The 144,179-nt window shown below is 44.7% G+C and overlaps 1 protein-coding gene across 1 annotated transcript; it reads left to right on the top strand.

Moving 5' to 3' along the window:
- Window positions 1–37,220: 37,220 nt before the first annotated feature.
- On the top strand, window positions 37,221–142,517 carry ALDH5A1 (aldehyde dehydrogenase 5 family member A1). Its single transcript, XM_086965139.1, has 10 exons — window positions 37,221–37,584; window positions 72,459–72,542; window positions 80,379–80,549; window positions 108,031–108,147; window positions 111,944–112,087; window positions 128,095–128,238; window positions 133,766–133,924; window positions 138,137–138,306; window positions 139,022–139,080; window positions 140,824–142,517. The coding sequence occupies exons 1-10, from the start codon at window positions 37,270–37,272 to the stop codon at window positions 141,027–141,029; spliced, it is 1,569 nt and encodes a 522-aa protein (XP_086821265.1). The 5' UTR covers window positions 37,221–37,269; the 3' UTR covers window positions 141,030–142,517.
- Window positions 142,518–144,179: the final 1,662 nt, after the last annotated feature.

Genomic DNA, 144,179 nt, shown 5'->3' with positions numbered 1-144,179 from the left:
TGTTGATGAATTCAGCAATTGTTTTTTTATTTAAACTAAAATGAGTAAAGTTTCAGATTGACACTGACGAAGGCGGAAACGCTGAAACGCGTTTGTCAAACTGGCTGCAGGAAGCGCTGAAATAAATACTTATAAACTACTTCCACATGGATGGCTTTGTTGTGTGCACTCAAAAAGCGGTTTGGTAGAATTTTAAACCAGTGTTGGGAGTGTGACAGGCGTGTTTCACCACACGCTGAGGAAGCACCCGTAACGAGTGGAGCAACGACGGGTGAAAAACGTGTTGTGGAATATATATATATATATATATATATATATATATATATATATATATATATATATATATTTTAGCCAAACTGAATGAAATAAAGTGGGAAGATGAATACTTGTTAATAACCCTGGACATTAAATCACTTTATACGTGCATCAAACATACTGATGGCCTGTCAGCAGTAGAGCATTATTTGAATCTACGCAACATTGAATATTATGGTCATAATAAAATGTTACTCAACATGATAGACTGGTGCCTCCACAATAACAGGTTCTTATATGATGGCACAATATGCAGGCAAAAACAAGAGGGGCTATGGGGGCATGCTTCTCCCCCAGTTACGCATGTTTACATGTGGGCTGGTGGGAGGAGCATGTCCTCAGGGGGGAACATAAAGCCATATATAACCGTCATATTGTACGTCTGTGGAGATTTATAGACGACATATTCATTATTGGAAAGGTACGGAGGTGGAGGCAATTGAATTCATGGATATCATTAATAACAACTTATGTAATTTGGAATTCACACACCATATAAATGCAACTACTATTAGTTTTCTTGACATTCAGGTCAACATCAGGGCAGGGCAAATAGAGACAAGCTTGTTCCAGAAACCTACAGCAGGGAATACCCTGCTTCATGCGAGTAGTTTTCACCCTAGCCACACCATAGCCAGCCTACCTTATGGCAAATTCTACAATGTGTCTAAGGCAATAGAGATGTTATCTACGCCATATAGGAGTATTGTACCATTAATTAATGTTGCAATTGACACATTACGAAATTGCATTACATTTACTTGCACCATTCAAAGATGGCCGACGCTTTTGAAAGCTTATAGTCCATTTTCCATTTCACGTTCTCACTTGTAAATAATGCTCAGAACTTTTTCTATGTTGATGAATTCAGCAATTGTTTTTTTATTTAAACTAAGATGAGTAAAGTTTCAGATTGACACTGACGAAGGCGGAAACGCTAAAACGCGTTTGTCAAACTGGCTGCAGGAAGCGCTGAAATAAATACTTATAAACTACTTCGACCCCATAGATGGCTTTGTTGTGTGCACTCAAAAAGCGGTTTGGTAGACTTTCGAACCAGTGTTGGGAATATATATATATATATATATATATTACCTACTGGCGGTCGCCATTAGGTATATATAGTTAGGACCTAGTTACCATAGGAAATTCCGAAAATTCTATTGGGAATAACCTTGGCGCCGATTGAGGGATCTGCCTGTAATTTTCCTTAAGTTTGCCTCGCTGCGCTCCGCTCCTTCCCTGAAAGTTTCGGGGGGATTCGTCAAGCGGGGGCCTAGAAAAAAGGGGGGTCGCAAAACGTGTTTTCCCCATGTTAATTTCCATGGGGACATTCTGATAAGGCTACAGCTCGAACGGCTGAACGGAATTACACCAGATTTGGCAAAATGGTAGGGACTGGTATGCAGCAGTGCCTTTTTTATGTTTGGTGTAAATCCCTCCAGTAGTTCTTGAGAAAATTGAATTTGAAATTTTTCAAATGGCATTTTCTATGGGACCTTTAGACACGGCTACAGCCCGAACGGCTGAACGGAATTACACCAAACTTGGCAAAATGGTAGGGACAGGTATGCAGTAGTGCCTTTTCTTTATTTGGTGAAAATCCCTCTAGTAGTTGTTGAGAAAATTGAATTTGAGCAAATTATATATCTATGTGCGCTCAACATTCTATTGGGAATAACTTTGGCGCCGATTGAGGAATCTGCGTGTAATTTTCCCGAATTTTGGCCAGCTCCGCTCCGCTCCTTCCCTGAAACTTTTGGGGGGGATTTGTCAAGCGGGGGCGAAAGGGGGGTCCCAAAACGTGTTTTCCCCACGTTAATTTCCATAGGGACCTTTAGACACGGCTACAGCCCGAACGGCTGAATGGAATTACACCAAACTTGGCAAAATGGTAGGGCCTGGTATGCACATGTGCCTTTGCTATGTTTGGTGAAAATCCCTCCAGTAGTTCTTGAGAAAATTGAATTTGAAATTTTTCAAATGGCATTTTCTATGGGACCTTTAGACACGGTTACAGCCTGAACGGCTGAACGGAATTACACCAAACTTGGCTAAATGGTAGGGACAGGTATGCAGGAGGGCCTTTTCTATATTTGGTGAAAATCCCTCCAGTAGTTGTTGAGAAAATTGAATTTGAGCAAATTATATATCTATATGCGCTCACCGTACGCGCACCGTACGCGTACGGTACGCGTACCGTGCGCGTACCCTTACGTGCGCGAGCGAGTTTCTGATTGGCTGGCAGTCGACTGTCACCATTCCAAACTGTTCAAACCAGGAAGTGTTGGCCACCATCTTGTTTTTCAGGAGAACTGAGGCACAAGAGAGCCCAAAACAAGAGTGGAAAACACGAAAAGGGGGCAGGGTAGAGACCCCCCCAACCCTCTAGCCCTTCTCAGGGGGTCCCAGAAGGACCCCCAAGGGCAAAACAAACCCAAAATAAATTCGAAAAAATCGAGGGGTACGCACACCTTACGCTTACAGTACGCGTACCGTGCGCGTACCCCGCGATTTAAAAAATATTTTTTTTTTTGCACTTGATGTTCTTTCTGGGACCCCCTGATAAGGGCTAGGGGGTCAGGGGGTCTCTACCCTGCCCCCTTTTTCCGTTTTCCACTCTTGTTTTGTGCTCTCTTGTGCCTCACTTCTCCTGAGAAACAAGATGGCTGCTCAGGTGGTCCCAGAAGGATAATAACGTATATAAACGTTATCCACTAACAGAATTAGCATTTACAAAATCTTTGAAATTTATTGAAAAAAAATATAGGTTTCATGCCTTATATAGTTAGGAATTAGCATTTAAAAAACCTTGCAAATTCACTTAAAAACCCATAGGTTTCAGGCCTTATATAGTTAGGAATTAGCATTTTAAAAACCTTGCAAATTCACTTAAAAAACCAGAGGTTTCAGGCCTTATATATTTAGGAATTAGCATTTAAAAAAACATTGAAATTGCTCCTATATAGTTAGTTGTACTAACTATATTTCACGCACCCGCAATCCACTGCTGATGATGTCACATATTACATCATTCATGACATGGTCAGTGACATCACTGATGACATCACTGATGACATCTCAAATGACATCACTGATGACATCACTTATGACATCTCATTTGACATCACTGATCACATCACTGATTATATCATTCATGTGATAATAGGATGCACCTCCTCACACTCTAATATAACCTTTGATACACCCAGTGTTAAATACAGACTAACATTCTTGAAACCATTGACACACCAATACCAGTTACTACATACACACTCACTGATTCCTAGGTCTACCCACACATTCACTCATTCACCCATAGAATCACTCATACATACAGTCACTCATCAATACAACACTATCATATGCACTCATACACCTATACAGACACTCACACACTGCCACTCATCCATGGAGTTACTCACACACCTAGTCAGTCATGCAAAGAATCAATCACACTTCCATTTCCTCAACTATACAGTTATACACACAACACCTTACTTACTCAAACATATACTAACACATACTTACTCTCTTATACAATCACTGATACAAGTACACAATGATCCATACAGCCACTCGCACATTCACTGGCTCTCATGTATAGTCATTTATATATGCCAACTCTCACATGCACTGTGTTTTACATATGTACTTACTTGGACATGCAGCACTGAGATATCCATTCACTCACCAAACACACCCATGCACACAGTCAACCGCCCATATAGCTGTTTCCACATGCACTCTTGAACTCATACACCTAGTGAATCAACTGCTCACACATCTATGCACAGAGTCACATACCTCCCAGCCACCCACACACACACTCAGTCTCCCATTCAAATACTTGGGCAACCAATCAATAAACCATATAGCCACTCATATAGCTACTGATCAACACATGCAGCAGCTTCCACAACAACAGACATACTGATGCACACATTCAGACAGTTTAGTCACTAACCCATGCATTTAGTAAGACACATTTAATCACTCACTCATACAGTCAGTCACGCACCTACTGAATCCTTCATCCAGACACTTATACATCCACTCATTCTTCAATATGTAAAACATATTTAAACTTTACAGAAACACACAGTCACTGGATGATGTCATCAGTGATGCCATCAGTGATGTCAAATGAGATGTCATCAGTGATATCATCAGTGATGTCATTTGAGATGTCATCAGTGATGTCATCAGTGATGTCACTGACCATGTCATGAATGATGTAATATGTGACATCATCAGCAGTGGATTGCGGGTGCGCGAAATATAGTTAGCACAACTAACTATATAGGAGCAATTTCAATGTTTTTTTAAATGCTAATTCCTAACTATATAAGGCCTGAAACCTATGCTTTTTAAGTGAATTTATATATATATATATTACCTACTGGCCATTGCCAGTAGGTAGTTATAGTTAGAACCTAGTTTCAATAGGAATAGCATTTTTGTGATTTGCTAATAACTTTGGCGTTGTTTGACGAATCATCCTGAAATTCTCCTTAAAAAAAGTCTATCCAGGTAAGCTCCTATCCTGAAAGTGTGGGAGTGATTCGTCAAGCAGGGGCTGAGAAAAAAGGGGGGTCCCAAAACGCATTTTCTTCATGTTAATTTCCATAGGAAATTTTGCGACGAGCTACAGCCCGAACTGCTGAACGGAATTAATCCAAATTTGGCAAAAATGTAGAGCTTGGTTCAGAAAGCGACCTTTTTTTAAATGGTGTAAATCCGTTCAGTAGTTTTTGAGAAATTAAAAAAATAAGAGTAAAAAAATCAATTTCCCATAGGAAATTTTGTGCAAGGCTACAGCTGAAACTACTGAACAGAATTTACCCAAATTGGGCACAAAGGTAGTGCGTGGGTCAGAAAGCAACCTTTTTTAAATTATATAAATCTGTTCAGTAGTTGCTGAGAAATTAGAAAAATAAAAGTTTCGATATCTGGACGGAACCTAAGTCCTGTGCACGAGCTTTACTGTGATTGGCTGCCAACACTCCAAACCAGGAAGTGTTGGCAGCCATCTTGTGGCTTGGTAGAAGCAAGTCACTAGAAAACATAGAAACAAAGGTAGAAAACAAGAGAAGGGGGCAGAGTAGAAACACCCTGGCCCCCCAGGCCTGGTCAGGGGGTCCCAGAAGGACCCCCAGGGCCCCACAATTTTTTTTTTTATCAGCGTAATTCGCACTGGGGTCGCAGGTTCCCGTGTTTTATTTTAATGAGACCCCCGGATAGGTAGGTCATGGGGGCATTTCTTAAAAAATAAAAGCGGGGGCTCGCTGGGGTTGTGGGTGCCCGCTGGGGTCCCCGCAGTCTCGGGGCTTCATTCATGTTGGAAGGGGGGTTGCGCAGCCCTCTCCTGGAGCTCTCCATCTGCTTATAACTTTGGTGACGTTTGACGATTCTTTATGAAATTTTCCAAAAGGTTTCTCTCTTTCGATCAGCTCCTATCTTGAAAGTTTAGGGGTGATTGGTCAAGGGGGAGTTGAGAAAAACCGGTTGTCTGAAAACGTGTTTTCTCAATGGATTTTCCATAGGAAATTTTAGACAAGGCTACAGGTCAAACTGCTGAACGGAATTACGCCAAATTTGGCAGGGAGAAAGGTCTTGGTCAAGAAAACGCTGTTTTGTTGAAATGGTGTAAATCCGTTCAGTAGTTTCTGACATAATAAAGGGAAAATATATAAATATCTCTGGTCGGTGCCTTACTCCCGAGCACGAGCTTACCTCTGATTGACTGCTAACTCTTCAAAGCCGGAAGTGTCCTCTAATTGGCTGCTAACACTTGAAACCAGGAAGTGTTAGCAGCCATCTTGTGCCTTGCATCGAGTGAAAATATAAAAGAAAGGTTCCGAGGGCAATTTAATATAGCAGAGCTCTGTGTAATGATGATTTGGACGCAGTGAAGGTTTAAGATTTATTAACAAGAAAGGAGAAACAGGTGTGCGCCAGACAGCAGGACCTCCACTCCAGGACACTAGTAGTAAGATAACCCTTTCACGCTCTCTGTGCCCAACATCACCACTTCGCAGCTATGCCTTTAGAAGCCAGTACATCGGCTCGCAGCTGTCTACCTTTGCGAGCTATTACGCTACTGTGCCTGTACCTCTGCAAGCTACTACGCTGCTGTTCCTTTGGGAGCGGACAGCTCATAGTTCTGCCTCTGTGAGTCGAGCGGACAGGCCTCAGTTGTCCCTCTGCAAGCTTGGGTACCAATTGTTCATAAGTCACACTATATGAGCATTGAAAAGCCATTTTGTGATTCAGTCCGTCAGCTGGCATCTGTCCGAGGCATTTCTGAAAACATACCGGAGCTCTGTCTGTGAGAGATACCCCTTTCACGCTGCCTCTCCCCACAACAGCAGGTAAAGCACCCTCCTCCCACATCACCAGCATACCGTCAACAACCTTCTTGGGCCTGCAAGTCTCCCTCTGCGAACCACTGGTGGGTTTGCAGCTCTGTGGAAGAGGTGTGGCGCCGGGGCTAGGGGAACTGACTCCGGAATCTGGGGATCACGGTTCGATCCCTGGCACCGGCTGCAGATTATCCCAGCACCATGTGACTCTGGGCAATAGCTTGCTTAATCTTCCCGACGGCCCCCAGCGCCTAGAGACCCTTACGGGTGATTGTGCGCTTTACAAATGTGGATTATTATCATATATTCCAGTACGACTTCTCAGGCGCGTACTTTTACGAGCCAGCCCCCGGGTTGCAGGTCTCTGAGAAGTAATGCAATGGAGGCCACAATGAATCAGGTTGGACACCCAACACTACTTCGACATCCCCAGCACCACTCCTTGTCGGCCATCCCAGCTCACCCCCCACAAACAAATACGACAGAAACGTTTTTAAATGTGGAACCTAACAAATTGGCTGGTGTTGCAGTTTTAATAAGAAAGATGCTTGTGAGGTTGGACAAATAAGAATCTTAGTCATGTATGGATCTACATATAAAACATTTTATTAAAACAAAACAACAACAAATAAAACTATGTGTGTAAAATATTTTATTAAAAGAAAACAGCAACAAATCATACTATGTACAGCCATGGTGTGTCTTCCCTCGACAATTTGTGAATCACAGCCTGCAAGACGAAAAGAATAATAAGATGGTGCGTTATGCGTCCAGCAAAGGAGAGAGAAAGAGAGGAAGAGTGAGATACAAGGAAGACAGAAAGAGAGAAACAGTGTGAGAGAGAGGAAGAGAGAGAAAGAGAGAGCGAAAAAAGAGAGAGAGGAAGACAGAAAGAAAGAGGAAGACAGAGAGGAAGACAGAGAAAGAGAAAAAGAGTGAGACAGAGAAAGAAAGAAATACAAGGAAGAGAGAAAGAGAGAAACAGTGTGTGAAAGGAGAGAGAGAACGAGAGAGAGGAAGAGAGAGAGAGAAAGAGAGGAAGAGAGAGAAAAAGTGAAAAAGAAGCAGAAAGAAAGAGTGAAACAGTGTGAGAGAGGGAGAAAGAGTGAGAGAGAAGAAGAGAGAGAGAGAAAGAGTGAGAGAGGAAAAGAGAAATATTAAGAGAGAAAGAAAGAGTGAGATACAGGGAAGAGAGAAAGAAACAGTGTGAGAGAGGAAAAGAAAGACAAACAGTGTGAGAGAGAGAGGAAGTTAGAGAAAGAAAGAATGAGAGAGAGAGGAAGAGACAGAGAAAGAGATAAACTGTGAGAAAGAAAGAGAAAGGAAGAGATGGAGAAGGAGTGTTGATACTGGAGAAAATCTTCACAGCTTACCTTTGTGTCACTGGTGTGTCTCCAACCACGTGCCGGGACATAGTGCACCGTCAAGTTTAGTTATCTGAAAGATAGTATAGATTTAGTTGTTGCAGAGTACATTCAACTGCACACGCGTAATTCTCTGTTTCGAGAAAGAGAGAAACAGTGTGAGAGAGAGGAAGAGAGAAAGAGTAAGAGTGAGGAAGAGAGAGAGACAAAAGTGAGAGAGGAAGAGAGAAAGAGTGAGAGGAAGACAGACAAAGAGAGAAAGAGTGAGAGAAAAAGAGAGAAAGAGAGAAAGAGTAAGATGCAAGGAAGATAGAAAGAGAGACAGTGTGAGAGAGAGGAAGAGAGAGGGAGAAAGAGTGAGAGAGAGGGAGAAAGACTAAGAAAGAAGAAAGAAAGAACGAATGAGAGAGAGAGTAAGAGACAGAGAAAGAGAGAAAGTGTGAGAGAGAGAAAGGAAGAGATGGAGAGGGAGTGTTGGCACTGGAGAAAATCTTCGCAGCTCACCTTTGTGCCACCGGTATGTTTCCAACCACGTGCCGGGAGTTAGTGCAGCCCTCAAGTTTAGTGATTTGAAAGATAGTATAGAATTAGTAATTGCAGAGTACATACAACTGCACACACATAATTCTCTGTTTCGCTAATGCTCAATGAGGCTGGTGCACCCCATCCACTCCCACTGTTCGGAGGTGTCTGTGCACTCTTGTGCGCCCAATCTGCTGCACACTATCCACTCCCACCGCCCAGAGGTGACTGTCCGCTGCTGCGTAAAGAAGTCTCTCTGCTCACCTTGTGGTACCAGCGTGTGTGTAAGAGGGTCCACCACGTGCCAAAGCAACTTTGTCATGCGTTCAGAATGGCCACGCATCATCGCAGATTTTTCGTGCATTCAGCTTTGGTGGTTGAACGTCGATTCGTGATTCACAGTCTGTTCAATAAAAAGCAAGATAAGATAGTGTGTCATTCGTCCTTTAAAGGCGAGAGGAAGAGAGAGAGAAAGAAAGAAAGAGTAAGCAGAAGACAGAGGGAAACAGTGAGAGGGAGAGAAAGAGAGAGAGAAAAAGAAAGAAAGTGAGAAAAAGACAGAGAGAGAAAGAGTGAGAAAGAGGAAGAGAGAGAGAGAAAGAGGGAGAGATGAAGAGAGAGAAAGAGTGTGAGAAAGAGGAACAGAGAAACAGAGGAAGAGTGAGAGAGAGAAACAGAGAGAGAGAGAGAGAGTGAGAGAAAGAGACAAACAGTGTAAGAGGAAGAGGGACATAGAAAGAGTGTGAGGGAGAGAAAGGAAGAGATGAGGAGGGACACTGAGTGCCCACACTGTCTACAAAACTGTCACAGTTTGCCTTTACGCCACCGCTCTGTCTCCAACCATGTGCCGCGATGTAGTGGAACTCTCAAGCTCCCACATCTGAAAGGTAGAATAGAATTAGTAATGGAAGAGCAGGGTTGGATTAGGATTCAAAATCGGCCCGGGAACGCTAAAAAAAAGTGGCCCACATTTGCATATTGTTTTTTCTCAAAACACTGCTTCGGCGAAATTGTAATTAAAAAAAGGGGGTGGGGGAGATACAAAAAAATGCATGGATTTGTTTACACTGGTGACGTAAAAACAAGTGAGGCCACTTCTGCTCAGGCCCCCTGCCCTGCTAGGTATGCATACATTAATAGGCGGCTCTGCGGGAGAAAGAAAGTGATACTTCTGCATGTTGTTAAACGTGAGATAATGATGCCCATCTGCCTCCAGAAAGGCCATTCAGACACCCACTGGGCCGCTGGCTGAATCCAAACAACAGCAACACCGCCCAAATCTGCCCCCAGACTGCTCCAAAAAGCATCCCACAGTTGGAACTTAGCACCGGCCCCTTGGGCATTGCACCAGTGCTTGCGTTACCAATCCGACGCTGTGGCAGAGTATATACGAGTGCTTATGTCTAAATTGCTCTGCCGTCTTTCTGCATCGAGGCTGCTGCACCCCATCCACTCCCGCCGCCCAGAGGTATCTGCGCGCTGCTGCGTACCCAGGCCTCACTGCTCACCTTTTCACGGTCACGGCACCCTCCACATCATGCAGCTCCATTCTGCAAGGTAACAGGTTTCACATTGGGAACTGAGTCTTGATATCGCCACAGCAGAGTACAAACTAGTAAACCCATCATCATTGCAGGTTGTACACCCGCTTAGTGCTTGCGGTGCTACTAACTCAGTGAGTAGTGAGGCCACGCACTCTAAACTTTAAAATGGCGTAGAGCATGAGCGCCCGTTTTTTTATATTAGTAGGGTCACTTGTCCTGTGACGCCTGTGCTGGTGTGGGTGGTGTGGGAGTATACCAGCAGTGAGGGAGTGGCTGTGGCAATGCGGGTGTCCGTGTTGGAGTGTTACCATCACCCGGGTTGCAAAAGCCAAAGTGTCACTCTGTGAGCCAAGTCCCACAATATGGCCAACATGGAAGGTACGGGAATTACTGACCCTATATTCATTCATAGTTCCACACAAGAAAGATGGTGGACATGAGATATCTGTGTAGATATGAATGTTTATTGCACATTCAGTGGAGTGTTGCAGATGTAGTAATACAGAGCCATGGAAAGTTGAAGTTTCAGTTTTTGGCACATGGAGGGCAGCCAATTAGAGACAAGGTCATTGGTGGAGTTAGGTTGCACCAACATATGTACTTATACAATCACTCCAACGATCCTCACGCACTTATAAATTCAGTATACACTCTCCTTGCAGTACTCTAATGATGCAGTCTCTACATACGTACTTGTACAATGACCGAGACAAAGTTATATAACTAAAGTTTTCCCCCACTGTCAAAGGTAAGATGGTTGCATACACTGTCCAGAGCAGTATGTAATGTGGTAGGGCCTAGGGACAGCATGTAGCATACATAATGAACACACGGACACAGAGTGATAGTGGAACTGGACATGGGCACGTGCGCTCAACTCCTTTTTATTAACAGGATCACATGTCCAGTGACGTCTGTGGTGGATGCTTGTGGGGTGATTGGTTGGTGGTGCCAACAAGTACAACAGTAATCATTGGATCAGACACAGAGATTTAATCTTAAAGGGTCAATGATTTGTGCTGCACTAAGATACGGGTACCAGATATTAAATCATACAGAAAAGATTCTGTCGTAAAGTGTTCATGACTTGCGATACACTGAGGTAGGACAGCAGATGGGAAATTATACACAAAATATTGTATCAGCAAGGTTGCATGAGTTGTGCTGCACTGAGGTAGGGGCATCAGAAGCATTCAGCATGTGTGCAGTCAGCGATGATGCTTGGTCCGGAGGGGCCGCACTGGGAGCAATGTCTCTTGCCTATTGGACTGCATCATCTGCTATTGCGACTCGATGTGATTTGTGAGCCCTGCTATTCGCAGTGTAGGTGGATGGAACAAAAGATAAAACGGTTATAAAATACACTGTTGAAATATGTAGGTTTCAGGGATGTTATAGTTCAAATTGTGAGCTCTGCTGTCCGCAGTGTAGACTGCCGTTCAGTGTTTGTTTGGACTTGCAAGATGAATTTGGTCATTATAGTAAAGCTATAACTTACATAAAACAAGTTCTTGAAGCAAGGATACTAAAAGGATATTGTGTAGATTTGAGGGGCGTTATACTTAGTTGGGATTTCGTGCCGCAGCAAGACCTAGACTTATCCTGATGATTCCTCTTGACTTTGAATATAAACTTGCAGATGTCTATCGATGCGAACATTCGTAGGATCTAATTTCTCGATGCGAAAGCATCTTCATGCTGAAGCTGAAATTTATTTTGCTAAGTGTCTTCTCCTGTGAAATTTTTCTCCACATTTCTTTCATTTCTGTCTTCTCAGACTTGGTAATATATGATGTGACATAGCGAGAAACAGTAATTCAGTTATCTGGAACATATTTTATGTCCATATTGCATTCCACATCTTCAAAATCACGGGATTGTAATCAATAATGAACTTCGATTGTTCTGTTCTTTTTATATTATAAGTATTTTTGGGTGATTTTCGAGTGATAGTATGCTTCACTGCTGACATAAAACTGTTCACTCTTCCTTGCGATGACTTATGGTGCACTGAGTTAGTAGTACCTTTGGCGCTCAGTGTGTACGTACCCTGCGATGATGCGTGGTCCAGGGGGGCCGCACTCGGACCAATGTCTTTTGACTATTGAATTCTGCCTGAATACGGCCACGTGGCAATGACTTATCGTGCACTGAGTTAGTAGTACCTTTGGCACTGAGCGTGTATGTAACCTGCGATGATGCGTGGTCCAGGGGGGCGCACTCGGACCAATGTCTTTTGAATACTGCGTTAAAAAGGCCATGTGGCAATGACTTGTGGTACACTGAGTTAGTGGCACCTGAAGTACTCAGCGTGTGTGCACCCTGCGATGATGCGTGGTCCGAGAGGGCCGCACTAGGAGCAATGTATCTTGCATACTGCACTGTGTCATCGGCAATGGCTACTCTTTCTGATTTGTGAGGCCTGCTGTCCGCAGTGTAGATCGAAGGCAGTAGTCTGTACAGACATATATCTGTGGTGCTGTGCCGCTGGGTTCGCAGGGGACCTGTGTCGAGGAGGCCCGCAGTCATGGCGGCAGCCACGTGGCAGGGTGAGGCCTGCTGCTCTGGCAGACGTGTTGGCCTTCACAGTTCACAAGTGCACCACGCCCAGAGCCCCGGCTTATTTATTTATACTCCTATGCTGGAGTGGCGTACATTGGACGAGCCCACTGTGCTTGCTCTTCCAGGGGGGGCAACATAGCTACATGTCCGAGATCTTCCCCACAGCCTGAGGTAACATAGTTGCGTCTATTGTGCACAACACTTGTGACGTGGGGAAGAGGGGGGGGGTTACTTGAAGGAGGAGGCACGGGTCCACTGCTGTGTTTAAGCGGTACTTCTTTATTTCAGGAGTACAACAGTCATGAGAGACATTTAGTAAAGAAAGTGGTATTCGCAGGTCTTGAGAACTGATGAGGGAGCCATTCTAGGTTCGTATCTTGATGTTGTCGTTACCGCCTTGGCTTCAGGGGCCCTTAGGAGAGCTCCCGTGAGGACGTAGAAGAAAAGAAAAGAACAAGACCCAGGGTTACGATTGTCTCCTGTATTCTAGGTCTGACAGAGGGGGGCGGGGAGTGAGGGATCATCAGGGACTTTCACCAAAGTAGTATAGCAATAGGCTTCGAGGTGGGTGCTTGGGGTCGACCGTCGGTGTAAAACTAGAACAGCCACACCCCCCCGTCCCGTGACCTCCCTCAACAACCCCTACCCGCTTCCTCCCCGTGAAAAGATGAGACCCCTGATCCGGTCCCGTACCTTGTGTAGCCACACTTCTCCCAGTGAAGTGCGGCGGGGTTACTCGTGTCCTTGGTGGCCTCCTGGCATTCCGGATTCCGTCGGTGGAGCGCCTCTCGAGTCTTTGTCCTTGTCCCTCCTGGGCAGCTCGGTTGGAATACTGGTCGACTCCTCTCCTACTCTCGATCCGGCTTCCATTGACGCGCTACCGTCTTCCGGGTAGACCGCTATGACCTCCTCCCTTGCTTCTGATTGGTCGAAGTACGATGACGTCATCGCCGAAGCTCCGAGTTCAGGGAAAGCCCACGCAGCATTAAAGGGGCCGTAGGGATCCTGTGCGCAGGGCGGAAAGGGACATGAGTTAAGATCTTCGTCCGAGCTAGGGCAGAGAGGGACCCCATGACACACTACAATCACCAGCAGTATATATACAGATGGAGAGGTTTAGGTCTGTCCAGCACATCACCGCTACAGTTGGTATTGTGTACATTATTATTATTGACGGATGAGTTGCGTCCTTCACACATACTTACTTGCCATATCTGGCAACATTCAAGTATTGTGTGGCTGAGGGACCATGCCATTTTTGGAAGGTCCGCTGTCCTGTTCTGCACGGCCTCTGTGGTCGTAGGGAGGGGGGTGGTCCGGGGTGACATCCTGAGGCTGGTGGCAGTGCGTGTTGTGGCCTTCATGGGTGTTTGAGCTGCGTGATCAGTAACTCTATGACATATGTTGCGCTTATACATAATTGTTATGTGCAGTAATAGCATAGGGGAATTATGTGCTGTTGACGAATTTGGCCATTTCAGCTCCTTTATGTCTCACTTCTAACATTACTCAAAATGGTTTAATAAAAGCAACCTCTCCTTTACAGTTGCAATAAAATCAAATTTTAGGTGTGACCATAATTAGTGACCAACAAAATATTAAATTGGACTATTCATTACATGTTTACCTTATTTCTCACTGGAAGTGAACCCCTAGCCCTCCCCAACCAAACCCAAACAAAATTGTCTTGTTAAATTCTATCACGTTTAGGCAATTAATTAGTGATTGGGTGTACTTTCAAATGCACTATTTATCATCATGATTACTAAAAATGTATTGGAAGAGAACACCAATCCCTCCTGTCTGATATCCAATTATCTGCCATTCCTTTGTATTCACCAATGATATAGACCGAACATGCTTTAAAAGGAGCGATTTGCCACTCATGTCCCAAAACCATCAGTTGAAAAACCCTGCACATTCATGTAAAGGTCCCTATACAAATTATGTACAATTTTTCCCATTGCTGCTGTCCCAGTTTGTTGTAAAATGCACTGTCTACCGCATTATCTAAAATGTGGCACCGTACTACCTAAAGGACATATAGCTAAGCGAGAGTGAGACTTCTTTTTACATTTCTTTATGGTGATTTGTCCCATTCCGACCCTGCTGTGAAGAGATAGATTTGGTCACACCGACTCAGGGTGAAATTTACAGACGGTTGTCACCCTAGCTGCCCAGGCTCGACCTAAAAAGTGGCCCACATTTGCGGATTATGCCTTTTCGCCAAACATCGCTTCAGTGCTTTAAGTTTTATGAAAAGGGGGGTCCTTAACAGAAGCATGTTTATGTAACTTCACTAAAATTAAAAATATACAAGTGTTTCTCGGACTCTTTGTGTAGTTCACACTGGCGAACGACACCTGAAAATAAGCGAGGTCACTTCTGCTCAGGCCCCCTGCTCAATCTGCATACATTAATGAGCTAGCCCAGGGAGGGACTGGGAGTGGATCCTCCGCCCCCGTAGTGAAAGGGTGGTCAGAGAGGCCCATCTGCCTCCCACTGGGCCACTGGCGACGTCTGAACGGCACAGACACAACCTTATCGGCCTCCACGCTGCCCAGAAAAGTGGCCCACAGCCAGGGCTTTAAGTGGGCCGGGTCCCAGCACCAGCAGTTTAAAAAGCAGGTGCTGAAACAGGTTCCTATTGGGCTCTCCACTCAGTGAAAAAAATAATCTTAACTCTGCTGTAGTCAGGCGCGCAACGCCCATTGGGCTCAAAGGGCTTCAGGCCCCCTCCCCACGTTGTGTGTGTCAGCCCTGGCTGAGACAGCTTCCCGGGCACATACACAGCTGCACATGCTGAGTACTTCACAGGTCTTTAAAATACCATTTAATTGTTAACAAGGCTTTGTTGTTTTTCACCTCTTCTTAGAGCCCCAGCATATTCACTCTGCCTATTGCTGGAAGAATTCGCCCCCCCCCCCCCCCCAACGACATTGTTAGTAGCCCCCCCTCCGAAATTTGGCTCTAGTTCGAATACCACCCTCCACTTCTTTTGAGGCAATTTCAAAGAAACTCCTAATAATTCTGTCACAGTCTCATCATTTCAGAATGGAAGAATTTTCAATATTTTATGCAAAGAAGCCATAGTTGTTGTTTATTTACCTTATGCAACTAACCACTGTACTGTTCCTCTTTGCCCCCAATGATGACACTGCAGCCAGGTTGCCAGTTAACTATTTTATTTCAGTAATTAACATCCCTAAAGAGCGCCGAGCCTCTGCTGCCCGTACCGGCTCTTCGCGCCAATGAAACGCGATGCGCGCGCAGCCTAAGATGGCCGCCGGCACGTCACGTAGGTTACGTGACGTGCATACACTAGAGCGCGCTACTACATATCTCCCCCTTTTTCCAATACAGCAACGATAACCCTACAGTCCACCGTTCATCTCATAGTCTCTGAACCTGGCTGGCTTGACCACCACTCTACCCCTGCGGGTCAGTCTTACCAGGGTGTTGTGGGTCTCTCCTTCGCCTCTTCCTCTACTCACTGGCACAGCTGCGCCTCCATCTCTCTCGTTCGATCCTTCTCCAGCCATCTGCTCCTGATCACTCATTCCTGTCTCTTGTCTTTGTCGGTCTTCTCTGTTCCCCTCAGGTGCTGTCTCTGGAGGTTCCTGCTCTGCTGTTTCGTTCTTTTCATCTTCCAAGTCTGTTACACCTAGGTCCCACTTTAGAATCTTGTTGCATCTCGCCATGCGGTCCTGCGACCATACGTTCCCGTCACTCAGCAGGGCTGCTCTGCCCAGAACTTCCTTCACCTGCATGGGCTTGCTATATTTGCTTTCTCCCTTCCTCTGCATCGTGGCCAACTTTACTCGTACCCATTCTCCTTTCTCTAGACCTGTGTTCTTCACATTCCTCCTGTTGTCGTAGTGCTTGGTGTAGACTGCTTGGGCCTTCTCAAGGTTGGATTGTACTACTGCTGGGGACCATTCACTCATTACTGTTTTCTCTTTCCACACTCTGTTGTCTTGGGTGAACGGCTCGCGTCCTCTCAGTATCTGGAATGGGCTATATCCCGTGCTTGTGGGGGTAATCCTGTATGCCCACCCCATATGCCAGATCTCTACTTCCCAGTCCTTGTTGTCAGATATGGCAGCTTGGATCGACCCCATCACCACTCTATTAAACCGTTCCACTAGGCCGTTACCGGCGGGGTGGTATATGGATGTGTGTCGGGCTAGGATAACAAAGAAATCAAGCAGAACCGCTTGCCCTCTGCGCACTGTTGCAATTCCCCAAGGTGGAATTAATGAATAAATTGTATATAAATGCTAAACATTTTAAATGCAAGAACACGCTGCAAGTTATATGTATTTGATTTTTGTCTTTACTGACATGTCATTTAAATCAACTCATGACTTTCTTTTTGTGTACAACTCTCATTAGTACAAAAAATAAATTTCAAACAACTTCTTTTCAAAATAAGAAATAATTCATCAATGGGATACTAGTCATATGTTCCCTGCCCAATGCATTTCGGGCCTCCCGGCCCTTCGTCAGGGGCAATGCCTAAAAAAACAGAAAAAATAAATGCTTTCACTCTAATGCAATAGGTTCTTTAAATATGCAAAGTACACCGCAAGTCACTGTGTGCATTCATTAAACATACTAATACACTGGTTTTAAAATGTCCTGTAAATCTCTCAACAGTATTATGTGATCATACTCACTTTGAGCCCAAAAGTATAAAGGTGAAAAGGACAATCAATTCGAGTGTGTAAATGTAGAAGCTTCCCTCCGATTCTACAAAATAAGAATGGTTCGCTTTAGTGACATGTTGCAGCATTTGTGAAAAGATGACCAGAAACTACATGGGGGGTCCCTCATCACTTACTCGTAAACGCGCGGATGGTGATGCCGGCTTCGAAGTAACAAACAACAACGGGTTACACCGGACTTGAGTTATCAACCACTGGACCCGAAGGGTGCACTCAATAAAACTAGAAAGGATAAGGAAACACGTGTTTGAAATCTGTAACTCTGACCTCTACTTGTTAAAAAGCGTGCACCATTATATTGACGTTCCAACATTCCCCAAGCGTTATCAACTAAACAATGACAGACGCACCTCTTTTACTGCCGCTGCAGGCTTTAACGTTACACACAATCTCTCGCCAGTCTCGTCGGGCTCGCTCGCAGTCCGCTACAAAAAGTGAAAGAAAACTGGTTCAAACTTAGGCATTACACCGAAAGACAAATCTTCCTACTGGCCTCGTGTCGAAAAGATATCTACCTGTACTCCACTCAGTTATAACTTCTGAATTCTCCCGTCGGTCGCAACTCCTTCGTGACAATCCCGGCAGTCGGTAAACAAACAATCCTGCTTCGCGACTATTAAACCCACCTACAAAATTGACGTGCCAATCACGCGCGCAAGTGGAAACTGACGACGGGCTGGAAAACTAAAAAGATACTCCAGTGAGAACCCGATGGGCGCCATGTTAACGTGGTGTGAAATGTGGTGTTATTACGATCACAGATTGAAAATAATACTGTATGATATATGAATTACAGGTTATAAGGATACACAATAATAAATGACACATAACAATCGGCCTCTGTGCGAACTCATCTGTGCAATATCACAAAAAACAACTAAAGTCAACTCGATCATTGATCCCTTTGGGATCTTGTGTCTGCAACCTCTTGATCCAGTAAATTTCTCTTTGTAATAGAGTTCTGGTCAGACTCTTTCCGGGTGTTGGGGTCACCATTTCTAAGATCTGGAATTTTAGTTGGGCAATAGTATGTCTGTTTCTGTCCCAATGCACTGCCAGGCTGCTATTTGCATTCTTATTGCGAATTGAGGAAATATAAATTTTTGGTCAAGTTATGTTCCCTATCGTGTACCCCACCGTCTCCATGTACGAGTTAAAGTGCATGTAACTTCCCTCCTGTGCCAGCTATGAAGACGCAAATACATTTGCGTCCAACGTTAACATGTCCTCTTTCAGACCCACCCTGAATGGGTTGGATAGTCCGTTCCTAAGTATACTATGCCAACGTCTTTTTGTAGTGTACTTTACATGTTTTTCAGCTCTGGCAAAGTAGGCCCTGAATTTCTGCCATCGAGCCTTTTTCTTCCTTCTGACTCTGAAAGCCCAGGCTGCCCAGGCTGCCCCCGTACCTGTGAACTCTGCCTTACTTCCAGCGCGGCCCACCACGCTTGGCTCGGCCTGCTGCCTGCCAAGACTGACTACAACCTTCGAGTTATCTGTTCCGCTCCTCGAAGATACATTCCTGCCTTCTAGTTTCAGTAAACATTCCCCAGCTGCAGAGCCGAAGGGCCGGCCTGTCTCCGTACAAGTAATTCATAGCCTCTGTTACCATGCTCCCATGGAAGGCCCATGCCCCCACGCTTCTCATGCAGACACTCAGGCGCTTATACACGCACTCACAGTCAGTATAGAATAGCTTCTGCCCCAGAGACCTTTCCGCCCAGATAGCTCAGTTCCTAAACATCAGATATCAGATATGATAGAAGCACAAGTTGATCTGACATGCCAGACTTCTGTCTCTTTCCGTCAGTGTAAATGTCAAGCCCCCTGCACCCTCCAGTTTCACGCCAATCACACGTCATGCAGCTGCGCGCGCATCCAAGCCTCTGATTTCTGCTGACATTGCAACATTTCTGTTTAAGTGCCACCCACATATGACACCTACCTGTGACGTTTCTAGAGCACACCTCCAGTTACGCCTAGTCCACGCCTTCTGATTACGTACTAGTAACACGTGGATGCTGTTATCTTGTCTACTCTCAGCTGTTACGCCTACTATATTGCTTTCTATGATGTAAATTAAGTATATAAGCTATGTATTGTCAATAAAACATTGCTCTATCCCTTCCTGAACCCTGTGTGGTTGCAGGAACATGATATCCAATTCCGGAACGATTCCTTTTTAAGGAATAAAACCCCTAAGAACTCTAACACCACAGACTCTGTTTTCTTTCTTTCTGATTGAGTTATTATTGATTAAGTACTTACCTGCATAGAAATTAAGATGGTAAATTAAATATTTACGACATTTTGGCGCCCGAATAGGAACCCCTCCCCCACCTCACGCGCCGGTTGGTGCGTTGCAAGCTCTGTCCCCTGCCATCAGTTAGAAGGAAACTACGCGTACCGGCAGGATTTCCTGTATCTCCCTCTGGCCTACGGAGGTGACGAAGATTGCGATCAGTACCCAGACGAGGCGGTGAGGAGTGCGGAGGATCCCGACCAGAGCCTAGCCGAAAGAAGCAAGGTCCGAGGTGTCAAGAGGCCCACCAGTTTTCCGAAGTATCCACGTGTCGAGTCGAGTCGAGTCCGGTCCAGTCCAGTCCAGTCGAGTTTTCCGAGGCCTTCTGTTTCCGTGCTACCATTGCTGGGACGTATCTAGACGGGTTTGGGTACACAAGTCCGGTCTGCACTGTTTTAGGCAGTGTATCTGTACTGTTTAGCAGTACATCCGATGATTCAAGTTCTTGCACTGTTCTCAGCAGTGTATCTGTGCTGTTTAGCAGTACATCTGATATAGGGGGTAGTCATATATGTCGCAAATGTCTTTTTATGTGATTAATGTCGTGGTATGAGTGTGACTGTTTTAATGTGCATTATTGTGTTCCTGTATAACTAGCTGTATCTAGTATTAAGTAGCAAGGATTGAGCGTTCAGTACTGAGTAAACAAGATGCCGTTTTTCAACAAGTTAAAGCAGATAGGAACTAGGAAAGGGATACTAGAGGAAGAAATTCCTATCCCCCCTAGGGACACTCCTGGAAACTTTATGTACCACAAGCATGGCATAGATGCCATAGTGTATCTAGATTTATGGGCCGATTATACTAAGCATCTAGACGAGAGACACAGATGGCCAGTTACTGGAACATGGGATGCCGAGTGCATCATGAAGGTAGAAGAAGCATTATGGAAAAAGAAAGCCAGACAATCTCAGAAAGACGCCATAGAGCTGTGGCGTAAGGAATCACATAAGCGTACTGAAAAGGAACTACGTAGAGAGGACAGACTTAAAGAATCAGAGAAAGCCCAAGAAAACGAATTAATTACTGAGGGGATCCGAGTAAAATCAGAGCAAACAGACCGTGCACGAAATAACCTCGTAAACGGTATGTATCTCGCGGCCGAGGGTTCGCCTGAGGCCATGTCAGGAATACCGAAAAATCTGCCGTCACCATTGGTTCCAACTAAAGTAACTCACAGGACTACTAAAGACATATTCCTGAATTCCTATCTAGAGGATGTAGCACCCGCTTACACCAATCTGCCTTTCCGCGCTCTGCCTAACGACAGGGACGGGGGTGGTAACCCGCCCCAAGATCATATTCCGCCAGTACCACAACAGATCCCCCCTGTTCCACCCCCTCCACCACTTCCCATACCTAAAGTTAATCTACCGAAGCCACGTTTACCTGACCCTACTAAAGGACAAATTCAAGTACAGATACAGACTCCACAGAGAGATAATGTCCAAGCTTCCGCCTCAGGAGGTGCGATGGGGGGTCTCCAGACCCCGCCATTAACACGCAGGTTACAGCTCGGGGACTTGCAGAGTCCCTTCACGTTCAAATCACCCCGTCTCGACATACTCAAAGGACAACTTACAGTTTGCAGATATGATCCAGTACCCGGCAAAGACGATAGAATGATAATGGCATCACTACGGTTACGATCTGCTACTGATTTCCTGCTGATGTTTCCAGGAATGAAAGAGTACCTAGATAGAATATATCAGTTTATTCAGACTGGGAAAGACCCCAACAGTATTAAGGATGCCATGGAGCATCAGAAAGTTGACGTTCAAGGACAGATACTACGTTTTTTCATAAATTGCCTAATAAGAGAACGAGACAGGCCCGAGACAAATCAGGGTGAATTAGATGCCCTCAGCAAGTGGGGTCAAAATATATCCGAAGGAAAACACGACAAGGGGACTTGTATAGCCAGTATGTATAGGAAAATAAGAAAAGCAGTGATAGACGTACACAAAGAAGAGAAAGAAAAGGCTTCCTCCGAGGGGGAAGAAGAACCTGAAGAACCAGAAAAGACTACAGACACTATAGCGTATGTAGGTAAGGGAACTTACCTTAGGAAAGGCATCCGTCCAGAAAGCAAGAGAGTTTTTCTCTCTGCCTTAACAAACCCAAATTCTGCTGAACATCAGTTCCAGGAGACTGATAAAAGGCTTCGAGATCGAGTAGGGTACCATGTACTCAATTCTATGGATGAACAAGAACTAGCCCGGTCAGCCATATTATGGACTGACAATCCGGATATATACAATGATGACACCGTAGCACAGACATTCCTGAACCTTTCCCCAGACGAGCAGAAATTAGCAGGTGTATACATGATTCAGCACCTCCTCACGAAATACAGAAATCAACATTCTGATCCAGGTCCCTTACACGAAACATTAGAAGAACTACTCATGGACAGATGGAGAGGTTTAAGTACCAAATTAATTCAAATAATTCTAGAACAACGCCATAGATATGACACTTTCATAAGCTCCGAATATGTCCCCGCCCCGCCCCCAGAAAGGAAAATGTATCATATAGAACGTCGGGATGGCATTGAAAGTCAGAACCCCTTACGAGAAGTGCACCCAGTTATGGGTGACGATCATAACTTGAAATGAGTGTATGTACACACGCCTCTGACTAAGTTAGAACTGTTAGAAATGAAGAAACTAGTCCCGTGCCATGATAAAGACCCTGCAGGTTTTCATAGAGAGCTTAAAGACATGTTACTGATGGGGGATTATACGTACGAAGATATCACGAAAATGTTAAAGGTACTGCTGCCCACGGGCATCTATGAGAAACTAAAAGAAAAGGAATGGGAGGTGGGAGAGAAAAAGATTGTATGGGCAGAAATAGAAGACGAAGAGAACAAACGTGTCCCAGGGGTAGGCCTTGGGGAGAAAACTAAAGCATTACCAGGTCTGATAGTACAGGTTCTGCCAAGATTATTGACAACTAGAAAGGAAGACTGGGATGCAATATCAGCCTGTAAACAGAAACCCGACGAAGATACTAGTGACTTCTATTCAAGATTCGAGAAATGTTTCATTATTAATAGTGGTCTTAAACCAAGTAGCGAGTCGTACCCGCATCTTTTTGTATCAAAGTTAGTCGAGAATTCCCTGTTAGCAGTTAAAAACCGTGTATACAAGGTCGAGAGTACATGGCAAGCCAATACGCCATCACAGATGTTACAAATGTTACAATATCATCAGAACAGAATTAGAGAAGAGCAGGATCAGGAACAGAAACAGAAACGTATGAAAGACACGAAAATGAAAATGCTAGTAGCCCAATCGGTCCCAACCGACGGCCACAGAAAGGGTACGACCCAGACAGGTCACACCGCAGCTCCCGTTAAAGGGACATGCAATTATTGCAAGTAGCCAGGTCACTACGTACATGAATGCCCAGTTCTGAAACATAACATAGCGACAGGTAAAACTAAAGAAAGACCGCATCCGCCTAGACAAGACCATAACCAGCATCAGTCTTCACAGAATATACAGCCCATGCAGAATGCACAGCCTACGCATGCTTCATCACATACAGCACAGACAGTAGCGGTATCACAGCCACAGCCCATTGCCGCAACTCAGCAGGTTTCACAACAGATGTACCAGTATGCCCAGTCCGCTTACCCCGACTATCCACGATATACATGAAACAGCCTAGAGAGGGAGGGTGGCTTGCCTCTTATTGAGATTCCTGTAGATCAAGAGGGTCCTTATGTACATAGTCAAGTATTGGGAAAAGACAGAAAGTTTTTAATTGACACAGGGGCAAGTCGCACCACAATCAGTCATGATGAAGTTCCAGGGGCACCCCTCTCAGGCTCACAGAATGTTTCCCTTGGTTTTTCAGGACAGCCCATTGTAAATGAGGTATCAGAACCAGTTCCCCTGGCTGTGGGTCCATTATCACGTGTTACAGACTTGTTACTTACGAAATCATGTCCAGAAAATATGTTAGGAATAAAAACATTGAAGGCTCTAGGAGCTATAATATGCTGTTCCCCGGAGGGAGTCAGACTCTTTCTGCGGGATTTCAAGGGTCATTATATGTTACGTGAGTTTGATGTCAGATTGAAAAATGTACCAGATCACCTGTGGGCAAAAGGCCCAACTGATGTAGGTTGTATGCACATTACCCCATACCGTGTTACACTCAAACAAGGTGTAGTTTTACCCAGAATCAGACAATACAAGTTACCACCCGATGCTGTAGTGGCTTTACTGGAAATCATTGAAGAGCTCATTACCCAGGGAGTGGTCGTAGAGACCGACTCCAATATCTGTAATTCACCCATCATTCCGATTCTTAAACGTACTGATCCCAATGCACCGCCAGTATATCGGCTGGTGATTGATCTAAGAGAACTGAATAAATGCATTATTCCACAGTACCCTGTGGTTCCCGACATCTCATCCTTATTGACTGCTATTGATTCAGAAGCGACGTTCTTTACTGTAATTGACCTCAAGAACGCCTTCTTCAGTGTACCTATTGATCCAGAGAGCCAATATCTCTTCGGATTCAGTTTAAATGGACGAAGTTTCAAATTTTCACGCGCACCTCAAGGATTCACAGAAAGCCCCAGCATCTATAGCCAAGCACTGAAAAGACAACTTGATTGTATCACAATGCCAGTTAACACCGCTTTACTGCAATACGTCGATGATCTGCTGATCACCGCACGAAGTGAGCCCGAATGTGAACAAGCATCACTGACAGTTTTACATTTTCTGGCCGACAAGGGACACAAGGTGTCTCCTTCGAAGCTACAATTCTGTGTTCAGCAAGTTGTGTACTTGGGTCACTTGCTGTCCAAAGTGGGGAGACAGCTCACTCCCGATCGCATTCAGTTAATTGTAAATATGCCACAACCCCAGACACAAAAGGAAGTGCGGGCCTTCATAGGCCTCACCTCGTACTGTAGACAATGGATTCCTCAGTATGCATTTCTAGCCAAACCACTCATTCAGTTAACAACACAGGAGGCAGCGACTTCGACTGTCCTTCCCTGGACTCAGGAACATACACAAGCCTTTGAGGAATTAAAGAAAGCATTATGCCAAGCACCAGTTCTAGCGACACCATGTTACAGCAAACCTTTTACACTTTTTGTTACAGAACGTGAGGGTACAGCACTGTCTGTCCTCACTCAAGACCAAGCAGGTTCATATAAGCCTTGCGCTTATTTTTCAAGCACATTAGATTCAGTAGCCCAGGCACTCCCTGCGTGCTTAAAGTCAGTAGCAGCAACAGCATTAGCAATCAGACAGAGTGATTCAATTGTTTTAGGACATCCATTAACAGTTCAAGTTCCACATTCTGTAGAGGTTCTTTTAAACAGAACCCAGACTCAACACTTGACTATAGCACGACTGACAGGTTATGAGTTGACACTATTCCAGCCACACATAGAAATCAGACGCTGTAGCATTCTGAACCCCGCAACATTGTTACCTACAATTATGACAGATCCAACACCGCATGATTGCATAGAGATCATTAATACAGTAACAAAACCTCGACGAGACCTAACAGATGTTCCACTGACAAATCCAGACCTGACACTTTATGTGGACGGTTCATGCATGAGAACAAGTACAGGAGAATTAGTGGCCGCGTATGCAGTGACCACTGAAACTGAAGTTAGAGAAACACACCGTATTGACACATTGTCTGCTCAAGCGGCGGAGCTCATCGCTCTGACCCGAGCTTGTATTCTAGCCAAGAACAGAAATGTTAACATATACACTGATTCCCGCTATGCGTTCGGAGTCGTACACGACTTCGGCATGTTATGGCAAGAAAGAGGTTTTTTGACCTCTCATGGTGCCAAGATCCAACACGGTCCCCTCATTCAAGCATTATTAGAGGCAATACATTTGCCCTCGGGCATATCAGTCATGAAGTGTAAAGCACATACTAAGGTTACAGATTCTGTTTCCCAGGGTAACGACCTGGCAGACCAGACAGCAAAACATACAGCATTGACTCATACCCAGACTACTGATGTGACAAAGACAATAGTACCAACTCAGTGTATGTCAGTCAGGGATCCCACCCTAGACGTAATCGATATTCAGACACATGCCACTTCAGATGAAATAAAGAAATGGACTGAACTAGGAGGGATCCAGACAGATCAAGGATGGGTCACAAAGGGAAAACCTGCATGGTTCCTCCCCGACTCCATGGTTCAAATCATGATAAATACAGCACATAGTCCTGCACATCTAGGAGAAAAAGCTATGTTAGACAGTTTACAGAATCTCTGGTACAACAAACACTTGCGAGCGGCAGCAAAACAGAAAGTGCGTACTTGCATGATCTGTTGTCAGTTCAATCCAGGTAAAAGCGTCCCTGTAGAGCAAGGTGGATTTCATCCTCCCGATCACCCTTTTGAAGTCCTCCAGATGGATTATATCCAGATGGACCGTTGTCGAGGATTCAAATATGTCCTCGTAGTTGTTTGTGCACTTTCTCGTTGGACCGAAGCATACCCAGTCTCAGATTACACTGCCCCGACCACTGCCAAGCAGCTGGTTCGAGAATTCTTCCCACGATACGGCCTGCCTCGTGTCGTGTACTCAGACAACGGACAGCCGTTCTCATCCGAACTCATGAAGCATGTCTCCCTTTTGCTAGGATATCAGTGGAAATTCCACTGTGTCCGACATCCCGAAGCCGCAGGCCTTGTAGAGAGGCATAACCAGACACTTAAGATCCGCCTTGCCAAAATATGCCAGGAGAAAGGGGTCGACTGGATAGTCGCCCTGCCAGTTGCACTGTTCTATATGAGAATGGTTGCACATTCGAGATCAGGACTATCCCCGTATGAAGTGGTCTTTGGCAGACCACCGAATATGTGGGGGACGCCCATTCCTAAGAAAATTACCGATGTTGATTGTAACATGTTGACAGATTACCTTGCCTCCTTGATGTCTGCACTCCAATCATGTCGTTCACAGGTTGCCGCAGCATTTCCTGACAACACTGATGTAAAGCCGCATGATGTCCGTCCTGGCGACATGGTCCTAGTGAGGAATTTTGACAGGAAAAGCCCGCTGGAGCCCCGCTGGAAAGCGCCGAAGACCGTCCTTCTTACTACGAGGACCGCAGTGAAGTTGGAGGGCAGAAAGGGGTGGGTCCATACGAGTCATATCAAACTATGCAACAAACTCAAACCAGACCCTGACTCGCCCACCCCCACCAAAGACTGTATTAAACCTAGTGACTTTAAAATACCTGAACGAGAGAAAACTCCCCAAGAGGAGTACCGACTAAAGCTTCGATCTAGCAAGTCAGACAGTTTAATTGTTTAAGTCCTCCCCTGGGTGAATCGGTTAAATAGTTTCTGACATGTATCCCCTAGATCGAGATAGAGAGAGAGAGAGACAATTCAAGAAACGTACATACTGCAAATCACTGCGTAGTCACTGTATAGTGACATTATTAATTATGTTTTTTCTAAGTATTCTGATTATTGTTGCAAGTATACTTCTTCCAATCTATTGCCCTATTTTCAAGCGTGAACAATCTTCTTACAATGTTTCTGCTGAACATTCTTTTAGTGAGTTACCTCCACATGAACTTTCTTATAGACTTGCGCTGCGCAACAACACATTCATTAGTATGTTACATCATTCCCATCAGACTAATAACGCTACAAACTGCTGGATATGTGGCCGACTCCCTCCCTACCAGAATTACAAGGGAGCTCTGCCCCTCTTCCCGTACCCGTTCACTCACAACGGCTCCTGTGGTGCATGGTTTAAAATAATTAATTCCTTAGATCCTGATATTGCTGTTCTCGACGGGAGCTGGGTTTGGGGAAACTTAAACTTAGTCCTGCTCGACGTCTGTTACCCTGATAAGGAGGGACTCCCCATTAGAATAGGAACTGATCTAGAAAATGAAGTATATGGATTAAGTAATTACACAATTAACCTTATGATTCTTACTGTTGAATCCGAAGCTGCACCAGTTCTGCCCGCTATGTCAGTATTACCAGTCACTGGTGAATTATGTGTCAGGAAGAAAGGTTCAGTACACTTAGGTCATAGTAAATGTACTACTGTGGTCGAATTCAGTGATCATGGTAAATCATCCTTTAAAGCTACCCGTCATTCTTATTTTGTTTGTGGTCATACCGCATACATACGTCTGCTTCCAGATTGGGATGGTACCTGTTATATTGCATTCCTTCTGCCACCTGTTTTTCTAGCCCCTCCTGATTATCACAGAAACACAAATCTAGTAAAGAATAGACTCCGAAGAGATCTCCCGCTTGTCGACTATACAGAAACGGCATGGGAACAGTACACCGATTTTAATAAAGGATTCTTTTTCTTTTTAGGCCCCGTCCAAAACAGTAAATTAATACGTAGATTAACTAGAACCCTTGAAGCAGTAGTACATGAAACTGCCTCCGCCTTAGGTAACCTAACTGAGGAACAGTCCGCCATGCGGGTTGTTGTCCTTCAGAATCGTCTTGTTATTGACGTCATCTTGGCAGATAGAGGTGGAGCTTGTAAGGTCATCGGGTCAAGTTGCTGTGTTTTCATTCCAGAAAACGCGCCATCTATATACAAAGCTATTACACGTCTTCACAAAATTGCAAGTTTAATACATCAGAATCCAGGCACCTGGACTTGGTCCGGTTGGTTCTGGACAACGTTGTCCGCTTGGGGATGGAAGATCCTATCCTTCTTAGGCGTTGGCCTTGTCATAGTATTCAGTTGCTGCCTGTGCCTACAGTGTGGGCCGGCGATATGTGGACTGTGTGCCACATCGTGCATTGAACATTCCAGTTTTCTCTCAAACAGACAACGGAAGAGAGACGAGCAAATTATGTTACAAGAACAAACTGATCAATTCATGATGATCGATATATCATGAAGGGTCCGTAGGGAACAAGGAGGGAATGAGGAAATATACATTTTTGGTCAAGTTATGTTCCCTATCGTGTACCCCACCGTCTCCATGTACGAGTTAAAGTGCATGTAACTTCCCTCCTGTGCCAGCTATGAAGACGCAAATACATTTGCGTCCAACGTTAACATGTCCTCTTTCAGACCCACCCTGAATGGGTTGGATAGTCCGTTCCTAAGTATACTATGCCAACGTCTTTTTGTAGTGTACTTTACATGTTTTTCAGCTCTGGCAAAGTAGGCCCTGAATTTCTGCCATCGAGCCTTTTTCTTCCTTCTGACTCTGAAAGCCCAGGCTGCCCAGGCTGCCCCCGTACCTGTGAACTCTGCCTTACTTCCAGCGCGGCCCACCACGCTTGGCTCGGCCTGCTGCCTGCCAAGACTGACTACAACCTTCGAGTTATCTGTTCCGCTCCTCGAAGATACATTCCTGCCTTCTAGTTTCAGTAAACATTCCCCAGCTGCAGAGCCGAAGGGCCGGCCTGTCTCCGTACAAGTAATTCATAGCCTCTGTTACCATGCTCCCATGGAAGGCCCATGCCCCCACGCTTCTCATGCAGACACTCAGGCGCTTATACACGCACTCACAGTCAGTATAGAATAGCTTCTGCCCCAGAGACCTTTCCGCCCAGATAGCTCAGTTCCTAAACATCAGATATCAGATATGATAGAAGCACAAGTTGATCTGACATGCCAGACTTCTGTCTCTTTCCGTCAGTGTAAATGTCAAGACCCCTGCACCCTCCAGTTTCACGCCAATCACACGTCATGCAGCTGCGCGCGCATCCAAGCCTCTGATTTCTGCTGACATTGCAACATTTCTGTTTAAGTGCCACCCACATATGACACCTACCTGTGACGTTTCTAGAGCACACCTCCAGTTACGCCTAGTCCACGCCTTCTGATTACGTACTAGTAACACGTGGATGCTGTTATCTTGTCTACTCTCAGCTGTTACGCCTACTATATTGCTTTCTATGATGTAAATTAAGTATATAAGCTATGTATTGTCAATAAAACATTGCTTTATCCCTTCCTGAACCCTGTGTGGTTGCAGGAACATGATATCCAATTCCGGAACGATTCCTTTTTAAGGAATAAAACCCCTAAGAACTCTAACACCACGGACTCTGTTTTCTTTCTTTCCGATTGAGTTATTATTGATTAAGTACTTACCTGCATAGAAATTAAGATGGTAAATTAAATATTTACGACAGAATGGTGCTCTTGTGCTCTGAAATCCGTATTTTAGCTTTTCTCTCTGTTTTCCCTACGTACAGGAGACCGCAGGGACATTTGATGGCATATATAACGTTCATAGAGTTACAATCCGCATTTATCCTAAGGGGGATGGTTTCACCCGTGTGCGGGTGTTTTACTGAATCCGTTCTTCACATTCCTCCTGTTGTCGTAGTGCTTGGTGTAGACTGCTTGGGCCTTCTCAAGGTTGGATTGTACTACTGCTGGGGACCATTCACTCATTACTGTTTTCTCTTTCCACACTCTGTTGTCTTGGGTGAACGGCTCGCGTCCTCTCAGTATCTGGAATGGGCTATATCCCGTGCTTGTGGGGGTAATCCTGTATGCCCACACCATATGCCAGATCTCTACTTCCCAGTCCTTGTTGTCAGATATGGCAGCTTGGATCGACCCCATCACCACTCTATTAAACCGTTCCACTAGGCCGTTACCGGCGGGGTGGTATATGGATGTGTGTCGGGCTAGGATGCCATTCCTGTGCATGAAGTTGTTCCACTTCTCCAACCTGAATTGGGGCCCATTGTCACTGAGAATCATCTTTGGAATTCCTTCCCTCACAAACGTATCAGCCAGGAATTTAATGATAGTTTCTGTGTCCATGGTTTCTTATATCTTCAGTTCTGGCCACTTTGAGTACCTGTCCACCATGACGCAAACATACTTTTGGATCCCCCGTATGTCCAGAATCGGGCCCAGGATATCCACAGACAACTCCTCCCATGGGTTCTTCAGGAGATCAAATTGTCCCAGTGCTGGACATAGGGGCTTGAGGGCTTTGTCAGCCCCCTGGCATTGAGTGCAGTTTCTGACATGTCTCTCAGCTCTTATGTCCATTCCTGGCCACCAGTAATCTTGTCTGGCCCTCAATCTCAGTTTGCATACTCCGGGGTGCCCCTCATGGAGTGTGTCCAAAAGCTTGTTGATGAGGTTCGTCAGAGGAATCACCTTCTCCCCCCTGTGCACAAATATTCCCTTGTCGTCCATTGACAGTTCTTCTCTGATTTTGAAATATGGTTTGAGTTCTCCGCTGATCAGCCTCTTTTCGGGCCATCCTTGGATGATATGCGCCTTTACTTCCTTCAGGGCCTGGTCCTCCTCATACGCTTGTCTCCACTCTTGGAGGCTGATGGAAGTCTCTTGGTCTTCTGTAAGCACCACCCATTCTTCTGTTCCTGCATTGTCTCCCTCACTCGGTTCCATGGCAGCCGCCCTGCTCAGATGGTCTGCCACTCTATTCTTGCTTCCTGGTATGTGCTCCACGTCGTACCTGAACTCTAGTAGTTTCAGTGACATCTTGGAGATCCGGGGTGTTGCATCGGCATGCCCACTCGACGTTAGCACATTCAGCAAGGGCTTGTGATCCGTTCTTAATTGGAACCGTGTGCCCCACAGGAACTGCCTGAATCTGGTAGTGGCCCACACCACTGCCAACATCTCCTTTTCTATCACGCTGTACCTCTTCTTCGTGTCGGTCAGTGTGCGAGATGCGAAGCTTATGGTGTCCATTTGTCCATGTCCCCTGTCTTGCATGAGGACGGCACCCAGTCCTTTGTCGCTGGTGTCCGTGGTCAGCACTGTCGTAGCCTTGGAGTGGAATAGCCTCCGCTATTTCCTTCTTGACCGCCTCAAATTCTCCTTGTGCCTCCTCTGACCAGTGGAATTCTGTGTTTTCTCGTGTCAGTTGCCTCATGTGATGAGTCTTTGAGGCGAAGTGTTGCATAAATTTGCTGTAATATTCTGCCATGCCGATAAACGATTTTTCTGAATCATTTTTGGCCACTATAGGTGTGGCAGGGTATACTCAGACATGAGTCCCTTTCTCACTGCATCATCAGGATTCAAGCAAGCCGGGCCGAAGACGGCTGAAATGCCAGAAACCGGTCCCCGGTAGCTTGTCTCCTTTCTGGTGAAGAATTGGCTTGGTAGTTTAGTCTGCCCTGTTCCCATGATGCACTGGGCCAGGGACAGACTGATTTGCATATAGCCAGGTTCTGAGCTGGGGTGGTGCAGTGAGATAAATAACGGTGATGGATCAAGCCCTGATCTTTGGACTGGGTAAGAGTGGTCTGCTTAATTCAGACACTCTGTTCATCACACCCCCTTTTCTGAATCGTTTTTGGCCACTATAGGTGTGGCAGGGTATACTCAGACATGAGTCCCTTTCTCACTGCATCATCAGGATTCAAGCAAGCCGGGCCGAAGACGGCTGAAATGCCAGAAACCGGTCCCCGGTAGCTTGTCTCCTTTCTGGTGAAGAATTGGCTTGGTAGTTTAGTCTGCCCTGTTCCCATGATGCACTGGGCCAGGGACAGACTGATTTGCATATAGCCAGGTTCTGAGCTGGGATGGTGCAGTGAGATAAATAACGGTGATGGATCAAGCCCTGATCTTTGGACTGGGTAAGAGTGGTCTGCTTAATTCAGACACTCTGTTCATCACCACCCCCTTTTCTGAATCGTTTTTGGCCACTATAGGTGTGGCAGGGTATACTCAGACATGAGTCCCTTTCTCACTGCATCATCAGGATTCAAGCAAGCCGGGCCGAAGACGGCTGAAATGCCAGAAACCGGTCCCCGGTAGCTTGTCTCCTTTCTGGTGAAGAATTGGCTTGGTAGTTTAGTCCGCCCTGTTCCCATGATGCACTGGGCCAGGGACAGACTGATTTGCATATAGCCAGGTTCTGAGCTGGGATGGTGCAGTGAGATAAATAACGGTGATGGATCAAGCCCTGATCTTTGGACTGGGTAAGAGTGGTCTGCTTAATTCAGACACTCTGTTCATCACCACCCCCTTTTTTGAATCGTTTTTGGCCACTATAGGTGTGGCAGGGTATACTCAGACATGAGTCCCTTTCTCACTGCATCATCAGGATTCAAGCAAGCCGGGCCGAAGACGGCTGAAATGCCAGAAACCGGTCCCCGGTAGCTTGTCTCCTTTCTGGTGAAGAATTGGCCTGGTAGTTTAGTCTGCCCTGTTCCCATGATGCACTGGGCCAGGGACAGACTGATTTGCATATAGCCAGGTTCTGAGCTGGGATGGTGCAGTGAGATAAATAATGGTGATGGATCAAGCCCTGATCTTTGGACTGGGTAAGAGTGGTCTGCTTAATTCAGACACTCTGTTCATCACCACCCCCTTTTCTGAATCGTTTTTGGCCACTATAGGTGTGGCAGGGTATACTCAGACATGAGTCCCTTTCTCACTGCATCATCAGGATTCAAGCAAGCCGGGTCGAAGACGGCTGAAATGCCAGAAACCGGTCCCCGGTAGCTTGTCTCCTTTCTGGTGAAGAATTGGCTTGGTAGTTTAGTCTGCCCTGTTCCCATGATGCACTGGGCCAGGGACAGACTGATTTGCATATAGCCAGGTTCTGAGCTGGGATGGTGCAGTGAGATAAATAACGGTGATGGATCAAGCCCTGATCTTTGGACTGGGTAAGAGTGGTCTACTTAATTCAGACACTCTGTTTATCACCACCCCCTTTTCTGAATCGTTTTGGCCACTATAGGTGTGGCAGGGTATACTCAGACATGAGTCCCTTTCTCACTGCATCATCAGGATTCAAGCAAGCCGGGCCGAAGACGGCTGAAATGCCAGAAACCGGTCCCCGGTAGCTTGTCTCCTTTCTGGTGAAGAATTGGCTTGGTAGTTTAGTCTGCCCTGTTCCCATGATGCACTGGGCCAGGGACAGACTGATTTGCATATAGCCAGGTTCTGAGCTGGGATGGTGCAGTGAGATAAATAACGGTGATGGCTCAAGCCCTGATCTTTGGACTGGGTAAGAGTGGTCTGCTTAATTCAGACACTCTGTTCATCACCACCCCCTTTTCTGAATCGATAAACGATCTGACTTCATCTTTGTTGGGTATACACCTGTTACAACGCAACTTTTACAACTACCTACTATTACAACGCAACTTTTACAACGCATACCATTACAACGCATTGCGCTGGGGGGCGCTCTAGGATAGGGAATAAGTTTAATTTACTATCCAACACCTTCCCTAGTGTCCACGGGGACTGGAGTTGGAATAGTAAATTATACTTACCACTATCCAGCACCCAAGCACTATGCGTTGTAATGGTATGCGTTGTAATGGTAGAGTTGTAATGGTAGGTAGTTGTAATGGTATGCGTTGTAACATGGTACATCCTCTTTGTTAGCTGGTGGAGGTGCCTCACATAATGCTTTCACATTTTCAGCTTTTGGGGTCACTCCTCGTACTCCAATTTCATGCCCCAGGTATGTCACCGATTCCATTCCTATCCGGCACTTGGACCATTCTGCCGTGAGGCCTTTCCCTTCTAGGATTCGTAACACCTTCTCAAGTTTTGCGTCGTGGTCTGGTTTATCTCGACCCATCACAAGGATGTCGTCCTGGAAGTATTGGACTCCGATGGTCTTCTGGAAGAGTTGGTGCATTAACTTCTGAAAGACTGCTGCCGCCGAGGCCAGCCCGAACGGCATGCGGCGGAATTGATAACAACCGAATGGGGTGATGAACGATGTGAGGTGGCGGCTTTCCGGGTGTAGGGCAATTTGGTGGTAGGCGGAGGTCAAATCGATGGTGGAATACCATTTGATGCCCCTGGTGCTGGCCAGCATCTCCTCTATTCTGGGTAGGGGGAACCTTTCCACCACAATGTTCTTGTTCAGTTCCCGTAAATCGACGCACAGCCTGACCTTGCCGCTGGGTTTCTTGACTACCACCAAGGGCGCCAGCCACTCGGCGCACGTGATGGGCTCGATGATTCCCTTCCTCTCCAGGTCCTGGAGTTCTTCCCGGACTGCTTCACGTACTGCCAAAGGGATATTCCTGGCCTTGTGCACCACTGGCACTGCATTGTCTTTCAGGATTATTTTGTGTGAGAATCTTTCTAACTTCCCCACTGTGCCTCCAAATACCTTGGGGAATGCACTCCTCCACCTGTCCAGGTCTGGCCAGATTCCTGGTTCCGCCAGCAGTATCTGTTCTTTGCTTCCAGGGTCCAACTTGATGCCTAGGTCGCCTTGGTCCAGCCATCCCAGGACCGAGGGGCCTTTCTCCGACACGTAGAGTTTGCAGTAGGCGGATCGGCCACGGAACTCAAAGTTTAGCGGTCTGAAACCCGCCATTGGTATACGGTCCCCGTTGTATGTGACTGGGCGGATGTCTAGCTTTTCCAGTTCCGGGCCTAAGTGCAGTGCAAATTTCTCCTCCCATACTGCTCTCTGGACAATAGTGTATGGTGAGCCGGTGTCGGCCACCACGCTGATCGTGATGCCGCCTTTTGTCATTTCCAGGATGGGTTTCATTGTTCTTTTGCCGTCGATGCTTAGGACTTGTCCATCTACGCCCAGTACCTGGTCGTATATACATAGTACTGTGACCACGTCCTCCTCCGTTGCTTCTTCCTGGTCGTCGTTGTCTTGGCCTACAAATCTTACCGTGCCCTTGGAGGCCTTTTTCCTGCACACCTTTTCGTAGTGTCCGATTATTCCACAGTACATGCATTTGGCGCGAAACGCCGGGCATTTTCTGTCGTGGGCTTCATGTGACCAGCTTCCGCACCTATAGCATGACTTCCTGTTGCTTCCCGCTTGCTTCCCCGGGGGACCCACGTTGCTATGCCACCTGGTGTGTCCCTTGTCTGCTGCCTTCTTATTCTGGTGATCCTTACGGGGCTCTTCGTCGTCCACTTTGTTTACCATGGTGCTGGACGCAGTCTCCTTCTTCGTCGCATCGGCGCACCTCCTTGCCAATTCTGCCCTTTTGACGATGACCATCACGTCTTTTAGGGTGGTGTCTCCGCTGGACCATAGTTTGTCTTGCACGGATGTGCATGTGGTGTGCATTACCACCTGGTCCTTGATGAACTCTTCTTCCCAGTTGTCGTACTTGCATGTGGCCACGAGTCGTTTCAGTGCTGCCACATATTCTTCTATCGTCTCTCCCGGGCGCTGCTTCCTTTGTTGGAAGTTGAATCTATCCACTGACACGCATACCGCTGGTCTGAAATGTTCGTTGAGGTCGTCGATCGCATGGGCGTACACGTCGTCGTCCGTGCTTGCTCTCTGCTATGGTACTAAGCTTTTGTAAACCCTCAGCCCTTCCGGGCCTAAGTTCAGCAACAGGATGCGTTTCTTTCTCGAAGGTTTGAACACCTCTTCATTCTCGTCTTCTAAGACTCCTATGAAATTGTCTATATACTCTCTCCAGTCCTCCCACTTCATCAGTGGTTCTCCCGGCCTGGGTAGAAACTGCACCGGCGCCATCGCATATCCCGTTTGCGCACTCAGCTTTTGGCTCTTGACCGTGGGCTGTGTGCTTGCTTGGCCTCTGGGGCTCCCCGGCGTGCTGTCTTGTTCTTCCTTGTTTGTGTGGTTTTGGGGACTACTTGCGTCAGCCCCCTCGCTCTTTAGTAGGGTATCCAGGTCGGTTCCCCTAGTTTAGTGGATGGTGGCCTGACCTGGCGCGCTTCTTGTGCTCCTCCCCGGGGTCTGTCTCCTCCTGGGGTGGTTGTTCTACCCCCTTGGGTGCTTCTGGGCTCTGCCGCGCTCTTTAGGGTACCTGTGTGGTAGCCGTCGGTCTACTTGGCTCTCTGGTTCGCTGTGGTGCTGCTCAGCATAGAATTTCCTGCCACCGGTGTTTTGCTGTGTCCCTCGGCGTGGTTTTCTTGCTGTGGGGGGCTGGGGATCTGCTATCCCACACTCGTCGCCATTGTACTGTTCCTCTTTGCCCCCAATGATGACACTGCAGCCAGGTTGCCAGTTAACTATTTTATTTCAGTAATTAACATCCCTAAAGAGCGCCGAGCCTCTGCTGCCCGTACCGGCTCTTCGCGCCAATGAAACGCGATGCGCGCGCAGCCTAAGATGGCCGCCGGCACGTCACGTAGGTTACGTGACGTGCATACACTAGAGCGCGCTACTACAACCACCATTGGGAAAACCAATAGTCATGGCTTGTTGTAGGTGTAATGTTACTTGTAGTATTATATCTCTGGGTGCAATGATAGATACAGCAAAACACAAGATGGGAGCACACTATTCTATCCACAGATTTTTAGCTTGGGTGTTTTAAACCACGCCCTTGGATCAGCCACGCCTGTTTGAGAGACACCCCTCCTCAGTTATTTCAACCCACTTAAAGCCCTGCCCAGAGCTGCAACTCAGACACTTAGACATTGCCCGAGTGCCCGCATTTCCAATCCGACCCCTATTCTCTCACACACCTCTATCGGTCCTCTCAGGTCCTCCTCCCGGCCCTTCCCCGCCCCTCTGTAGACATGAAAACCCTCCTTCCACTTTAAGAGTCCCACCCCCTGTCTCCCGAGCCGTCCCATTTGCTCGCTCCCTCCTCTCAGCGGAGGGTGGGTGGACATGGCGCTGTGCTTGGCTTCACGGAGGCTGGGCGGCTGTGGCTTCCGCTCGCTGCGCCTGCTGCCCCCTGGAGCCTCCGGTCGTGCCCTGCCAGTCGCCGGCATGGCATCCTCCTCCCTGACCGCCTCCCCGCTGCTCCGCGCCGACGGGTTCATCGGTGGCCGCTGGGTGTCTGCTGCCGCCACCTTCCCAGTCCTCGACCCGGCCAGCGGGACCGAGCTGCTGCGAGTGTCCGACTGCGGAGTGCCCGAGAGCCGGGAGGCGGTGAGCGCCGCTTACAGCGCCTTCCAGAGCTGGAGGGAGACCACGGCCAAGGTGAGCGAGAGAGAGAGAGAGAGCGCCTTTCTTTGTCTTTAGCCATGCCAGCCGCCAGGAACCAATGCCATGCTAATATTGAGCAGCCGGTGTCGATGCTTTGAGCAATGGACAGCTGACGAGGGGAGGATTGTAGAGCAATGCACTGTGGATAAAAAGTAGGCATACAGATGTGGAGCATTATTACGTTCAATATTGGGCCGTCTGAGCAGTGTGCGTCGACTCTCACGTTGATCAAGCGACCTTTGGAATAGGGCATGTTTCCTATTGCAAGGACGACACACAAGCAGTTGCAGAAAGAACTGAACTTTATTATAGCGACTTCGGCGGAGCAATGGTCGTTAAATGTTGGGCCACCAATAGCGATGTTTGCATCGCATGACAACCAATAATAGAAGTTCCCATATGCTTTCATCATGTTGTAACACTTGGAGTAATGCATAACAAACACAGTCAAGATAGACATTAAGAACAGGCAATTAAAAAAAATATATATTGATAGCTAATCATGAAGAGAAAGATCCTTATATAGAGCCATTTACATCGCTGGAAAAAGAACGCTTCCGCTGGATTCTTATCCAGAACTTTTTCAGCTGGATCCGGGCCGACCTCCAGAGAATGGAACTGAATGTTCTGGTGGAATGTACAGATACTGAGAACCTTTTTGTGGTGCCTGCGAGAGATCACATGGGCTGTATTATGGAAAGTACCTCAGGTGCTCAGCGGATAAGTTATGCCTGTTTTTGCAGCTCTGTGGCACCTTAGTATTAAAGAAGGGCTGCAGACACTTACAGGTCTCGAATTTTTTTAAATTTTTTTTTACTAGACCTGCAAGTTGAGTAACTTGAATAATCTACCCGACCTAACGGTCATTTACTTGACCCTTGATCTGATGTCAAATTGTGTGGTCATTGGCAAATATTTTATTTTACGGAGTCACTTTGTTCTTCATTCTCACGAGTGCGCCTTCAAATATGTGAGTTCAGCATTTCTGCTGTACAAACCTTTTCCGTTTGATTAAATAGAGTAAACGTTTGCTCCATGTGTTATAAGAATTGAGCCCACATATAGGGTGCACATGATCACTGACAGTTTACTGATAGCATTGCCATCAGGGTAGGAGTGTTTCGCAGTTCATGTTTAAGGACTCACTGTTAGAACGGGGATCCCTAATTGGCAGTGGTAGGTACCTTTGTCCAAGTAGGGACCTTGCTTCTAGTTAGGGTAAGGGGGTTACACACTTTAGATAACCCCTGCTTACCCCCATTGTAGCTTGGCATGAGCAGACCTGCTCATCCCCAAAGGCAATGCGTAAAGTATTTGTATTCCAAACACACAGTAATACAGTAAGAACACCACAAACTGACTCTACACCAGTTTACAAAAAAATTACATGTCTTTATCTAAACTTAACAAGACCAGAACGCCAAAAATACAACCTACATGTAGCAAATTAGGGTTTTAGAACATTTATTGCAAAAATAGAACTTGTAGAAAACAAATGGCTCCTCCTGGGGTTATTACAACGTTGTGACAGCAATAAATCCAAAGTATGGCGCTGACTGCGAGGTACAAGGCATTGGGCACGGAGTCACACGGACGTCCCTAAACAAAGAGTAGCTTTGGAAAAAGAAGTCTATGATGATGCATGGCGGCATGGAGGTGAGGCGTCTGTGCCGAGGCTGGCTCCCAGGTTGCTATGGGGTAGGCGAGGTGTTGTACGGGAGGAGGCGACGTGTCTAATCCAGAACAGGGAAGTCGGTTGTGTCGGCGGTGAGGCATCTGTTCCGGTGAGGGGGCCTAAGTTGATGAGTTCGTGGAGTCACCCCTCTGTGGTTTATCGGCGCTGCGATAACTGTATGCTGGCGGTAACTGAGTCTTTGCGACCACTGGCGTTGGGAAGGCTGATCACTGCAGTCAGGTCGGTGCGTCGTGCACTTCACCAGTGGTGACACTGGCCTCTGTGCAGGTCGTGGCGTCGAAGATTGTTTTTGTTTCTCCTAGGTTTCTCCCTGCTGTTTGGGAGTTGGAACATCCTCAAGGGGGCCCAAAACTGAAGCAGGCACCTCCTGGCAGGTCAGAACTCTGAGCAGTACAGTTCAGGGGAGCTGGGTGTGACGTCTTTGTGTCTCTGAGACATCTGAACAGGAGGGCACCACACACAAGACCTTAGAGATTTTTCTTCAAGCAGGTTTTGCAGCAAAATTCTAGTTTTTGTCCTTGGCAGAATTAACAACTGCAGGCCAAGCCCCACACAGAAAAGGGGCAGGGGCAGTACTCCACCTTACAGCTCTCCAGCTCTTCTCCTTGGAAAAAGTTCCTCTTGAGTCCAGAAGTGATCTAAAGTTTTGGGGTTCAAGGTCCACTACTTATAACCAATTTTTGTATTTGTTCTTCTTTGTGCTAGGGTCTCTGAGCCCAGTCCAAACCAGCTCTGGCTTCACTGGTGCAGTATGACCACAGGAGGTGGACACAGCATTGTGCAAGGGTGACATGCCCTATTCAGGTTTAAGGAAAACTCCTCCCATAACCCTAACTGCTGCCAAGGTCATCCAGGAAGGGCCAGGCACACATCAACCCCCAGTGGCTGCCTACAGTGAATGCACATCCCCCAGCCCCTGTCAGTCCAAAACCAGACAGTCAATACACAAAACAGCACAGGCACACAGAATGGTTAAATAAGAAAATGCCTACTTTCTAAATGTGGTATTTTCACACACAATTTAAAAACAATATTCACTAAAAGATGTTATTAAATTCTGAGTTCCGAGAGTGTAATCTCCAGTTTTCTATCTTGTCCCATTGAAAAGTTATATAATTGTAAAGTGTTACAAAGTAACTCTCATGTTAGCCTAAAGGACTGATGGCCTTTTCAATAGTGAAAAACGATATACACAGTATTTTACTATTTGGACATGTCTCGCATACACCAGTACATCTCCTACCTTTCACTTACACTGAACACTGCCCATGGGGATACCTTGTGCCTGATAGAGCGCGTAGGTCACCCAAATAGAATTTGTACAAATACTCACCTGGGCACATAATTCCAGTTCGTATACCTTAACATTTATTTAGGTAACTCACTCTCTACTACCAGCATATTATGATTTTTATTTCTAATTCCTATACCAGTATCCTATTTATCTTTATCACTAGATACCTACACACGATGGATCAGGGAGTTGAGTTAAGGGAAATGGCACTCAAAACATCATAACATTTGTAATTATATAATAAACACAGACTCTGGGTAGGTTCAAACTCTTTATCTAATCATCATCATCATATGTCATGAGCCATAAGTTGAACGCTATCAGACTATCAATAACTAAAATCAGAAACAGCGTATAGCTATGAATAAGATATAGTATGCTAATCATTTAGAAACTTAGAAGTAAAGGGAAGGTAGAAACAAGAACATGCTAATTTTAGAAAACCGTCTTTCGCAACTTAATTAAAGGAGGGTAAAGAAAGGGAACATACTAAACCCAAGACCTTTCGTAATTCATTGGCAGTTTGAATAGAGAATACGATTGTGTAATTTGAGAATTCAGTTTTAGCACAATAAACTATAGGGAAGGTAAAAATTGGAACATGCTATAGATACAACATATCTCCTTAAAAGGGAGGGTGAGAAAATGAACATATACTATATAGAAACGATTTAGCATTGACTAAAGGTGGGTTAAAATTGGAACACATTAGTAGTCAGTAATACATGAATATCTCATTTACCCAGGGACGGGAAAGAAAAAGGAACATGTGTAATCAAAAAGCTTTGCAAATTCGGGAAGGTGAGAAAAGGAATGCAAGTTAATCTACAATCAACCACACACTTATATTTACCTAGGTTAGAGTGAAGACCAACCCTGGCCACGGGTCAGTTGGAAAAGACCGGAAGAACCCCAAAGGCTTCAGTGCCAGTAGGCGAGCAGGTGCAGCTCATGGACAATCAGGACAGGATAACCCCAGAAATTGGATCAGGACCGGTTCACCGAAGGTTAAGACCAGCACCCGCAGCTTCTGTTGCAACGCCTGCGCTACTCCCTCTCTGCAAGGAATCTGCCGAAACCCCGATTGGGTTATAACTTTTATCAGCAAAGTGCTTCACCAGCACTTTCACTTCCCAAAAACCCCGATTGGGTTCTCGAACCTCCCAACAGAGTGCTCCGCAGCTCTCTGCTTTCAGTCACCTTTTGAGTGCGTTGGGTCACTGACAGGTCAGCTAATCAGACAAGTCGGACAATTTCTCTAGCTAAACCTACGCTAATTATACTGATTTTCAGGTCAATGTACCACCCCCAATGTTGCAAGTGTAAAGATCCCCAATTTTGATTGGACAAAGGAGGACAGGCCATCACACCACCTAAAATTTTGACTTTCTCAGACTCCTTATTCAAATTCCGTTTCCGCCCCTTAAATTCCAGGTTCTCATGACATATGCCTTTTGGTTAACAATGGTGAATATAACATTGAATACAATTGTAACAAATTTCAGTACAGTTCAGCTCCCTCTAGCTGGGTCGCAGGTCGGGTTCCCAGGCGCATCTTGGCTGTTGCTGCCATCTGGCTGGGTTCCAATGCTGCAGAGTTCATTTTTCCTTCCCGGGGTGTCATGCGCAGAAGGGACTTCCAAAATGGAGTAGTAAGCACCTCCCAGGCCCAAAGAATACGATACATGAAAAGTAAAAGGAAACAATTTAGAACGCGGTAATAAATGATTACACTGTATACCATGAATTTCTACACTATACCCATTACCTTAATATAAACTATAGCGTTAGGATTAAGCAGAACGAACAGCTTAGCGAAATCCGCAATGCAAGCTTCTCGCATGTAAGAACACAGAACAGCCATTTTAGCACTAGTGCGCAGATTCAAAAGGGTTCCCTCCAAAGCTGCGAGTACGTCATGTCACGTGGGTCTGACAGACGCATGCGCAGTAGAAATTCCCGCGTAGCAGCAGCCATTTTATATGCAAGCTTATTAGGATTAGAAAAACACATAAGCAAGCTTCACTCGGTTTCCCAATATAGATGAATGTAGTGCTTAGTACTGGCACGCCCTTTTTGCAAAATCTCAAAATGTAGATTTTATATAGTACTGAATCTGCACCCCCTTATATATATGTATGTTGTGTTTCTTTTATTTTAGGGAACCTGAGCAAGCTAGAAATTAAGTGTTGAAATTAACACTAATGAATACTTCACAAGTTGTGTAAGTAATTAACTTGTTGTTTGTCTTGTCTGTCCTGACGAATGCTCCGTAGACCCGGCTGGGTGGAATGGAGCAGAAACATGTCGACCTTATCAACCATGTGGTATAAAGAGATCCATTGACTCGATCCTTAGTTATACCCACCATCTTTTAATCACAAAACCTCACCTTTTTACATTAACATTTATTTGTGGTGGAGTTTTGTTTTTAGACACAACTCCCTTTACCACTTTTTTGGGGGGTTCCCCTTTGTCTCTGGACACTACTATCTAAACCAGAGGTTGCCTCGGGTTGAGGCAGGCATACAGCACAAATTTGGACACCCAATGATAATACCTTAACGCGTATGTGGGGCGGAAAAAAGATATACACCGCACAATTAACATAGCGTTTATGAGGGTGATTCAATCTAACCTATGGTCATATAGACCATAACTCGGACATTAACGAAGCCCCATACAGGGTTGAGTGGACCCCCCTTTCGATCTCCCATAGGTGCTCCAACCATACAAGGGTGTATTTTTATATACAATCATGACTGCCTGCCCATGTGGGTGACATCATGACACACCGTCAACATTGTCACCGTTATTGCGGGCTCATTGCACATTAGCAGAAGTGCGCACCCCCCCTCCACATTTAAAATCACTCCACCATTGACTTAGCCTTGAGACTAGAGAGATATCTCCAGAACACCATTAAACATCGAGACACTAACACTGCACATGCGCAGACCCTCAGTCTACTGGGTTTAATTGGCTCATGCCCACCACCTATTCTGATCACAAGCATGCACACCACAATCTCGCATGATTTAGCATACCGGATGGAGGTACCGCCCGCTTTCCAATTGCTGCTTCTATAATTTGCGTGCCCCCGTTTGCCCTTCTGTCCGAAAATGAGACGTAAGGATGGGGTAGGTGCTGACGAGCCGGCACCCGAGTTTATCTGCAAGTAGGAACTATGAGACATGGACCCAGGACCCACAACAGTAAATCACTGTGAAACAGGCTGTATGTCATGACTGATACTCATGTGCTTTGCTCTGTCACCTTGTCTTTCTCCCATAGTCTGGTAAGGTGCGGGCACCCCAAGTTTCTAGCCCATGGAGTACTTCTCCGCCACTTATTAGGTACGGGTCTTGCATCACTTTTGATTTACGAAGCTCTTAGTGACTGGGGGGGAACCGACTCGTGTGCTGTAGAGCCATGCATTACATGGGCATATTTGCACAGCACACTGTTTCATTTCTTCACAAAAATGCAGATCTTCTGCACAGCGTATCTGGTGCTTAATACCTCTGTGTGCCAGGTGTGCCACATGACCAGCGCGGCTCTTGGCACTAACGAAGGTTCGCTTGATACAGGGCACCGACCTGGATGTTTGCTCCTGGGTGGATGGCGGTTTATTGCGCCCACCTTGCCACATTTGTAGCAGTGCTGCACGCCCTGTCTGCCTACCACTCTTGTGTAGTGGCTGCACTGGGACGTGTTGCCCCTTCACATCACTTGCCATACCCGTCCTTCATGTCTCTCAAATGAAAGCACTCAAGGGAAACCTTAGCACCGTAGCGGTTGTGTTTGCTGTGGGTCGTGGACTTTGCTTGGACCCTTCTCTTCCGCTACCGGAATTACAACTTGCGGAACCCGCTTCGCGGGTCCCGCTGCGCATCAGCACGACAGGGGAGTCTTGCTGCACCAGTGCGTGAAGGTCCAGGGCTGCGAGCGTGCGGGGCAGGACTTCAAATCCCAGAAGTCCCTGCACACCACGCCTCCCGTCACCTGGCCGCTCTCCCTGGACACACGCCCCACCTGTAACCATACGGACCACCTATATAAGGAAAGGCTAGTTCCCGCTAAGCGGGAGCGTGCGGGAGCGTCCCGGGAGAAGCCCGGGACAAGGGCGGGGCCGTCTGTGGCCGTCAGTGGACTGCAGTGGACGGGCGGGCCACCCCTCTAACAACTCTATTAAAGGTGAGCACTTATTACGGATACTAAAATGGGCGATAACGAGAATGATGATGTAGAAAACAAGATTGCTGACGCCTCTGTTTCCCTTATTACTTCCTTTGAGTCAATGATAGACTCCGCTTTTAACGAAATAGTGGAGACCGAGCGAAGGTTTTCTATGGTTTCTATCAATAGCAAAACAACTTCCACAAGTAGCTCCAGTGGCATCAATGGTAATGCACATATAAATCCAGAAATAACCGTGGTAAAACCATCATATCCCTGTGTTGATGTGCCCATAATTCAGGATGATGAAAATACTGTCATCTACACAGCACAAGTTTCTGCCTCGACATCACCAGTGGCAGCAACGCCAAAGCCAACACTGACAATGATATCCCCGGTACCCACTCAGACAGAGAGTGTTACTACAATTGTAACTGCCTCGCAGGATGATGTCATTAATGTGGACATCATCGACTCCAGTAGTAACAAGCCGGGCAGGGAGAAACGCAAAAGAGGCACATCCAAGTTAAGTGCGAATAAAAGAAAACAGTCTGTATTCCACAAAAACCAACCAACACCTCAAAGTCTGTGGAATAAAAACAAATCATCGGGGGTACAAATCGTCTTGACAGAGGATAAAGTGGATAAAGAATCCGCGGACCTGGACAGCTTTTCTGATGTATCCATCACTAATTCTTGTGGGAACTCTAAAACTATATGGACCCAAACTACAATAATGGGTGATAATTTTAATCTATCAAGACAGAATGGAAATATGATAGAAACCATAGTTGATACTATTTTTAATCGAATTGAAAAACAAATGATCAGCCAGTTTAATAATGTTTTTAAAAGACTTGATAGATTGGATAACCTGGTTAAAACTGGTGAAACAAAAAGGAAAGGGTCAATCATCTTGGATCAAGTTAGAGCAGATCGCCTTTTGAAGGAATTGGAAAATGCAAACAATATATTGTCATCAAAAAAACAGGTTAATATCAGTACCTCGGGTGGGGCACTAAGCAATTCTGTTTCTGCCTCTCCATTGACGGAACAATTATCAGTAAAACCCACAACCACTAAAAAGGGGCCAGCTATGAGCAAGGTTAACACATCCACGAAACCAACTCCTATACCTGCCCCTAGGACAGTTGTCATTCCATCGACTTCTAATACCTCTGCTCCAAGCAACAATAGTGGCTCAACCATTTTAAGTGCAGCTCCAAAACCGACAGCGGTTAATAACAACGTGGGCACTGGCTCCCAAGGGTCTACTAAATCTTTTAAACATCAAGGACCAGCATTACATTTGCCACCGGATGCCTGTCCTTTTGTTCTGGTTCTAGCAGGTGTCCCGCCCTTGAGGGAGGATCAGGGGGAATCGTGGGTGCAATTGCGGAATAAGAGCATAGACTGGCTAACTAAACACAAAGGTGTTGGTTTCAATATCTCTAGAGAGATTATATCTGCGCGTAGGGTATCGTGGGTTGGCCCTTTACTCAAGGACAAGGAAGGTGACTGCGTAGTCCTCAACTTTAATAATCCTGGGACAGTAAGAAACCTCCTAAACAGAAATTGCAATTATTCAACCATCCCAACTGTTGCAACTATGTTACCCTTGAGTTATTTCTACAGACAACCGGCCACTCAACCTCGCCCACCCCCTATGCAATTCACAGTGCCATTAACGCATTCACAACCAGCACCTTTTATGCATTTTCAACCACCACCTGTGCATTTTCGCCCACCTCCTATGCAATTCCACCAACCCTATTTCCCATTACAAATGTACAATAGATATGCACCACTTTCGGACCTGGATATGCAAGACGGACCATCTTCGACTACCTTTGTCGATTCTTCTCCGGTATCCGAACTCCTGATTGCCCCGGAAAACTCGCCCCAAAGAACCCTGAGCAAACAACATCAGACCCTTGCTCCTTTGCCTTTGGACTCAGTATTGTCTATTGTTAGCTGGAATATAGCTGGCCTAAATTCTAAATTGAAAATTTCAGAGTGGCTTAAGTGGGTTGATAATAATTGTGATATATTGTTGCTACAAGAAACATGGAGTACAATGTCACCAACAATTGAGGGCTTCTGCTGCCACAATCTTAAGGCTCTGCCGTCACCCATGGGTCGACCTAGTGGGGGACTATCTATTTGGTCCAAGATAAAATACGGGGTGCATATTAAATTGATCCCTACACCAGGTATCTGTTGTTTTATGGCCATCAAGTACATTAACAGATTGAAATTATGTATTATAAACTTTTATAATAATGATTTTGTTAGTCGCCCAAATGGCAATTTTATATTATTGTTTAATTTTATCGATGAAATTATGGGGGGGGAAAAGCATGGATCTTTCGATGGTATCTGCATCGGAGGGGATTTTAATGCACACTTGTATCGCCATAGCCCAATATGTAAGAATGGGGCAGAATTGAAAGATTTTATAGCTTCCCATGACTTAGTTAATGCTATGGAATTTGCAGGTACAAGTATAAATAATGTAACAACCCCCACTTTCATAGGTCAGGGCTGTGCTTCTACGATTGATTATATTTTCACATGCCCTGAGTTAAGTGAAATAACCTTAAAAGCTGAAGTTGTCTGTTCTGCATACAGTGATCACTATCCGCTTAAAGTTAACATACACAATCCCCAGACCTCAAGGGCTGCAGCGAAACCAGATGTAGGTCCTTTAAACCTAGCTTTATCAACCGATAGATTGAGACTAGCATGGAAGGGAGCTGACAATAAAGGGATACTTTCCAGAGTAATTAAAAAACACCCTGAGACAGTTGAGACTTGCCTGTCGCATACAAGTCCTGGCAATGAGGTGGTTGGCGCTTTTGGTGATCTATGTAGGGCAATTAAAATTGAGTCATCTAAACCTGTTAGGCAGAACATCTTGCAGGGACCCCGATGGTTTGATACCTCCTGCTCTAGGGCCAACAGGGATTTGAGGGCTGCACTTAACACCAGCCCGAGGGACCCTCAACTTGTGAGAACACTAAGATCACAGTATAAAAGGGTCTTATACATTAGATCTGAAACCCTAGTAATTAAACATTGGGAATCACTCACGCGCACCGCCAAACTAAAGGACTCAATGGGATTCTGGAAAGAAGTCAAGTCGTTAAGATCGTTTGGCTCTAACATCAGCCAAATCAACAGTAACATAACGGGCGAGGCATGGGTAGAGCATTTCTCCCAAATTTATGCCGCATCAGCTACCCCTTCAGACACTGTCCATCCATCCCTTAGTGATGAACCCTTGACCTTTTCATTATTTGAGGTCGAGGACGCGATCACTGATAGTGCTAGCAATAAAGCTCCGGGCCCTGATGGTCTCTCCATCGACCAAATAAAATCAGAAATTAATTTCTGGGCTCCTCTTTTATGCAACCTATTTAATAACCTAAATGACAGCTCAATCCCCGAATCCTGGTCGAATAGTGTCATCGTGCCTATTTTTAAGAAAGGCGATAGGTCGGATCCCGCTTGCTACCGCCCGATTTCACTAATCGACAATACGTTAAAAGTCTTGGGAAGAGTAATCTTCAGAAGGATAAGGGATTGGGCTGAAGAAAATAATATTCTTCACTGTAGTCAATTGGGTTTTAGAAGTAAGGTGGGCACCACAGAACAATGCTTAAATCTAAACCTGATTATGGCTAAATATATTATTGTTAAAAAATCCCCTCTTTATTTAGGTTTTATGGACTTGAGTTCTGCGTTTGATTTTGTTAACCGTTCTAGGTTGTGGTCAGTTTTGCTTGATTATGGTTTGGACGATTCACTGGTGTATTTCCTTTCTTATTTACATAGGGATCTAAAAGCACGAGTACGAATTAACAATGATGGTGATCTGTCTGACGACATCCCTATTAGTCGAGGTGTTAGACAGGGCTGCGTACTCGCCCCATTGCTTTTTATTTTATATATTAATAGGTTAAGCAACACTTTGAGTGAGATTGTTAAGGATGTCCCCATAATAAACGGCTCGCCCATCACTACTCTTCTCTATGCGGATGACGCTGTATTGATGGGGCGTACGCCGAATGCATTACGCACTTTAATCTCCGGCTTTGTTGCCTTCATGTCCGACCTTGGTTTAAATACCAATTTTAAAAAATCTTTTATAATGAATTGTGGACCAAAGAAGTATAACATTGCATCCATTAAATCGGGTAATAATATTTTAAAATGCACCAGCACTTTTCCTTATTTAGGGTTGACATTTTCTAATTCAGGCTCATGGCAGCAACATGTAGCCTTTGCAAGTAACAAAATTGGCAAGTCGATTAACTCGATCCTATCCCTTCGCCAACTGAAACTGGCTGATGTTGTTACCCCTCTTCTTTCCATCTACCGTACCCAATGTCGACCTACTGGGACTTACGGTGCAGAAGTATGGGGATATTGTAACAGCTCGGCCCTTCAGGTGGCAGAAAATAGATTCTGTAGGAGGGTGCTAGGGGGAGTCCCCTGTGCTCCCACTTTGATTTGTCATAATGAATTGAGGCTGCCATACATTGCTGATTTTATAAAGTCAAGGCCTGCCCTATTTTGGATTAAAATCTGGTTAAACCCAGCAGCAATATTGACTCGTAGTATTATATCTGACTCCTTGTCTAGTGATAGATCTCAACACATACCTTGGCTAAAAGCAGTCAAAACTAGCCTGCAACAGGTGGGACTAGGATCTTTATTTAGTTCCCCTGACTTAATTGTACCCGCCCATAAAAACAGCATTAAACGGGCACTTTTGGAGGTATATACTGAGGAAAGGATGAGATCAGAATCTAGTAAACCTGTGGTCATGAAATATTCACGCATTTGTGACCCAGATGCTGATAATCCTAACAGTTTTATTAGATATTTGACATTGCCAATAGGTAGATGGAACCGGAGTCTTTTATTTAGGTTCCGGGAGGGAAGCTTAGTTTATCTGCTTAGCTTCCCCATTGGCTACAATAAAAATTTAGAAGAATTGGATTGTCCCTGTTCTTTAGGTGGACGACAAAATCTACTGCATTATTTCTTCTTTTGTGGCCATTACAAATTGTATACATGTCAATATTTAAGACCAATTTTATGTAAATATAATCTACGGGAATCTATTCCTGCTCTACAATTTTTGCAAATGCTGCATATGGATGATGTTATTTACTCTGTTAGCTGTTTTATAAAAGCCTGTGTAAAATCTAGGGCAATCATGGAAACTGGATAATGGATAACAGAGTTATGTTGGTTCACGTATTTGAGTATCAGTTACTAAATAGCAATAATATTGAATGATTTTATGAGATATTTCTATATTGGGCAACTGTGGATATTGATGAATTAATACTCTTTAGTATTAGGCACTATGCACTTTACAAATTATATTATGCACTTTAATTCATCTTGCTGCTTAACCTAAAACCTAATTCGATTATTGTCTTATGTGTATGAATTGTTTTTAATGTTTCTAATGTATTCTCATTCTGTATGTACTTTTATGGATGTATTAATCCGAATAAAGATCATTTGAATTGAATTGAAAGCACTCAACATTAGTAAACTATGTATATCAGTGGCATGCCATTGAGCCATATTCACTTGCCTGATATGTCTCTTGTACTGTTTGCTTTCTTTCTCCCTGGGCCGTCGATCAGGAAGCAGTCTCAACTACTTAGTTGTAGCCACCCGTAGTATGTAAATACAGAATATATCCCAGTGTCTAAAATGTAGAGAAAGGAGGGGAAAAACTCAACAAAGCCCACAATTCATAAGAATGACATACGGTTTATATGTATGGATTCACATCACTCACCATGCCTGGTGATTGGCTTCATCATTTGGGTATCCTTTTGTAAAGACTGACATTCTTGCTCCATAGATATTAGAGCTCTAGGATGTCAAAAGGTATAGTTACCAAGATGAGTAGAATGTAGATAGTGGAGTGTATGGGACAGAAATAAAAGTGCAGTGCGAAAACGGTGAAGTGAAAAATAAAACTGATGCTTAGACAGACTGTGAATTTTATTGATGTCTGCTACGATCAAAAGTTAAAAACAGTGTTAAGGACCAGTTTTAACAAATAGCCGTCCTTGACAGAAGTGGTCAACATGTTTCAGCACTCGACGGTAAAGATAAACCTTGTGCTTTCATCAGGACCTCTATATACAATAAAGCTACTGCTGTAAGTGTAAGTTAAACAAACGTTTTTGCAAACCAGAAAAGGATACAATGTGAGTCAAATTTCTCACAGTCCAGAACTCCTCGTAGGCTCACAAGTTGTCTGGAAAAAGAAATCAGTAAAGTGACCAATGTGCAATAGAATCTTAGGATAGAGTCTTTCCATTCATTCTCTATTTAATGTGTGGTAACAGGTTAAACCATCACACTCGCGCCCAAGAAATGAGCCATAACCCCCATCTTACCTCGTGCGTATGGAGGACAAGGCCTCACCCCACCTGGCAACAGCTCAGGATAAAGGAGGCACCGCTCTAAAAGGAAAAGTACACAAAACTAAAACTCCTGCGGTGTAACATACAACCATCAACATTAAAAACAGAACGAAATACCAGAGGCATTAGGTAGAGCACTCCTAGCTCATGTAACTCCCCACTCTCTTATGCTGGACAACACTATCCCTCCTTGAGGGTATTTACTGTATTGTCCATAAATAAAAAATTTCTCCTCACAGTAGTATAGCCACAAGCGTCGTAATGGTGACCATAAACCTCATTCAGTTTTCTTAATAACAAAAAGGTCTTGTATAATCGCAGCCCTCAATTTGCAGCTACTAAGATGGTACTAGTGTTATGATTAAAGCGCTAATCATAAAGTCCGCTGATTCAGAAACAACAGAGAAAGTCGCGGTACTCTGATGACCAAATTAACCGTTAGTAGAGGTATGTACAACAGACAGCTAAATCACAACCTCTTCCCTTTTAAAAATATTAAGTTTATCCCCTTCATGATACTCCGTAGTTAAATGCAGAATATCGCAACTCGTGTTCGAGATCTCTAGGGATAAGGTTAAAAATGTCAGCGAGAGATGTTAGCTCTTACCTATCCGTCGGTACCTCTGACGGTCTTTAGAGCTGTCGGGGAGGTACCGAATGGAAAAAGGGACACTCACTAAATAGACCCCGCTCCTCTCAGCAGCCTACCAGTGACTTCCGTGTTGGTTAGCTTAGTCCCGGTAAGCGCGAGAGGTCGTCCGAGATCTCGCGGGACTACGCTCACAACTACAGAATGACCTAGGGAATCATGGGACATGTAGTCTAGAGACTCTATGCAAAAAAAAAACATACGCTGATGATTAACGGTGATGATTTACGGACCGTGTAAACTGTCATACACTCTCGGCCATTACATAGTATTGGTATTCTGAAATGCTAAAATGCAAATGTAGGGAACTTGACAAAACCTAAACTCCAGATGGCAAAGTATCATTTATATCCAAAAATAGGGGTTTAACAATCAGCTAATCTGCTGTGAATATGAGCAGTGAAATTTGGTTATCAACTCTCTGGGCCAGATCATGTAGTAACTCTTTATGACCCTTAAAACTACATCCCTCAGAGAAAGATAAAAATTAGCAAAGCAGTTAAAGCAAAGGTATGGCAAAATGCAATGTACAGTGATATAGAGTGGACCAGGGAATAGAATCATGCAGTCCTTGTGTGTCACTCTTGAGTCTAAAGACCCACTGTTGTTCTCTCAGAAGTAAACATTTTGGGACGTGCTGTGGAATGAAGGGTTGTTCTGAAACAGTCCACAGCATGTCCTCTGGTCTGTGATTTAGTTCCAAATAGTGGGCCGTTAGTCCAGTCGCTTGTTTTTTGCACCTTACGGTGCTCATGTGTTCCATGATCCGTAACTTAACCTTGCGTACGGTCATGCCCACATAGTTCAACTTGCAAGGGCATGAAATCAGATACACCACTTTCTCGCTGTTACAGTTAGTACATTTCTTCTGTATCCATGGGCGATCTGTACCTATTTCTACTGTTTTAGATTTTCTAGTCATAGGGCATACTTTACAGGTACCACACGGAAAATGTCCCTGCAATGCAGGTGTACCCCAGATGGTACCTTGGGTAGGTGGTTCTGAGGCATGAGGACTTGTGTGTACTAATTTGTCACGTAAGTTACTACTTCTCTTGAATGCAAAAAGAGAATCTGGTATATTTTCACCTCCAACTTTAAGAATTTTCCAGTGTTGACGTATCGTGTTTTTTTCATTTTTTTTTTTCACGTCGTTGGACACTGTACTGTTAGTATTAACAAATGTCAGTCTTGGGGTTGTGTCTTGTTTGGTGCTATTTTCCAGTAGACTCTCACGGTTATTATTGCCAGCACGTTTGACCGCTTGATTAACCAATTTTCTGGGGTAGTCTCTATTTACCAAGTTTACTGTAGTAGTCACATGTTTGGGCCTGCCCTGGTCCCTCAGAGTGTGACTGACCCTCTTTATCAATATATTTTTCTATTTGTGTATTACTTCTTATCACGTGCACTATACACCACACCACGTTCACCTGGTCTTGAAGAAGCACCATGGATCGCAAGGGACATTAAAGGCGCGAAGCATGTCGACCTTTTGAGTTACCCAGGCACATTATGCTCTGTGGGTAACACTTGACCTGAGGGATTTTTACCTTGACCAGGGTACCGTCATATTAAAACATATTCTTCTGGTAACCCTTAGTGAACTTTAAACCACTGTACGCACTTTTACACTTCTTATTTAGGACTCCCCCCACTGCACACCCGCATGCACCAAACGGCAGTTTGCAGAAGATCTCCAACAAAGTGACCGTTCGGGGGAACCCGTAGGGCATTCCAGCGCCGGCCCGACTAGGGGCAACTGCCCGATGATGAAGCGTGACATCCTTCAGGATGTGTGAGAGCAGCAAGGAACAAGACTTGTTCTTCCCTTTCACTAGTGAGTCCTAGACCTAGGATCCCTGCATTTCCTTTCTCTTCATCTCAGGGAGTGAGTGACATCCTGCACCCCTCCCTAGGAACACTGTCCCTGTTTCTTTTGACCTTACTATCTGTAGTACACCATCTCAGGGTTGATCCGCAGTGATCCTAAACTAGCAGAGCTTACTACCGCAGAGGCAGGCTCTATGACCACCGATATGCTGCCCAGCGACACATTTGCCCAAGACATGGCCTTCCTTGGTCGCACATGTACGACCTATGCCAAGACCCAGACGTCCCTTTTCGGCGTATCCCAACAGTGTTTTTTTTTGTTTTTTTGTCGGGACTGGCTTATTTGGAGAGCAGCCATTCGGCCACGCACATGTCTGAGGCCCCAGTCATCCCATCTTTCTGAAAGCCAGGGCTAGTCCTTCCATGTCTGGAACAACTTCTACCTGAAGCGCGAAAAGACCGTTGTCGCTTGGGGAGAGGTTCCTACCGATCCCAGGACAACTACAATACCCACGGTTAGACGAAGTCCATATGTATGGTTGTTTTAGGGAATAGGATTCAAGATTTTCGTTTAGACTGTTTGTTTGTTTCTTTGATTGCCGATCAGGGAATCAGTAGCAGTGACTGAATACCCGTTGGAGCTCCCCGGTGGAAGGTTCTTTTTCCTTTCTGGAATCTCCTCTAGGTAAACGTATGGAAGGTAAGCCTCCACTGATACCTACTTCTATATTACAGTGTTGTTTCCATCACCAACATAGTTCACTTGATGCGAGGCTGCCGATGGTGCAATTTTGAGTTGCTCAGTTTTGGACCTTCCTTTCCTGTTATCGAATCCTGATGGCAGAAGAAGTACAATTATTTTGGCTCCCTCCTTCCTGTAGTATTGTCTTCTGATACCACAAGAAATGCCGTCATGATCCTGCAGGTGAACTGATCAGCCCAACTCCTTTAGCAACTGAGCATACTGCCTCCAAGTAAAGAAATATATTATTGTTCTCTCTCACTGCGTACATCTCCTTGTGTTTTAGTATTACTCCATGTTAGCTCGGTTCCTCTTTACCCCACAGGAGCTACGCACCGTCCAGACAAAATTTTGCTTCTCTTCAAGCCAATACTCCATGTAATTGTGAATATTGGCCAGTCTGGCATGCCGGCTGGTTCTTTCAGGCCAATCTCTTGGCTCTCTATTTTACAGGGCGCTTCAACCTCTAGTGTTCATTTTTCTTCAAAGGTGAGTAGCTTACTTGGCATAGATCGATCCGATGCTAATGGCTAAACCAGATATCTACTGGTGGTTTTGTTCTCTAGGTGACTGCCTGGTACAAAGGTGTCCTTTGCTGGTTTTCGAATGGCCATTTTCCAACTACTCACCTATGTATGTGGGTGAGAGGCCACATTCTGAAAAATCTCCACCAGAGGTTGGTGGGCCTCGCACGCCAAATTGCTTGGAGATGTTAGTCTTGGGTACAATGAAACATTGGTCGCTATCTCTATGTAGCACATTCGACTGAGTGTGGCTGTTATCTTACCTGTCCTTTACATACACAATCTGAGAAAGCGAGTTTATGACCTTCACAATCAGTGCAAATCGATCTGGCTTTTGCTTCATAACTCAGTTGTTCTAACAAGGGAAGCTCTTTTCCAAGTATTCCGCAGTAGCTTGGGTCAGTTCTATTCTATTGGCCTGGTTCCTGCCTGTTGAACGGGGTAAGGGAGTTCTTCTCTAAAACATCGCACCAGTTGATCCTCATCATGGGCGCCTTCCTGCAAATTTGGAAATTTTTCCTGCATTATGTTTTCCCCTCTATTTCTGGTGTTCCTGAAAGTATCCATGTATACACTACATTACTGACACAGAACTGATATATTGTTAATCTGCTAGGTAAGACTCATTCAGTCCTAGATACTTCTGTGAGATTCTGCATCGTTTGCCCAGTTCCCCTTCCTCCCAGATCTGTTTTCGGTGCTGGCGGGCATGCACCAATTGCCCTCCTGCATGTCTGTTTGTATCTTTGGCCTGGCGTATCTCAACAAACACTCATTCGCCTCAGGCCTGTCTATCATCTGCCTAAACCATAATCCGTTTCTGTCCACAAGTGGTACGCCAGTGATTCAGTGGGAAGTACATTTATTGATTTTCAACATGTTGCATGCGCTGCTTTAACACTTTGCCAGACCCCTTCTATTGCCCTCTCATGTATTTAGACAGGGACTGAGCTGTGAACACGTAGGGTGCTCATTGCTGCCTCAACAGCAGCGAGGGCGCCACATATTTTTCCGCCCATGGCGCTATCCCGGCAAGGGCTGGACCTGCATCCAGGTGATTACAGGGGCCACCACTGAGTTTCTATCGATGCCTGACCGTGGGTCAAAAGGTGTTCAGAGCACATGAACATCCGATTCATGGCTTCTCTCTAGAACGCCCAAAGCAATGATCACATATGCCAGTTAAACTTGTGGTTCGCTGCAATTGTGTGGGTAGGGTGGGTGGCAATCTATGGAAAATTGAGTGTACATGGTCAAGCCACGTCCTTAAGTGTACGGGCCACGCCCTGTTTAGGAACCCCACCCTTACTTTTTGGTGGGACGGGAATACTATCTGCAAAGGAAGATAGATTTTGTGAACACAATATCCATTGTGTTGGCATGGCAACGAGGGATGTAGTCTGCAGGGTAAATCACAGTGGTCCGAAAACCATCTCAAAGCAGAGATTAGATGACATAAGAGTTATCAAGGTGGAAGTGTACATTCAGTGAAGAGTGTGTGCGCTGACAGACAGTAGGAGTGGGTATTAGCAGTAAAGAATTATGAGTAAGGTGAAAACAATGTACATGACAATGCGGAGATTAGATCGTAGTTCAGCTTTGAAGGATAATAGATAAAGATGAGCAAAACGGATAAGATTTCAGGACAGACAATGAATTGAACGAGAAAATCAGGGGATAGACTGATCCAGATGGCTGATCAGAAGGTGGTTTTTCTATAAACTCTCGTAAAGCGGCCGGGAAGGGGCCAGCCTTAATTGTTTGTTAAGCGTTTCGACCAAATCGGAGGTATTTTCAGAGAAGTTTAAGGGGTTCGTGGGAGTGCCTGTGTGTGTATTTTCATTTAACCGGGGGACATTTAGTGTGAGGTTCCCTCTTCTTCTCGGGTTCCTGACACTGCCAGCTGTCTTGGGAGTTGGCACGGCATGGGTTCACTTCAGCGTCACTCGTCCCCACCACAACATCACTCAGTGCCACCACAGCATCAATCTATGCAACCATTCAACAACTGGTTCAAATATGTTCTCTCAATGTTTCAAGCTTTATTACAAATGTCACAAAAAGATGTTACTATTTCACTTCTGTTCTTGGATTTTCGTCACAATAAAATACACTGAACATAATCTTCACAAAAGTTATTTACAAAAGTTTAAGCTATTGCCATTATAAATTACAGTAACATTTATTTAAGTATTAATTATAAAAAAATAAAAGCCATTGTTATTTGTAATTTCAATACATCTAAGTCACGTAAATACAACACATATTGCATTACAAATGCTATAGGTGTCACATTTGCGAAAGTTAAAACTATTGGCATTGTAAATGACACAGCTATTAATTTCGCTATTTTCATAACCAACACATTAATAAAAAATGTCATTTACAATACCACTAGCTCAAACTTTCCTAATGCGAGACCTATTGCATTGCAAATGCTTGTTTATTATGAGATGATGGAGTACATCCTCTTCAGATGTTTGAGTTTTGTGCCTGCACATCTAGTAGAGGAGCGGGGAGGTATACCTGGATAGCAATGTACAGTTGGTTCAGGGCTAGAAATAGCAGTCTGTTCAGCTTTGCGCATCTCGTATAGGGGCGCATTTTTGCCCGTGCACATCTAAATTGGGTACAAATTAGACCAGGAGACCTTAATGCTTGTCTGTAGCACAGTAGCTTTTTTGCATTGGGGTTATCCAAAGGACAATACGCATCCAATGCAGAGACAACAAAGATATGGAGTGATGCCTTGTGTGAGAAGTTGGCCTGATATGCAGTGTTCACTATTCTAGTGATCACTATGTATCATTCCAAACGACCCTTATTGATGATTGGTTGTAAGTCAACCTTCTAGACCAGCTATCCTAGTAGCATGGACAAGAGCAATCTTTAGGCTAAACTCTAGAGGGCGTGTTAAGCCAGCTGTTATACCATCACATATACCCTTGAACACCAAGTGAAAGGACACCACACAAGTTGTTATAAAAATAAAAGGATATTTATTTATAACAAGTCTACCCTGATCTCTTTATGAGTCAGGGAGCCAAGCACATAACAAAACTCTTAAGAAAATACTTTAAGTTGCACAATTTACACAAATGCCCGAGGGGCACGAAAAACCATATACTACAAAAGTGGAATTCGAAATACTAGCAGGTAAGTAACAAGATCCAGAGGCTTTAGGATCGCTAGGACTACACTACTGAACCTTCAGGGTAGGAGCAGGAGGCCTAGGGAGATCGGGTGCAGAGTGTGCACTCTCACACGGGATGCGGGACAGTCTATGGATGCTAGATTTCGTAAAGTTAGTGTTATCGGACGAATCCGACTAGTTAGGCTGAAAACGAAAAAGGATCTGGACACTTAGATAGTGAACCTACGTTGGAGCACCGAAATGCTCAAGTTGCCTAGCCCAGGGGCTGCGGCTGCATAGGGTTCAAAAGACGTCGGGAATCCTCGTTACAGTCTATGGAGCCTGAAAGAAGAAGTTGCTGGCAGGCGACCAGTGATGAAGTTCGATGTGATCCAAGCCTGGATCGATGATGGAGACGACCTGAAAGCAGAGGGGACTCAGTTCTTAATCACTAGCCAGTGATCAGATGGGCACCATGATGGCACCGGATGAAGTCACCTTGACCAGGTGAGTGGGCGACGCTGGGCTCTGCAGTCTCTGTCAAGTCAAGTCAAAAGATTTATATAGCGCACTACATACCCGGAGGGTCTCAAGGCGCTTGACGAGGGTGGGGAATTACTTGTCGAATATCCAAGTTTTTTAAGTTGCTTTCTGAATGCTAGGTGGTTCTGAGTGAGACGAAGGTGAGTGGGGAGTGAGTTCCAGGTTTTAGCTGCGAGGTAGGAGAAGGATCTACCTCCCATGGTGGTTTTGTTGATGCGAGGTACGGTAGCAAGGGCTTGGTTGGAGGATCGTAGCTGGCGGGAGGGGGTGTAGCAGGAAAGTCGTGTGTTGAGGCATTCGGGTCCAAGTTCGTAAAGTGCTTTGTGTGCGTGGGTTAGGAGGCGGAAAGTAATCCTCTTATTGACGGGAAGCCAGTGGAGGTTTTTCAGGTGACTAGAGATGTGGTCTTTACGCGGGATGTCTAGTATGAGTCTGGTTGATGCATTCTGGATGCGTTGGAGTTTTTTCTGAAGTTTTGCGGTGGTACCCGCGTAAAGGGTGTTTCCGTAGTCCAGGCGGCTTGTAACCAGTGCATGGGTGACCGTTTTTCTGGTTTCGGTGGGGATCCAGCGAAATGTTTTTTTGAGCATGCGAAGAATGTTGAAGCAAGATGATGAAACGGCGTTGACTTGTCTGTTCATAGAGAGTGAGGAGTCCAGGATGACGCCCAGGTTCCGTGCGTGGTCCGTCAGGATGGGTGCTTTTCCAAGGGCCTCTGGCCACCAAGAGTCATCCCAGGAGGAGGGGGAGGTACCTAAGATAAGGACTTCTGTTTTGTCTGAGTTCAGTTTCAGACGGCTGTGCTTCATCCACTCTGCTACTTCTTTCATTCCTTCATGTAGGTTGGTTTTGGCGGTGTTAGGGTCTTTGGTGAGTGAGAGGATCAGTTGAGTGTCGTCGGCGTAGGAGATGATGTTGAGGTTGTGTTGGCGTGCGATGGCCGCGAGGGGGCTCATGTATACGTTGAAGAGGGTGGGGCTAAGTGAGGATCCTTGTGGTACGCCGCAGATGACTTCAGTGGTCTCTGACTTGAATGGTGGGAGGAGGACTCTCTGGGTTCTTCCGGTGAGGAACGAGGTGATCCATTCCAGTGCTTTTCCTTGGATTCCGATGTTTCTGAGGCGCTGTAGAAGGGTGCTATGGCAGACTGTGTCGAAGGCTGCGGAGAGGTCGAGGAGGATGAGGGCTACTGTGTCTCCATGGTCCAGTAGAGTTCGAATGTCGTCTGTTGCTGCGATGAGGGCGGTCTCCGTGCTGTGTTTGGCTCGGAAGCCGGACTGTGAGGAGTCGAGGGATTTGTTGGTTTCGAGGAAGGCAGCGAGCTGGTTGTTGACAGCTTTCTCGATGACTTTGGCCGGGAATGGAAGGAGCGAGATGGGGCGGTAGTTTTTGAGTTCGGTGGGGTCCGCTGTGGGTTTTTTCAGAAGGGCGCTAAGTTCTGCGTGTTTCCAGCTTTCCGGGAAGGTGGCGGAGTTGAGGGAGCAGTTGATGACGCCTCGGAGGTGCGGTGCTATGATGGAGTCTGCTTTGTTGAAGATGTGGTGAGGGCAAGGGTCTGTGGGGGTTCCTGAGTGGATGGAGTTCATCAGGCGGATGGTGTTCTCAGTGGAGATTGGGTTCCAGTCATTAAGGATGTTCAAGGGGGGTGAAGGTCCTGCAGAAGGTTGGGTGGGTTGGTCTCCGGGTCGGTTGTCGAAGCTGTTGTGGATGTCTGCGATTTTGTTGTGGAAGAACAAAGCTAGGGAGTCGCAGAGGGCTTGAGGGGGTGATGTCGTTGGAGTTGGCTGAGGGGTTGGTAAATTCTTTGACGATGTTGAATAATTCCTTGCTGTTGTGGGCGTTGTTATCTAGTCGGTCTTTGAATGCGGCTTTCTTGGCAGACCGGATTAGTTGGTGGTGTATGCGGGTGGCGTTTATGAAGGCGTCCCTGGTGCTGGTGTTTGGGTCTTTTTTCCAGGCCTTCTCGAGGGAGCGACAGAGTTTCTTCGATTTCTTAAGATCATCGTTGAACCAGGAGGCGTTTATGCTGCCTAGTTTGATTTGACGTTTTTCAACGGTGCTAGGATGTCGGCGCTGTTGGATAGCCATTGGGTGAGGTTAGTGGCTGCTTGGTTGGGGTTTGAGGAGTGGGCAGGGGGGTTTTGAAGAAGCGATGAGGAGATCTGGTCGATGGTGATTTTCTTCCAGTTTCTTCACAGAGTAGGTTGAGGTTGAGGATGGTTGTGAGTTGTGGTCTTATTGTAGATAAAGTGTACGCAGCTGTGGTCCGTCCAATAGAGAGTTGTGGTGTGACTGAAGGAGACATGTTTGCTGGAGGTGAAGATAGGGTTGAGTGTGTGAACTGCGATGTGGGTGGGCGTAGTGACAAGTTGTTTGAGTCCGAGGTTGGTGAGATTGTCCAGAAGTGAGGTGGCGTTGCTGTCATTGCTCTTTTCCAGGTGAAAGTTGAGGTCTCCCAGTAGAATGTATTCCTCGGAGGGGAGGGCGTGTGGGGTGATTAAGTCAGTGATATTGTCGCTGAATTGTGCATGGGGTCCTGGTGGCCTGTAGAGGAGGGTGCCTCTGAGTGTGGTCTTGGGGTCGGTGTGGATCTGGAAGTGAAGGTGTTCGGCGTTGGCAAGGTTGACGTCTGAGCTGGTTGAGATGCGGATGGAGTTCTTATGGACGATAGCGATGCCTCCTCCTGTTTGGTCGGTGCGGTCCTTACGGATGATCTTGTATCCTTCCGGGATGGCAATGGTGATGTCTGGGGCTGAGGAGGCGTTCATCCATGTTTCAGTTAGGAAGGCGACGTCGGGAGAAATGGTGTCTAGCAAGTTCCAGAGGTCGATGGCGTGTCTGTGGACTGAGCGGGTGTTGAGCAGGATGCATTTTCGGTGGTTGGAGTCGGATATCTGTTTTGTGTTCGTGGATGAGGAGTTTTTCTTGGTGCAGTCGAACTTGCAGGAGTAGCATGTGAAGGGTCCATGGGTGTGTCCAGGAGCGGCTTGGGCGCAGTTGGGGAGTCGGCCGGGGTTAAGGGCTAGGAGGGTGGAGGCGTCGTATGTAATGCGGGAGGGGTGGGTGGTACGAGGGCCAGGGGGTCTGGCGCTGGGCGAGGTCAAGGCGCGGACGGGCGTAGACGGGCTTACCTTTGGCGCACCTTCGGAGCGCATGGGGCGCGACCGCTGCGCGTGAACGCTGTGCGCTAATACTCCTGTCATATATGGTGGTGAGGGGGGAGGGGCGAGGGCGGGTCAGCTGGGAAGGCGGGAGCGGGGTGGAGACTAGGGCAGGGCGACCACCAACAACAACAAAATGGCCAGCGGCCTTACAGGATCGATCAGCTGCACTGTAACAGCAGAAATCGAAGGTATCCACAGTGACACACAGCGCAATGCGGCAATGATAATGTGATGCCAGGCAGGCAGCAGTATGATTGGTCGAATATGGTCAGAGCAAGCAGCGGAGCTGCGCTAAATAATCAAATGAAAGCAGTGATACACAGCACAGCGCAATGCAGTAAAGTTAATGCAACGCCAAGCAACAATGCAGTAGCAGTCAGAGCAAGCAGGAGGCGTTAGCGGCGACCAGGATGGAGGTGCGAGCTGTCCCACGAAGGTGTCTGCTGTCGGCGATGCTGGACCCAGGATTAGGGCAACAAACCTTGGCAAAGACAAGCCCACGCGGTGGACTCAAAATGGCGTCTGGAGTGGACCAGGAGGGTCCGGGGTGCTCATCTGTTGGAGGGGAGCAAGGGCCAGTCTGGAGCAACCAGACCAGCGATGGAAGTGTCGTGGTTCGTCGTCGGGAGGAATAATCAACCTCTGGTGGAAAATTCCACTAGTTTACCAAGCGCACTCCTATATGTTTAAAGTATAACCAATGTGAACAATTGATAACCTATAATATTTCAATGTTATCACTTGAAGCGAAAATTCAAAGAAAGAAATTATTTTTCAAAACGTAGCTTTATATAATCTTTTACTTGTAAATCTTGTTCATTTCAACATATTCATTTTGAAATCAATACACAATTTGAAAATTAACAAGTAAATGTCATCACATTATAAATTTGTTGTAATAACTCTAATGTTGAAAAACTTTTTGATGAAGGTGAAGACATAGTTGAGAAATAGGCCCAATGCATTTCGGGGGGTTCCCTTCTTCAGGGGCACTGTAAGAATGAGACAACGTATCAATAATCCGTGTTAACATTTCATTTGTTTACAAAGAACTTCAACTAACATCTCATTAAATAATTTGCGAAGGCAGTTCATGAAAAACACAAACTAGATATATGTGTTCTGGCATCTATTTTGAACAGTTGATTACATGAGTGATATAAACATCGGACAATTGACCCAGGTCAAAAAATAGAAAGAGAAAAAAGGTAAAAACTAAACTAGAGAAAACTTCTCTACCGCTATCAATGTGTCTTGCGTTACAGTGTTAATTTACAAAATTCAGGGCGCAACAAGGGATAAACTCGATATTGATGGCAAGTGTGCCACCATACTGCGTATGTTGTAGGGGCAAAAATAGTAACGAAGGTACTCACATCTCAACTCCTCAATGTCATTTATCAGAATTCAAGTGCTCCAACATGTAAAGTTGATAAATCTCAATCTCTCAGCTGAGAACGAAAACGACAAGATATATATGTATCACAACCTAGACATCAATTTGTTCAGAAGCCTGATGGGGAATCTATTCCTCTAAGTGTTCACTTACTTGAGACTAAGTAGCTGTGACTGAAAGAAATAAGTCTAAGTGGAAAGACAATAATCACTCGTGCGTGAGCACCGAAGCCATCTGTGCTCGAGCACGTACCGGCACCTGCGGGGAATGCTTCTTGATATTTCACTATCTAAGATGCAAAAAAGCAAGGGTATATTAGAAAATTCCTGTCTTGCCAGCAAAATTGATATTCTCAAAAAATTCATGACTCAGTAAAGGACTGGAAAATTACTACACCACACGTATCGACAACAGCGTTCTTGAATACTGTTTGAACTTAACCAATACAATAACACATCTTAATTGCATGCATTAACACTAGCCACTGCCCAAAATAAACTGAGCCACCTTCTTATGCTACTAAGAGAATCTGATCTCCACATATCTCGGTGACCAATGGAACTGCTCTTCCCTCTTTGCACACTAAATCTGTCAAACTTAAACACTGGCACTGTATCGAGTGCTGTCACCCCCTTTATGTATATAAGCTCACCAAAGTTGCGTTATCCTCTCCATTAAGAATCTGGGCTTCTTAGTTACTATCTGCAAAGAAAGCAAGTCTACTAGTAAAATTCTAAGATTACACGCGCTCTATGCCTATACTAGCTCAACCAGACATAGACTCACCTCTAACTGTTCAAAATGACGCCGTTGTGCTTCCAAACTCTACCACGAACTAAACTTCTGACAGCATGTTGCGGTGTTATATACCCTCATTTGTTTGGTCGACAGTGAAACAGGACTGCTAGAGTTGTATACTCGTGACCTCCCACCTTGGAGCCATGGACAGAGTAATAGGACTAGAAAACATCATCCATCCCACCTAAGAGCCATGGACAGAGTAATAGGACTGGAAAACATCATCCATCTTGGAATGGTAAAACGTCGGCTAACTTGTGCCCATAGTGGTTAAATATACATTGCAGCGAAACTATTTGCTATGATATGTTGGTTCGCGGAAACAGTATGAGGAACAGAAATTTCTCATATCAAAGTGGTGAGCGTTTAAATCTCATTACGTTAACCCTAAACTGCAGCTCAGATCGTTTTTTGTTAGTTCCATAAGCTGAGAAGCTAGATCCAACAAGAAAGTTATGGTGAGAAATGAACAAAAAAAGAGAAAATAAGAGAAAATTCGCTAATTACAAGAATTGTAATTGCAAAGAAAAAGCTTGGTAACTATTGTTTGACCTGTGTAAGAGTCCGTTACAAAAAACTAAGTAAACATGCTAGGTATTGTACACACAGAACGAATAGCATTGCAAATATCATGTCAGTCATTGGCATAATTCAAGTATATTGCAGTTATAAAAAACACTGTAGTTCAATCCTGTCATTAAGACCACTCGGCACCATGGTCTGTAAATGTTTTGTCCACCAAGCTTCCCTTTGAGCTAATTGTATTGGGTGGTTTTTGTCTGGTTTCACTGTGACTATTTCTAAGATTGTAAACCTGAGCTGTGCGTTGGTGTGTTGGTGTTCTAACCAATGTGTGGCAAAGAAAGATTTAGTAGATTTCGTTCTGAATGTAGTTTTGTGCTCAGAAATGCGTACCTTGATTTTTCTTGAAGTTTTGCCTACATAAAGAAGACCACATGGGCATCTGATAGTATAAATGACGTTCATACTGTTAGTCTCCATTATATCTTAATGAAATGCTTTTCCCAGATTGTGGGTGGTGAATGACATTCCCTGTTATGACATTGTTACAATGAACACAATTGTAACACTTTCGCATTCCGTTAAATAATGGTTGATCTGCAGAAACTGTGGTGGTCAAAATTTCTTTTAGATTCTTGCTCCTTGTGTACGCAAATAAGGGCTCTTCATCATACAACCCCTTGAAATCCGGCTCTTGTTTCAGCAATTCCCATCTTGATTTAATGATATGTTGAATTGCTTGGGATTTGGATGAATATTTAGACACAAACACATGTCTATTACTTTTCTGTTTCAACTTAGTGGTGAGCAACTCCTCACGATGTTTAGCTTCAGTCTTATTCAAAGCAGTCTTCAAAACTTCCACAGGGTAGCCTCTTTGTTTGAATTTCTCTGTTTGTAGTTCTAGAGCTTCTTGTAGATCTGCTGGATTAGACATGATTCGCTTCACTCTTAGTAATTGTGAGTACGGAAGGTTGTTTTTCAATGACGGTGGGTGGAAACTTGAGTATAACAATAAATTGTTTCTGTCAGTGGGTTTTGTATACACTGATGTTTCTAATTTGTTGGCTCTGTGAGTTATCAAAACATCCAAGTAGTGAATCTGTTGTTGACTGATCTCATAGGTAAATTTGATTCTTTCATGCTTGTGGTTGAGTTCATTAATCAGCTCTTCTAATGAATCTTGGGAACTTTTCCATACAAGAAATATATCATCTATGAATCTGATATAAAAAGCCAGATTCTTAGCCCAGATCTCCTGCTTAAAGATATGTGTATCCTCGAACTGCGCCATAAAGGTATTGGCGTAAGCCGGTGCGCCAGAAAAACCCATTGAGGTTCCACTCACTTGGAGGAAGAATTTGTCTTGCCATGTCAGGTAACTATGCTGGAGGCAGAATATCAGTAGTTCCAAAATGAAAATTTTGTTAACTTCCAAGTCAGGTAGTTGTAACAGCGCCCATTCACTTGCTTCTACACCATCTTTCAAAGGGATAGATGTGTATAGTGAAGTCACATCTATTGTGCACATCAGCCAATCCTGATTGTAATTTTCTTGTACATCCCGAAACAGATTCAGAAAATGGGTAGTATCCTTCACATAACTGCGTCGTCGTCAGGAGGGCCACAAGCCAGCAGACAAGTATCCGGACAATGCGGTGAGCAGCAAAGAGCAGAAGGGCCCCACGCAGATCTCGTGGATGCTGGGGGGCTGGACTTCGGTGCTGGAGCTGCTCAGGGTTAGGGCTTCTCAAACCCCAAAGCACTCACTCGAGGATCCCTCGGCAGTCGTGCTGGATAAGCGTTGTGCAGTTTTGAAGATGGCCGATCCCTTCAGGTCTCGTCACACCCACGAATCTCAGCTGGGCTGATGATGTAGGTAGAGGTCAAAGGTGCCAGGGAATCCGGGTCTCGTCAAGCTGGGCTGTCTTGATCCGGAGGATGGACTTGCAGCAAACCGCATGCGCTTAGATGGTGCCCGCTGGTGCAGGGTGGCTACTCCTTAGCCACAAGGGAGAGTCTTCAGAAAAGTTCAAGAGTCCTTTTGTGGAAAGTAGTCCAGATTCAGAATTATCTAATTTGGGAAGGGGGCCCGCTCCTACCTTTATACTAAAGAAAGGGGCTGGCACGCGACTAGGTCCTGCCCATGGGTGGGACCAGGAAGGGGGGTGGTTACACCCCTCTCCCTTGTCCGGACTTTCCCCAGCTCAGGGGCTGGTGTGCCCCTGGAACTGGTTCAAGCCGGCATATGCACAGTGAGCACCGGGGTGCCACTTGCCGTCACTTTCCTCTCAGCCCTGCCTACCTGGGATACACAAAACCCTGTCTGGGATGGTGCTAGCACCGCCCCTGACAGGAAAACCTTTGTCCAAGCTCTCCTCGCTGGAAGGACTCCCAGCAGCAGGAGGTCAGACTTGTGTCTGTGGTGGCAGCATCCATTTTGTGATGCTGAGGCTCGAGTTAGCTTTAACCGGGGTTCACAGTTACATACATGTCGTGTCCCTCTAGAAGGGTGGAATGCTAACCCCGTCGCCAGAATTGGCGAGGGGTTAGTATTCCAATTCGTATGACACCTTACTCGACATGTTTTGATAAAGCGATACCAAAGTTGGCAAATAACCGCGAGGATTATAATGCACTTAAGAGTATATGGTACGCGTTATCATGGAACAGCTATTAGGACTTGGTTCCGCAAGCTGCAAACGGGCTCAGCTCATGCCAGAGCACCATCTCACATGATTCCAAGCACTCTGCCTTCAGGATTGTTAAGGCCTGCCATAGGAGTGACTGATAGGAATACATGTGTCCATTTTAGGGTTAGATATAGGTATACTATATCTAAAGCAAAGGGTGATTACACCACCTTGCCCCAGCTGTCGTGCAGCCAGTTGTGTCAGATTTGGATGGCCAGCCAGGGGTGGCATAATACATGCTGCAGCCCCTGGTAGGCCATGGGAACACCTATGCCCTGGGTACCTAAGGTACACTGTACAGAGACTGATAAGGTGACTCCGTATCCAATTGGGTATGCACCTAGGGTACATGGAATCCATTTTACAGAGAGAGCAGTAGGCCTGGGGCTCTGAATAGCAGGGTCCCAGGTCAACTAAGTTAAAAAACCAGCAAAACACCAGGCAAAAAGTTGGGGGCAACCATAGTCAGATATCCACCTTCCTACACCTTGTATCATGCAGGGGTCTCTGTAAACCAATGAGCATATGATACAAGATCCACAGCAGAAATGTTTGTGTCACTCTGAAACAGTGACTTCCATGCAGCTATTGATTAGAGCTCTTCTAACCTAGAGACCACTGTATCAACACATGGGAAAATGTGTTCCATAAATATATGGCTCATTGTTCATATACACTGAAGAGAGCCACTTAAACCTCTGGATCAGTGCTGAGTGTCTTAGAACATGAAGTAGAAAATATAGTCCAATGTTGATCTAAAGGGCCACAATAGAAACCTACTAATTGATTTCCATTGATTATTCTATTGAATGTATCGTAAATAGATGCCCATCAACTAGGATAATCCTATAACAGATGGCCCCAATGTCAGTCCACCACAAGATTAGCAAAATAAACCAGCTTATTTTATGTTTGCAGAAGTAAAGAGGTAAATGAGGCAGGAGGGACTTGTGGACCAATGGCAACCTTCTAACTGCATGGAACGTCAAATGCATGTCCCTGCGCTCTCCTAGACTGCAAAATCTTGCAGTTGGATAATTAAGTAAAGAGAAAAACCATAGGACCAAAGCTATACAACTGACAAACATTTACTTTGGCTTGCATTTTAATCTGTGACTTCAAGGTACGTCTAGTGATGTACCAGTGTTCAAGTGCAATTTACTTTTCTTAGAAAAATAGCTTACATCAGTAATTGGGTGCAATGCACCTTGACTACATGATCGCTTGTGCCCCCAGTAATTCACTTAGTAAAAAGGGAAGGCATCTCTTCTCCATATCAGGACTTTTTTAATGGAATAAATGCACTTGAGAAACACATGCTATCAAATTCTTTCAATTTATATCTGGTACATAGTTGCCAATCAGGCCAATGTGCAGTAAGAAAGTACTGAATTTTGAGTGGCTCTGAGTACGTAAAATCTATAAAAATTGTTCACATCCAGACACTCACATTTCAATAGATCTTGCTTGAAATACACAGGTCAGAGTTCTAATAAACATCTTAAGTGTTCTAATTCTGTATGATTAATAGAACAAAAAAGGGAGGGACCTTAAAAGGTGTAAAATTCACAGCATTTCTGTTAGAAGAATGCTTCAGGAAGTTTTACATACTGCTTGTTGAATATAAATGTTCCCCCATGTAAATGTAGCAGTTATACCGTTTCTAAGCGCTCCAATTTTAGCAGATACAAAAATTGAGGCAAAGGGAGATGGCGTATAGGATCATACAGTTTCATCAATTGAGGGAGAAGAAACTACTGCTCAGAGGATCTGGTTCCTAAAGCAGTAAGTAAGCCACTAGATCACAGCTGTGGTATTGTAAAGTAAACTTGCTGTGGTGGACAATCTGCCTGCATAGCAGATTTACATGGAGCTGCTAGAGGGCTCTGATCTCTCTTCATGTCAGTAACCTTGTATATTGTTAGACAGCTTTGTGATTTCATAGAAAAACAATTTATTGGAATACTATTACTGAGAAACCATTTCATCTAAACTGTTTTAGGGAAATTTTCAGAATGAATGGCACGTACCTTTTATTGTAGTAACCAATTCGTAGATGCTTGTTTATTATTTGTAAAAGCAATCATTGCAGGTTTTAATTTCAGAATTTTTTATGTCGGAGATATTTATTTCAGTGCCTTACTTCAAGGGACATTATTTCATATTTATATCATCTACATTGTCTGACAATTACTTCAGATGCTTTTAATTCTCTGACCCATCACCACCAGTAAAAAAACATCCATCGCTGACCCCTAAAACCCTCTCACCGCACCGAAACACTCAGCCCTGACGCCTAAAAGCACTGTCTAGCCTAAAAGCCCTTGCTGCGCCGCAAATCACCCATTCCTGAACCCTAAAACCCCTTTCTACCCTAAACTCCACCCATCCCATACCCCTTAAAACACCATAGCACACCAAACTCCACCCTTCCTTGAACTCTAAAAAAAACCCTCACTCCCCTTGAACACCAGCCATCCCTGACCTATAAGACCTGATTACCCTAAACTACTACTCTCTGAAAACTCCTTTCTAATCTAAACTCCACCCATCCCTGAATCCTTCAAACCCCTCACCACTCTAAACGCCACCCCATCCTGAATCCTAAAAGGTCTTCCCCAGCCCCTACCCATAATTGAACCTTAAAAACCCTCACCAGTTCAAAACTCCGCCCATCCATGAACCCTAAAACCTCTCGACAACCATACACACCACCCGTCCCTGAAACCTCGCACCTAAACACTATTCATCCATGAACCCTAAAAGTTCCTCACCACCCCTGCACTCCACCCATATCTGAACCCTAACACCATTCCATGCCCTAAAGCCAATTATTCCTGCCCTCTAAGAACCCCCTCATCATGGTCTATCCCGAGCCCAAAAACCCCACAATAGTCCCAGACTCCACACAAGTTTCGGCTCACAATACCATCTTCTATCTAGAAACGGGTACCATTAGACCATGCAGTTTGCTACTCCACTTCAGTGTTGAACTCCAGCCTATAGCAGGGGAACTAATCAGCAAGAAGTACATCCTGTTGTACGTGTTATTCAGCTTCATTGAAAGTGACTTCGCAAAATTCCATCGGTAATTGTAATAGCGGACATCCTGTAATACCCACCAACTATGTGTATCGGACCCAGATAGCCTTCAGCCAATCAAGTGTTCTTCCTGGGGCTTATGCATAGGATGTGTGGTAGGAACAGGTAACCCATCTTACTAGAGGTTGGAAGCGGAGGTCACGACCGTGAATGCATTACTTTGTTCATGGCGTCCCTACTTCCATGAAACTGATGGACGGTGGACAACAAAAACCTTTCTATTCTTATGAAGAGAATACAAATGCAAAGTCAAAATCCTATGATGTGATTTACTGTGGGTATGACAGGACCTAGTGAGTCATGCACAGAAGAGGAGACAGAACTCTTCACTGATGCCACTAACTAAGAGAAGCACCCTCAATCTTGTGATTAGGTTGTGGTTCTAGGGAGGGCTGTCCATCTAGGGCCTGACATTGTATTGTCCTATTCTCTGCTAACTGAGGAGTCCTACATACGTATCCGGTCTGTCCCATCAATACTCGCACATTCCCATTCACATAACAAAAAACCTAGCATTAAAACAGCTATAATAATTTGCAATAGTATTAGCTAAGAATGTTAGTGACGTTTTCAGGGCATACACAAGGGTACTTTATGCCTTAATAGTGCCTATTATCACAACCCAGCCGTAGCAGATTAATTTATGCCAAAGAAAATGAGCATAAATCAAGACTTGATGAAGTGAATATGCACATTCTTATTGAAGCTATGCCCTTTCTGTGATCTGACCTTCTGAAAACATACCCACGGTTGTCTGTTTTAAGACCTAGTGTTAGCGCAACTTCTATTTTGCTTGTTCTAAAATTGTCAGCTAGCTCTCTTCATTCATTGATCTGTTGTTGTCATATACATTTTTCCTACGCCCAATAAAGCATTGGGCAGTGAGTCAGCCCACTTTAACCATTGGCTAACTTTACTGTGAGTGACTGCATTTTGCCATTTCAGAAGAATATTAACACAAAGTAGGTCCCTTAATTACTAGGAACAACTATGCCATGTGTGCTTTTTGAGACCACAAATATTTTTGCTTTCAGCCATTTCTTTCTTTAAGATTGATCAGGGTTCAGACGGCTTTCCTGACCATAACGTTTTTTTGCAAAAACCAAACCAGCATTGACAACGCTCAAAGGTTTGCAGCCAACACCAGAGCTACTGACTTTTACAATGCTTGTTGACATTGTTCCTTCCAACAACAGACATTCAAGGGCATTGCTCTATCCATAAATATCTGGTACCTGAGATTGTTTGGCCAATGGTGGACTTCTGTGGAACCTTGAGTAATTCCATAAGGTTTCGCCGCCTGATAACATTTAGGACAAACTTCTGACACCAGGGACCTCTAGTAATGTTCTGTGCATTGCAGTCTGCTTCAGAATAGGATTTATATTTCATGCAAGGGACCTCTAGTGATGACTCGTGGTACTTCACCGTCCTTGGGAAGAGTTGTTCCTGACAGCAGGGACCTCTAGTAATAACCTTTGTACGGCATCCTGATTACAGCAAGGACATCCATTTATTCCAGGGAGCATTTGCATCAGGAAAGTGCCTAGTGCATCTTTTCAAACCTCTGAGGTCATGTAAATGGCAATATTTGGCTGAGCACGTTTTAGTGTTTTCCTTCTATATGGCAACTAATGTTTTTGGTAGGTGGGGTGTAAAAACAGCATTATTGGTACTGAGCATGCCATAGGAACCAGCATTAGCAAAGCCAATGGGTCTGGCTTGCGTTTTCAAGCCAGATGTGTTGGCTTTGGCAGTGTTGTTTAAAGGCTGCACTCTTTAAATGGCTTGACAGCGAATGCGTATCCTCATACTTGATATGGTTGAGAGACTATATAAAATGTAAACTTCACACATCTTTTATGGTAAGATTATGAGAAGGCACCAGTCATGGTTTAGACAGAACGAGTAGGTGACCTGAACAGTGGCCCTAGGTGTCAATGATGTTAACGCTTGTGCTAATCAAGTAATGATTTGAGAGAAAGATCTACAAATTCCCTGCATTTAGTAGGGACATGCAATATGAAAATTGATTTATGCCTTTTTACTCGGAGTCTGCCCTTTTACTTGGAGTGCCTTGTGCACATTTAAAGTTTGATAAGTATAATAGCTCACTTTTGTTTTGTATGTTTGCAGGAGAGAAGTGACTTACTTCGCAAGTGGTTTGATCTCATGATACAAAACAAAGAGGATCTCGCTAAGATCATAACTGCAGAAAATGTAAGAATTATTTTGATTGCCTACTAGCATGCAAAAGACAACTCTGTTTTTGAGGTTCCGTGCTTCAGATATTTTCTCATGTTTCAAATAAATGTGTTAAGGTAGTCATGCCCTTGGATGTGGTCTTTTGTTTCCGTGTTCCTTCTCCCAAGCTACAGGATGACCTCCTGGAACTGACTTAGTCCATTGAAGGTATTCTCCAATAAATCTTCCTGTTCCATTGAAGAGTGGCTCTATAGGGGTCATGCCTGGGAAATGAGACTGCACACATTTTTTTTGTTTGTTTTAAAACTCAGATCTGTTTATTGAATTTTACCAAGGGGCACAGTATTATTACACACATTGTTAGATACCAACGGAAGTGTGCATGGCAGTGTGTGACGTGGCTCAGCCCTGAACATATTTACCCATTGACTCATCATAAATGGGTAAGACCTTATGTATGTTATAGCTGCAGCGAAGATGTTACATTCTCCAACAAGAAACATAAATATTAATATCTTTAACAAGCCAATGGTGAAGAGAGGGAGACCCATGAACCTCGAAAGAAGAATAAAATGAGGCTCTCTGGTAGTACTCGGAGGGGGAGAGAACTAGGGGAGCCCACTCAAGGAGTGAGGTTGGGGCGAGACGGGACTTACTCTAACGCGAAGCCTAGGCCACCATAGTGAAAGTTGCGTGAGACGCGGTGCTCCAATGTTAGTCAAAAAGCTTTAAGGCACGTAGATTAGGTGGGAAGAAGCCTAGGAATTCCAGCCTTTACGCCTAATCAGTGAGGGGGCGCGAAGTCGCATAGAACTTTTTTTTGTGAGTGTTGGTGCATTGCCTGGATATGCTAGAGTCTGTTGAACCACAGCGATCTAGAGACAAGAAAATGGGAATCCAAGCATAAGGTGCCAGCACTAGTCTTAAAGTCCCTATCAATTTTAGTGAAGAAAAAGGTGCAAACAACGGGCTGGAAGCACAATTCCCTATACTCCCTCAAATTAAAGGCTGATTCAAAGAACCTAACCTTCAACAATTTAACAACACATTTTAGCTCAGCACACTTTAAACACAACTTATAACAATCTTGGAAAATGGTTCAGAAAGGATCTAGTTCCACGAGCAAGTCTATGTTCAGTTTCAGTTTATTCTTTATTATTCATTCTTTAAAAACTTTTGAAAGCATCACTTTTGGAACCGCCAACGCGTTTTGTCCCATCTAGGGACTTCTTCAGGGCTTGAAAAGTGAATATAGGCTATTCTGGTTGATAATTTCTTATTAGTTCACAACTGGTTATTATTAGATCTCAGAGAAAGGAGTGTTCTATTTGGTAACCCTTTAATTATTCGCAACTGATGATTATAGGATCTCTCTTTAGAGCGTTTCTCCATGTATTAGGCATAATATTTAGTAGATGGAAAGTCTGTTTTACGAAGCAGTGCCCCGGATATAATAGTTCGGGTCCTGCAAAGAAAATCCTCAGTCGTCTCCGCTCCACAGGGTTCACCACGATACATACATGGAGGTTTGACTTGGTGAGGGAGAGGATCAGCTGGGTGTTGTCGACGTATGAGATGATGTTGAGGTGGTGTGCTCGGACTATGGTAGCGAGCGGTGCTATGTAGATGTTAAAAAGGGTCGGGCTGAGGGATGATCCTTGAGGTACTCCGCAGGTGATTGTGGTGACTTCTGACCTGAAGGGGGCGGGGGGAGGCAGACTTTCTGCGTTCTGCCGGTGAGGAAGGAGGTGATCTAGTCCAGGGCTTTGTCTTGGATCCCTGCGTCATAGAGGCGTGTGCCCAGGGTGTTGTGGCAGACGGTGTCTAAGGCAGCCGAGAGGTCCAGGAGGATGAGGGCCGCAGTTTCGCCGTTGTCCAGTATTGCATTGTAATTGAATTTATATAGCGCTTACTACCCGTGACGAGGCGTTAGCGCTTTTTCGGCGAGTAGCACGCTACTCCGGGACCCATAGAGGATTAGTGTTGAATTAGTATAGTGAAACATGCAAGTACATTTTAAGTGGTGGATAGGTTAGTCAGTTATTTGGATTTGGCATGATCGCAGAAGGATAGAGGAGGACAAAGGTTTCTATTTATATAGCGCTTGTTGACACACGCTATTCAGGAAGCCTATAAAGGATTAGTGGTGAATTAATATGGTGAAATATGAAGCAATTTCAATGGTGGATATTAGTTAGTTACTTGGAGGGAGAAGGATAGCAGCGGGATAAAAGGGGAAGAAAGATTTGCATTCATATAGCACTTGTTACCCCTGATGGGTGTTGAAGCGCTTTTTTGGCGAGTAGCACGCCACTCCGGAACCCATAAAGGATTAGTGTTGAAAATTAGTATAGTATAAATATGAAATAATTCGAGTAGTGGATATGTTCAGTTATTTGGGTAGTATATTAGTATAGTTGAATATGGAATTTGAGAAGTGAACATGTCTGTTAATTTTGGTTGAAAAGATAGAGGAGGGATAAAAGAGTGAATGTTTTTTTTTATAAGTGGTTTTTTTGAGGTCTTAGCAGTAGGAGGAGGCTTTTGGATGAGTAAAAAGGAGTTTTGGAGGGGAGGAGTCAGAGGGAAGAGTTTAGAAAGGTTTGTTTTAGGGGATCGGTATAGTAAAAAGAGGTGTCAGATGATGCAAGGAGGGCTGGAGTAGGAGAGAGTCTAGAAAGGATTATTTTGGCGATCATAGTAGTGATATGGGGTTTGGGATAAATGAGAGAGTGGATGTAGATGATGTATTGATAATGTATAGGATGAGAGATAGGGTAGTTCATTGGAAGGAGTAGTAGAAAGAAGTTTGAGATGAGTCAGAAGGTTGGGCTAGAAGATATAATGAGCGAAGTATAGGCTGAGAAATAGGTTAGTGCATTGGAAATGCTAAATTAGAAGAATGTGATAAATATATAGATCCATAAGTACATTAAAAATATATAGACACATAAAGGAGGTAAGTATACGTAGATTAAAGATATTGATAGAGGCACAGGATTAGAAATGGGGTAGTGCATTGGATATGCTTTTTCAGGAGAAAAGTAACAAACACAGATCCAAGTACATGGAAGGTACATAGTGGCACAATTGAAGTTTGTACATGTAGACCATTACAACAAAATTATTTTACATGTTTATACAAAGTAATACACAAATATAGGTACATATCTATAGTGAAAATAAATGCTTATATACAGAGGGATATGCTGTAAATTTCTGTTTGCGTATGGTGCTTATGTGGAGAAGAGCCAAATCTTGAGTAGTTTTCTGAAGATAAGGTGGTTGATCTTATGTTGGGGTAAAGAGTTCCATAGTTTGGCTGCATGAACAGAGAAGGATGTGCCAGCCATGTTTTTTTTCTTGTATGGTGGGATTTTGAGGCGAGATGGTCCTTTAGAGTGGAGGTTCCTTTGTTGAATGTGTTTGGTGATTTTATTCCTGATGAAGAGTGGTCCTATTCCATGTATTGCTTTGTGGGTGATACAAAGCAGCTTGAACGTGGATCTTCTGGCAACCAGTAACCAATGCAGGGCTTTCAAGGCAGGGGAGATGCTGTCTTGCTGTTTGATATGCAAACGTCGTCTGGCAGCCGAGTTCTGAATCCGTTTTAGTCTTTTCATGGTTGTTAAAGGTGATCAGTGGCAGAGGCTATTGGCGTAATAGAGTTTGGACAGAACAAGGGAGAGGTGAGCTTGGACCTTGTGTGGAAATCCCAAATGAGGGAAAATTAGTCGCAACGTTTTTATAGTAGGAAAGCTTGATCTTGCTAATTTATCCACTTGGGCATTCATCGACGGCTTGGAGTCCATGGTCATTCCGAGGTTTCTTACTTCCTTCAATACTTTAGGCCGTGATCACAGTTAATCAGGCCATGCGGCAAGCGGGTTGTAATGTTTCCAATCGCCACACGTGAGTATTTCAGTTTTTGAAGCATTCAATTTGAGATTGCTCCAAGTCATCCACTGATCCACGGCTCTGAGACAGCTGAAAATTGGTGATTTTCCAATGTCTTTGGGGCAATCCAGTTGAAGGAGTATTTGCGTGTCATCTGCAAAGCTATAGCACGAGGTGAAATTTATTGATCAGTACTGGTAATGACTTCATGTAGATGTTGAAAAGCATGGGCGAGATGATAGAACCTTGAGGGACCCCTGCTTTTGTGGAGTACGGTTTGGACGAGAAAGGTGGGGTATGGATGACATTAGTTCTGTTTCGAAGGTTGGGCGTGATCCAGTCTAGAGCAGTTCCGTCTATGCCGGCTTCATAAAGTCTTTTGTTTCAGAGTGTCATGGTCAACCGTGTCAAAGGCAGCTGAGAGGTCCAAGAGAAGTAGCGCAGCAACCCCCTTGTGGTAAACTGTATTCTTTAGGTCATTCCAGATGGCATGGAGGGCAGATTCACTGCCTCTTCCCAGACAGGATCCTGTTTGGAAGTCTGAAAGTATGTCATTCTCTTCAATGAATTGGGACATCTGGGTGAACACTGCTCTTTCTATCGGTTTGCACAGGAAAGGTCCATTTGTAATGGGTCTGTAGTTGTCAGGGTTCAGCGGGTCCAAGTTTGTTTTCTTCAGTAAAGGGCGTATGTTTGACTTTTGAGTTCTTCTGGAAATATTCCAGTAGTTAAGGAATCGTTGATTCTTCTTACTGGAGTGGCAGCAGAGGTTGTTAACATAATTGTCTTGAAAGTTTGTGGCGGACCGGGGTCAGAAGGGCTGCCGGCAGGCCCGCTTGCTTTGACCAGGTCCATAAATTCATTATGTGAGATTTGTTGGAAGGAACGGTGAGGCTTGATTAGAGCATTCTTGGATTGTTGTTTTGTACAAGGGTTAGTGCTGGTGCTGGTGTTTTGTTTCTGTTTTAAGTAAGAGTCCAACGTGTCTGCTTTATCCGTGTAATGATTTGCCAGTTTGTCTGTGAAATCTGGAGTTAACAGGATGAGTTCCTTCTAGGCAATTTTGTTTGCGAAATTCATTGAGTATTTTATAGAATTCTTTATTTGCACATTTAGCATTTTGAATTCTGCCTGAATAGTACCTTTTCTTAGGCTTTTTGATAGCCGACTTGTATAATCTGTTAATTTTCTGTAGCGCAAGTTTGTCTTGTTTGGTGTTTGTTTTGAACCAGTGTTTCTCAAGTCTTTTGCAGGTGTGCTTGAAGTTTTGGAGGTCAGCGTTGAACCAGATGGCTCTTGTGTCTGTGCGCCTGTTGGAGGGTTTCCTTAACGGGGCGAGGGTGTTGGTGCAATCGTCAATCCATTGTCTGAAGTTGTTGGCTGCTGCGTCTGAATCGGAGGGCCCGGTGGGGGGAATGGTCTCGGGCGAGAGTGGTGGTGAGCTGGTCTTCGGATACTTATTTCCAGCTGCGGTGTGGGATATGTTGTGGTTGGTTGTGTGTGCTGTGTTTCTCGAGGGAGAAGTAGATGCAGTGGTGGTCGGTCCAGTGGAGTTCAGTGGTGTGACTGAAGGTGACGTGGTCGCTGGCGGAGAAGATGGGGTCAAGCATGTAGCCGGCGGAGGGAGGGAGTGGGTGTTGTAACTAGTTGTTTGCGTCCGAGGTCGTCGATCTATGTTGTGGAGTTGCTTTCATTGGCGTTCTCGAGGTGGAAGTTCAGGTCTCCAAGGAGGATGTAGTCTGTGGAGATGAGGTCAGCGATGGATTCACTGAACTGTGGTCGGGGTCCCGGAGGCCTGTAGATGACCTGTTGCAGACTGACGTTGCTCTGGGGATTTTGTTGATGTCTGGATCTAATAACGTGACACTTCCACAGTCCATGGAAAGACGGGCACATGTGGATTCTGGGTCAAAGGCAGATGTTTCTGCATAATTTGAAGGAAATATGGTAGCCGCCGTTGTCAAAGATGGCAGCCTCCATGTTGTACGATGGTGATCTCCATTACCTAGGATAGATTCGGGGACCGATGTAAACCAGCTGGACAGGTTAACTAAAATGGAGACTATAGCTAAAATGGAACATGTCATGTATGTGTGTTAGAACACACAAACTAAGAGAGAGAATACTAAATGCAATTGACTTAAATAATAGAATTATGAAGGGAAAAGAGTCAATAGATTTGACATTCCTGGAATAATTCCTTCGCTAAATAGTCACTAAATTTTCACTGAATGTGTTTTTGATTGATCCTGCTGATCACACATATTTATTATATATGTACATAATAAAAGCACATGCCATAAACATGCATTTGGTAAAATATCAATTCATAATTCTTTTTACGTATTCAATAACGTGTCTTCAAAACTGAAGGGTCTCTGTGCTGGGTGACATAATCCTTACAACACCGTAGCACAAGTTTTACCTGCTGTTCCGGGCGACCTTCAGGCGTCTATTGCTCTGCTATTCAGGACTGCCTTGATGCGTTACTCAGGACGTTTGCTCTGGATTGGGCATGACCAACTGCTTATAAAGCTCTATGAAAACAAGTGTGTCCCTGGATGATGTCTACGGGCTTCACTGGGGATGCCAAGGCATGCTTAACGGACATACTGTTTGACAGCTCTCGCCTTTTTGGCGAGAAAGCAGACTGCTTTAGAACGCTACTAGGGGAGCAGAGACACAACCGGGTCCTTCGGCCTTTCTGCTCCCACCAGCAATTTCTCACGCTCCGTGGGTGTTCGAAAGGTTTTTCATTCTGTAAGAAGATTCCTCCAACCCAGCAGGTCTTTCAGCCCTTTCATGGCCAGAGCCATGATTCCCAGAGGCAACATTCAGGAAAGCTGGTACAACGTGCAGTTCAACCGCCAAACCACTCTAGTGTATCCATGCCGGCACACCGCTTCCTTGTCAGACTCAGGATCTGATATTCCTCCCAGGGTGTCAAGCCATTACTTCAGACAAGTGGGTCCTCCAAATTATTTTCTACTCTGCTGCACCTTCCACTACTATCAGGGCAATGGTTGAAGGACTGGTTGTAGCAAGTTTAAAGACCCTCCAGTGCTCGGCGAGAGCCATTTTAACTGGTTATAATGGTGATCATTCAGAAAACCTTCAGTTCTGGAGCATGAGCTGTTATGTCCACAACAGCAAACACAGATAGAAGTTTAGTTTTTCTTTTGTGCAACATGTCTAGGGGTAACTCTAGGACAAGGGAAGGTAACAAGTGGGCCCATGCTATTGGGGCTCCCTGCAGTCCACACTGGCGCCCCCACCAAACCTTCCTAGGCCATGGGGAGGATGATGGAATCGCCTAGGCGGGGGTTCACTGTGTATACGAACAAGAGACTGGCCCTCACCTATCGCCTTGCAGCGCCGCTCTCCCTTTTCACTCATGATGCAGTTCTTGCTTCTGTTGCTAGGACCCCTCTGCTTCTCGGAGTAGTTCAACCACCAGGCAGCTAAGACTATGCTTCTCCATTGGAAAGACTTCTCTTGCAGGTAAACTTCCAGCACCCCCCTCCCAACAGGCAAGGCAGACTCCTTTTAAATGTAGACACACTTTTTAGTATGTGTGTGTTGTGAAAAATGGACAATTGCCACCATTAAACTATATTGAGAGGAGATCCATATACATGTATGTGTTCTGATAAGATCGGTTAGTAACTTAATTCATCTACTTCGGAGAATTTTGTCCAAGCCAAAGGTCGGCTGGTTGGGGGTGGGGGTGGGGGTGTTGGGGTTTCCGCTCAGTACTCCTCCTTCTAAGATCCATAAAATCAATAAAGTTGAATTATGTTAAAAACACCTTTGGTCAATATTTGGAGGATAATAAGTTTGTGTATTGAGTAATTTGAGAACAGATTGTTCAGTTTTGTACGAATTGTAGTATCCCTTCTATTTCATTGCAAATATGGTGATCGAAGTAATACCATTTATGTTTTTCAACACTAGGGGAAGCCTTTGAAAGAAGCCCTGGGTGAGATCATGTACTCTGCGTCCTTCCTGGAATGGTTCTCCGAAGAAGCCCGTCGCATCTATGGAGACATAATTTCCGTCCCTAATAAAGACAGACGTGTCCTGGTTCTGAAACAACCCCTTGGTGTGGCAACTATTATCACTCCAGTAAGTGTCAGAAGGAGTACCATTGAAGTGGAAACAGAGTTGCGCTTGCTTTGTTGAACCATTCATTTGGGCTGTCCCAACATTGCTCAATCGAGGTTATTTGATGAGGTCCTGTAGAATTTTTCATAACTGATAACTCGGGAGAGCACTGGGCAAGCCGAGACGTCTTGCAAGGTACGGTTTTGAAAAAAGAGCTGACGTTTCATTAGCTTGTGCAGTTCTTTCCTACTAAAGGCTTTTACAATTCTCGTACAGTTTCACCTGCATGAAAGTAAAAAATAAAAAAATCCCTCTTCACAGATTAGTAAAGAAATGCGATGGCAAGACGTCTTAATATTTACAAATATTTTTGTATCGTGCCACAGTACATGAAAGTTACTGTTACCAACTCTTGCCAGTTTTAGGTGCTCAGCCATTTTTTGTGAATAAAGCGCTCTGACCAAGGGCTCTGGATTTTGGAAACTCTTCAGGGCAAGGCTTGATATGTAGACTTGAATTGCATTTCTCTGTTAATCATGCTTGCTGTTTTTGCTTATGCTAGTGTTGACTGAAAATTGCTTTTGTTTGGTTTCATGCTTGTAATTGGGCTGTGACCTAAAATCTAATCTTCATGAGTTCACAAGTTTTCAGAGTGACTGGAAACGGGAATTTTTTAATAAAGATTCTGTGATTCAGATAAATACTGATTGATTCAGTATGAATAATATCTGCTACATCCTTTTGGTTTGGGAAGAGATAGGAGTGTTTTCAAAGGTTTGTAATATCTATGGTGTACTTCACGTCTTTGTTTCGCTACTTAGTAAGGCACTTCAAAGCATCCTCAAGTGCAAGTCCCAACGACAAACTTGTTTCCTGAGAACTAAACTGGATATAATAAGTCTCGAACCACTGCTTTTGACAAGCCAATGAGCATGCATTTTACACTGCACACCATGTGCTTTTTTTGCATTGCAGCCAATAAATACTGTAACCTGGCTTATTTGAAGGATTATGTCACAGAATCCAGTTTTCTGTTTTTCCTTGTTCCTGTTCAACCGATCCAATTAGGATCAAGGTAAAGTCCATTTGTGTAGGGTGTGCATTTGATCGGTTTAGTATTAGTAACTGCTCTCCCCATACTCTTTCAGGTATACCTTCATTCACTCATGAAGACCATGTATGATCGCAGTCTAATTTGCCACACTGATAAAAGCAACAAGTGTGCATTTTAAAATTGCAGATCAAAACGTTAAGAAAGATTTCTTTTGAAACTTGCTTTGCAGTGTGATTGATTAGTGAAATCAGGAGGACTTCAACCCATCTCAAGACCGGCACGAAGAGTTTTGTTTGCATTTAAGGATTCTTTCAGTGCAGGGGGCAAGTAGAGCATTTCGAACGGTCGTTGCTATAGCGTGAAGAGTCTACTGCACTGGAGCTCTGCATTGGTCGATCATCGTGGGTGGTCGATTCTCCACGCAAAGAGGTCAGTTTTTGGTCCACAGGAGCCCGAACTTTAGGTCTTCACCTTTTCTTGAGGAGAAGTTCACACTGATGCCACCTAAGGAGGGGCACTTCTTGGGGATTAAGGCTTACTCCAGCCATGGCCAGCAGCAGAGCTCAGGCAGGTCCAGTTGGTGCTGATCAGCGGAGTTCCTGGAAGGCCTCTGGAAGCTTGCTAGCTAGCTCGCTCACACAGGTTAGCCAACTGACCCTTGGAGTCACTTCTTGAAGCCTATCCCTCCTCCGACTCTGACTCCTAACCTACCCCCGCAACTGGTTCTTGTCAGTTCTTACCCCTTTCCTTGATCCTGACTCAACACTGTCTATGGTGACCAAGGACAGACACGATTTCAAGTTCTTTTGTGTGTGCTACAGGTAGGGCCATTTGAAGTGCAATCAGGGCAGGGTATAGCACCTCCCCAGCCATCCTCTCGGGAAAATCCTCTCCCCTCACACTAGGTTTCCTTTGTCTCACTGTAAGCAATACACATCCCACAACAGCAGAACCATTCAGTCATGTTACACCAGACACTGACGGAAAGGAACAATTGGGTTGGGCAACAAAATAGAAACTTTCTAGAAGTGGCTTTTCAAAATTGTAACTTTAAATCTGACTTTGCTACCCAAGAGGATTTTAAATTACAGTTAATTTGAGTGTAAACATAATTTCTCTATCTGCTCTCAATCTGAAGTTAACATTTAATGAATGTAATAACTTAACCCAGTGTTAGTCTATGGGAGAGATAGTCTTACAACAGTGAGAAATGACTTTAGGAGTTTTTCATTACCAAGCCATGTAAAAGTGAAAACCACATGTCCTACTTTTTAGTCAGGCGAAAACCTAATGAGAATAGTACGGGAGAATGGAACGGCCCCCGTCTTTCATTGGCTAGCTCCATAAATAGAGGCTAGCCATTGGAAGACGGGCCTGTCCGTCAATGCCGGACCAGATTCGGGGGCGTTCCCGAGAATTTTTGGCTTTTGGCGACGTCACGCTACGTCAGCCAAAAGCCCTGAGGAACGCCCCTGAATCTGTTCCGGCATTGAGCTGGCACCCGCCTTCCTGACCTTCTCGGTTTCTTCCCTCAGGCTCGGACGAGAATAATTATCCCTCCACTCCTCTTCACACCCACTCACTCCCCTCCTCCGAATTCCGCCGCCGCCCCCTCCTCCACGCAGCCGATTCTACCCCTTCCCGCCCCCTGCTCCTTTCCCCGCCGGCACCAAGACACCAAGGTGACTTAAACTTGGTAGAGTTGGAGAAGGGAAACTACGTTTTAAATTCACATACGAAATATCGTCCGATGAGCAGAAAACGCTCACACAGAATATCCATCTGCCCACGAGGACAGTCAGCACAATCAAAACAGAAACACGCGTGCTCTGAACGTGTATAAATACCAACGGCCGAACGGGAACGTACCTACAGCTGCAAACATGTCAGGTGACGCGCAGCTGGCGCACCCGCCGTCCAACCCTCATTTCCCCGCCTTAGTATTTAAAAGAGATACCGAGTTTTCCATTGCAACTCCACCAGTCCTATGCACATGAATGTAAGGCTAGGAAGGACAGCATTTCGGGACATGCGGGACTGACAGTCCGGGCTCCTGCTTACTCACCTTAGTACCCGCTATGGTGGTTCCGGGGAGGGCCCCAGCCTGGAAGCAGAGCTCAGAGGTTTTCTTTTCCAGGTTGTTTCGCGAAGGGCGTCGGAGAGTCAATCTGGGAGGCAGTTTTAGAGGTGGGGAAATCTAGGAGGGCAGGAGTCTGCCTGGATTAGGTGTGGAGTGTGGGAGGGCTTTGACGACGAGAAGGGGGGGGGTCCTTGGGCGGGAGAACGTCTTAAATGGGAAGTCGGTAGTGGTAGGGTCTGGAAAAGGGGTCCAGGCGGTGGGGTGGGGGGTCTCGAAGAAGGTGAGACTCTGCGCTACTGTCCTAGGCTCAGCAGGTTGCTGCAGCGAATCGCTCGTCAGTCCCACGCGCGTCACTGCGTCCTAGCGAACGGGGAGGGGTAAAGCCGACGGCGCCCCCCACCCCTTCCCCTCCAGATCTGCCGCTGATCACTCGTGCGACTGGTAACGACCCGCTCACAAACAGCATTTCTCAGGGGTTCCGAGGCAACCCATTCCACCAGCTGGGCTGGACTGGGAACCGAAAGGAAGCCTGGCAAATGTTGTCTGTCTCAGACCAGCGCTCGTACTGCAGCTAGCGAGCCTGGCCACTGGGGGGGCAGTTCTCCACCAAAGACATTTTTAGGTTTTGACTGGCATCAGGATATCAATTAGAACTGAAGTTCCATGGGTCTCTTAAACACAAGTGCATTCACATTTTAGCCTCTTGCACTCTTACATGTAGGCACATTTTCAGAACAAAGAAAGGGGTGTGGCAGTTATTTAATGAGGAGAAAAGATAATGGGCCAGAAGGTTTGTGGGGGGGCTCAGTGTGGGTGTATGTGGAGGGGTCTGTGTGGGTGTGTGTGGGGGGCTTTGTGTGGCTGTGTGTGGGGGGGGCTTTGTGTGGCTGTGGGGCTCTGTGTGGCTGTGTGTGTGGGGGGGGGGCTCTGTGTGTGTTTGGGGGGGCTCTCTGTGGGTGTTTGTGTGTGTCATTTGCGAGAGATAAAGCTAGTGGCATTGTAAATGACAATGACATTTATTTATGTTAAAAAAACAAAAATAAAAATGTCAACAGCAATGCCAATAGCTCTAACTTTAACAAAGGCAAAACCATTGCATTGTAAATGCTTGTTAAAGACTGCACCCTGCCCCATGAGCCTTCATGGCCTAAATTATGGGTGACTTACATATATCAAAAAAGGTGTATGCCTGACAAGTTTTATTTTGCCAGGTCGACATGGCAGTGTTAAACTGCACTAAAGACTGCAGTGGCAAGCCTGAGACTTGATTTATACAGGGTGGTTGGCACAAATACTACTGATGCCCACTAGTAGCATTTAAGTTAGATCTCCTGTGTACATGTTGTAACATTTAGTAGGCAGTTACAAGTACATTAAATGTGCTAATATGGTGTAGGCCAATTTTACCATGTTATCACAAGATATCACAAACATTTTAGCCTAATATAAACAAAAATGAGCAACAAGGGAAGGGGGTGAAGGCAAACCGTTTTAGGTAATACCATGTCAAGGATGTCGGGTCTAACAGTCAAACATTTAAACTAAACAATCAGGATGCAAGGATGATCAGTTCTTTAAACAGCAACGCTATCTTCAAAAATGTTCCCAGTTTTACTTAGATCCATTCTTAGATTCTCAATTTGTATAACTGACTGCAAAATCAGTGCACAGTGTGGGTGTCCTATATTCTGGGTTGTTAAAACTGTTGTGGGGATACCATTGGGGTCGGGCAGAATCTTTTGCGCTTAACCTTATAGTCCTTTTCCTTTTCTCGTGATCTAGCCAATCCAAATGATTGGTAAATTGTGCTGGAGGGCAAGTTATTCCTGTTCGCATTGGTAATTTATTAGCATAGTTGTCTGAATAATATTAGTTTTTAACATACAAAATCTAGTCTGACTTGCTGATGTTGTTTTTGACCGTACAAGCCTTTCCGCTATGAATTTGATTAGTGCTGTTCCAAAACAGCCTCTGGTTGCATGCAAGTATCTCCTCAGTTTTTCCTTAAACTGGCTCCGTGTTTCACGTCCTACACTTGTATTCCTTATTGGGCAGTCTGACCTGCTTTACTAGTTTCCCTTAATTAAAGAGTTTAATATTTCATATGGCTCTATTTATTTGGCTTTTTTGTTCTCCGAGATGGAAATTGCATACTTGCCAGGCTAATTATGCAAACCATCTAAGATTACCTTGGCAATAAATCTCCACTTCTGTGAAAAAAAAAAGAGATTGTCTCCCAGTTGTATGTTCCTGCGTATTCATGGGTAGAGTTGATGTAGTGTTGTTTTAATTTTTTTTTTTTTTACTAAAATTCCTATTTATTAGAACTGATGGCCTTCCCCTTGATATATCTTCGTTTTAAGTACCTGCTGGGTATCCTATTGAAACTGTTTTGCGAACCAAGATCTCAGTGATGCTCAAATTTGATTTCTATGGAAGATGTTCTTTCTGCTCATTAAGAGATTTTGAATTTGAGGAATTGACTGAATAATTCTGTTGATACAAACCTGTAATCTAAAACAGCCAGTCGTGATTTTGAAGAATGAGTGTGCTTTATTGGGTCATCCGAGGGAAACCTACCATTTAAGGCTCATAGTCTAATTTTGTGAAAGGTTGCTAAAAGGATCTTACCCTGTTTATCATTTTGCTGGCTAGTTGTTGATGGCTCGAGGGTTTCCCATGCATCATGTTCCTCTTTGAACCAGATCTGTTGTTTGTGGCAATTCCTCTAGTTTTTAGTTGATCCGTCCTGTTAGGAGGGCTGTGCTTTTTTACCTTTGCTAGCAGTGAGTTTAGATACTGAACAAGTTGCTTGTCTCTTTCGCAGTATCTTTGAGCAAGAGTTCAATTAAAGGTTTATTAAAATTAGCTTGAAGTGGATTAGTCTTTTTATAGCTTTATATTTATCCCCAGTATCCTGGGGATTCCAGAAACCACTTCAACTACAATTGATTTTATTGAGACAAATGTAACTACGACTCCTGCTGGTCTACCTTTGTTTGATATGATTCCTGGCTATTAAAACTTTCAAAACCAGGTAGTTCAGTGGGTTTGGGGCTCCATGTCTCCTGAATACAAATTATCTTAAACCTAGACAAAGATTCAAACCATTACTCCTGCGGATTAATACTTTCCCAGCCTGCTGTGTTATATAAGCAAACACTCAGTCTGGTAATTAAAAAAAAAAATAAAAATGTTTATCGCATTGTGCCTAGGATAAAGGTTATACTAGAAATTGTAAACAATCGGTCCTGATCTGCTGTTAACCTCATAGGAGCGTCGAACGTTCAGCGCCCAGTGCTGAACGTTCGAAGAACAATTGCTGGCCCGTCGGCCAACGGTCGTGCGCAGCACCGGCAAGGTAGTGCTCGGGACAACCGTTGGCCGACGGCAGCCATTAAGGGGTTAAATGTATGTTTTATAAAAAGCATTACCAACCTCCTTCTGTAACTTGATTGCCCTTCTTCTTGGATTAGTCAGTAATTTCCAGCAGCAACATCCAAAGCTTAGAAGAAACATAATTGTATTCATTTTCTGCACATCTCACTCTTGCTTTTGCATGTTCCTCTACACTTTCCCTTTCAGTGCCATGGTATTCTCTTTCGGCACACTGATTGTAAGTCCTCTCACTCGGGTAAGATTTGCAATTTAACCCCTCCCATGCTTGTGACGGAACCGTTCCGTCACGAGCCTCGGGTGGGCTGTGCTGGTGACTGAACGGTTCCATCACGGCCCGCTCGCTGCGCCTGCGCTGACGTTCTGAAGAGCGGGCGGGGTCGTGACGGAACCGTTCCGTCACAAGCACAGTTCACCCGCGGGCCGTGAACGAGCGGTTCCATCACGAGCACGGGACTGCCACGCGGCCCCGCCTCCCCCTTAGCGCTGCGGCGGAATAGCCGCCGCATCGAAGGGGTTAAGATGCCTAAGGTCACAACCAGGTCGCCTTAAAAGCTTTCAGCATCTCCCACAAACATATCAATGGGAAGACTTATTTAAATCTAAGAATATACTTTAAAAGTGACTTACTGTGAAATCTTTGTGTGACTAAACCCCCGTCTCTGAACACGATTTGGACTGTTGAGCATGCGGCATTTGCACCTCTGCCATAATCACCTGTCCTACAGGAGAAAAATAACTCCAATCCGACAGTTAATGAATTCCGAGCTTCACACTGCTTCAAACCAGAAGATGGCTCAGAGCAATTAAATCTGAAGAGCTGAACTGAAAAAAATCTGAGTTATTAGGGATTTAGTGTACAAAAGCACTAACTCTGTCTCACTAATACCAAAAAAGTGCCCTTTTGCAGCATGAATTCTTCTGGATTCACACGCTCTACATAATCATCTAGTGGTTGAGTGTGGAATGCTCCTTGTGGTTTTTTTTTGGGGGGGAGTTTTTTTTTTTTGGGCATTGCCGGCCATCATTTGGTGCTCGGTCCATCCCTTGTGTGATGTCAGACTTTGCCCCGGAAGTTCCTGTGCATGGTAGCCATCTTAAGTTTCTTTTTTCCACCATTTGGTCTGGAAGCAAGAGGAGATTCTCTGAAGTTTTGGACAAAATCCTTGAATAAATCTAGGAATTTAAGTGGAAAAACCATTAATTGAGAAGAGAGCGAGAGAGCCCTCAGGACACCTTGCCCAGTAGGGGGTCTCGACTGAGCAACGATGTCGCGGATGGCCCGAAATGAGGCAAAGTAGGGGCCATGGAAAATACCCCTTTCTAATTTGACCAGAATTGCCAACACAAATTTGCGCAACTCGATTTATGACATCTGTAACCTATGCCTGCTGAGGAATCACAAGGATAAGGGCTGGAAGGCCTGCACGCTGTATTCATGTCATATACTCCAGGCACAGCCAAAACTGAGGGAAGACCATCACACAGCCATTCTATTTGGTCCGAAACAACAGGTATTGCTGAGAAACTTAGACCTCTCAAGTGACGAAGACGAACAGGGGGTGACCGCAGAATCGACACACGCAGGGTCAGACTGCTAGCTCCTCGAAGGGGAGGGTGACCAAGAGGAGGTGTACTGCAAAAATGATGGCCAAGGTAGTCGAGAACAGAACGGAAAAGGTTACAAAAACCCCTCACCTGTCAGATACCAAGGGCCTCGAAAACAAGGTCCAAAAGGCAGCCCAGGCATCAAAGAGGGTAAGCCGCATCCAAAAGAACCCCATGGATTCCATTCCAGGGATAGATAAATGGGAAATACATCGAAACTGACTAAGACAGGGGCCAGACAGAAGCCCACGTAGGACATGACCGTACCTTCTGATGCAGACTCCACCATACCCAAGAAGAGGATCTCCCCAACTTCAATTGCCAAAAGGGGCCTTGAGGTGGAAAAGAAAAGATGCCTGGAGGCAGAAATGGCGGCACTCTTTCAATGAAAGAGTGAGTTTGAGGTGCTAAGAGTTCAGGCTTCCCGCTAAGCCCTTCCCTACCACAAAGCCTGAGGAAAAATAGGATACCCTAGCAGCTCCGGCAATCCCCGAATCTCACGAAGTGGACGTTGAAGAGGAACTCGAAGTCTCAGAAGAGGAGGGAGCGACAGGAACATTCAAGGAAGAATGGAATGACCATGACACAAAGGCCCGAAGAAGAGGTCTGTAGCTATCCAGCGAAGGCTTCGCTACCAGATTACATAGCCTTTTACAACAGCCTCATCAAGGGAGCAGCTGGTGCCTTATGGGTCCCCTTGTTTCCTCCTAGAGACATTCGCACCATCCACAGTAGCTACACAATACCTTCCAAAGCTGCAAAGCATTCTGGACCAGGACAAGGAGGCTCTCCAGGAACTTGACTCAGTAAAAGGAGTAAGGATAATTAAGCACTTATATAGCGCACGACTACTCGGAGGCATCTCGGCGCTTGTACGAATACCACAGAGGAACCCTTCCTGGCCTTTCCCTGTGAGGAGCCCACTCCTGGGAACCCCCAAGGTGAAGTTGGGCATCCTCAGCGTTGTTGGGGCCGTTGTAGAGATTATTCAGAAAAGGGGGTGGTGATGAACAGAGTGTCTGAATTAAGCAGACCACTCTTACCCAGTCCAAAGATCAGGGCTTGATCCATCACCGTTATTTATCTCACTGCACCATCCCAGCTCAGAACCTGGCTATATGCAAATCAGTCTGTCCCTGGCCCAGTGCATCATGGGAACAGGGCAGACTAAACTACCAAGCCAATTCTTCACCAGAAAGGAGACAAGCTACCGGGGACCGGTTTCTGGCATTTCAGCCGTCTTCGGCCCGGCTTGCTTGAATCCTGATGGTGCAGTGAGAAAGGGACTCATGTCTGAGTATACCCTGCCACACCTATAGTGGCCAAAGACGATTCAGAAAAGGTTGTAGAGATTAAGCAAGCTAATGCCCAGAGGTGCAGAGTGGGGCTCATGATAAGAATAGGCACTGAGGCGAGAATGATCAGGTCTGAGGAAGTTGAGCCCGAGACCCGCCGAGGGGGGAATTGAACCCTGGTCCCGGCCAGACTACTGCATCAGGGTCTGCCGCTCTAACCATTGAGTCACACTTCTCTACTCCAAGGTATCAATAAAAATACAAACCATCTGCAAGGGACCCTAAATACATTCAAGGGAACACAGTGGCTGACTCCATCATTGTTACCACAGCAAGGAGAACCAAAGCTTATTCCTCCTCTGGCCAACCTACAGAGAGAAAGTTAGAGAATGGACATGGTGGGGAGGAAGATGGAGAAATAGGCAGTAACGCAATGGCGCATTGCAAACTCTAATGCCCTACATAATAGGTATGGCCACCAACAATGAGACTACATTGAGGAACTAGTGAGCAAGCTCCCATAAGATAAGAGAGCATAATTCATCATACAGAAGGGAAAAACATGAACACCTTTTTTCAAAACAGATCTAGATGCAGCCGAAGCAGCCAGCAGACAAATGTGCACAGGTACAACACTAAGCAGGCACATTTGGCACAGAATTTCAGGCTTCAAACATGAAGTACAAATTTCCATAATCAATAAACCTTTCAATAGAGAAGCCCTGGGCCTCTGCAACAAAGGGGCATCTTCAAAAGAGGAGGATTTAACCTCCGAAGACCCACAGGAAGGGAGGTCTTCTTAACAGGACAACCATAGCAATCACTGCATCAACCACAGAGTAATGGACACCAATCTGCATACCAATCCTGGCAGATGCAACCAAGGCTGTCCTTTCGTGGCAGAGGAAGAGCTAGAGGAAAACCCTAAAGATGGGGATGAGCAAACTCAGTGACTTCCCCACAAGAGGACCCCCACACAACACCAGTAGGAGGCAGAATAGCACGTTGCATTTTAAATGTGGTATGCCACGGCTATTATATAGAACTAGCAAACGTCCACCAAGGAAGAAAAATTTCCAAAGAACAGAACTCTTACATTTAAGGAATGTGTTAGACCTGGCACCATTGGCATGGGTCTCGCTTCCATTTTTTTTTTTTGCATTTACCTCCTGTGTTTTGGTGTGTATTGGACTCCATTCTGTTGGTCTATATGCTTTGGGCACTTTGCCACTGCTGTTCAGTGCCAAAGTGCAAGTGCTCCCTTTGTAAGTTCGCGTTATGGATTAGTGATTCCATGATTAGCTTATTTGATTTACTTGTCAGGCCCTAGTACAGTGCACTATGTGTGCCCAGGGCCTGTAAATCAAATGCTGCTGGTGGGCTTGCAGCACTGATTGTCCCACCCACAGAACCAACTTGTAAAATGTGGCTCCGTTCTGCCTTTGCAGGGCCTGTTGACAGTATGGGACTGCCATGTCGATTTGGCAGGTGCACACACTTACCAGTCCCTAAACCTTCCTTTTTCTACATATTAGTCACCCCTAAGGTAGGCCCGAGGTACCCCTGTGGGCAGGGTGCATTGTATTTGACAGGTAGGACATGCACTGATGTGTGTGGCATGTCCTGATCGTGAAATACTGCAATTTCGTTTTTCACTATTTCAAGGCTATCTGTTCCCATAGGCCAGAATGGGAAGTTTGCTTATAACATCTTATGAACATAACTGACCCTGGACAACAAGATAGGAAAATAAAGTGTTGTGTGCCTGAACTCAATGTTAAAATACATCTTTTAGTGATGGTGATTTTCACATTTTGTGTTTGAAAATGCCACTTTTAGAAAGAAGGTATTTTCTTGCCTCGCCATCCAGTGTGCCTCTGCTAGGGTTGTGTATTGCATGTATGACTTTGGGATCACATGGGCTGGAGTGGGGCAGTGGCTCCAGAAGTCTGATGAGTCTGAGCTGGGCTGAATAGACCTGGGCTGCATTTAGAGTAGGGGGGAGGAGATTTCCTTTTCTCTTGAATTGGCGTGGTCTGCTCAACAATGCGGTCTCCACTTCCTGCCAGGAAGTTGCACTAGTGAGGCCAGAACTGATTTAGGCTGGGCACAGACACTCCCTGCCTTCAGAGAACAAAGGATTTTGGTGTATAAAAAGAGGGACCCAGACTCCAGACTTTTAGATCACTTCTAGGAAATCAAGAGGAACCTTTACCAAGCAGAAGAACCGGATAAAGCTGAGGAGGAATACTGCCCCTGTGCTGTTTGCTGTCTAGAGTTGGCCTGTAGTGGCTGCTTGCTGCAAAGGGAAGGAGAAAAAGGAAATTGCTGTTTGCATTGTCACCTGCTTGAAGAAAAGATCTCCAAGGGCTTGAAACTGAGCTTGCCTCCTGTTCTGAAGTCTCGGGGACACAAAGACGTCATCCCTTCTCTCTCTCTGCATATGGAACTGCTGTTTCAGCTGCTACAGAAGGAAATTGCAACACCGACGCCGTAACCCGCACCAAAGTCGTGGGTACTGCTCATGAAGAACATGACGCACCACCCCGATTTGTACTAAAGGCCCAACGCCTGCTGACGCTGTGCCGCAACGCCTCCGAAGCCGTCCTGGAGGCAGCTGCTTGCACTGGAGCCAAGAACACTGCTCGTGCTGTCGATGACTCGCCGTCCTGACTCTCACTGCAGCCCCGACTTCGACGCCGGTGCTTCATGAAGGCAGATCCGATCCTCGACGCGGGTGACTCCCGAATCCATCGAAATCGCACCATCGTAAGGAACCCCTGCCTCGCCACCATTCGTGACGTCCCCTCCCCTACACAGTAAGGAACCAATGTCTCACCTCCCCTGTACTGCAGTAAGGAACCAAGGCATCACCTCCCCTGGGGTCGTAAGGAGCCGACGCCGCAGGCACTAACAAAGCATCGCCTCCCTGACGCCTTGCACCGTCTCTGCTTTCATTTTATCCATGTACTGGTCTTTATGGGTCTGCTTGACTCCGGGCCCAATGCCTCGCGGTTGGCGCCATACTTTGGGATTTTCATCTGTAACTATGTCATAATAACTCCAGGTGGAGGTATTTATTGCTAGAGACTTTATTTAAGTGAATAACTTATTTTTGAGGATATTTTTGATACTGTATTGTGGATTTTTGTTGTTTGGTCTTGTTTTTGGTTTAGATAAAGAGGACCTATTTTTCTAAACTGGTGTAGTGTCCATTTGTAGTGTTTTCACTGTATTACTGTATGTGCTGACAAATGCTTTAGACACTGCCTCTGAGAAGCCTGTCTGCTCGTGCCAACCTACCAAGAGGGGTGAGCAGGATTTATTTAAGGAGTGTATCCCCCTTAACCTGACGAGAAGCAAGGGTCGCTATTTGGACAAAGGTACCTACCTCTGCCAACTAGAGACCCCCATTTCTAACAAGAGACAATAATGGAACTCCTAGAGAAACAAGTAACGGAGAAAGTACCATCAAGGGAACACAAGGTAAACTACTCACCATATTTCTTGGTGCCAAAACAAGATCTCATACTATGACCTTTCTTAGCACTCCGATGATTTATAAAGAAATTCACTCGCATGCATCATTTCAAGACGTTGACACTACAAGACTTAATTCCACAACTACAAAAAGGGAACTTCATGGCAACAATAGACCTGAAGGGTGCCCATCTCCCATGAACAAGCACACAAAAGACACCTCTGGCTCATCCACGAGGATGATCACTACCACTCCACGGTCTTGCCCTTTGAAATAAAATAAGCGCCAAGAGTTTTCACAAAGTGCATAGCGGCAGTAGTAGCGTCCTTAAGAAGTAGGGGAATTCATGTCTATCTTTATCTTGACTGGCTGGTGAAGGCAAGTTCAAGGCAAAGAAGTTGCACACACATTCATCAGGTGATAACAATACTGCAAGGATTGGGATTTACCATAAACCACCAAAAATCCTCATCAAGACTGAAACAAAAAATGACCTTCCTATGAGCAATATTAAACTCAAAGATGGTACAGGCATACCCGACTCAAAGGAGGATACAAGCCATCAAACTGCAAACACTCGTCTACCAGAAGGGACAGTCTCTTACCGTGAGGACAGTTATGAAGCTGATGGGCATGATAGAATCATGCATTTCCCTCAATACCAATGCACATCTGCACATGCGCCCTCTATAGGAATGGCTGTGCAACAATTGGTCACAAACCACAGGGAGTTGTAATACCTAAAGAAACCAGTCTGATGCACACACTCATAAACACGAGCAAATGCACAGCAGAGTGCCTGCATTTGGCCAATGACACCGTAACAGAACTGCTGGTTAGTTGCCTTTATCAGATGAGGTCCAAACAATGCCTAGTAGTAATCATCACCCTAGATAACCTACACAGCACACCCTGCCCACCTCAGAATGTGACCTCCAGTTTGTATTTGTGCCCCTTCTATCAGGGTGGGATCATACATCCAAAACATGCAATTTATGGACCACTATACCAGTATTTGCTGCCCTAAGAGGTATGCCCTTCTCTTTGCTGCACCATCATTACATTATAAAGCATGCCATGTTCCTAAGGCAATTTGAATTCCAGCATGCAACTGTAAGAGATGTGGCTGCTATTCAATTAAACTTTAACTGTTCCTCAGTGCCAAGCCTCACTTTTCTTCTTTTTGATAATCAGAAGCTGCTTTAACATTTGTTTATTTATTGATCATTTTTCTTCATTCTTCATTCTTGTTCAAGAACATAAATCGGAGTTCAAAATCCTGTGTAATGTGTATGTGTACAAAAGGCAATATCCCCGTCAGTTGTTGTTAATGGTGCACCATTCTCTTTCCTTAAACTCAACTGATGCAGCAAGCCATTATTGATTGTCATACAAAGTGAAGCCGGTTTTCCCGTCTGACCCGCCATAGGTTTGAATCTTAAAAAATGGTAATTGTTTAACCCCTTCACTGCGGGGGCTATTCCGCCGCAGTGCTAAGGGTCGGGGTGGAAATGCGGCAGGCGCATGCTGGTGACAGAACCGCTCCCTCGTCAGCGTCGGTTGCGCTGTGCTTATGACGGAGCGGTTCCGTCATGGCCCCGCCCGCTCTATAGAACGCTCAGCGCAGGCGCGGAATTCACGCCGCTCAGGAGCGTCGGGCGGGCCATGATGGAACCGCTCCGTCATCAGCACAGCGCCACCGCAGCAGATGACGGAGCGGTTCTGTCATCAGCAGGGGAGGGGTTAAACAGTGTCTTTACAGGAAATTAGCTAATGCTTTTGGTGTAGATTTGGAAAATCTCTCACTCCAACCCTTTCATGAATGCCATTTTATCCATTTGATCAGATTTTCAAAAGATTCAGGTAACAGTTTTTGGTTTTTGCTTTCTGCAAATGTAAAATGGGACTTGCGTAACTCTTATTAAAACATGTTCATGTGCTTTTTTGGAGTACTCAATTTAAGGATTCAACAGGAAGACTCAACTCTTTGGGGCATTCTGAAAAACAATTTGAGCAAAGTAGGGGTTTCTTCATTTCCCTATAAGGATGTTACAAGTAGTGCACACAGACAGGCCTGATTGGTGTAAATTTGCATAAGCAGAACATGTTTTATTGTTTATTTGGTGAATATAAAATTTAATAGCTAATGTAAAGGAAGGTTTTCAGTTTTTAATATCAGAGGCGAGAATTCTGCTTTCTCTTTCTTCACTTCATTTACTATAAATCAGCACAGCGACTTTCATCTAAGCGACACGCCACCTTTCCTGGTATGAATGGGTAAAACGTGTAGCCCATACCAGCCAATAGCATTTCTTATCTACGCATGTAGTCTTCCTGCAAGCTCAGCTTTACTATTCTCTTCTAACGTATTCTTGTTTCTGATCTGCTCCTAAGACAAACATTCAATGTTGCTACACTTCCTAAATTCAACACCACAATATCAATTTACCTTACAGGAAAGAACCATTACATAACATTGTTCTGCATTCTGTCCATCAATTGTTCCTTTTGCATTTGTCACCCAAGTGGGATGGGTATGCCCAGACGTGGGTCCTGTGCTCTCCATACCACTGGAGACAAGCTATCCTGGCTGATGAGGGCAAAAGCCCGAAAGCGGTCCTAGGATGCATGTTTCCAGTCCAGGGAGGACCTGGCCTGGCAGTTCTTTGGGCTAGACTGTTCCATTGGGAGCAGGGTCAAGACTGATTTGCATATGGCTGGGTCCAAACTGGAATGGCATGGTGAGAAAAAAAACAATTGATTTAGGCCCAGATCTCTGTACTGGGGTGAATGTATGACATTGTTTGATATTCTTTCATCAATTGTTCTTTTTGCATACTACGTAACGAAGGTAACTAAAATATTTTAATTAATCAAATACAATAGTGTCACACAATACCTCAAGCGTAATTAATCTTTAAGCTTCATTGAGGAGAGCCGGCAAACCGAAATGCTCCTTAGTATCCGTTAGGTGGGATAATATTTACCTGTAGGTGGGATCATTTTTGCCTCTGTGTCCTTTAATAGAATTGAAAGCTTTTTATGTTGCTAGGAAAATTTTATATTTTTTGCCCAGACCAGAGGCAAGGATTCTGAATTGTCATTGAAACCACTTATTCCACTGGATGAAAGTAGGATTGTTTAAAAATCAAATCAAATGGCCAGTCTTGTGCCTTCATGGTAACCTCTAAATGACCACCCAGCGATGAACGCCTTGGATACCATAGCACCTCTTCCTGAGTGTGCGTCAAATCTACATGTGTACTCCAGCTTCCTGCATTAATCATCAAATGCATCTGGTTATGGTGGGAGAGGATATTGCCTGAATGCTTTTTTATGCCAGTGATCAATTGATTAACTCTTGAAATTCTGGTTTTATAAGCCTTCATGAACTTGACTGCATACACACACAACTTGGGGAAATTCCTTAAATTCCGGGTACAAAATCATTTTGGTATTCTGTTTTGTTCTTCTTGAAATTGAATGAGCAACTCCGTGTGGGGGGAACATTCTCCCTGACCCGCCTAGGGCTTTAACGTCTGACTCACTTTTACATGAAATTAAACACAGCACAATTGCCAGCTTACCTGATAACTCCTTTCTAGACTGATATTTGTTATTTTAACACGATAGAAAGTAGTTCAGTACTTGGTTAATATCCCACAAATTAGAATCCACACCTCATTCTTGCACCTACATGGTTATCTTCCCTAAGGTAACATGTATTGCTTGACTGTTCTATCTGACCAGGCTTCTTGATGAGCTCTTGAGCATGTTCAGAAGGATGTTCGTGTCCAACATTCTGTGTAATCCTCCATGTCATAAGCTGAAAGGAGCCTTCCTGGAATATGCCTTAGCACTCTTTTCAGGTTCAACAGAATGTTTTCAAGGTGGGGAAGAGGGATTATTGAATCCCAAGAAAGTTCCATCCAAACTGGGAACCATCATTGTGACATCCAGATCAGCGTTATCAAGATCAAGTCCGATCCTGGTCTTACCACTTGATCCACCACTAGTGCTATCATAGCGAATGGAGGGAAAAGTGTTGCTGCTGCCTCTACCTCTGACTTCCAACTGGAATACCTCGGTGTAGCCTGGAGACACACTGATCAGTGTGAGATGGACTTTAGACTTGGTGAATGTCTGAAACACTCCCGTGTGCAGCTTTCAGATGCTTGCATCGTGAAAGTGATGTGCGTTCCAACCCGCTGTCCTGTTTGGACATCCATGCAGGTATTCTACCGTCACCGCCACATGGTTGTCCAGACAAAAGTGCCAAAAAACGTTGGCCAATTCTGCAAAGGAGGCAAACTCACCTCCAGCTGATTTTATATAGTGTACCTCTGAGCTATTGTCCGTTCTGAGAAGGGAAACCTTTCACTTTCCCCATTGCACTGTATTTGACGGCCAAGGATTCTGCCTGAAGTTCCAGGCAGTTTGTGTTTAAATCTACTTCCTCGTCCGACCATTCTCTGCTTGTAGACCAGCCTCCACATCTTGTTGCCCTTCCTGACCTGCTGGCATCCGCATGCATGTGCTGAAACCACGCATGGATTTTCTCCCTGGCATTGTGTTTTAGCGCCACCAATTCCAAATAACTCGATCTTCTGAGGTATGCATTCTAAAGACATTTCATTGCCATATAGTGCAGTGGTCCTGGAAATATAGCCTGGATCAAAGAGGACAGGAGTCCCACCAGGCGAGCCAACTATCTCAGGGATTGCCTGGCTCTGGACAGGGCATATCTTCCCTGCTCCCTGTTCATTCATTTTTGAGTTTGGGATACTGAGCATCGCTCTGATGGAGTGCACCTCAAACCTGGAAACTGTAACCTGTGTACGGATATGCTGGGATTTGTCTTGATTGATCATGAAGCTTAGGTCTTGTAACAGAGAAACTGTCATATGATGAAGCTCTTCCAGTATGCGGGGACATAGATGCATGATGATAATGTTGCAGAGATAAATGATCTGTCTCGCAGAGGAATTCTATCACCAGTCTTAGAACCTTCGTGAAGCACTGTGCTGCTATTGACAAGCCAAATGATAGAGATGTAAACTCACACATCCTCGGTTTCAATTGGAACTGCACAAATCTTCAATGTAGTTGGAAAATCAATAATGCCAGGTGTGCGTCCTTCAGGTCCAACCATACTATCCAATCTCCCTGTCTAATAATATCAGTGAGTTGGTGAATCAATTCGTAAATGTTGAAAGATCACTCACTCAATGACTTTGATATTTTACCGAGCTGAAACCTTTGTCCTTCTTTTGGACCTGAAAAATGTTGCTGATGAAGCCTTGTGGGAGAGAAGTTGTCCTAACAATAGTCCTTTCATTTTAAGGCAGCTACTTCCTAGTCTAGAACTCTGAAGTGCTCTACTGAAGATATGATTGGCCTCGGTCTCTGCCTATGCTTCAGCAAACAGTTGAACTCCAATTGAATATCCCTGATAGCTACTTTAGAAAAAATAGTGTTAACCTTCCCCGTACCTTTGCAAGGGAATAAAGGATCAGAATTACCATACTACCTACCTCTTGTAAAGTTGTTGCCTCGGATGAAGCCTCTGAAGTCCTCCATTTGCTCCTGGGGACGGGAAGAAACCTCTGAATCAGGTCTGGCCTTGCCATGGTGCTTGGCGCTGTGGTTGACCTCATTGAGAGTCTTGGAATAGAAAATGGACAGATCACCTTCGTCCCAGCTAGCCCCTCCAAAAACCTTCTGGCTAAATATTTTCTTTATGGAGGCCCTTGCCTTGTCCAGGAAGTTGAAAGTGGAAACATACTTGACCGGTTCCTTCATGAATGGGTCACGGAAGATGCCACCTTCTTCTATCTGGCATGACTCTGATTTAGTAAGGTTCACCAGCTTCAGGTCTATCTTGATGAGTAAGGATCTGTGTCTCGTTGTGAACAGCGCGCTGTTCGCTTTGCCCAACAGAACAGCACGTTGTGGCCAGCCTCGATGAGATAAGTGAACAGAATTCTCTTGCCACTTCTGCCACGTCGAAGATCTTTTATAAGGTGGCCTGTCGCATCTAGAAGTTCATTCTGGCAGACCATCCAGGATTTGTTTCTACCTTTTCTGGGATCTTTTACGAATTTTGATAAGAATGTAGCCATTTTACTGTCAATCTTGGGAGTAGCAGACGATTTCCAATCCAGGGTTGGACTTCTGCTTTCAATCTAGTTCTAACCTCTTGATCTAAGGGTTGCATTAGATTTCTGGCATCAAACTGCATAATGTTGTCCTTAAATGAGCAATTTTTTCTGGATACATCATATCTGTTGGTTCTTAAGCGTTCTTGCCTTGACCCTCATTGGTCTGCCCTTTTGGATCAGAAAATGGGCACCATGGTCTACCAGCATCTGCATCATCATCTAAATCCCTAGGGGATTGCAAACTACCCCCCTCCCCCAATCCCCCATCTCCTTCCTGGGAGAAGAAGAGGTCGCAGGTAAACCTGGAGTTAGTAGTAACATGATAGCCACTAGAGGTACATGGAAAGGGCTGTGGGCCATGTGGTTTCCCTTCTTGCGTGCTCTTGGACCAGGCTAGAAAAGTAGATGTAATCCTTTCAAAGGTGTCCTACCTCTTGAGGTCCTTCCTTTTTCTTTTGGCCTTGGCGAGAATCTGGATCTCTGGGCTTCAGGGTTCAGCGGACCCATGGGGTGGAACCTGTGTTCCCTTCCAAGGAGGGGCTTAGACGAGGGCCTCAGCGTGCATGATCAGTGACTCCCTGAAGGGACCCAGGGAACTGGTCACCGGCCTCTGGATGGAGGCACCCATCACCTCTGTAATTGTTCATCCCAGGGGAGGAAATCACCAGCTTCCTCCTCATAATATGTATTCTAATCTTGCTGCATGATGTATATGGGAGTGGAAGACCCTATCAGTACTAATCCTTTAGGGTTAAGGGGGTATGTGCTGAGATTTCTAGGGGCACAGAAAAACCCTTAAATGTTGCATGTAAGTACGGTCTGGGTAGCAAGCCATAACCACAAGTTTTAAGCACTGATGAGAACATGTGCAAAGTGCACCAACTAAATTGCTGTACAAGTAACATAGACCAGCCTGGGCTATAATGTGGCAGGCAAGGCTTTGAGGACACAAAACTGACCCTGAAACACGTGTCTGCACATTGATTATGTAGACAATCTCTAAAGTTCTGTGATCGCGCACTCTAGCGATATTAAACCAGGGAAGCAGATGACAAAAACTCTATGGTGATTAGGAGTGCTCCACTGAGCTGACGATGCTCGCACAAAACCTACTGGCCAGTGGAGACAATTACATATGTTGAGCAAGTTACTTACCTTTGGTAACTCCTTATCAGGTAGAAACTCAATCAAGCCACAGATTCCTTACCTTGGAATTATACCCAGGTGTCAGACTGGATCAAAATAAAATTCCGGATCAGGACCCCTGCGCGCTGGTAGTTTGGGTCTTTCGGCTCCGTGTGGCATTGGCGTCGTCCACCCCAGAAGTGATGTCCGCAGTGCCTATATGGGTGCTACCCAGGCACGCTGACTTCCATTACTTTTTGTGACTTTCCAAGCCAGAAGTGCAGAGCCATGAGGTACATTGGCCACTGGTGTGGAAAAACAGGGCCCTAAAAGGGGAAGCTCTCTCCCTAGAAATCTGATAGACTTCTAGCCGCAAATTCCTTACCTCAGAATAGATACCCAAACAATACCTTCCCGGAAATAGGTCTGCGGACCAATTTCACACTAGGAAGTCTTGCAGGACCAAATGCTCATCCCTACGGACCTGACTGTCCAGACAGTAGTGTTTTGATAAACATGTGCAAGAAAGCCCACGTAACTGCCTGGTAGATATTCAGTACCGGAACTCTGAGGTAGCACAGTTGTGGCAGCTCTAGCTCTGGTGGAATGAGCACACAAACCCACACAGGATGCTTCTTAGCCAATGCCTACTAGATTTTGATAGAGCAAACGATCAATCGTGAGATGGTCCTTTTCTATACTGCCTCCCTTTCATCGCTCCTACATACCCCATGAAGGGTTGATGATCCACCGGAACTCGTGTGAGGTCAAGGTAGAATGACAATGCTCTTTTTGGGACCCAATGGCAAAGTCGCTCCTCTTCTTTAGAGGGATGAGGCAGAGCGTCAACAGTAGGCAGAATGATGGTTTGGCCTATGTGAAATGGAGTGACCACTTTTCACAGGACAGTTATGTAAGGGCACAAATGGCTCCCGCATCGGGAATGCCATGATCAGACTAAGGGTGCACTGAGGCATAATGAAAGGAGAGGTAGGAAACTTATGTAGTAAACCATTCAAAAACCTATGTACAGTAGGGGATGGAAAAGAGAAGGTTGGTCAGGCAACCAAAGAAAAGCATGGACTTTAGAAAGATATTCCTTAACAGTGCCCAGAGCAGAGCCCTGCTAGGAAAGGGAAAGGATAAACCGGAGAATCTGAGAAAGGGGGGGGCACAAAGGGGATCAATTTGTCTTTCTTTACCCCATGCCATAAATTTTGTCCAACGGAATGCATAAGCCCTCTTGGTGGAGGGACACCAGACTGCCAAGATAACATTAGACTTCGGGAGGAAGGTCGAAAGTTGACAATTGTAACTGCTCAACCTCCACGCAAGGTGGCGGAGAGTGACTGGTTTGGGTGAAAGCCCCTCTTCTGCTGCGACAGACGATACTCCCGAAGGGCAGCTGGTCATGCTCAACAGCTTGGGATATTAGACCCTCCGTTCCCAATCCGGAGCCACAAGGATGGCGTGGGCCTAGTAATTCCTGATATTCTTGAATGCTATGGGCAGGAGTGGTAGGGGCGGAAAGACATACAGGAGGCCTTGGCTCCACTCAAGATAAAGCTTCCCTGGACGAGAGGCGCTTTGGAAACTCCAGCGCGCATTACTGCTGATATTGCGCCTTCTCATCAGTAGAGAACAGATCTAACCAAGACTCTTTACTCACTGCTGAAAGAGATCTTTTACTACCTGAGGATGGAGAGGCCATTTGTGATCTGCAAGGCATCTTCGGCTAAGTTAGTCCACTCTGGCGTTCAGAGAGCCCACCAGATATTGAACTAGCAGGGATATGCCCTGTTCCAGCCATGTCAAGAGAGGCAGGGCCTCTCGACAAAGGGTCCACAACCCCACCCTGCACTGCTTGTTGCCATACCACATGACTGTGTCGTCGGTGCACACATGATTGCTCGGGGCTCCAACAGGTTGATGTGGAGTACGGATTCTGCCTGAGACCAGAGCCCTCTGATCTCCCCCTCTCCCAGGTGGCCGCCCTATCCCAGGAGTGATGCATCGGTCGATACTGTCCGATCTGGTTGGGGAAGGGAGAGGGGTCTGCTGCTGGGTTTCTCTCCGAGATGTACCATGTCTGAGAGATTCCCCTGATGCACCCACTGGAACTTCAGGTTCTACTGCAGAGCCTGCATGTGTCACCAGTAGGATGGAGGAGGCCGTGAGGCCCTGTTGCCTCAGTTGATCTCCCCAAAATCCATGAAAAAGGCTGAAACATTGTATCATAGCCTGAATATCCTGGACTCGCCATTTGGGAGGATAGGCATGAAACTGCACCATGTCAGGAACCGATCCGATGAAAAAAGCATCTTGGAGTCTGTGACTTTGGCACGTTGATAGTGAACCCTAGTGAATGTAGGAGGTGAAAGAGAACCGCCTGGGGCAAATCCGTATTCAACAGCCAGTCATTAAGATAGGGAAAGACGGCACCCCTGATTTCTGCAGATGAGCAGCAACCACCGCCATCACCTTGGTGAACGCCCTATCCCAGGAGTGATGCATCGGTCGATACTGTCCGATCTGGTTGGGGAAGGGAGAGGGGTCTGCTGCTGGGTTTCTCTCCGAGATGTACCATGTCTGAGAGATTCCCCTGATGCACCCACTGGAACTTCAGGTTCTACTGCAGAGCCTGCATGTGTCACCAGTAGGATGGAGGAGGCCGTGAGGCCCTGTTGCCTCAGTTGATCTCCCCAAAATCCATGAAAAAGGCTGAAACATTGTATCATAGCCTGAATATCCTGGACTCGCCATTTGGGAGGATAGGCATGAAACTGCACCATGTCAGGAACCGATCCGATGAAAAAAGCATCTTGGAGTCTGTGACTTTGGCACGTTGATAGTGAACCCTAGTGAATGTAGGAGGTGAAAGAGAACCGCCTGGGGCAAATCCGTATTCAACAGCCAGTCATTAAGATAGGGAAAGACGGCACCCCTGATTTCTGCAGATGAGCAGCAACCACCGCCATCACCTTGGTGAACACCCGAGGGGTTCTGGTGAGGCCAAAAGGGAGCACAGCGAACTGAAAGTGCTTGTGGCCCACTGTGAACCGCTGGTAATGCCTGTGGACAGGCAGGAAAGGAAGGTGGAAATAAGATTCCTGCAAGGCCAGCATTAACGCCCAGTGTCTGGATTCAGGGCATACAGGACCTGAGCAAGATTGTGGATTTTGAATTTATCCTTCTTAAGGAAGAAGTTTAGAGCGGGCAGGTTAAGGATAGAATGAAGACCTCAGTCCTTCTTTTCCAGCTGAAAGTAGCGGAAATAGCAACCTCTACTTACTCCTGGCATCTGCACTCTCTGTGGCTCCTCTGGCCAGAAGAGCCGAGCAGGGATAGGTGGTCCTCTGTCAGCCTGCTGCAAGTGAATAGCATAAAGGGAGGGGTGGTTTTGATGGGAAGGGAGTAGCCCCTTCAGACAATCTGCAAAACTCACTTGTCCGGTGTTACGGACCCCCAGTGGGGCAGGTGATGGCGAATCCTGCCGCCCACTAGGTGCCCATGATGAATAATGGACAGACTAGGAGGGTTTAGAGGCTGCAGGGGAGATATGGATCGACCAAACCACAGGCTACCGGACGCACGGGGCTGGTGGGAACCACGGGCACTCAGTGGCTTGAAAGCTTGCGTGTCCCTGTGGCTAGACTGGTAAGGACTCAATTGTACCCTCTTTCCCTCTTCACGAAAGCAACTAATTGGGGATTGAGGGTGATAAGGGCCATGAAAAGGCCCTTGGACTTGGCTGTAGCCCTGCTGTCCTTAAAGCTCCCCACCACCAAATCTGCCTCGTATCCGAAGAGATTAGAGCATGTTCATGAGTGATCACTGGACATCCCCAAAAAAAACAGTAGTGCTTAAACAGGCATGGTGTCACAGGGCCTCCGCCAACAAAACTGCTCTGCCTAATGAATTGCTGGTGTCTAGTCCACATCATATGATGAACTTGACTGCATCCCTTCTGTTGTCAAAAGCCTGGGAGAGCACACCTTGGGCCTCCTCCTGGACTGTAGGCAGCACTTGCGCAACTCAGCCTGCCCAAAAGGCAGGCTGAGTTCACCGGCCACAATGCCAGGCTGGTGGAAGAAAACATCTTCTTGCCTAAATGGTCCTGCCTCTTGGATTCCTGATCCGGTGCGGCTGTTAGGAATGTACCATAATTTACAAGTGAAGTCGAGGCTTGGACCACCAATCTTTTCGTGGTAGGATGTTCTGTGAGGACTCCTCTGAAAGGTGTGGTGTCGGAGGGCAATTGTCCTGTTCACAGGAGCTCCTGTGCTGTTCTCGGACCAGTTCCCAAGCATGACATTAGGAAGTGCTTCATTAAATGGGAGAAGTGGTTTAGAAGGAGATAATTTAATTCAGGACATTAGTCTTGACCGCCACCGAGGGCAAGCTAAGAGCCTGAACCTCAGCTGCTCTCCGAACCACCAGTGTAAATGACCCTCCCTCCTCCATTGTCCCAGTAGGAGGAGAAAGCATGGCAGTATCTAGTGCAGTGCCCAGTCCACTGGCTTCACCCAGATCCTCACACCAGCCCAGAGTGTCATAAAGCTGGCATTCTTCTGGGTCTAGCGACCCCCTCCCATTTCTTCAGGAGTCCTAGCCCAAAGGAATAGGGTTCAGCCTCCAGACTGGAAGATTTGGCTCTCGTCAGCAGTGGAGCAGGAGCATTGACCTCTGGATCTGCGCCAGGAAAGGTTGCAATGGCATGACTACCACTGATCCAAATCAATCTGTGGATTCTCGGGGTCCAACTGATGCTGTATCCGCCTATGTGGATCCAGTATAGGGGCCCCTCCCAAACCTGAGAGCCCTGAAGGCCCGCTAGAGGTAACAGCCTGTTCAAATATGAGAAGCATTGCTTCATAAAACTTGAGTGGGGGGGTCTCTCTGACTGCCAGAAATGTTGGTGGGGGGGGGGGGGGGTGCAGAGTTGGCCCAGGCACTGGCTCAACTGTGGAGCCAGTGCCTGGCTCCATGGGACACTCCCTCGTCAGCTAACAGACGAGGTGAAGTTGAAGCTTGCTTAGACTTCTTTTTCTTCTTGTGGTTATGAGATTTGTCTGAACAGCTCGACGTCTTCGAGTGGACTCGGCGACCGCTTAAGGGACTGTCCTCTCAATCGGGACCTCGAGCGTCTGGTATCGAGCTGCCAGGAGCTGAAGGGAACGCTCCCACAAGGCCTTCAATTACGTAGCGCGTCAGTGGGAGCAGGCCTTTGGGTCATTGTCATGTTCAAGACACCATAGGCAAACCCGGAGCGGGTCCGTCACTGGCATCTGTTGGTGTTAGGTGCTGCAGGGCTTGAAGCAGGTCTTCTTGGAGACATCCCTGCCACACCAGGAGGTAGGACCTCAAAAAAAGCTTCTAAAAAGTCAAAAAAGCATAGTCAAAAAGAGACTAAGGGGTAGCTCTTCCTGGATCTGCACTGGCTGGGGTAGAAATAAAAGAACTGATGTCCATGCGCGTGGTTGGTGCCTTTATAGGCACTGCAGACCTCATTCCGGCATGGATGATGCCAACGACACCATCTTCCGGTGCACAGGGGTACTGCTCACAAAAAATATCCGGATCCAGTCTGATGCCTGGGAATAATACGAATATACGAAATCTACAGGTAGCAGTCTCTATCAGATGTCACTGTCAACAATAATCTTACACTAGTGCGCCTTGTGAGGGCTAGGCATACTTGTGAGGAAAAATAAATATTACAATCCAGTTACAAAAGCAATAAGAGTAACTTTACGCTTGAATTTACCAGTATAATCTAAGCGAGAAAGAAGGCACTAAACTGATGAGGCATAAGCGAAAGAGGATGGTAGATCTATACGGGAAGTAATACATACACCGAGAAAGAATGATATGGCTGTTATGGACCACTCTTCCACATGCATATTGGGAAATGTAGGCTGTTGTTGTTTAGGTGAGGGCTGCCATATTTATTTCCAGGACCTAAAGTAAAGATCATAATCCTCGTCTCTGGCCCTGACATTAAATACATTTTTTTGTGTCCTGGTAAATTACCCATTATTGCAATAGCTGATCAGTGAAGGTAAATTCAATTTTGTGCTGTAGTAAAAGAGCAGAACCATCCCAGGGGACTTTTAAAAAAAAAATATATATATATTTTTTTTTTTTTAAACCTCAACTGTAATGAGTGGCACAATAAAGATAGAAAAAGTCTGCCATTTGTGACGGACAATATAAGAATAAAAAGTTCATTTCATGAGGATTTTATCTTTGCACTAGCAGCCCGTCCCGACCTTGTCCGGGAGCAACAGGCTTCCCCGACCCACGCCCGCCCCGACATTGTCCAGCAGCTCGGGCCCCCGCCCGACCCGTCCTCCGCCTGCCCCGACCCCCGCCTGCCCCGACATGGGTCCACTTACCTCAGCCGCCGCTCCTCCCGCTTTTCCTCTGGTGATATACTGCTTTAAATATGTCTGTTCTTCTTTGCAGAGGTGTACAGCTGACCAATCTGTTCTACAGAGTGTACATTGGCTGGGAAAGCTTACATCATAGCTAATCTTTTTGGCCTAGAGGTGTGTTAATGATTGCTGTTTCACCATAAAAACACGGGATCATTCTCTTTTCTCCTGCAGCCCGGGCCCCCGCCCAGCCCGTCCTCCGCCCAGCCCGTCCCCTGCCTGCCCCGGCATGGGTCCCCTTACCTCAGCCGCCACTCCTCCTGCCTGTCCGCTGCTCGCACTGCCGCTGGCCTGTCCGCTGCTCCTCATGTCACCGCTCCTCCCCGGCACCATGTCCGCCACTCCCTTACCTCAGCCGCCGCTCCTCCAGCCTGTCCGCTGCTCGCACCGCCGCTGGTCTGTCCGCTGCTTCTCACGTCACCGCTCCTCCCCCACGCCATGTCGCGCTCCTGGACGCCGCTCCTCCCCGCGCTCCTGACGTGAGCACGCACAACACGGCCGGCGCTACTTCAGAGGGACTAGTTTTTTTTTTACTGTAAATTTTTTTAAATAACGTTTACATTTTTTTTTTTATATAGCCTATAACCATCTACACACCCTGACGATTCCAACAGTGTATCGGGTGTGTGGATTGGCGCTGTGGTTCCCGAGTTTACCCGCCTCAAAGGCTGAAAGTTCTTCCTTTATTATAGTAGTATAGATAGGAGTGGGAACTGGCTTCTGTGGATTTACTTTGTTGTGTTCTGGTTTCTCCCTTCACTAAGCAATACAAATGACTGGCACGTGTATGTATTGGAATCCGTGTATGTATGTATCCGTGTGTGCAAGGGCCACTCTAATCTTTTTATTTTTAATCTACTTCTAGTGGAATTTTCCCAGCGCAATGATTACGCGGAAAGTGGGCGCAGCTTTGGCAGCAGGCTGTACGGTGGTAGTAAAGCCCGCAGAAGACACCCCTTTATCGGCATTGGCACTGGCAGAGGCGAGTACGTTTTTTGTTTGGAAATAAAACACTACAATTTGAACCACTGAATTTGTAGTATTCACTGTAGGATGAACAGGTAATTTGATCTATAGATGCCCCTTGGTGTTCCAATCGGTGGTATGTGATTTATTTATCAATTGGTGTATCGGACCAGTTAGAATAGGTACCCTAGATGGCAGGTGCTAGTTTACAAAAATTTTACCTGTAAGGCAATTTTAGGATTCCCTTCTGTGTGTTAGGAAAGCTTAGATTTTCCAAATGTAACCCCTACTAAGTGAACATTAAGCTGGTCAGCTGTAAATTCATGGCTCCTAGAACAGCATGGAAAATCCAGCCAGATTTTCTGCAGCCTGGATGGAATGGCCTATTTCCAGTATCTATCTAGCCAGTGGGGAGAGGCTGTAGCCTTCCTTCTAGAGCGGTCGACCTTGAAACTGGGCACCAGGTTCGAGTCTCGAACGACGCTCAACATCTTGTGATTCTGGGCAATTTACTTCATCTCCCTGTGCCTAACAGAAATTAATGTGTCCTTATGTAATGAAACTGGTGCTCATGTAAAATGTTCTGGTGCCCGATATCATCGGGTCTAGTTCGCACTATATAAAACATTTTTTTTTTTAAGTAATCGGTTTAAGGCAGTTACCCACAATTTATTTTAGATTAAGCTAATGCTTATCTCTGTGGATGAGGGATGCATGACGCATGCTGTGTAGTTAGAAGTTGTATTTGCTACCCACCGCCCACCAAAGCTATTTGCGTACAGTCTGTCTTTTTCAAAGTTACACACTGGAGTCTGGGCACAAGAAACCTAATAACTCACTTCACTTTTCCACACAAGAGTTAAAATCATATTTGAAGATCTAATGCCTGGATTCCAACAAAAGGCAAGATTTTCTATTTTTTCTCATTAAGAAGACTAGTTGAAGCAACGTGAAAGTAGTAGTGCTATGTGAAGGCCTACTTTGCTAGAGATGGACGAAAGTAGTATAGCATTCTATAATTTTATTGTTTGCTAATAAAACTATTTGTGATCCAACTAATCAGTTTAAATAAGATTTACATACTATTTATCTTGCTTTGTGTATTTACCGTATGACTTCATTCAGCATTTTCCACCATTTGTATTTGTATTTCTAAGAGCATTGTGAGCTTTTGTATTGCCAGTTACGTGCTCCCACCTCACCAACCACAAAAATATTTCATGAGCCTTAGGAATTGGGTGGAGAGCTAGTTTATTTTTGAAGTGTTGGAAACTTAATATGTATTGGTAGATAAGATTCCCACAAGCCTTTGTTTATAGGAGTTCCAATAAAAAACAAGCATTTGCAATGCAATCGGTCTCGCCTTTGGGACCTTATATCTATTTAGCTATGCAGCACATTAGCCTCCTTGTTAAAGAACATCTACTGTTCTTTAACATGGAGGAAAAATAAAGCACCTAACTGCGTTACACGCCAGGTATGGGAACACATGGAGGGAAGTGGTATAGGCCAAAGCTGTTTTTAATATACCGATTCAGAAAAGGGGGTGGTGATGAACAGAGTTGGCTTGGTAGTTTGGTTTGCCCTGTTCCCATCATGCACTGGGACAGGAACAGACTAATTTGCATGTAGCCAGGTTCTGAGCTGGGATGGTGCAGTGAGCTAAAAAACGGTGATGGATCCAGCCCTGATCTTTGGACTGGGTAAGAGTGGTCTGCTTAATTCAGACACTCTTGTTCATCACCACCCCCTTTTCTGAATCATTTTGTCCACCATAAGCGTGGAAGGGCATACTCCGATGTGAGTCCCTTGCTCATTGCACCATCAGGATTCAAGCAAGCCGGGCCGACGACGGCTGAAATGCCAGAAACCGGTCCCCGGAATGCTTGTTTCCTTCCCAGTGTAAGAATTGGCTTGGTAGTTTGGTTTGCCCTGTTCCCATCATGCACTGGGACAGGAACAGACTAATTTGCATGTAGCCAGGTTCTGAGCTGGGATGGTGCAGTGAGCTAAAAAACGGTGATGGATCAAGCCCTGATCTTTGGACCGGGTAAGAGTGGTCTGCTTAATTCAGACGCTCTGTTCATCACCACCCCCTTTTCTGAATCGTTTTTAATATAACATCAGGGCCTTCAGTGGTCATATCACTGAAAATTCCAAATTTGAAAAAAAATATTGCCTACGAGTGCTCATGGAAGACAACTTCTATGGACTGTAATCTAGAGTGCTAAAGCAATTCTGGTATTTTACTGACCTCTACTGGTCATTTTCTATCCAGGCAGTTAACTAGAGGCAGTTGAACAGAAAAAAGTCTCTAAGTGGAAGCAGACAAATTCTAGGGCTGATCTCTAGAGCCCACAAAGTACATACACATCTAAGTATATACTAAAGTATATACAAGCGGTCTCAAATGCTCGACCTAAAAATGGTGCTTATACTAGTCAGTTTCTTACAGCAGTGATTTCCCCTCGCATCCTAAAGCATTTACTCTTCCTCTCACCCTCAGCCGAGTTCTGCTCCACGTCTGCCACACTACACAACAAGCTAATAAGCATCTTTGGTTGCAGGCTACTTGATATTGTATATTTGCTCCCACTTTCACACAAAAATGTAATGATTTTGGCAGTGCCTTAAGAGTTGGTCAACAGTACATAGTGACAAAAGCCCTGCTACAAGTTTAATCAAGCCGTGCCTTTAACTCCTGCCACCCTAAGAAACAAGCATTGGTAATGCATTGGTTTCACCTATGTAATAAATAAAGAGCTGTTTTAATCAATCATCGTCTAGGTGAAAAAAAGAGCTGCCTGACACTTAACCCAGGAGTGGAGAGGATGCGGCGCAGCAACCAGAGCGGCTGATTTGAGAGCTGGGGTTCCCGGTTCGAGTCCCATATTGTTATTCTATGCAAATTATTCAATCGTTCCAGGTGATAAATCGTTAAATAAATATGCTGCAAGAGTAAAAGGCAAAACTATATGATAATATAGTTCCACCAAAGTGTGTGTTAACAGTATTTCGGCAGCGAGAAACTGATAAGAGAAGCAGGCGAGGAACAAGTATTGGTACCGAGCCATCAACGACCTCGGACCCAATTACTTAAAAAAAACGAGTCTCAATATCCCATTCCATCAGATCCCTGAGATCCAATGACCTCCGCCTTCTGATCTCTCCCCGTTTCAGACTCACTAGAATGGGTGGCAGAGGGTTCAGTGTTATCGCGGCAAAATTGTGGAACTCTGCCAATCGATCTTAGATTCTGCCCTTCTGAATCCATCTTCCGGGCCAGACTCAAGACTTGGCTCTTTTCTGGACTCTGATTTTTATCCTGCTGACTCCCTCCCCGCTCCTTTCTTCTCACCCGGAGGCTCAGGTTCTAGCGCCGGGACACCCCCTCGGGGGTAGCTGTGCGCTCTACAAACTACATAAATAAATAAAATAAATAAATGCAGAAAAATCTGCTACAGCCATTGAAATGTAGGAAAGTAAGTGCCACACACTGGAACCAAAGAGAAACCAGGAAATAGAGGAGGTTTAAGTTTATATAAAAAGCAATAGATTTCTCAAGCACAGCACCAGCACTGTGCAGGCGAAACCTAAAAATAAATCTAGAGTCTGGAAGTATACCTTCAAAGTCAACACAGGGAAGCAAACGTGGAAATAAGAAGCGTAGGTCCTCTGCGCTATTGAGTTTTGAATCTTATTTTTGCTACAAGTTTTCCTATGCGTTCATATTGCTCATGCCACCCCGTACAATAGATTCTATTTTAATTATGTGCTGATAATTAATATTCTTTTGTCACATCTTGTTGCAGCTCGCTTCCCAGGCTGGTATTCCAGCAGGCGTGTTCAATGTTGTGCCCTGCTCCAGAAAAAATGCACCAAGTGTAGGAGAAGCACTTTGCACTGATCCACTGGTCGGCAAAATCTCTTTCACTGGTTCCACTGCAACAGGAAAGGTATTTGAAGTTGCAAATTCAGTGAAGGAATGTTTTCTAGTCGTTGCAAACATTTTTTTCTTTCACATCAACATGATCTTTTTTTTTTCCCTTCGACTTAAGCAGCAATCAGTGGAAATAGAATACATTTCACAGTGATCTCAATGTAATGTATGTGAAAGAGAAACTAATATGCGTTATCAACATTATGGTTTGCACTGTAGTATGGGCATCACATTTCATTGATGGGACTTTGGGCTTCATTTAGTGCTTGTTTTTTGTGCTTTCAACCTACATCCATTTTCTGTTGGAAATAGGTCTCAAACCCATAGGTAATCTTGGAAAGCTAGACAGTTCTGAAAATTAGACACAATTCTGAATTCAGCAAAGAGATATTTGTATAGATCTCTGAGCATTTTCCAGAAGAAACTAATTGTTGTAATAAAAAATCATGAAAATAAGTAGATAACAGTAGCAATTGGTGAAACCGTATTCGACGGTAATTTTCTCACAATAGCAGATTTTTAAAAGTAATATACAGTTATGTATGCCAGATTCTTCTGGTCGCAAGAGTGTTTTGGGTTTTTAGGTTTTCCAAAAATGTGTGCTACTGAATGTCTAACTAAGCTGCAGTTTATAACTATTTCTCATTGTGTGCCCTACATGCATCCATCGAATCATATGGTAAAATCTAATTAATGAAAAATGGGTATGAACGGCTATTTGTACTCCTCTTTATTTGGGGTTACCCAAACTATCGGGTGATTCAGAGGGCATTTTGCAAAACTAGCTTTTTGCTCACTGGCTTAAATCAGGAAGCCAAAACTTCAGAGAAATCAAATTGGTAATAACTAATGTTCTACTATTCTGTGTTTCCACATGCCTGACCTTAAAAAGGTACCCCACTTGTGTGTTTGAGCTTAGCACCAAGCCCCAAAGCAAGCGTGACCTCGAGACAACGCATTTCACCCAGCAAAATTAACTTGTTTTACAATGCGGGTAGCTGTGGAAATTGGGTCCTCGTGTAGCTGCCACCAAGGAGAGCCTAGGAAGGTATGACTCATGTATTCCAGAACATTTTTATACCCACAAGATTTCGCAAACCTCAAACTTTGGCGAAAAAAGCCAAGCATTTTTCTGTCCATTTTCCTGAGAGAAAATGACGGCATTTGTGGGGATCTACAAACTTTCTATCACTGAGCATTCCCACACGTCCCAATAAAAATGGTACCTTGCTTGTGTGGGTGTACAACAGGCCCTAAAAAGCAATCTGGAGATGTCAACATTCGCTGACAAGTGTCCTTATTTGACAGTGATGGTAGCTGCCATATTTAGTACTGTGCTCAGCTGCCACCCAGGGAAACCTATTAAACCCAGACATTTTAGTAAATTAGACACCCAATGGAGTCCCTCGTGGTGTTTATTGCATTGATCCCACAATCGTTTCTTACCCAGAATATCCTACAAATCTCAAACTTTACTTACAATTACTCATTTTCTTCCTATGTCTGTGACCGAGACTTGTGGAGTCTGCACCCAGTAAACACTTTACCCCGCTTGTGTGGGTGGGCCTAGTGCCCGCAACAGGAATGGAACAAACCAGGGTCAAGAGGAGTCCTTCTTTCTCTCTCGCTCTGTGTTTTTTTTTTTTTTTTTTTTTTTTTAATATGTTCAGTAAGTTTGGTCTGATTGGTTATTTTTTAAATAATCGAGGGACGCCCCATGCATAAGAATCTTTCCCCCCTGACAGTGAGGATCTGCCTGTGCTGTAGGCTTTTTTTCCCCTGGTAGTGGTATAAGATGATCGCAAGCTCGTGCTACTTAAGTCGCCCAACCTCATCCAAAGCCAGAAAGGAGCTTGAAGCAATGTTTTGCTACGTGCAGCGCTGTAGCAAGAGAAACTCCTTGTTGACGCATGTTTTGCCCAACAACCTCTTCCCTTTGTGATATGCTTGTTGCAGATTTATTTGGTGTTGAAAGCTTTTACTGGCAACTCACTAGCAATTAATTTAAATTGCGATGAGCCTTCACCTCTTAACTAAAGTATTTTGTAAGTATATATATTAATTGTAAGAAAAGCTACGGACTAAATTAAAAAATAGATAGATAGATAGTTAGATATCGCGCGCGAACAGTTCCTGTTTGCCTGGGCTGACCTTTGAGAAAGTTCACATACTAAAGAAAAATAAAATGCTTGCAGCATCGGTGTTGAGTGTTCGGCTCTACTTCCTTTCTTGAAGTTGGAGAAAACGAGGTGATATATATATATATATATATATATCACGCGACCCGATGAAAATCAATTGTTTCTTTTTGACCATCACCCCATTCTGCCTAATGCAGTGGTATTGCGAGCATCATTATTAATTTTGGCACTAGCGAATATTTGCACCCACTGGAAATTTCTCAAATTTATCCTATGCTCCCCCTGCCAACCCCCCTCCTCCCCCCCCCCCCCCTTATTCATTTTTTTTTATTTTTTTACAGCACAGCTTGTCTTACAATTTGGAAGTAGCTTTTTGAACTTCACTGGTGTATGGCATTTCGGGTTTGTGACTTTCCTCTTGATGCACATATTTATAAAGATGATTAACTACCCTGTTACGTCTGTGATATCCTTTTAAATCTTTGGTATTCTTATTGCTACTGCTTACTGCATAGCAGTTAATTTTCTTAGATCTGGCTTGTTCGAGGTGTCTCACAATTAATTTATTCTGATGGTTTCTTATAACCGCAGCTTCCTCACCTTGTGAATATTCCCAGGTGCCAGTCTGAATCCGGAAATTCAGTGCTCCTGCCTGCATGGATATGGCTTAGCTAACATCGTTCTACTTTAGAAATGATAGAAAGAGCTACTTATAAGTGCCACCCATATATGCTGATGTCATTTCCTTTATTTCCACACCTTCAGATGTTGATCCGAGCTTGGCGCCATTTTCTTTCTTCTACCACTTTTTGAAGTATTTTTTTCCTTGGAAAAACTTTCCAATGTGCAAGGGAACATGTCATCCTGTACGACTTAAGGGTTTAATCTTTGTGTGGACTGTTGCAAACAGATGTCTGTGACCGATTCTGAAGAGGTGTTTCTGCTAGCGGAATTCTGCACACAATTCCTAGGTCTGCAACGACTCCGCACAGATGTTCATGAATAACCTTTTAGGTTCATGAGGCAAAGCATTATGTAGCGAAGCACCGGGCAGGTCCTGCTCCAGGTCGAAGTCCAAAGTGCTGTCCCGCTCCCAAAGTCATTACTGCGGCAGTTCACCCTAATGGTCAAAGTCTTCCGGTAAGTCAAAGAAAAAACACAATCAGTCCAAGTGCGACACAGCCTCTTTCTGTCACTCTTCTGAGCAGGTGCAAAGGTGTCACAGTGCCTCCAGGTCCCACTCTCATTCTACTGTTAAGCTGATTTTGTCTTCGGTCCTGATGCGCCTGAGTTCCAGGGTCAATCTGCAACATTACAGAATGTCGAAGCCTTTCGAGAGGGCATGCTCTCTCTGCATAACTTTTGGCATGCACACCTGTCTCTTGTTCACTCTCTTGCTCGCTCTCTCGTCCTCTGTGTCGCTCTCTTGCTCACTCTCTCTTGCTCGCTCTCGCTCGCTCTTTCTCTTACTCGCTCTTTCTCTTGCTCGCTCTCTCTTGCTCGCTCTTTCTCTTGCTCGCTCTCGCTCGCTCGCTCGCTCTCTTGCTCGCTCTCTTGCTCTCTCTCTCTTGCTCTCTCTCTTGCTCGCTTGATCTCTCTTGCTCGCTTGATCTCTCTTGCTCTCTTGCTCGTTCTCTTGCTCGCAGGCTGTCTCTTGCTCTCTTTCTCGCTGTCTCTTGCTCTCTGTCTCTTGCTCTTTCTCGTGCTCTCTTTCTCGCTGTCTTTCTCTTTCTCGCAGTCTCCTGCTCTCTTTCTCGCTGTCTCCTGCTCTCTTTCTCGCTGTCTCCTGCTCTCTTTCTCGCTGTCTCCTGCTCTTTCTCGCTGTCTCCTGCTCTCTTTCTCGCTGTCTCCTGCTCTCTTTCTCGCTGTCTCCTGCTCTTTCTCGCTGTCTCCTGCTCTTTCTCGCTGTCTCCTGCTCTTTCTCGCTGTCTCCTGCTCTCTTTCTCGCTGTCTCTTGCTCTCTTTCTCGCTGTCTCTTGCTCTCTTGCTCTCTGTCTCTTGCTCTGTCTCGCTGTCTCTTGCTCTTTCTCGCTGTCTCTTGCTCTTTCTCGCTGTCTCTTGCTCTGTCTCGCTGTCTCTTGCTCTTTCTCGTGCTCTTTCTCGCTGTCTCTTGCTCTCTTGCTCGCTCTCTCTTGCTCGCTCTCTCTTGCTCGCTCTCTCTTGCTTGCTCTCTCTTGCTCGCTCTCTCTTGCTCGCTGTCTCTTGCTCTCTTGCTCGCTGTCTCTTGCTCGCTGTCTCTTGCTCGCTGTCTCTTGCTTTCTCGCTCGCTGTCTCTTGCTCTCTCGCTCGCTGTCTCTTGCTCTCTCGCTCGCTGTCTCTTGCTCTCTCGCTCGCTGTCTCTTGCTCTCTCGCTCGCTGTCTCTTGCTCTCTCGCTCGCTGTCTCTTGCTCTCTCGCTCGCTGTCTCTTGCTCTCTCGCTCGCTGTCTCTTGCTCTCTCGCTCGCTGTCTCTTGCTCTCTCGCTCGCTGTCTCTTGCGCTCTCTTGCTCTCTCGCTCGCTCTCTCTTGCGCACTCTTGCGCTCTCTTGCTCGCGCTCTCTCTCGCTTTCTCTCGCTCTTGCTCTCTCTCGCTTTCTCTCGCTCTTGCTCTCTCTCGCTTTCTCTCGCTCTTGCGCTCTCTCGCTTTCTCTCGCTCTATCTTGTGCGCGCTCTCGTGCTCGCTCTCGCGCTCGCTCTCGCGCTCTCTCTCGCACTCTCTTGCGCGATCTCTCTCTTGCGCGATCTCTCTCTTGCGCGCTCTCGCTCTCTTGCGCGCTCTCGCTCTCTTGCGCTCTCTCGCTCTCTTGCGCGCTCTCGCTCTCTTGCGCGCTCTCGCACTCTCTCTCTCGCTTTCTCTCTCTTGCGCAGATATGGTTAATAAGATCTTACGTTTGTCATCCGCTTAGGCATAGACACCATGGATTGTCTAGGAAGGGCCACTGAGACGAGGATGGTTCTACGGCCCATGCGAGGATTAACAGGCTTCTCTGGGAACATCGAGGACCCCTTCAAAGACATGCTCTACAAGGATACTTGCCTATTTGGCAAAATGGCAAACTGCCCTGAAATGTTTAAAGGAGAGCTGAGCAAGAGCACTCTCCGTGGGTCTTTCTGCACTAGTCCAACAATTTCCCCTTCGACCCCCCCCCCCCCCCGCCCCCCCAAATAATTTCTCAATTTTTAAGTATTAGGCTGGGGTCTTGATGTATCAATAGTGCCTGGCCTCACCGTCTACACAGCCTCCACCCTTTGAGGTTGGACCTTGGGCACAGACGACAAAAAGCAGGTCACCGGGGCAGTGTACGTCCAAGACCCCTGCCCTTCCGGTGACAACTTCCAAAACTATTTAGTCAGCCCTTAGTGGCATAGGGCCACTCACTAGCAGGCTGGGTCAGCCACTCCTGTCTGGGTGGAAGAGCATTCTGACAGGTTGGTGCTCCAAACTGTCTAACCGGGCCATGCCCTACCATTCCTTTGCACCCCTCTACCTACTTCAGAGTGGCTCCCCGAGGACCACCATAGGCGATTCATCTCTTTTAACCAAAGAAGCCAAAGAGGTTTCTGGCCTTGGAAATAAGGACTGGATGTTATTCCCACTACTTCCTTGTGCTGAGGAACGACAGAGGTGGTTGTCCTAGCTTAGATGTTCAACCTCGCACTGCCTTCATGTGCAAGCATAAATTCAAGATGCCCACAGTGGCCTAGGTTCTCATTGCCCCGGATCACAGAGACTAGTTGTTGGCATTAAACATGTAAGACACCTATTTTCACATCCCCGTTTTGCAGACTCACAGGTGCTACCTGCAGTTTAGGGTCTCAAAAAACATATTCAGTTTATCATGGTCCCTTTCGGCCTCACCATATCTTTCAGGTGTTTACAAAGGTGATCACGGCGGTTGTGGCCCAACGTTGGAGTTACCAGTCTTCCTTCACCTTGACGTCTGGCTGTTGAAGGCTGGCTCACCACAGTAATTTGTGGACCACCTACAAAAGACACCAAATCTCTTGATATCATTGGGATTTTCATCAAGCTGCCCAAGTCACATCTGATTCCTTTGAAGAAGCCTGCCTTCATATGAGCCACCCTTTCTATGGTGTGCTTTCAGCCTCTCATCCGGACCAAGGAGATTCCGATTATGATCCAAATGTCTCCGTATCTGTACTGGGTCTCAGTGAGTGACTCTGATATTTCTTATAAGCTAAATGTCCAGGTAGGAATCATTCACAGTATAAATTTTACATTCAACAGTGTCATAACTATGATCACTCAATTGGAGAAGGTAACCGAGGGGTTTCAGCAACAACAAAAATGAATAGTATCAAAAATATATATTTATTTTTTGATTTTCAATCATAGAATTTTTTGTATTTTTCAATTTTATCCAGAAATCAAAAGTCTGGCAACATTAAACCACCAAAACCATATATCACAAATCATATGGTGGCACATAAACACCTTTACCACATAGTGTGGACACAATAAAGGGACCACATGCACATTATTATATATGCAGCCTAATTCACAAAATATTGTTTCAAGTGAATTATACAGTATGGTTGTATAAAAGGTGTTAGGCGTCGACGTTTCAGTCCATGTTGGTCAAAAAGATCCGAAGGACCATCTTCAGGACAGAAAGAGTTGCACAGAGGTATCTAATACAAACATAACAACATGACAACATCAGTGAAACCCTAGGGTACACGGAGATTTTTTGCAGCTCAATACAAAGAACAAAGTGACAAAACACTTCACTAAGACATGACTAGGTGTGGCATGCACCTTAAGACAACCACCAAGTGCACGTAAACCAACACACTTCTACAGATGTGCCAAAGAAGAAAATTGCCAAAGACAGGACCACGTGACTAGTGCCTACAGGACTTTATTACTACAATGCCAGGAAAGTTCAAAGTTCTACCTTATAGATATATGCACTTGAAAGTGAGATGACCCATATATCAAGCGTGCACTACCAAGTTTAACCTGTGTAATGTATAGTACTTACATAAAGCCAAAACGCCTCACAGGTCGTTCTGTAAATCAGTAAATAAATAAATAAATAACGCTGCGTGAGCTGGAAAATTCGTTCTACAACCAAACGTGCACGTAAGGTCACTTACATTCTGGCGGCCGCCCGAACCTCTGAAAAACAGACAAGTACATAATCAGGACCCTGCACACGCCAGAACTACCTTAAATCTAGTGCTATCAAGCCTTAAACTTACTTCGCTGGCCAAGAGACGCCGGCTCTAAGGAGTCCGTGTGTCTTCTCCGGGTACAATCGCGGAAACCATCAACTTCCGCATACAACATGAATAACGTTAGGCGCCATTACGTCACTTAGACAGTGAACTCGGCGGCCATCTTAGAGTGGTCTGGAAGGCTTACTAGTCTTGTGACAACAAAACAATGAGAAGATTTGAAGAAATAATAACAGACTAATAAAACTTATAAAACTAAACCAAAATACAAAAACATCCTCTACTCCAGTCAGGTTCATAATTTAGATTAATGATTCATTATCACATACAGCCGTATGTGACAGTCCAGACTCGAAAGACCCTTACATTAAGGTGGCCAATGAATGCCATTCGATAAGCGTGTTCAGCCCATTCTCTACTGTATCACATAACCAAATCAGTTTGTTCTCTCTTTGAGCAAGCAATTTTTCCACATTAGGTCGTCTCCTTGTACCCTTTACACACTCAATAACAAACCATTTCATGTCAGTGGGAGCATGTGACATGTTATTAAAATGCTCAACTAGTGGCGCCGTTTGAATTTTGCATCTAATGCGGGACTGATGTGTTATCCGTTTCCTTATTTCCTGTGTTGTTTTTCCTAGGTAATTAAGGCCACAAGGACACTGGATACAATAGACCACATTTTTGGTCATGCAATTATAATGATGTTTCAACGTCATCTGTCTCCCATTAATGCAACAGGTTTTCGTTATTTGTGTGGTCGCACAAGCTGTGCATCCACCACAGGGAAAATGTCCGACAATGGGTGCCAGGCCCCACATGCTAGTTAGGGTATTGATCTTGGGTTCCCTATAGGCTTTGACCAAATGGTCACGTAGATTCTTTCCTCTTTTGAAGGCAAATCTAGGGATGGCTAATTGGGGTTCAACCTTTTTGATCAAATGCCAATTGCGTTTGATGATTTTTGTAATTTCTGTGGATTCTGTACCAAAAGTCAGGACACAAGTTAAGGGTACTGTATCTGATGTGGTATTAAGGTTTGTTAATTGCTTTTTTTGTAGGAGGGCTTGACGGTCATAAAACCAAGCACGCTTCATCGCATGCTTTTACCAGCCGGTATGGGTATGACCGGGTCACGAGTTTTTCTTGCAAAATTTTTGCTTCCCTGAAATAATCTTCCCTCTTGGTACAATTCCTCCGGATTCGGAGGAACTGACCAAAGGGGAGATTATCCCGTAGATTACGGGGGTGGTGGCTATTATACCTCAAAAGGGTATTTCGTGCCGTGGGCTTAGTATATAAACTCACGGCAAGTGTCCCTTCGACATGTATGATGTTAAGATCAAGAAAGTTCAAGGCCTCACAGTTACTTTCCAGGGTGAATTGCAGGTTCACATCCTTCGTATTGAGCCATCGGTGGAACTCTTCCAGCCTGTCTTTACTTCCCTCCCAGACTATGCAGACATCATCGATGTATCTTAAGTAGTGAACCAGATTTGATACGAAGGGGTTGTTGTTGTAAATAACTCTTTCCTCAAAATCTGCTACAAACAAATTCACTACTGTGGGAGCAAAAACTGCACCCATTGCCACACCCTTCAGTTGAGCAAAGAAGTCATTGTTGAAGAGAAAATAATTTTCTTCCAGAGCAAGTCTTGCACATTCAGTAATAAACCAAGTAGGAACTTGGTGGGGCCGAGTGCGAGTATCTAGAGTGTTGTAAATTACTTGTAGAGCTTCAGCCTGGTGTATATTAGTGTAGAGACTTTCGATGTCCATTGTAGCCAAGATGTTATGATTTGGGCTAAAATGGACACCCTCCAATTTGACAATTACATCTCTACTATCTTGAGTGAATGACCTGGTTGTGGTAACAAATGGTTTTAAGAAGTGATCTACGTATTCTGCCAAAGGTTGGAGAATAGACTGGCAGCCAGCCACAATAGGTCTTCCCGGCGGTTGCTGACTATTCTTATGGATTTTTGGTAGCGTATAAAACGCGGGGATACTGAAATCATCTTTATTAAGGTAATCAAATTCCTTTTTGCTAAGCCATAGTCCTTCCTGGCCTTTAGTAGTCAGTGTGAGGATAAGTTTACGGATCCTGGCCGTAGGGTCACTAGAAAGTTTCTTGTAATGTTCTAGGTTGCTCAATTGTCTAAGGGCCTCCTGATCATATACAGTTTTATCCTGTAGAATGATTCCTCCCCCCTTGTCAGCAGGTTTGACTACTAGATCTTCCCGCTCTGATAAGGTTTTAATGATAGACATATCGTCCTTCGAAAGATTAAATCTAACAAACTTTCTGTTTTGGAAAAGTTGTTCGATTTCCGTAAGTACCATTAACAGGCTTCTCTGGGAACATCGAGGACCCCTTCGAAGACATGCTCTACAAGGATACTTGCCTATTTGGCAAAATGGCAAACTGCCCTGAAATGTTTAAAGGAGAGCTGAGCAAGAGCACTCTCCGTGGGTCTTTCTGCACTAGTCCAACAATTTCCCCTTCGCCCCCCCCGCCCCCCCAAATAATTTCTCAATTTTTAAGTATTAGGCTGGGGTCTTGATGTATCAATAGTGCCTGGCCTCACCGTCTGCACAGCCTCCACCCTTTGAGGTTGGACCTTGGGCACAGCAGACAAAAAGCAGGTCACCGGGGCAGTGTACGTCCAAGACCCCTGCCCTTCCGGTGACAACTTCCAAAACTATTTAGTCAGCCCTTAGTGGCATAGGGCCACTCACTAGCAGGCTGGGTCAGCCACTCCTGTCTGGGTGGAAGAGCATTCTGACAGGTTGGTGCTCCAAACTGTCTAACCGGGCCATGCCCTACCATTCCTTTGCACCCCTCTACCTACTTCAGAGTGGCTCCCCGAGGACCACCATAGGCGATTCATCTCTTTTAACCAAAGAAGCCAAAGAGAGGTTTCTGGCCTTGGAAATAAGGACTGGATGTTATTCCCACTACTTCCTTGTGCTGAGGAACGACAGAGGTGGTTGTCCTAGCTTAGATGTTCAACCTCGCACTGCCTTCATGTGCAAGGATAAATTCAAGATGCCCACAGTGGCCTAGGTTCTCATTGCCCCGGATCACAGAGACTAGTTGTTGGCATTAAACATGTAAGACACCTATTTTCACATCCCCGTTTTGCAGACTCACAGGTGCTACCTCCAGTTTAGGGTCTCAAAAAACATATTCAGTTTATCATGGTCCCTTTCGGCCTCACCATATCTTTCAGGTGTTTACAAAGGTGATCACGGCGGTTGTGGCCCAACGTTGGAGTTACCAGTCTTCCTTCACCTTGACGTCTGGCTGTTGAAGGCTGGCTCACCACAGTAATTTGTGGACCACCTACAAAAGACACCAAATCTCTTGATATCATTGGGATTTTTATCAAGCTGCCCAAGTCACATCTGATTCCTTTGAAGAAGCCTGCCTTTATATGAGCCACCCTTTCTATGGTGTGCTTTCAGCCTCTCATCCGGACAAAGGAGATTCAGATTATGATCCAAATGTCTCCGTATCTGTACTGGGTCTCAGTGAGTGACTCTGATATTTCTTGTCATTAAAACTAGGTTTGTGGAGGGGAAGGCAAAAGCAGAATGTCATCCTAATCTATATTCTACACGCAGGAGTATTGAATGCCAGCAAATTGTCTGGTTAGTACGTTTTTTGAGTCCTAAGTACTCTTGTTCTCAGAACTGAAGGCGTTCATGCCCCCAACAGGTGGTATGCTACATCATGGTGTCCCTGCATGATCCAGGTGTGTTCTAACACCCAAGAAATAGGGAGCTCACAAGGTGTTTTACAGTTGACTATTCGAATGATGTTGATGATGAGTGGTAAAAGTCCAATTTGTAGAGGGGAGTAGAAGGGGAATGATGTGTACAAAAAACTGCATATCGGTGGACTGAACAAAGTTGTGTTGGGTCCCCAAGGGTAGATTCAAAATTGTGTGGGGGATCGATTTCCTCTACCTTCCCTCTGAAGTTGTTGATGTGATACTGGCAGCCAGGCATCTGTCCAGAAAATGAGTGTACTAGGTTAAATTTGTGGCTTGGTGCGGCATGTGCCAGATGGACCTGTTGCAGTCGGAGGTATTGGTGTTTTTTTTTGCCTTTGATACAGCAAAGACTTGCTCTGGGCACTGTTAAAATGGAATTTTCGTCCTGGTTACATTTGCTAGACTAGCCATCTTTGTTCAAATCACCCATTGTGATGCTTTTTCTAAAATGTGTGCAACAAAAGTTTCCACCGAAATAATCTATGATGCAACAGTGGACTTGAATTGGATACTCACTTTCCTCATGTGTTCCCCCTTTGTGGCAATACACTGATGTCCATTATGGCGTCTCAGTGGAATTCTTTTTTTAGGTTGCGATAACCTCTGTGGGCCAGGGGAGTGAGCTTCAGACCCTCAGTCCTTCCTTCTTGTACCACCTTATTGTCCGAGACAAAGGAATGTTGCGGACTTGAACGGTTTTCCTACCGAACTTGGTGAAGCTTTTTCACGTGAGACAAGCTATCACTCTTACAACCTTCTTGGCACCACCGGATGCCTTAAAAGAGGCAGTAATTTGACAGCTTGAATACCAAGAGAGCACTGAGCTTTTACTTAATTGTACCAAGGAACATTGGGTGGGCTGTCAGTTCTTTCTGGAGTTCTCTGATGCAAAGAAGGGTGAGGTGGTGCTGAAATAGACCATCTCCATGGATAGTTGTTTGTAGTAAGATCTGCTATGCTTTGGCTAAGAAGTAGCTTCCAGAAGGCTTGATTGCTCATTTCACTCGAGCTAAAGCTATTACCACGGCGTTGGCATGGGGAGCGCCTGTCTTGGTTGCCTGTTACTCTGCTACGTCAACATCTGTGCACACGTTGCCCAAGCATTGCTGCTTTGACAGCCAGGTCCATCTGGAAAGGCATCGCGACCGTTCCATTCTGTAGGACTTTTTGATCTGAGCCATTCAACAGACCCACCACCATGGAAGATATTGCTTTAGTATCTATTCACAAGGCGAACTATCCATCTCAAGAACAAGTAACACTCTGTCTGGGGATATCCTAATTGCCTTCTGTGGAATGTTCTCTTTTTCCATTTAAAATTATTCCAATTTAAGAATCTGTACAATGGTTGGGTTAATCTATGGTTGGGCTCAGCATCAAAGTGTTAGGACACATGTATGAAAGAAATTGATGTATGTGGGCATCGGTGGCACTTACGTTTTCAGCTCTATTCTTCACCTCTGGAGCGTGACAATGTTACAGTGGAGCCACACAGCACCGCCTACCTGTGTGCAGAAACCTTGCTTTTTGAGTTTCTGGGTCGACCCTGGGGAATATTCAAAAGGTGAACAATCCGTGGTTAGAGTATCGACTAGGAAGAGCGTTACCAAAGGTAAGTAACTTGTTCCTCCTGATGATGACCTTTTAACTTGAAGACCAGGTTGAAACGCTCTTGACCCCACTACACACAGGTTTCTTTACATTAAATGAGAGATGCTATGGCAATAGATTGAATAGGATACCATTCTCATAAATATTGTTTTTTAAATGTTTTTAGGTTACACATATTTGGAGTCACTTCTGTTATCGGTTGTGTATGAGCACAGCATACCAAACGCTTGTTTATCACCGTCTATGCATGACAGTTTGAAATTTATGAACAATTATTTCTGATGACTGAGGGTTGCACCACATTCATTACCATAGACTCATTTTGATCAATTTGCTATGACCCGCAACTATGTTTTTCTATGCTAGTCTATAATGAACCATTGATCTTTAATAATTTTGAAAATGTGAATCATGTTGCCCTTGGCATGCCTCTTCTTCACAAGCACGCTCGCTTATTTCACTGATGAATGCACTTCACATTGAATGTAGGAATAAAAGTACATATATAAGCCTTCACATGCATTGTTGTGCATGGGATAGAGGAGATTATGCATGGGTATCATTTGGGACTGGAGAAGGCACACCATGGGACTGTAACAGGGCTTTAAGGAGGGCATCCACTTGCTTCAACCCGCTGTTCTGCCACTTAAACTTAAGGCCGTGTGTTCCTTTAGTGCCTGCATAGGGCTAAGAAGATCGGACCCAAAGACTTCATGCTAAATCAATGCTGTGTTACCAGTTTTTTTTCTCCTAGTGTCATCCGTGGTTATGTCCCTGTATTTTTTCAGATCAATGCACTAGAGTTTAAAGTCCTGACATAGCCTCTCCTCGCGTCGCATGATTGTGGGTTACTTATTTACTGGCTATAAACAACACGCCTGTCCAGAGACCACATCTGGTGACTACAGTTAGTACAGAAACCTGAAATCCATTATTTTATTCAATAGACACCTCGTTATATTTGTATTTTATTAAGGTCACCCAAAGGACACCTTTTCAGAATATAGTGCTGATGCACAATACTTTACATTTTTTAATTATTATTGGAAATGTTTATGTAGAATCGAATGTCCCTGGTGCAGTGTCTGCATCACAACCAGTTCTTCGTTTTAACCTCTGTGGCAGGCCTGGTCTGGTTTCTGTTGCTAAGGGCCTGTGTGATGAGTCTATTGGCCAGTGCTCTACATGATTATGGTTTTGCTGATAAGAGTGCTAGGCTCTATTGTTGTTTTGGGATCCACCCAAAAAGAAACCATCCTGATGGTCAGGCTTTGACACTACTGCACTGGGATTCCCCCATACTTTATTTTTCTGGTAGCAGGGTAAAGGGTGGTGGGTAGTTGTCGTGTGGTCTACTTGGCAAATCCTTTGTGTAGGCCATTGCAGAAACCACCTATTCCTTCGAGTTAGAGAAGTAATTATTTTGGGTGTGCATGTCACTGCTTGAATACATGTGAGGTAGGATGCTCAGTCTGGGTTGCCCTCTAGGTGTATAAATCCCCCTAAAGTTGTAGGATGCTTCATAAGGTTAGTGGTAGTTGAAGATCCTGTTTAGTGCATGTTCCCTTGTGCTGCTCTATAGATTCACTCCACCCTGAGGAATTCATTCTGAAGCCAAGTTCGCCATCTTACTTTTAGTACCTTCAAAGGAAAGACCTTTTGGTGCTTGTGCTGAAACTATGAACCCCTTACAGGAGGAGAAAGTGTGACCGAGTGCAGATCTTGGACAAAGATGTTTACCTGATGGCTTCACCACATAGCACACAGCTCTGAGAAAAAGCTGAGCTGACGCCCCAGCCCCACATCGGCTACATTGTGCTCGAAGCAGGAATCCTCGACCCGCAGTAGACAAAGTGACTGTTTAACCCCATGTGAACTGGCATTTGTCCTCACTCTATATACGAGATTAGAGCCACATATTTCACTGGGAGCTGGAATCCTGCTTTCTGTGTTCTCCAAACTCACACATCATATTAGCGAAGAAGATGGGATTCAGTAACTAAGAGTTGGTGTTAAACACTTCAGAGAAGACTCTAAGCCTCCCCATTGGGGAAATGCCAACATAAAAAAAATCTCCCTTCTTGGGAAAGGAGCCCTTATCGGAAGGATGCTGGAGTTGCTTAAACAAATTATTACATCGGGAGACTCTGGTGTGTGTTCAGTGCTTTATTTGAACTCACTATTGTGTTTCGGACAGCCATCCGCAGCCTTACTCCATATATTAACATAATGGCTAGTGCACAAGCCATCTATCACCCTGAGTTGTTTTAAAAATCCAGGAAAGCCAACACTCAGTGGAAATTGGGGCAGTGGGCTTTTGAAAGTGTTTGGTGGCCTTAGGTTAACGCTTTCCCTTCTAAGGGAAAGAAGGCTTTAATGTTTTCTCTTTTGGGAAAGGTACTGTAAGAATGTTACTTTTTTTTCCAGAGGTTCAAGCATCACATGGCCTATTCATTTTGTGGTATGAATATAAGAAGGCTGAGGTGAATTTAAAAAATAAAATAATAAACGCTGAATGAATCAAATGCACAGTTTCTTTAAGAGAAAAGTTCAAGAAACGGAGGAATGTATAAGTCTCTTAAGAATATCGGCTGTTACCTATAAGTTTGAGGACCAGGTGGATCTCTATCCAAGGGGCCAATCTGTCTTTAAATGATTTTCAAAGAAGATCCAAGGGATGCTGTTTACATTTAATTACATGTTCAAACCCCTGACATGGCCAGTCTAGGAAGCAAATCCCTCTTTGTGTTTCGCCAGGATGGTGCGACGAGCGAGCACAACCAACGTTTGAGGAAAGCGTCTCCTTATTTGGTCTAAGAACAATTCTCAAACCCTTCGATCTTGCCAACCCACTATGTTGCACTCTTTTCTGCCACATAAAACTTTGTGTGTATGGTATGTCCAATAAATTCTAGTGATTCTTCAGAATACCCCAGTGTTGCCATATCTTATTCCCCGAACCTTTTTAGGTTGACCTCAATTACTTCATTGCGCTAAAGATTTGCAAAAGCAGTTTTCTATAATATCATATTTAGTGAACCAGAGTCTGCAGTGATGAGGCCCATGATCCCAAGTGAACCTTTCCCAAAGGCTCTTTAATGTTGCTCTTTGATTCACTCTTGTACTGATCTTCAATTGTGAGCACTGGTTTACTACTCCACTCTTGCTCAATCGCTTTTAATCTAAAAGTCATTTATTAAAAACTCTAATTTCAGTTTTATTTTTCATCGGCCACTTTTAGTTTCTATAGGAAGTGATCAGTGAGTGTCAGCAGGAAGGAGGGTAAGAGTTTGTTTTCTCTTGATTCAGATCCTGCTGCAGCATGCCGCTGGCACTGTGAAGAGGGTATCCATGGAGTTGGGTGGACACGCCCCATTCATCGTGTTTGACAGTGCCAACCTGGACCAGGCTGTGGCTGGGGCCATGGCTTCCAAATATCGCAACTCTGGTCAGGTGAGACTTCTCTTCAAGATCTTATGCCTTACTTGCTTACGTAACAAAAAAAGCATTGACTCATGTATCATAACTGATCTGTGAAAGACAATGGCAAAGTAGGTTAATTTAGAATGAGTTGTGGTTACACTTTCTAGCACTGACTCTTTAAGGCTTTGGTAGTTTCTCCTCTTCCATGGAATAAGTAGGATTGATCAGATTCGGTTTGTAGAACTTTAGGATGGCTAATAACCCACCAAAGTTCTGTTGGTTTTAAACTTGGCAGGATCGGCTCTGTTGGTTATCCTTCCTTGGTCGATAAGAGGTACCATTGATTTTGATGAGAACACCAATTAATGAATCGCCTGTAGAAAAGTTGGGTGCTGATATGCTATATAAAAACGTCATTTTAATGTAGTTTTGCCAATATAAAGTAAAATGCTATGGTTTTGTAATTGTTAATTTACAAAAATTTGCTATTTGGAAAAAAGTGAGGAGGCTGCCCTCTCACCTCCTACAATATAGAGCACTCGCTTCTGTCCATCTTAAAGAAATTAAACCTCAGCTCATGTTTACTAAAGGATTTCACTGAGTGACAGAGACACACAAAGTTTATTTAGACCATAGTCTATAAACCGTACAGAGAGCAATGGATCGCATATCGTGATAAGACATTTAAAACCACAATTCCTTTTACACATTTACAGCACTTATAAAACCATAAGCATACAATATTTAAAACCACAGTTCATTTTATACAATTACAACACTTATAAGAACCATACACATAAAATTGGGATACTCTATAGTTTCAAACTCTCCCATTCTCCTTTGTTGCCTCCGTTACATATTCTCGTGTTGCTTTCAGAAATTTCCCCAACGCAATTGTAGCACCCAAAGAAGACATTTCTGTGAGGAGGTCAATAGCATCAGCCCGTGAGGACACCTCCATATTTTAAAAAAATTGGACGTAAATTTTTTTTCCGAATTGCTAAAATATACATACGTACAATCACACAATATATGTAAAATATCATTTCTTACACCTAGACCACATTTGCAAATTCCATCCGTATGGATCAGGACCGCTCTTATTTTTCTTTCAATCTTCCATGGATTTAAGTCAGATCAACTTTCCCGTGCAAAATCTGTTTTGCATTGAAAGTTGACACTGGCTGTGTACCCAGACCACTTTGTACCGTGCCACTCCGCTGCTATTGTATGCAAAGGGGGCAAACTGGTACAGCCCAGCACAAACATATTGGGTGTGATGCAAAGCCACATCTACTAGGATAGATTGATATGGCTTTGGCCCTAATCTAACTCCAACGAAAAGAAGGTGCTAGCAAGGGCTCAAAGGGTATATTGCCTGAGATATATATATATATATATATATATATATATATATATATATATATATATATATATACTCCTAATGTGCGCTTTCGCCTAAAGCGTGCATCTTGCATGTCTGCTACCTATGCTGCTGTCGACACAGAATTTGTATTGAATGGTGCACTTCCTGTAGAAAGCATGTGCTAGATCGGATAAACTTCCCTTTGTACAACAGTGAGAAACTCCATGTTGCGCAGCACAGCCTAAATGTAGTTTTTTACTCTTAGTGCAATACAGTGCTGCGTTCTTTCATGCAGCGCTCACTTGCGTGAAGGCCAGGTGTTTAACAAGTTCTCCCACACCAGCCTTGTGGCTATGTCACCGCCTCGCTTCAAGCACACTCAAATCATCTTCCATGTCGCCCATAAGCTCTGGTGTGCCCAGTCGCTTCTTATCCATTCACCTTGTCTTTAGGGACCTTGGGGAGTTGTAGGAGACTGCAGGAGGCAGCCTTTATTAGATCTATCTCTTCTTCATTTCTGCACTAACCCAGGTGAGGCAGCACCAAATGGGTCAAGCGGTATTCGAATTGCCAATAGAAAGGAGGAGTTCCACTTAATGTAGACTGATGTAATGTTGCAGCAGTGGATAGCTACTCTGTTTAGTGTCCTGCACCCTTAAGAATGTTAAGACCTGATTGTTCGCCACTTGTTGTAAGGGGATGTTCCCTGCCTTGAATGCCCACTGGCATGTACTTTTTATTTTCTCCATGGGGTCACTCTAATCTCAGCGTGTGCTGACGCTTAGGCTGCCTCCGACTGTGTGAGGTGTCGACCCGGTCCTGTGACCTGGGGGAGTGCTCCAAGCATGCACTCGCTGTTTGCATTAAGCTACTGATCTTGACATGGGTATCTCGCATAGAGCGGTGGTGGGAGCATACCATGGTTAAGAGAAATCCATAGTGACCTGATCTTTTCTTCCGTATGACTGAGGTTTAGACCTCAAGGCCCACCTGTGTACCTTTCCAGCTTTGTTTGTATGCCCCGACTCTTGCATGGTCATCCCACGACTGGGTTAAATGTGAGAGTATCACGTGCATGGTGTGTGAGTGATCCGGAGTAATGGAAGGCAGTGGGATGCATTTTGGACACTAATGACCTGGCTTATCACAAGATGGAGAGTGAGGACTGTGCTTCCAGAGTGTGGAATTGTATTCCCTGCATTCATGTAGATGGAGGGAGAAGATCAAGACCGGTCTACAGTTTAATGCATCCATATCCCTATCCAGAAGTCTTTGAGGAAAGTGGGACCCAAATCACCCACTTTGTTTCATTTACAAATCCTCTATTTCTAACTAATTGAGTGCTCGACAGAGTACACGGGGACTGCTGTGCATCCAGGGCTGATTCCTCCCTGACAGCCAGACTCTCAGGTGAGGGGACATCACCAGAAGTCTAAACATTCTAATGAGGAAGTTGTGGATCTACCCATAAGCATGTAGAAATGTTCCTGTCTGCTGAGAGCGGGAAAGCGCGTCCTACCCCTGCAGCAGGAGACTGTCCAGGAGGATTGAGGCCCAGTGACTGTGGAATGTCGACGGACATCACATCCCTGAAGGGTTTCATTTCAATGCAAACTGAGTGCAATTGCTTGTGTGCAAATATAAACTGTGCCTGAGCCTCATTCATGCTACTCCTGGTTTCCAAAGCTGAGGAAAACCAGAGCTAGGGCCGATCACCCAGGATGGGGTAGCAGATGGAGCGGAAGGGAGTAGCGCCTTTAGAACATTGCACTCCGGAACACTGACCTATGTTATCATTGAATTTGTAGAATTTAGTGCAGCTTTGTGATGGAAGTACTTTTTTCTTGTAAAGCCAAGCACTGGACTGGAAATTAATATTATTGAGACTGTTGGTTGATTGTTGAGTGCTGAGTTATAACACCTTACACTATCTCCCTGAGAGGCCAGTGACTGCTCGCCTCACCTACCCCAAGAATCCAGTGCGGAAGCTGTTATCATTGGCCCAGTGTGCAGAGCCATTGTAGGACAGGACATCATTGGGAAATTACCTCAATCCCTGCCCTTTCGGCACTGAACTGGGTTTGCCAGCACAGACGTTCAACAAATATGTTCTACTCGGCCTGATGTGTCTAAGTGCAATCAACCCAAAAGAAAAAAGTGGCACTGTCTGATCAAGTGCAAGAGAATTCTTTGAAATAAATATTTTTTAAATTATACTGCTTCCACTGGCATTTAATAGACTGACAAAGCTATAGTATTTGAGGAACTGATACCCATAAACACCCCACAAAAAGTACATTAATGCAGACGTTCGGGTGAGCCCCCGATTTTTCATGTAACTAATACCATAGTTTGTGTCGCCTACCAGTACATCCGAGGAAGGGTGGGGCAGGAAAATGGAGGAGGCATAGATTAAAACTTTTGATTTGTATGTTTGGGAAACTATTCATTTCACATGTATTTCGGGTGGTAGTTCAAGCAGGTATGTTATTCACAATGGTAATTAGTATTTGATTTAATTCAGTCTAACAGTCCAAATACTAGAGGCCCTGATACCTTTACTTGGACTGACTAAAAGCAGTATGGTAAATGGTGCCCTGCTGTTGATCTATTTTATGGAAGAGCAGGTCTGTGATACCTTGGAAGCCTATGCATTTTTCCGTCTTTGCTTGAATCCGATTTGTTTAATAAAATCTTTCAAAATATAGACCATGTGGATGTGTTCTGATTAGAAACGTCATCTTGGTTCTTTCATTAGCCGTAAAGCATTAAAGATTTGGCGGCAAAAAGAGTTGGGATAACATTTGTACATTTATATCTTTTACCCTTTGTATGCCTTCGAGCCTTGGGTTGTCCAGCAGACTCAAACCTTGACAGCAATTGAGTTGATTACATAGTCTAATGTTTGATGTACCTGGGTACGATCCACTACAAAAAAGGCTTGAGGATGATTTAGCAGAAGTTCCATAGTTGGAGGGAAATATCTTACATGGACTTGGACATTTCCACTTGGAGCACATCTGTTCTGATGAAACTTAGATTTGTACTGCATGTTGTAAAACAAACTGCTCCCAAAAAGAAAGGGTTGTCTGGGCAAGAACTAATAGAAGGTCATTCTGACACAGTCTGTTCATGCTAGTTGTTGCCTCTCATGTCGGCAGCCTTTCTGACACTGATGCATATTTATTAACACTCTCTTTGACACACTGGGCGATCCGAGTGCTTTTGACGTACCAATGCATGATGTGGTTAGGCCCTTAGTAAGTTTAGGAGTGGAATCTACTCGATCTGAGACTGTGTGATTAGTTCTACATGCCCCGGTCTAACTCACAGTTGAAAAAATCTGATCCCTTCAATGAGAATTCTCAGCGTGTATGGAGGGAATGGGCGTTTGATGCGGACAGTGACCAAGGGATACAGACCTTGAAGGACCTATATCCTGTATTGTCACGATGCCATTCCAGGCTCGATGCAACGACCTGTGCAGAAACTTGACCTACATTTGTCCGAGACTGGCTGATCTGATAAAATGATGATGCGCTTTGACAGCAATTTTCTCTAAGATGTTCTTAGACCATGGGTAACCAGAACAGATGTAGAGTTGGCCAGGTAAACTGATGTGGAGGAAGGCCTTTTAGGGGTTTCTCAGTGTGACTCTCACATAGAAACGAGAATTAACTCTAGTGAGAAGTAGAACGAGTCTTCCAATTAGAAAATTTGTTCTGGTATTTTTCATGTACTTCAAAGATCAAGTTAATGTTTCTAAGTTGAAAACTAAGAATGTTCACTGTGAGCAGCATCGGCACTGCTTGGGCTCCGTCGTCACTGTCCAGCTGTCCGTGTGCACACACTAGCCTGTCGACAGACAATGGAAACATGAGCGCGTGCACGATCATTTAGCAATTTTAGTATCATAATGAGGGTTAATTTAACAGCTAAGTCTACCCATTTTAGTGAGCACCTGCCTTTGGTAAGGTGGCAAGACCATACCAAACAAATGTGTCCATATGTGGTGGCGAATGTGGATGATTGAGGAAGCGGTGTAACAGCCAACATCAAAATTATGCCGTTAATGTTTCACTGCCCCAGTCTGCAAATTCGGCTCTGATACGATGAGGTAACAAAACGAACAAAAAAACATAACAAATGAATTGAACCTGAAAACAATGTGTCTTCTTTTATACCATGTAGACTTGCGTGTGCTCAAACCGTTTCTTGGTGCAAAAAGGAATCCATGATGCATTTGTGAAGAAATTTGCAGAAGTTATCGAAAAGGAGTTGCATGTAGGGAACGGATTTGAAGCGGGAACCACTCAAGGCCCTTTAATAAATGAAAAAGCAGTGGAAAAGGTAAAAGAACATTGCCTCTGTTGTTGGTTTGTTAAAACTACAAGTTGAATTAGTTTTAATATGAAGTTGTAATTTAAAGTGCTTGGTGAATTTTCCGACAAAATATTTTGTTAAAGATTTAATAAAATTATTTCTAGAACCCATTTGGAATGCTGGTATTGGCTCACCCAATCAGACGATTTAGAATTTGGGCATTAGCCTCAGTTTGCCTGAATTGTAAGCCTTTCGTCCGTGAGCTTTCATATTGAGTGGGGAGGGGGATGATCCAAGGAAGATGGGGAGGCATATACTGCGATTTCTGGTCCTAGGACGAGGTGTGGCGGTGAGTCTTGCACGTAAGGTTGCCTTCAAACTTTGCCTAAAATTAATTGCTCCTTTAAACTTTGTGTGCTGCAATGAAATGATAAACCTCTCCCCTCAGTCCCACCAAGTAGTTCTATATTAAAGGCGGAGGGGCGGTTTCAGTCAATTGCAGATGTCTATGTTGGGTAGTGCGGCTTACCCACCCTCAAGTGTGTTCTGATTCCTCCGTCTCCCTGTTCTCTTGCCCCTTGTTCTTGCCTGCAGTAATTGAATGCAAAAGTTTGAAGCAGATTCAGGAAAGGATGAAGGAGAGGGGAGCAGTTGTGCCACTGTGAAGTACTTAACAGCACAGCTGTAATCGAGGAATACATAAACTTGTGTAGGTACCCCAGGAACACTTCTACCACTGATCCGTGAGCTCAGAATGGGGAGTCAAGTCACTACTACTTTTTAAAAACCCTATTAACTTGTGCATCATCTTTCAACTAATTCTTACTGTGATACAGAACTTTGCCCTGAAGAGGCCTACCTTATTTGATCAGTCCCTTCACACTATCTTGGACGGACCTGCTTTAGGTGTTTATTCTGTAAGTGTGAAGTCTGCGTTAAGAAGTATCTGTCAGAAAAATGAGTTGCTTACTCTTGGTAACACTCTTAGTGGTAGATACTCTCTCTAACCACAGATTCTTCAGTGCCCTTCCACCTCCTCTTTCTGTGGAATGGTCTCCTTTCCATCTAAAAAGGTCCCAATTTAGGAATCTGCACACTGGTACACCTGATTATTTTTGGGCACTAATTCATGGGACACAGACTGACTTAAGAAACTGATCTTGCACTTATATGTTGCTCCATCATCACTTCTGGGGCAGAATGAAGTCCTATGCGGAATCGCACGGCTCGCTGGAGCATTGCTGTTAAAATCTTCTAGGTCTAATTTGTTGCCTGGGGATATTCTAAAGGTAAGAAATCTGCTGTTCCGTAGAGTGTCCATTAGAAAAAAACATTACTGAAGGTTAGTAACAGGTAGGCGTATCTGTGTGTTGGGTTTTCACAGAGTAAAGATTATCACTTTGGGGCATTTTATGTGGGGTAGCCCAAGATAACTCTGATGATAGTTAATTTACCGTAGTTTCAGCAACAGCCTGCCCTTTTCCTGCAGTTAATCCACCATTTTTCCAAAGTCGTGGAAATCATGAACTTCAACTCTTTGTGTGTGCGCTACTAATTCTACACAGATTTCCTCTTTATAAGTTTCAGTTGAACATACCTTGTACTTTGTGCTTTTTCTCTTCCTCATAGTTTCCCAGTCTCTAGTTGGGAATCAATTAGGTTTGTCTGTTTTAAATGCCATGTGCATTGCCTATCAAGTCATTTTTACAATGCTCAAATATAATTATTTTGCAAACATTGCCAATTGTAAACACTAGGCCAGCTTCTGAGCATTAAAAACTGTTGGGGCAGAAGGCTGATATACATGTTTTTGTTTTATTTGCATAGCGGTAAAGGTGAACTGGAACATACTCAGACTATTACTGCAAGAACAACGTATGTGTCTTGCATTTTTTTTGTTGACCTGGTGCACAGGCAAGTTAAGTGGTATAAGATGTTTGTGTAGTTATGGAAGCCATACCGTGCCCCGACCTGTGATTGCTGATACAGATGGTGCCCTTACTGAAAAGAGAACTTAAATGGGAGATGGTGAAATGTAGGTAAGCTTCTTGATATCAAGCAACCAGAATTGGAGTTGCTCCTCCTAATTCTGACACATGGGCAACGGAAAAAAAGCTATAACCTGCTACAAAAAGCAGTATTATTATAGTACTTACCAGACCATGAAGATCGTCAGACCAAGCGAGGGCCATTAACCGGGCTATAGATCTCGGAAAAATGAAAGTAGAGATGTCTGGAATACTTAAATGCAGAATCCCGGAACCCACACCTCTAATATACCCAGTAACCTCCACCAAACATACCTCTTTCCAAAGAATGGTAAAACTTTACATAGGGACTAATGATTGTTGTCCTAGGTTAAAGTTGCCCAAAGCAAACTTTTACCATATGTTGTGGGAGTTCTCTATAACTTCGAAATACTGCAGTGACCTAATGCAAGCACTTAAGGATATTACCGAGAAACAGCTAATACTAAGCCCAGCCCACTTTCATGTCTGATTGCCAGTTTCTGAAATCCAAGGGAAAGAAACACATTTTCAAATTTCTCGACCTGGCTTTATTCTTGGCAAAAAGGCGAATCCCCATTTCTTAGAAAACCTTGATGGGACTGAGGGCGAAGTTGTGATTAAAATATGTCAATAAGGGGGCCAATGCGGGAAACAGATGCAAAGAAGAAGAGGAACAGCAGGCAATGCTTGGTCTAATTTTTGGAAGCCATGGAAAGATTGCTCATTACCCGCTATGCGGTGTTGATTTGATGCATAGGCAAATGAATACAGAGTCCGAATGAGCTACTGAATATGCGGGTGCTTGCATGGTAACCACCACTCTGCCATCACCACAGACATCTAAGGTCTCTAAATGAGTAAAAGAGTTCTGTATGTGTAACGGTGCAGCACAGGCAGTTGGTAAATACTTAACTATATTATGTCCATTTGTACCACAGGAATATTTTTGTTCCCTTGGAATGCGAATGCAAGGAACCGCTCGCGTGATGTTTGCCGCTCGCGTGATGTTTGCCGCTCGCGTGATGTTTGCCGCTCGCGTGATGTTTGCCGCTCGCGTGATGTTTGCCGCTCGCGTGATGTTTGCCGCTCGCGTGATGTTTACCACTCGCGTGATGTTTACCACTCGCGTGATGTTTACCACTCGCGTGATGTTTACCACTCGCGTGATGTTTACCACTCGCGTGATGTTTACCACTCGCGTGATGTTTACCACTCGCGTGATGTTTACCACTCGCGTGATGTTTACCACTCGCGTGATGTTTAAGTTAATCTTGTACTTTTCAGTTAGCTATGTTTCTTGGTTCCCAAAAGGAGAGCTCTCTTGCTCAGATGCAACCCCTCATTCCCTTGCTTCAAAAAGGACCTGAAACTACTGCTCCTCAACCAATACTTCCCTGACCAAGTCAAACAACCTAGACATCAATAGACTAATGGTCTCCCCTCTCACTCTGACTTTTTCGTGGAGGGGAGGGGGTCATCTGACTGTTTCATCCACCTGCGTTCTTCACTCCCCCAATGTATATTTAAGTGTGATGTATTAGCTTGTATATTTTATGATTCCCATGTTTTAAGATGTAATGCAACTTCTCCCTCTCTTGTGTATGTAAAGCGCTCTGATACCTCTGGGTCTAGCTAGCGCTATGTAAATCTTTATAAATAAATTCCCTGTCATTGCATTTCAGTCCTTCATAAGGGTTTCAGTGCTGTTATGATAACTAATAAAGAGCTATTGAAGGAAAAAAAAGTTTCTGGGGATACCCATCCTGACGAAGGGGCTGATTTTTAGTGTGAGCATATATTAAAGATACAAAGCTGCAGAACTAGACTTACAATTAAGTAACCAATTCTGTATACGCCATATTTCACACTACACTGCTTTGAGAAAATGGACCATCTTTTGCTGCTCATGAGTTTGCTCTCGTATTTGGCTCTATATTTTACATACATTTTCCACTACAGGAAGCCAAAAAATATCCCTCTGTGGCTCCTGTTGAATTTTCTTTAGTAACACAAGGTCTTCACTTTCATGTCATCGGCCCTTAAACAGCGTAATCCTTTACAGTTTCATAGACATCTCTCTTCCTCCATACATTGTCATGTTTTTCATTTCTGTTCTTAGCAGTTGGTGAGGCTTTATTTATTTTCGAGTACCTTGTATGCCTGACTGCACACTACATTTTCTGTATGTACCCAGAAACTGAGTACTGAATCTGACACTTTCCTTTGATAGGTGGAGAAACATGTCCGCGATGCGGTCTCGAAAGGCGCGCGCATCGTCACTGGAGGCAAGCGTCATAGCCTGGGAAAGAACTTCTTTGAGCCAACGTTACTAAGCAACGTGACCCCAAGCATGCTGTGCACACAGGAAGAGACGTTTGGTCCTCTCGCGCCAGTCATCAAGTAAGAATTCAGGTTTCATGGTAAAATCTGAAACCCACTCAAAGTTTCAACATTAAAAATGTGTACTCTATTAAGGAGGCATAAAGGTCACTTAAAGGTCTTTTTAGTGAAAGCCTACTGTGTGCGTCATGGGTGATTTGTCTCATAAGTAGAATAGGCCAAGAGCCCTGATTTTGAGAAAGGCACTGTGTAGGAAAAATGTCAGCCTTTAGGGCAACAAGTTTCGAATAAAGGGTTTGAAAAGAATATCTTGGTGAAATCTATTTTAAACTCTGTTCTGTTAAATCTTAGATTCAAAAGCAGGGGTAAGGGATTCACAGACTAGATTAGGGGTGGGTAATGGCGACTGGAACGGGCTGAGAGAGGTACGGTGTAAAAGGGAGGAAAGAAATGGTCCAGGATGGGTGATAAATATGTCCGGCTTCCCATTTAGCCCACTTCTCCAAGACCAGATCTTGTTTCATGGACAAAACCCAGGCCAATCTAATTTTCGAGAGTTGAGATTAAAAAACCTGCAAGAGGGAAATAAGGTGAGCGAAAGACTAGAGTGAGCAGTACGACCACTGTTCCGGGTTTTAATTGGTGATAGTGCACCACAAAGGAGTCTATGCCCAGTGCAGTCTTCTACAGGGCCTGTGTGTAGGGAAGGAAAAGTGTTACTTTTTTTCCAGTGATTTATTGACTTTCATTGAGCTTTTCTCCTTTAAATTGACAGATTTGATACTGAGGCGGAAGCTTTGGCCATTGCAAATTCTGCTAATGTCGGCTTAGCAGGTAAGTCCTTTCGTGCAAAGTCATTTTATATACAAGTGCCTCCTGACCTGCCGAGGGAGAGGGGAGTGTGTGTGTGTGTGTGGGGGCGTTGGTTGATTACGTATCACAACAAAGTATGATCCATGTGGTATTATTCTGTAAGTTTTACTTCGCCGAAAGGCAAAGATGGTTAAAACCATTACTAAAAAAGGGAGGGTGGAGACAATGTTGTCCTGCTTTTACGTACTTGCAGATGTTGGACAGTTATTATTGTATTGGCTCCATGGTGGGATTCTTAAAGAATGTAATACGGATCAGGAAAGTAAACAACCTGTGAACTCCGGGAAGAGTTCAATCGATAATCTTTCCGAAGGATGAATTATATGTTTGAAAGTATAGCATGAAATTAGTAATGTAATCTAGTGTATTGTTCTACATAGATGTATTTAGATCGTGTTATTAGATGATGAACTTGTTTTTATATGCATGTATGCTTTTATGTTTTTATTACTTGAAATCGAATAAAGCTCGTTTGATTGATTGACTATCAACAGTGCAGCAAACACACAAAAGGTAATGGGAAGAAAGTTATCAATTTGTTGTATTTTTGCCCACCGCGCCATCTGTTTGGACCCAGCCGTATGTAAATCAGTCTTAATTCAGAAAGCTTTATTGTAGATAGTTACAAGTAAATAAGATCTTGTCAAGCAGCCCCACCAGGAGCCGCCTGCCTGCTGCTCAGCTCATGCTCAACTGACACTTCACCTCACAGGAACCCAACATTTCGAGGCACATCTTGACTCCAACATTCAATTGAGCACACAGCACAAACACTGGCTGAGCAGGAGGTGTAAATCACATAACCATAACAAGGGCCGAATACTACACATACTCTTGCTACTTAGGGCGGTACATCAAACACAAAAGGTAATGGGAAGAATGCTTTTAATTTGTCTAACCATAGTCATCGTTCGGGGTAAAATTACAAACCATTGTTCTTTTGGACAAACTCAGGTTGCATGGTGGGCAAAGGAACGTTTGGTTGGAATGCTACCCCAAGCGATACAGTGCTTATAATTATTGCAAGCATGTCTCTTGTCACCCTTATGTGTGTTTGCTAAAAACAAGTGCAGATGAAGAGTGGCATCAAATGGGAATTTGTTTTTGCAGCATGAACCTATCTAGATTCACATGTTGTGCATTATTCTGCTATCTATTGGTCTGGTTTTGAACCGTCTTTGAAACAAAGTTACATTTTTGTTTTGGGCGTCAGCCGTAGGTGGAGATAGTATGACTCTGACTTCTACCATAACCCCACAAAGTCTCATTACAAAGGCAGCTTCTTAATTTAGGAGTTTCCTATTTTCTTTGTCTCTAAGGAAAAAGATCACAATTCTGATTGGTTGCCAGGGGAGGTCTTTGCTGGTTTATTTGTGTGCAGTAAAGTCTGTTCAAGTCTGATTTCACTAGCCACACACTTTTAAGGAACGGTTTAATCTGAATAAATGGCTTTTTAAAAACCCTGCCATCGATTTAAATACATGGTGCCTATTTCTTTATTACCCCTCCAAGGACACTAAATGCGAGTTTGGGAGCAGATGGTGGAGCCATTTTGCTTTTAAAGGCTCTTAATGATCTGGTTGTACTCTGTAGGAGTGATATGCTTATAGTACAGGTGTGCTTGTTAGTACTATGAACTTCATCTTAAATGGTTTGTGTTCTTACTATTGGCTTTTGATGCTTGTGTTTCTCCATCTGCAACAGGCTACTTCTACTCTCAGGACCCATCCCAGATCTGGAGAGTGGCCGAGCGTCTGGAAGTGGGAATGGTTGGCATAAATGAAGGACTTTTGTCGAGTGTGGAGTGTCCCTTTGGCGGTGTTAAGCAATCCGGCATTGGGAGGGAAGGTTCAAAATATGGCGTGGACGAGTACTTAGAAGTCAAATATGTCTGCTTCGGGGGCGTGTGACGGACTAGCTCGAGAAAGAAAACGGGACGCCTCCATATCTTTGGTGCCAAACTTTGGTTAAATCTGAAGAAAGTGTTAATTATTAATGTGAATTCGATCCTCTTCTGAAATGTGATTTTTGACTGCACATAACATTGCCATGTAGCTGCTAACTGAGGATCTGCTACAATTAAAATTGTGCTGTCCATTTCCTTAAATGATTATAGTAATAATTTATACAGAGTAAACTTTTTAAAGTGGAACTTATTATTAAAATAAAAACACTAAAGTTTAAATCTAAATTGTATACTGCTTGTAGGTTTCTGGTGACAATAGCATAGCACTATTACCAGGGCTTTAAGTGGGAAGAAAAAACTTGGGGTGGGGGCGGGGCGGGGGGTCTCTTAAAGGGGCGTGACCAATGTAATTAAGGGCGTGGTTTAAAACACAAGCTAAAATTCTGTGTTTAGCATAGCGTACCTACAAGTCAGGACTATTGGCTTTGTCAGTGGTTGTTAGTTGCATGTGATAAATAAGCAGCAACTACGGCTTGTATATAGTATTTAAAAAGCTTCCACTTAAAGCCCTGGTGACACTACGACAATGTTGCTGCTCCGGAGTATCGAAAAGAGTAGTGAAATCCAGAGAGAAAATGACCCTTTAGAGGATTTCCCTTACCTTAGAATGCTCACCTGGAAATGCTTCATGCAGTAACTTCTCCACTAGTGAGAAGTGAGCAGTGTAAGCACGCGCACGTCTATGTGCCTGCTGGCACTGCAGTCGATGGAAAAAAAAATGTACCGCCTGTGCCAGCGCACAAAACAGACACCGATAGAGACCCGTTTCGAGGCTGACATAAAAAAAACTGCTGGTGCTCAGCACCAGTGAGACCCGAACCACTTAAAGCCCTGACGTTTTCCTTTTAACATTCTCAAAACGCTTTATTCTGCGTTTTTTATACCACTTTCATTCTCCGTCTCCCTGACCTAATTAAAAAAAAATATTAGTTTTAGGGTTACAGGTGTTATTTTGTTTTTCATGTGAAAATTAAGAGTATCACAATATTGATATGCACTTACCTCTTTAGTAACATGAATTTAAAAGAGCAAGCCCGCGTGTGCATACCGTAGTTTACCCTCTTTGGGCAAGCCAAAGAGAAATAGAAATTATATGTACTGCAAGTGCACAAGAAAGAAATAATTGTTTACTTTTTAAAATCCATTTTAGATGAAACTGCCGTCCTCTTAAGTTAATTCGCAGAATTTTGTGTTTTGATATTTGTCGGCAAGTTTTTTTTTTTAATATCACATATCCTATTCATGTAAATAAGATTGTTACATATTTTAAAAACAAAACCAATTTATACTAAAATAGTGTTTTCTGTTTTGTGATCTGCAAAATAAGTAAGTCCTATTATGGTTTTGATATAGAAAGCTAAGATGTGTAGAAATGTTTGAACAATCTGGTTCAGGCACACAAACCACAATAAAAGCGAGGTGGAGCTCTTGACCTATTGTCAGATGGTTATTTTTTATATGAAATGTGATAATAGCCGTCTAGTGTTCTACACACCAGTTGCAGTCTGTGACAGAGGTAAAGCTAGATTTGGATGCTACATGAATTGGAACACCAGGAGTCCTCTTTGCATCTAGACGCAGAGACTAAGAGGAAGAACCCTGTGAAAATAGCAGAAATCACACTTGTTCTTTGGCCCTACCTCTTCAGATCTTTTGCAACATTGATCTCACAGGAACTCCTCCTGAGTTAACACTTCGCTCCCTCCAGCACTTTGGGTTCTAAAGCTAAATAAACCGCTCAGTTGCCTCGATCTCCTCGGTTACATTGGACCTTCCGCTCTAATGCTCACACTGTCCAAGGAATGCTGGTTTAAGGGCCTGGTTCCCAAAAATAATGTTCCAGTAGATTTCCTAAATTCTTCCTTTTGCAAAGACACACCATACGTTCAATAGTACTTCTAGAGAGCAGGAAGCAAGCAAAAGGACCTTGAGCAAGAGTGAATTTACAGAGGTCCTATAAGGAAGCTGAAGCCAGGAGACAGACTGGAACAGAAAATAGGCCCTCTAACGCCCCCATGTGCAAATGAGGGTCTTAAGAGACTTGGAGACTCAAAAGTGACCAATTATGGATTCCAGTGAAGAGGGCATGCCTTCATGAAAGTGCCACTTGCTCATAAAGACAGCACTAGAGTGCTTGGGATAAATAGTGTGAGCCCTTCAAATAAAAACTATTTGATTTAGCTTTGTATGATGGGTACAGACAAAGGTAATTCATCTCAATATAGGATGACATTCTCGGACTGGCCTGTGATCGTACTAGGTCTAAAGCATCCTGTTTCGTATTGGTTTGCAGGAAGACATTGAAGTGGAGAGTGAGAATCAATCAATCCGGGTTTTATAGAGCGCACTACTCACCCGTCTGGTCTCAAGAATGATTTAAAATAGTCAGTGAAATGAATTTGGGGACATCAAAATGAAGACTATGCTAGACACCGGGTTGGCGGACTCTACAGTCAAAAATTTCTTTAGAGATAAAAAAATAGAACAGAAAGCTGTACTGGAAAACCAATTGAATTATTTAGATTCCGAGAATTAGAATTTAAAAATAGGAAAGCAACAAAAAAACTTTGGGGCTGTTAGTGGACGACCTGTATGTCACTTGACATATAGTATTAGACGTTAACAGCTGCCCAGAACCTGTGCTGTTTACAGGATGACAGCAGAATGATGGAAATAGAAATCTGTAAAGAGTTTCCTGATGTGTTTTCAGAAAAAGTGGAATGTTGAGTGGGTGTGTGCCCCGCCTTAGAAGGAGGATGCGAAACGTTAAGTACAGAAGGGGAGGAATGTTCCCATTTCTTTGAGAGAAGATGGTAAGAATGAACTAGATAGATTAAAAAATGCAGGTAACATAGAATCTATTGAATTGTTTGATTTTACCTTAAAGTGTGGCTGGACAAGCGAATGGTAAACTGCAATTGTTTGTCAGTTTAGGAAGTTAATAAAACATGTTTTGTCAATAGATTTACCCTGGACAAAGTTTTAAAAAATGCTGTCCATAACTAAGGGGATTACATTGTTTTCTACTATAGATTTAACAATGGCATATTTCCAGGTACCCTAACTTGGTAAGCGTAAACGATCAACAGCATTT

Source organism: Lissotriton vulgaris, chromosome 4_1 (genome assembly GCF_964263255.1).
Source record: "Lissotriton vulgaris chromosome 4_1, aLisVul1.2, whole genome shotgun sequence".
Classification (NCBI taxonomy): Eukaryota; Metazoa; Chordata; class Amphibia; order Caudata; family Salamandridae; genus Lissotriton; species Lissotriton vulgaris.
Note: the sequence above shows the minus strand (reverse complement) of the source record. Positions and strands in the feature narration are given on the sequence as shown.

Coding starts and splice junctions, on each gene's coding strand:
- ALDH5A1 (XM_086965139.1), top strand. CDS start 37,270: ATGGCGCTGTGCTTGGCTTCACGGAGGCTGGGCGGCTGTGGCTTCCGC. Junction 37,585..72,458: donor GGAGGGAGACCACGGCCAAG/GTGAGCGAGAGA, acceptor GTATGTTTGCAG/GAGAGAAGTGACTTACTTCG. Junction 80,550..108,030: donor TGGCAACTATTATCACTCCA/GTAAGTGTCAGA, acceptor ATCTACTTCTAG/TGGAATTTTCCCAGCGCAAT.